This window comes from Mesocricetus auratus, unplaced genomic scaffold (genome assembly GCF_017639785.1).
Source record: "Mesocricetus auratus isolate SY011 unplaced genomic scaffold, BCM_Maur_2.0 Super-Scaffold_100027, whole genome shotgun sequence".
NCBI lineage: Eukaryota > Metazoa > Chordata > Mammalia > Rodentia > Cricetidae > Mesocricetus > Mesocricetus auratus.
The window spans coordinates 25,546,320-25,668,084 of NW_024429208.1; the positions used below are offsets into that span (position 1 = coordinate 25,546,320).

Genomic DNA, 121,765 nt, shown 5'->3' on the forward strand with positions numbered 1-121,765 from the left:
GAGTCTAGGAAGGCCTGGTTTTCAGACATTTCTGTATGAAGCCTGATGACACCTGGAGGAAGCACACAGGCCCAGGGTTGGAGGCAGGGGTCAGCTCCACGCCCACCTGCTACCTTAACATCTCATCGCCTCAAGGTTACTAGGGTCTTACTTGGAGCCTCCACCCCATTGTTACTGCTCTGTGTTTGGGGGGGGGAAATTATCAATATAAGGAATCATAGTCCGGTTCTCACCCCTGAGGAATTGTAGTTGCAGGTACGCTGTAGGCTCTGGGGGGTCTTGAGTATTGCAGCTGTGCAGACCTGGACCTGGTACACAGTACCTGACCTTACTACCCAGCTACCCTAAGGAAACATGTGTTGTGTTCTCAGAAGCTTCTCAGTCTACCCGAAGTCTGTCCACACTGCTCCCAGCTCTGACCCTTAGAGACTGCACAGATCTGCTTCAGAACCAAATTACACTTAACTGCTGCTAAGTCCTCCCCAACCCCCCCACCTCAACCCCACCCCACCCCCGTGAATGCACGCTCCCAAACTCAGAGACAGCGACCAGATTAGCAGTTTTGCTTACAACCTCCCCTAGTCGGGAAACCAGTCCCCAAATGGCTGCCAGGCTACTAACTGATGTTCAGTCCCTGCACTTGGCACCTTTTGTGTGAAGGAATTTAGTAAACAGGGTGCTTTACTGAAGAGTTTCTACTTAGCCTTTTAAGTACGTATTGGATTCCAAGTAAGTGTACAACATTGTAGGTGTGCTTATATTCATTTAATACAGTTTCATTCTGCTTTCTCCATGTATGCAGACAATTGTCATTGTATTATGCTAATGTTCACATAATTTGTTAAGTGGATTATTAAGCTTCAGATATACAGTAGGTTCTTGGGAACTTTTATAGCTATAAATTACATTACTATAAACACTACAGACACTTTTAAAATGCATTCCTTGTTTGAAATTATTTACTGAGGCTGAGTCATCCAAACCCAGAGGACTAGCTAATAGTTATATATACTCCATTACATTTCCATGACAAATGGAGTGTATAAGACCTTACTTTAAGGTAAATAAAATTAAAAACAATCATAAGTGTTTATCACTTCTGGGTAATATGGCAGATGCTATCTATTTCTGTAACACCATATGAAGGACAGAAGTAACAATATAAAAAGCAGTAGACCCTAAAGAGCTGAAGACAAAAGAAATAAACACAGGCGAGATTTACCTCCACAATGAAACAAGAAGACCAGGCTGTACCATGATGCTCCAATCTCTGGCAGGCTGAGGACAGCTTGTCACCTTGACAGCCAGAGAGACAGTCTGTGCCATAGAGACTCTAACTGGGGGTGGATATGGAGGAGAGACCTCTGGAGCAGAGAAGATGTGGTGTAGGGGCAGAGCTCAGATTCTCAGTGCAGGCCCTAAGGATAACACCCAGACAAGGCCATACATACTCCAGCCATTGCCCAGACAATTTCAGGGATCCTGAAGCATGCCATGCCGGGTTTGGTGCAGTCTCCTGAAGGCTGACTAGGAAGAGGTCTCCCAGAGAGACAGAGGCAAACACAGATGGGTGGGCCTGGCCCCCTCAGAGACTCATTCATGGAAAGCTTCAGATATGAGCCCCAAAATAACAGACAAGTCTATAATTGGGAGCAACAGACTGAGTTTGGACATGCTGGCAGGAAGTGGACTTAACTGTCTTGGGTTACTAGGACTCATAGCCATCACTGCCGCCTGGAGATGATAAAAAGACAACTGAATGTGAGGGGAAACACACCATCCCAACAAGGAAGTGGTATTGTAATCTAGAAAGAGGGGCTTGAGATAGAAAGACGCCATGAGACAGAGTTCAAACAGAAGGTTTTTATTAGGAAAAGGCATCATAAAAAAGAGAAAGGGGAAGGAAGAGACTGGCCTCCAGGGGCAGGAACAGCAGGAGAGAAGAAAAGGGGGCAGAGAGAGGGAGAGGGGGAGAGGGAGAAGAGAGAAAAACAGATGGAGGGAGGGAGAGAGGGACAAAGGGGGGATGGGAGGTGGGCAGGGCCCTTTTAAAAGGGAACACGGTGACTAGGCACAGGTGATGTAGCTCTTAGTGGCTGCGGCTGAGATGTATCTTGTCAGAACCCCAAGGGAAGGTCAATACAAATGCCTAAATACTAACAAGTGGTACAGACTGTCAACATGCCTTCAATGTCACCTTACTGAACATTTTAATTTTCTGTATAATACTTGCAAGCTTTTATACTTTAATAGTCTAATTGCTCAGCTGCTGACAGAGCCAGAGGCCGGGTGTAACTTTAAGGACAGTCCATCTCCCTCAGTGACCGATTTGCCGTCTCAAATGTGAATCTCCGAGGTGTTCTTAGGTTGAGGAGCGATTTCCTCACCTTTGCAGTGATTGTGGGTTAACTAGGAGCAGTGGGAGCAGAGTCAGGGTTACAGGGCTGACTTGCATTATCCCTCCACTTATTTCAAGGCCACAGCAGGGAGCAGGGATTTAAGAAACCCATCACATTGCTCCTCCCTCCACTCTTTGCTAGGGCTCTCACTAAAAGAACCCAGCTCCCTCTCCCACCCCTCCTCCCTTGTCCCTCCACCCAATCCCCACATCATTCCCCAGCACTCTGGAGGCAGAGGCAAGCAGATCTCTGAGTTTGAGGCCAGCCTGGTTTACAGAGCGAGTTCCAGGGCTACACAGGAGTCCCAGGCCGTGTGAGGTGTGAAGATGGGGGGTGAGGCTGGGACACAGAGAGGGGTGGACCAATACTCCACAGGGAGTAGCTTGCCCTAGAGAGAATGACTAATGGAACTTCAGACAGCTTCTTACATGGTAATACCCCTGATGCCACTGCACTGCTGAGCTATCTCTGAACAGGCTCTAGGGAAATCATCCCCCGTGGGGCATCAGTTGCTGAACTCTGAAGCTGGAAGATTAATGGAAACTCCCCCTTCTCTTAAAGCCAAGGCCCTCAATGGGGCTCCAAGTTCCAGGAAGTCAGCTACTTGTACAATTCCCAGAGGTTGCAAAAGAAAAGCAGCTGACCACCCACCCCAGACAACCAGTGTTTACAGAAATATACAGCAGACCTCCCCTAACCCCTGCAGTTTCTAATAACAGCTTGCTTCCCTCATTCTGTGTTCTCTCTCACTGTAGGCTCCTAGCTCCAAATCTTTAGATGTGAGCACATACCCTATAATAACTACAGAAACCAGGAAAGTAAAATGGAACCATTGCCAGGATAGGGGGATTAGGGAGCAGGGTTCCAGTGATCTGATGAGGGGGAAGGTTCTTAGGGAAGGGAAGGAAGGTAAATACAGTAGAGGGTGAGAGGAAGGTAAAGGGGGACTAGCAGGATACAGGTGATCTGATAAGGGAAATGGGGGAAGGGAACTCTTTAGAGAAGGTTAAGAGAGGTAAATACAGGAGGAGGAGGGAGGGGTAGAATCACATTAAGAATGTCTGAAAAAGTCACAACAAATCATACTATTAACTATTTACCAAAAACCCAAACAACCAAAACCCCAAACCCCAAATTCCAACCTATAACATACATAACTCTGTGTATAAATACATATATTGTTTTAATGAACTTTTCTCATCTGGGCTGATGATGCCTCCTCCAAGAGTCAAAGACAACCTTAAAATACCAGGCACAAGAAGCTCTCTTTTGAGTTGTTGGCCAGGGCTGTCCAAGAGACTACCAAAACATAGTGCCTCTTGCTGTTGCTGTTGGTTACCCCCAAAGGTAGAAGGTAAGTCCTGACTGCTGAAGACACTGTGTACTTCAGAAACAGGGCCCAGAGCCCCCCCCACCTGAAAGTCCCATCCCTGAGGACTACTTCCAAAGAGAGAGGCAACCCACAGTCCTACTCAGCTGTGATGCCTATGAACTACATCAACAACAAGCATGTCACAATAACCCTGAGGATGCAGTAGTGCCATGTATACCTTGGTAGCAACCAACAACTTTACTTGGACTCAACAAGAGAAACACTGGGCATGGTACTCGAAATCTAGTCAACTACTCAGTGCTAGCTGAAATCATGGTTATTGGAGGAGAATCTATAACCACTAATTTACTAAACCAGTACAGTTCCTAACAACAATCTATAAACATTTGTCCTTACATCCATAGGTAAGTGAAGTCTTCACCCTTCACCAACAAAGCTTTTCTTTCCAACAGTCAGAGACCATTACAGAAAACTGTAGTTGCCCAAGTCCTCATCCCAGACATAATACCAAGATATGGTCTCCCTTCTCTACAATCAGACCCTGCCCTAAAGTTACCTTTTAAATCTCACAATTTCTTTTTTTTTTTGTTTGTTTTTTTGTTTTTTGTTTTGGTTTTTCGAGACAGGGTTTCTCTGTGGCTTTGGAGGCTGTCCCTGAACTCACTCTGTAGACCAGGCTGGCCTCGAACTCACAGAGATCCGCCTGCCTCTGCCTCTCGAGTGCTGGGATTAAAGGCGTGCGCCACCAACGCCCGGCTTTAAATCTCACAATTTCTAACCACATTTTTTTCCTCAATATGTTTTTATTTAAATTACAAACATGAATGTGTCACATGTCAATCCCAGCCCCCCACCCAATCCCCACATCATTCCCCAGGGAGGGTGAGGCCCTCCTTGGGGGATCTCCAAAGTCTGTCATTTCATCCAGGACCTAGGCCCTTCCCCATGTGTCCAGGCTGAGAGAGCATGCGTCTATTTGGAATGGGCTCCCAAAGATCATTCATACACCATGGTAAACACTGATCTACTACCCAAGGCCCCAGTGATTTCTGTGGCCTCCTCACTGGCACTACATTCATGGAGTCTGGATCAGTCCCCTGTTGGCCTCTCAGCCATCAGTCTGGGATTCAAGAGCTCCCCCTTATCCTGTCAGCTGTCTTTGTGGGTTTCATCATCATGGTCTTGACCCCTTTGCTCATCACTCCTCCATCTCTGTCACTGGGTTCCAGAAGTTCAGTTCAGTGTTTAGCTGTGGGTATCTGTCTCTACTTCCATCAGTCCCTGGATGAAGGTTCTAGGATGGCATATAGGGTAGTCATCAACCTTATCACCAAGGAGGGGCTATTAATGTAGTCTCTGCACTATTGCTTAGTTTGCCAGTTGGTGTTATCCTTGTAGATCTCTGGAGATCTCATAGTGTCAGCTCTCTCCTCAAGCCTATAATGACTCGGTCTATTATGGTATCTCTCATTCTGCTCTCCTCTATTCTAACCTCGACTCAACCTTCCTGCTCCCCCATGCCTTCTTCTCCCCTCCTCTTATCCCCCTCTGTTTTTCTTAGTTCCCCCTCCATGTTCCCAATCTACTCAGGAGATCTTGCCTCATTCCACTTCTCTGGGGTATCATGTATCTCTCTTGGGAACCTCCTTGTTTCCCAGACTCACTGGCACTGGGATTGTAGGCCTACACTCCCCTGATCCCTATCTAAAATCCATATATGAGTGAGTACATACTATGTTTGTCTTTTTGTGTCTGGGTTACCTCACTCAGGATGGTTTCCTCTAGTGCCATCCATTTGCCTGCAAATTTCAAGATCCCATTGTTTTTCTCCACTGAGTAGTACTCCATTGTGTATATGTATCACATTTTCTCTATACACTCTGACTGGAAATATCGCCCTAGCTGCCCTCCATTTAGGAGGCTGGTATGTGCTGTTAGGAACCTATTGTTTTTGCTATTAACCCTTTGCTTTGTTCACAAGTGCTGGGTCTGAAAGATCCCCAGAGTGGGGAGACTCTCACTCAAGTCTTGGGATAAGCCGATGACCAATAATTCAAGAGAAACTGTTCTTGATGCAAACACATGAGGTTTATTCGGGGAACCAGTGCACTGGGGCCGAGCTCATAACCCTCGAAGGGGCAGAGGAGATCGACCCCTAGTAGCTGCAGTCGGGGGTTTTTAAAAGGGAAAATCGAATGGGGGAGTTAGGCAAACATCATAAACATAAAGGATGAGGAAGTTAAATGATAGCTTATGTCTTAACAGGAAGGTTATCTCAAGCAAGCATTCTTTAGGCATTGTACAGCTAAACATTGAACAGGAATGTGGTGAGCTAGTTCCTGGATCAGGGAGTGTTATCTTTTAAGTTTATCTTGAGGTCTCCGGTTTCTCAGGAGAGGGCAGAAGGGCAAGTCACTCTGTGATGGGCTAGTCACTAGGGATCTAAAAATGTTGAGTTGGGATCTCTCAGGTCACCTGGGACACCCCACTTCCCTCCCAGACCACCTCTATTCTCAGACTTGTACTTTCCCAAACTATCTCTCTGACAACACAACTTTGTTTTTTTGTTTTTGTTTGGTTTTTATAAAACAGGGTTTCTCTGTATTGTTTTGGAGGCTGTCGGTCCAGCCTGGCCTCGAACTCACAGAGATCCACCTGCCTCTGTCTCCTGAGTGTTGGGATTAAAGGTGTGTGCCACCACCGCCTGGCGACAACACAACTTTTAAAGGAACATTTTTCCTCTGTCTCCAGCTTGCTGGTTCCTTCAACCTTCATCTCTCCCAAAGAGCCAACCAGGTATTTCCTATACCTCTTCCTGCTTGGCTTGCTTCACCTCTGGGTTTTTATTTCACTTGTAACGACACCTCTGAATTTGAACATATATCTGTCAGATCTAAAGGGTACCCCCCCCCCCCAAAGGCCCACTGACTTTGTCCAAAGTTGAATCTAGGCCCAACTCAAGCTAAGCTATAGAAGGATTTCTGGCAGCATTCCTCAGGAACTTGTGAAATGGTTCCCTTCTGCCAAAAGGGGTCATTTCCCCTTGTCTCTGGCAGAAGGGACTCATGGATCTCCATTGACATATACCTGTGGTTGCAATCAAGCCCATGCTGGCCTCTAGGCTCTTACAGTCCCTAATCACAAGTACTCATACATTTCAAACCCCATGCTAGCCTCCTCCTGGTCCTTCTCCCCCTCCCCATTATTCCTGCACTATGCTAGCCCCAATGCTGTTATAGGTCTCTGTTCTCTTTGTAACAGCAAGGCTTTCCCTCTTACTCCTACTATCCTCGTATTCTCCCTTCTCTTGCAGATCACGTCCTGCCTTCTTCTTTTTCTCTGCTCCAGACTTTTCGACATGGCTCTGGATGCTCTCTCTCTTTTCTACAATACAAACCTCCCCCATGGCTATTTCTTTACTACTCCTCGAATACAATACTAAACAAACCAAAGGGTGTCCTGTGGATTGGTTCTGAATTCAGAAACACATGGGGAGATTTCTGGGCTGGTCTAGAGGACTCAAGAAAATGAATCATGATCAATCAACCTTCTCCAGCATAAAAAACTGCCCTCTTCCCACAGTCTCTGTTTTAAGGACCTTTCTAAGCTCAGGTAACCCTAGCTTCTCAGGCCCCGTATGTGGCCATAGGCCTCACTTCCCTTCATCCCTCCTTGTTGTGATCTCCCACCATGTCAAGACAACCTCACCCTTACCAGATTTCCCCAAAAGGAGCACTTCAGACTCTTCTATGACACAAGGCTCTTCAGAAATGTCTGTCTTACTGGTCTTCCAACCTTCAATCTGTCTGCCTCTGTCAAAGGTTCCCGATGTCATTGAGGGCAAGGAAAGAGACCTGCTTTCCTAGGACTAGTTAAGTCTTTTCCAAAAGCCCAAACCCTCCCCATTCATATCTGATTCCACTGGCTTCTAAACACTCCCACTCCTTACCGGTTTTTTCTTGACACCAGTACCTTCCACCTAATTCAGGAAAATCCCGCAATTAGCCAATCTTGCCTAGTCAGGTCACAACCTTTCACCACCTTATCCCCAGGGCACTCATTTTCCTTATGGCACAACTGAAAAGGTAAACTGCACCCAACGGCCTGCATCAACCTTATTCCACATCCCTCCTACAGCACAGGACTGTCCTGGACCTGCTGGCCAAGCATCTACATCCGCCTGCCTAGCAACTGGACAGGACCATTTCTCTCATCCCTCCAGACAGCCCACTCCCCATGCTGGCCTCTGTTCTAACAAAGGCAAAAACAGCTATGGGGTCACCCCTTACAACTCTAGGCATCCTCACCTCAGGCTTGGCACTGGGGGGCAGGCCTAACTAAGTATCTTTATATTAATTAACCTCTGGATCTCCAGCTCCGAGAAAGCCTTAAGATTTCAGCTTGACACCCTTCAGGTTCTACCTAGTTCTTTGGCCACTGAGGGGCTCCAAAACTGCAGGGGGCTAGATCCTCTGCCTGCAGTCCAGGGATATGCACACTTCTATATGCTGCTCCTATACCAACAAATCAAAACTAGTTCAGGACTGGAAATTTTAACAGCACATTTCCCCTCCTGATGGACTCTCTGTTCCCTCCCATCCTGGCCTCCCTTACTAATCCCTTTCTTACACTTTTACCTTGTCTTTTAAACTTTGTAGAGGAATTCCTCCTGAACTGCTTACTGTTATCACCCTGTCTACCACACTAGACAAGAAAAAGTCAATGTTTCTCTCAAAGTCACTCCAGACCCAAAAATCCTGAAATGACAATTCTCCCTGTCAGGAGGAAATAGTTACATCCAAAGAAATGGTGTCCCTATGCCATTTGTGTGTGTATGTGTATACACATACATACATATACACACACATATGAATGATCTGAGAAAAGGGAAATTCTACTTCTTCTTAAAACCAAGTCTCTAAACTGGCTCAAAGCTCCAGGAAGTTGACTGCTTGTACAATTTCCAGAGGTTGCAAAAGAAAAGCAGATGACCCCAACCACAGCTGTTGCAGAAGCAGACAGCAAGACCTATCCCATCTCCTGTAGTTTCAAATTTAAAAGAAAGCTTATAAAGGGGGAAAAAAAAGCAAACAGCTTATTTCCTCCATTCCGCCCCTAATGAAACCCTGCCCTTCCCTAACTTACCCTTAGCTATAAAAACCCCACTCAAACCATGTGCCTTGTGCTCTCTTCCATTCTAGTCACGGTGCTGCTGGGTCTTGGGATGCCCCTCACAGGCTAAATAAGGTCTGCTCTTACTGGTGAGGTCAGTGTAAATTTTCATTCTTTTGTTTCCTTCTTCAAACTCAGTTCTTACAGGGGTAACGTGATAGATAGGGCTGGGACCCGTGGAAACACTGGGAAAGTTAAAGAAGGTCTGAATGTCCTTTGATGTTTGCCAGGTTCAGTAGGGAGTTCAGGTCAGCCTCCCACCAGAGAAGAGTGCAGAGTGGGTCTACAGGGTCCTACATAAGATTCTAGCATAGCCAAGCTGACCAGCACTAGACAGTCTGCATCCTCTTTCTTCACCACGACCAATGACTCTGCAGAGGTTCTGCAACTGCAGCAAGGGAGCCTGCCAGAAGGGCTACAGCAACTCAATCTGCAGCCCCCGCTCCTTGCCACCAAGGTCCCCACTGGCTCAGTCTCCTGCCTCCAGCTGCTTATATTTATGTCTGGAAAAGTGCAAGGGATGTAGCTGTGGTGTTGTGCTGATGTCTGAAAGAGATGAGAGTTCAGATGCCAGACAATGCTCAAAACACAATGGACCATCTTGTATGTGATGTTATATTTATTTCATAGAAGGAACAGTAACAACAGCCACAAACATTTTTTTTTCTGGTTTGGCCTCATCTCAACCAGTTACTATAGATTTATCAAGAAGTGCTTTTAGACTTGTGTAAACAGCTGTGGACCTTGGGACATAAAGTACTGCTTTTTAAGTCTGAAATGGGTTAACTCCTTTGATGTTTACATTTCTACTGGAACTGACCAGACTGACTAGAATTATGTATGAAAACAAATCTCTACGTAGGCTTTGAATTCAGTAACATCAGGTTTCGGTTAATATTTTAGTTTTTAAGGCAGGAAAAGTTGCAGCCACAGGCTTCAGTTTACTTGGGAATTATTCTGATTTTTAAAATGATGTATATGAGTGTTTTGCCCGTGTGGATGTCTGTGCCACATTCATGCCTGGTGCCCACAGAGGGCAGAAGATGGCAGCACTCGCCCTGGAACTGGAGTGACAGACTGCTATGAGCCACATGTGGGTGCTGGGAAGTGAGTTGGGGTCCTCTGGGAGAGCAGCCAGTGCTCTTAACTGTGGAGCCATCTTTCCAACCCCACTGGCTGAGATATTTTTATAAATAGCCATTACTTAATTTTAAGGTTTAAAGTTATCAAAAAGATTTTTTAAACTAGTTTTTAAAGAGACATGGTTTATGAAACATAATTGTTCTTAATTCCCAGTCTGCCATTTAAAATTAACACTACATGCAACCTTTGCCAGACACTGCAACAGGAGATAGAAATTAATGCAGAAATACACAACTGGCCAAAGTGTTAAGGATAGGGGATGGAGTACCCTGCCCTACAGGGACATCTCCACCCCTGGGAAAAACTCAGGGAACAGTACAGAAGAGGGTGAGGGAAGATGCTAAGAGCCAGAGGATGAGGGGGTGTACAGCAAAATATGTTCTCTGGATATGACATAGCTGTATGAACTCACTGATGCTGTGGTTATCTGCATAACATCTCTCTGTGACTAAACCTATCATTTCATCATGGATGGCACAGGGACCCCTGAGGCTCCACCTCTCCCTGGGGTGACACTGGCAGCTGATGGTTGCTGGAGGTAGGGGATATCATTTTCTTCAGAAGTGTAGCCACCGATATGTTGCCTATGGTCCAGAATAACCTCCTATCAACACTCACATAAGAACTTCCAATGGGACACACAGAAAGGAGATGTGGAAGTGGGAGAGGGGCTTGCTGGGAAGAAGGGTTTTGACAGGAAGGAGAGGATAAAAGGGTCTTGGGGAATAAAAATAAAAAATTAATTATAAACTGTTAAGTTTCAAACCCAGTACAAACTGGCTGACCTGCCTAGCATATCGAATCAGACCTGGCAGCCAGGTTCTCCCAGCATTCCTTAGACCCTTCCTGTTACAGGGTATGGATCACAGCATACCCTGACCTCTACCCTGATCTCTCCAGCCCAAGGGCTGGGCTGCCCTTCCCTCAAGAGGTTTCTCTATATAATCCAGACATTTGGGTTACCCACCCTCTTGTACCTTTGGCCTCCTGGCGGCTGCACCTGGTTCCCTTCTCTCCCTTCCCTCTACCCCACATGGCCCAGATCAGTCTGGTCCACTCTGAATTTTCCCAGATATCCCTGCCTCTGACCGTGCTCTCCCTCTTACCTAAAAGAAACCTTCTCTTCCACCATACATAGGACCAGTCATGTCCTTTCCTTTTTACTTCTTTATTCATTCACACTCATGTAAAAAAGAGTGTCAAAAAATAAAAACACATGATTGTTGTAAATGGGGCACTTACCATGTTTAAGTCATTCACAGTCACCAGCTTTATTTTAAAAAATTATGTTTGATGATAGCTGATTCATAATTATATGGTTATTCTATATTGGTCATCTGTATTTCTTCTGAGAATTTCCTACTCAATTCTTTGACCCTTTTGAGTTTTTATTTTTTAATTCTTTGTATACTCTAAATAGTCTCTGTCATATGAATGGATAAAAAGATTTTCCTCCATTCTGTAGGCTTCTTCACTCAAGTACTTTTTTTTCCTATACAGAATGTTCTTAATCTCATGAGGTCCCATTTGTTGATTGCTGACTATATTTTCTGAGCATGAGAGTCCTTGTCAAAAGTCCCTGGGTATGTCTTTATCTTCAAATGTTTTTCCTGCCTCTTTCTCTAGCAATTTCATAGCAACAGGTGTTACATTATTGACTTCAATACATTGGGAGTTAATTTTTGTGCTGTGTGAGAGACTGGGATCTAGTTTCAGTCAAGTGCGTGTAGATGCCCACTTGTCCCAACATCCTTTGCTAAAGAGGCAGTCTGTTCTCTAACAACTATGTTGGTATCACAGTAAAAGGAACCAGACAGCTGTAGTTGGGTGGGTTTATGTATACACTACTGATCTACATGTCTATTTTTGTGCCAGTACCATACTGTACTTGTAATTATGGCTCTGTAATATAACATGAAGTTACATCCTATACAGTGATACTTCCAGTTTTTCCTGATTGCCCCCTGCCCCAGATTGATTTATCTGATGATTTTTAACTTTCAAATGAATTTTAAGATTATTTTTCTTCTTTTTTTTATAATGGATGGCACTGGAATTTTGATGAGGATTATATTGAATCTGTAGACTGGCTTCTGGTAAAATGACTATCTGGTCATTTTTCACAATAGTGAATCTTCTAGTCCATGAAGAGGTCTTTACTTCTTCTAGTGCCTTCCTCCACTTCTTTCTTCAGTGCAAAGGTGTTTCATTTCCTTGGTTAGAAGGTGTGGTAGTTTGAATGTAATTAGCTCCCATTAGCTTAGAGGGAGTGGCAGTATTAGGAGACTTTGTTGGAGTAGGTATGGCTTTATTGGAGGAAGTGTGTCACAGAGGGTGGGCTTTGAAGTCTCCTATGTTCAGGCTATGCCCAGTGACATATTCTTCCTGTTGCCTGCAGGTCAAGAAGTAGGACTCTCAATTCCTTTTCCAACATGTCTGCTTTCATGCCACCATGCTGCTCCATGATGGTATTAGACTAAATCTCTGAAAAAGTAAGGTACCCCAATTAAATGGTTTTCTTTAGAAGAGTTTCAGTGGTCATGGTGTCTCTTTCACAGCAATAGAAACCCTAACTAAGACAGAAGGTATGTTTTTAATGGCACTTGTGAGATTTTATTCCTGATTTCTTCCTTGGCATGTTTGCTATTGGTATACAGTGTATCCGTTGTTTCTGTGTGCTGATTTTTTAATCCTGCCATTTTGCTGAGTGTTTATCAGTCCAAGATTTTTCTGGTGGAATCTTTAGAATCTCTTTCATATAAAGGCATAACCTATAAATAAGGATACATTAATGTCTTTTCTTATTTGTCTTCTTTCATTTCCTAACCATGTCTTACTGATGTGACTAAGCCTTCTAGTACTATATTGAACATGAATGGAAAAATATGACACATAGCTTGTTCTTAGTTTGATTGAAAATATTTTGATTTTTCAATTCATTTTATAATGTTAGCTACAAGTCTGCCACATGTAACCTTTATTATGTTGGGATATATTCCATCTATTCCCACTTTTTTCAGGTGTTAGTCTACTGGGTTTTGTCAAAAGCCCTTTTTACACCTACTGAGACAACCTTGAGATTTTTGTTCTTGAGTCCATTTATGTGACATATTTCATTTACTGCATGTTTACTTATGTATGTTGAACCATTCCTGTATTGTTGGAATGGAGCCAACCTGATCATGGTGAATGATCTTTTTGATGTGTTCTTGAATTTGGGTTGCAAGTTTGTGGTTTGTTGTGGGATATTTTGATTGCACTCCGACACTCTCAAGACTGCCATTAAAGTTTATCTTGAACCAGAGGGCAATGTTAGCTGCTAACTGACCAGAATTAGTCATAGCAGTTTTGGTAGACCTAGTACAGAGAAACACACAGGGAGTAGAAGGGAGGGGCTTAGAAAGATTCGTGGCCCTTTTGAATAGAAGAGGGTGAGTGAGAGAGGAGGTCACTGGTTGCTTCTCTGCCGCTTCTCTGATTGATGAGGTTTTTACCTTGACTCCCGAGTTTTATTTAATAATATAACAATATGAGTAATTGCTTCAGTGATCTTTTGTTGTTGAGAAAATAATCTCCTGATTGAGAACATAACAAACAGCTTAATGAAATAAGGATGCTGGGGCTGGAGAGATGGCTCAGAGGTTAAGAGCACTGACTGTTCTTCCAGAGGTCCTGAGTTCAATTCCCAGAAACCATATGGTGGCTCACAACCACCTTGAATGAGATATGGTGCCTTATGCTGGCACACAGGCAGAAGACTGTATACATAATAAATAAATAAAATATTTAAAAAAAGAAAAAAGAAATAAGGATACTGATGCTAGACATGAAAAAGGAATTTTAAAAATTCAGAAATACTGAAAAAATAATATGAAATGTTGGAAATGAAAAATACAATAATTTACATAAAAAAGCTCTGTGGAAAGTCTGTCTCACCATCAGAATGGGTCAAGTAGAAGATCAAGATCAAGGCCAGGCAGTGGGGGTACATGCCTTTATTCCCAGCACTCGGAAGGCAAAGGCAGGAGGATCTCTGAGAGTTCGAGACCAGCCTGGTCTACAAGAGTTAGTTCCAAGACAGCCTCCAAAGCCACAAAGAAACCCTGTCTCAAAACAACTGCCCCCCCCAAAAAAAAGAAAAAAGAAGATCGAGATCTGAGCTTCAAGAATAAGGCCTAGGAACTGGAATAATCAAACAACTACAAACATAAAAGTAGAAGATGATATCAGTGTATCAGTGACTTATGTGACACTCTGAAAAGACCAAACCTATGGGTAATAAGTATAGAAGAGGCATATAGTTCTAAAGGCTAAAGAAAAACATAACAATTTTCTGAAGTTAGGAAGAGATGGTTATACAGACTGTACCAGTTAGTAGACAAGTCTGTGGGACATTTTATTGATTAATGAAAGGTGTTGAAGGGCCCAGCCCACTATGGGTGAAGCAACAGGGAGTCTTGGGTTGTATAAAAAAGCAAGATGAGTGAGCTACAGAGAGCAAGGCCATAAGCAGCATCCCTCCTGGTCCCTGCCTCAGCTCCTGCCTCCAGGATCCTGCTTCAGTCCCAATTCTGATTATCCTCCCTTTCCTCCCAAGTTGCTTTTGGTCAGAGTTTTATCACAGCAGTAGAAAGCAAAGTAGGACAGACAAAATACGTTCCAAATAAATGAACCTGGGATGCAAACGCCATTGTTCTAGCAGCTGACGAAACAGGCTTGAAACCAAAGCTAGCGACAAGACAATCACTTCATGTTGTTTAAGAAAACAACATCAAGAGAACATTATGAACCTTAACAATATGCACTGATCTCATAAAACGAATACTATATATACCATGTGCACTCTCGGGCTGGGGCTGGGGCTTGGGCTGGGGCTGTACAGCACCCACCTAACAACCACAAGAGTAAAAGAGAAACAGAATAAAACAATGAAAGATCATTGAAAGATAAGCACTTGGCTACATGTGGTGGTGTATGCCTTTAATTCCAGCACTTGAAAGGCAGAGGCAGGAGGTGGTCTGTGAGTCTGAGATCAGCTTGATCAAAAAATTTTTTTTCTCCCAAAAGAAATGATTTTACTATATTAAGGGGAAAAATGATAACATAGTTTATTTCCACATAAGAACAAATTATATTCCAAATAATCACATAATTTCAAGAAAGGGTTTTTCCTAAAATACTTTCATAAAAAGTAACCCCAAAGCTAAGAATTCTGGAAATGCCACCTTGTACATTAGTATAATCTTTCTTGATATTGTTCATGATAAATGAAGCTATCAGTAACTTTACTCTGTAGAATCATACTTTGGTGATTTTTATACTTTCACAGATAAGGAACATATATACACACACAGACCACACACACACACACACACACACACACACACACACACACACACACACACACACACACACACACACACTTTTCTAATGGTTTGTACTGGAGGCCAGGGGATTACATTTTGTCAAACCCAGATTGAACAGAGTTGAATTTAGGTTAATACAGAGAAAGGCGTGCTCTGGATGTGTTGTTCTTTGTATTTCCTGAAGCATCAGGTGAATGGTAAAAACTTCAAAGAGCTTCTTATTACTCCTGTAAAAAAATAGTTTTATTAGTTATTTATAAACTTGAGAGAACTTATGCAAATGTGAGAGAATGGCCTTGTTTTTAAAAACAATGGAGAAAATGGCTGATTACAGGATTTAGATGATGAGAAAAGTAGGTTTTATGATCTAAGTCTGAAGTAGAAAAACATTACAGGCAAAGAGAAATAGTTTATATCCTGAAAATTGAACCCTATTCACTAATAGAAAACAACCGTGAGGAATTAGGAACCTCCCTTTCCCACAGTTAGACAGACCAGTTTTCTTAAGAATCTAAAGTGGCAACATACTACTTTTCAACCACTCTCTCTCTAATAGACATCCCCGCTTGGTGTGGTGGCGCACACCTTTAATCCCTGCACTTCAAGGCAGACGCAGGCAGATATGAGATCCAGGACAGCTTGGTCTACACATCAAGTTCCGGGATAGCCAGAGCTATATAGAGATAGGCTATCTCACAAAATAAAAACAAGAGAAGAAGAAGAGGAGAAAGCATTCAGTAATTTCATTTCAACCATAACCCTATCTTAAATGAAAAGTGGGAGTTCACCTATTTTATTTTCTTCTCTGGGTATATTTGCCTCAAGAGAAATTATCAGATAACCCAGCATTAAAGGAGATAGAAGACAAGGTGATTTCCTGAAGCTCATTGGTCATGTAGCCTAGCCAATCAGTGAGCTCCAGGTTCAGTGAGAGACCCTGTCTCAAGAAAAAGAAGAGGAAGATACCTAACATTAACCTCAGGCCTCCATATGTAGACACACACACGCATGCACACACGTACACAGGCGTGCACTATTTTGCCTGTTTTGTGAAGTATGTACTTCAGTGAATAAATAAGGAATTACAAAAATATACTTTTATTATCACTGTTTTTTTCCACCTGTCATATATAAAATGTCAGTGTGCAGTGATTTGTTCTTATATTATCATGTGACCCCTCTCCCCACAGTGCAAGTAAAACCTTGCTCTTGGATTTCCATGCTATCTCTGGATTTAAAGTCTTCTTAGATGAACTGAAACAATGGAGAAACAACTATCGTTTCAAAGACAGTCTATTATTAAATCTATGTGTATGTTTTTAAAGTGTGTGTGTGTGTGTGTGTGTGGTATGGTATGGACATGTGGGCATGTTCAGGTGGGTGGAGACATCTGGCATCATATCTTTCATTCTCTCATTTATTCCTTTGAAACAGGGTCTCTTACTGAACCTGGAGTTATGCTGGTGGCCACCAAGCCACATTGATCCTCCTGCCTCCACCCCTTGCAGCCACATTTAGCATCTTATATGAGTACTGGGGATTTGAACTCAAGTCCTCATGCTTATGCAGTAATTACTCTTACCTGCTGAGCACCTGCCCAATATATTGTCTCTACATCTGTAGACTGGAAATAATGAATTAGAACAAAGCAATAATCAAGCTGAACTAGTTTGAGATCGAGATTGAAAAAGCAGCCCTATTAGTGATCACAATATAATCATCAGTTAAAAATGTTACAAAAGATATTCTTACTTGATTTTTGAAAGCTTCTGTAGGATAATACTGAGCTTTTCTAGGATGTGAAGATCAAGCTTAGGGGTTCGGAGCAGCACAGAACAAGTACGAAAAAAAAAAGAGTTGCTACAGGCTTCCAGGAAAGGTTGCAAGGACTCTGCAAAACAAGTCACCAGGTTTTACTGTTAAGAAGTATAAAAGAAAATTAAAAAAGCAAAACCAGAACTATGTGAGTTGTGAGTCAATACCAGCTTGGACTCTCATTCTTTCATCCTTAAACTGGAGGGTAAAATCATCATTTGCAAAGTGAAAACATACATTGGCTCTTGTTGGGTGTCACAAGGAGCAGGTTATTACCTAACACAAAGCATGTCTGAAAGGAGGGGAAAAGTGTTTTTTCAATGAGCTTCTAACTGGAAGCCCAGTCTAGTTGACTGCAAATAAGAAGTTCCATTGAAGTAGTAAATTATTTTTCCCTAAAACCCCAATAACAATTCTGAGTATTAGATGGGAAAGAACACTTTCAGCATAAAAGCTAAAGAAGGACAGACTTACAATAGATTGAAAATCTACAGATAAAAAGTTTAAGGGATCATCATGAAGAAGCAGGCGGAAAGGCTATAAGACCCAAAGGATCAAGGAGTCTGCTGTGAGACTGTGTCTCCTAGGATGTCAGAAGCTCAAGTCTCACCCACATGGCTGCCTCAACATGAGCTAAACAGGGACAACAGATGTACTAATGTGGGAGGGGGAAAAGCCATGAGGATTCAACCATACACAAACAACTACAGGCATTAAGAATGCTGAGAGTGGGAGAATTAGTCTTCTCCAGTATTCCAGCACCAAACAGCCAGTCCTGAAAACATACGTATACATGTAACATTATTCGGACTGAGCAGTTGTATTCGTATTCATAAATTTAGGGGTGTGTGTTTATTTATGTACATACGAATATAGCAACAATTAATGAAAAACAGACATTGAGTTTGAAAGAGAACAAAGAAGGGTGTATGGGAGGGTTTGGAAGGGGAAAAGGGAAGGGGACATGATGTAATTATAATCTCAAAAAATAAAGTAAATATTTTCTAATTTAAGTGTTTGTATAACATGATTTTACTTAAAAATTAAAAGTGAAATTAAAATAAAAGAGAAATTACAAACAGAAGAGAAGACAGGAGAGATGAATTTATATATATTTGCCTTAAGATTGACACAATTACTATGAGTTCTTATATATCAATTAGAAAAGGTTTACCTAGTATTTTTACTAATGAACACAACTAACCTCAGTTATATGAGAACATAATGTATTCAATCTCATTAAGAATGAAATAATAGAAACTTCCCACATTTCATACCAAAGCCTTAAATGTACACATCCTTTTACTTAGTAATTTGTGCCTCTTAGAATCACCCAATAGAGATGCATACAGAGGTAAGAAGCCATATTTCATTTATTGTGTTTCTTACAGGATAATATATGAAAATACTTTTAGAGCATAAGTTAACTGGTACTGGCTAGTTAAGGAAGTGTGGGGAAAAATTTTGTAAAAATCACACACTGTCAAAGTGTGACCTTTAAAACAATTCACTCTTTAGTAAAAAGCTTCTGCAAATGGCTTTTTTCCCCTAAATGCAAGTTATTTCCCATAAAAGATATAAAACCATGATAGTTTTGCATTCATCTTGCTTTTTAAATCTATAAACACAACTTGGAAGGCTTGTATGTTACTGTCTTGAGACTGTATTGATTAAAACAAACTATAGAAGCGACAAAATCTAAAACAGTAAGTAAAGCCAAGGAAGCAGAAACAGGCTGGTGGAAAAGGAAAGGCGTCTATGCGAGGGACGGAGAACCACTTTCTCTAAATAGAAACACTCCCTTTGCAGGGAGGCCAAAGGCTAGCGAGTCACCTCCCTAACATTGCTCCTCATGGAGTGGCTTGCAAGTTGTGTAGTCAGCTCCACAGATGCAACTTTTTGAGTCATCATCACCTGTGCTAGGACAGGCTTTCCGGTTATTGTGCCATCTTTATTTCTGTATGTAACCCCAGAGCCATTCTTTACTAACCATTTTCAAATTGGATTTCAGTTCCATTCCCCAAAATGGAACCCATACCTGTCATCATTATCAGGCTAAGAACCTATGGCTAAACAAGACACAGGTCCTAGGGAAGACCCCCTACTATTATTTTGCTAAACAGACATAGTGTTCAGTTGATTCCTAATGATTTATCATAAGCTTTCATTTGTACTAGATTATGATTAACACAGAGACCCACAACTGGTCAAGGAATAGAAAATAAGAGACTGTAGAATGCTCAGCCCTAAACAGAACACATACACTGCACGCCTCCTCTCAAGGCTCAGGGATCACTGAGGCAGAAGCGGAAGGAAAGGATCTAAGTGCCAGAGGCAGTGGATGACAATAAGGGAGCAGTATCCTCTGGACACAGTGGGACAGCGGCACACATCATCTCACTACATTTGTGACAGCATACACGAGACCTATGCAAGACCAGACCAGACAGATCCCAATCCCAGCATGGAGAGGGGAGCTGGGTATAGAATCCTACCCCTAGTCATGGAGCTATGAGCAAATGTTAGGGGCTGAGAGGGAGAGTCAGTTTTCCTCTAAGAATGTGACCTCTGGTCAGTCAGGCATGCTCCAGTGGAAGACCACACATTCGGGAATAGCTGGGCAGCACCAATTGGTCTTGAGGGAAAAGAGGAAACTGAAGCTGAGGTAGATAGGAAAGGAGGGATGATCTGGGATGAGTTCAGGGAGAGGGTGAATATGATCAAAGCACAAAACACTATACAAAATTATCAAAAACTTAGTCAAAATAAGAAAACAAAAATAAAAGATACAATTTCTAGATTAAAAACAGAGGAATACTCTTCAAGATGCCAAAGTGGGCAAGAACTTTCCAGACATAACTTCAATGCACAAAAGTTAGCACCAAAAACCATGAAAGTAAGGTTTCTGTGCAGTGGAAGAAACTGTCAGCACACAGGCAGCCCACAGAATGGGAAAATATCCTTACCCTCTACACTTCAGACAAGGGGCAGATAATAAACAGAATTTACAGACAACTGTAGAAAGCAGATACCTAGGAAATAAAGCTGCAAACCAATGGGGGTAATGCTGTAATGAGTTACAGCAAGTTAAGGGAGGGGGATTCAAATGGTCAATAACCATTAAAAATGTTCAACACACCCAGTCATCAGGTAAATGCTCCGAGATAACATCTCACCCCAGTCAGAGTAGCTGTCATCATGAAACCTGACAACAAATACCAGAGAGGATGAGGAGAGAGAAGAACCCTCATCCACCTCTGGCAGGAGTGAAATTAATGCAACCATGACAGAAATCAGCTTGGCGATTCCTCAGAAAACTGGAAACAGCACTACCATGTGATACAGCTACTGTACTCCTGGTCATATACACAGAGAACTCTTTATCATGTGGTAGAGATATTTTCATCTCATGTTCATTGCTGCTCTATTCAATACTCCAGCAAGGAAATGGAGGCAACTTAGGTGCCCTTCAAGAAGTGAATGGATAATAAAACTCTGGCACACATACATATATAATGGAATATTACTCAGCTCTAAAGAAAAACAAAATTACCAAATTTGCAGGAAAATGGATGGATTTATAATGCATGATATTAACCAAGCTCACCCAATCTCAGGAAGAACAAACAAACACATGTTCTCCCTGTATATGGATTGTAGTCCATAATGTGTACAATGTATACATAAAAACAAATATACATGTGAGTATAACGTTTAGAAAGGGAACAAGACTAATAAAGAAAATGCTTACTAATGAATTCGCACATGTATTATATGCAAGTAAGTCCTCTGAATGCTCTCTGGAGGCATAACACATTCTCAGTGTAAAACACAACCTTCAGTGGGCAGCGGCCACTTTGTGATTCCATGACAGGCTGTTAACCTGACTGCGAGACATGAGTTTTAAATTATGTTTTTTATTGTTTAAATATTCCTGTAGGATGAAGTTCTTTGTAAATACTACTAAACTTAGGGTATTTTATTCTTTATGTATGAATTTTAGCTATCCAATTAACACAGAGTGAAGTAAGAGGTGTAAAGTCATCGTAATTATGAAATATTTGAGGATTCCTGAGATTTATTGCCCCTGAATCTCAAAGAGCAACATGCCAGGAATTTGAAAACCCTGAGAAACTTGTGCAGCCACTATGGAAATCAGTATGGAAATCCCCCCAAAAACTGAAAATAAAACCACCCTATCACCCATCCACAGTACTAAGTCAACACACCAGAGATATTTGTGCTTCTATGTTTAGAGCTGTACTATTCACAATAACCAGGAAATGGAAGCAGCCCTTGATGCCCATCAACAAATGAGTTAATAAAGAAAATGTGGTACACAGGCTGGAAGACACAGAGACCTAGGATAGAACCAAACACGGCTGGAGGGGGGAAATGTCAGTGTAATGATGTCTGATATTCATTCTGCTACACACACAGATTGGTGCCTAGCCCAGTAGTCACCAGAGAGGCTTCACCCAGCAACTGATGGAAACAAACACAGACCCACTGCCAAACATTAGACAGCGCTTAGGGAGTCCTGTAGAAGTGGGGGACAAAGGACTGTAGGAGCCAGAAGGGTCAAGAACACCACAGAAAACTAGCAGAATCAACTAACCTAGGCACATAGGGACTCATAGAGACTGAACTGACAATCAGGGAGCCTGCATGGGACTGACCTATGCACTCGGCATATATGTTACAACAGTTGTGTAACTTGGTCCTCCTGTAGGACTCCTAACAGTGGGAACCGGGGCTGTTTCTGACTCTTTTGCTGACTTTTGGGACCCTTCTCATACTGGGTCTCCTTGCCCAGCCTTAATACATGGGGAAGTGCTTACTAAGTCTTACTGCATCTTGGTATGCCATGTTTTGTTGATATTCATCGGAGACCTACCTTTTCCTAAACAGAAATGGAGGAATGGGTTAGGGGGTGGAAACAGAGGAGGGTCGGGGGAGGGACTGGGAGGAGAGGAAGGAGGGGAAACTATGATGCAAAACAGTTTGTAAAACAAATAAATAAAAAGAAAATACCAGCCTAAAAGCCTATTTGGTTATTAAACAAAGAAAAGAAAATGTGGTACATATATATACACGAGGGAATTTTACATAAAGAAAAACAAAATCATGACATTTTCAGAAAACAGATGCAAATGGATTATGTTATGTGAGATAACAGACTCAGAGACAAATACCACATTATTTATCATACAAGGAACTTAAATTTTAGATTATATACATATGTATATAGCTACATCTATATGTCTGTGTTTTCAGGACACTTAACTAGAGAAGGAGTCATAAGAGGGGAAGAAGAGATCTTAAGGGCTGTGGGAAATAGGAATGACAACAGAAGACACATGATAAGAGGGTACAGACGAGAACTAACCAGAGGAAGATCAGGAGCCAACTAGAGAAGGGGGCAGAGAGGAGGGTGGTGGGGGAGGAACATACAACAACAAATATGACATATACATATCAAGATGCCGTAACAAAACCTCTTGTTCTGAGTGCTGACCTAAATAAGGACTCTTAAAAATAGGCACCATTTAAAAGCTGAAATGGTGCCTGGTATGTAGAGTTAACATGCTGTGATTAGGAGGGGACGGAAGCATCATTTCTTTACATACATAAACATAAACACTTACTTGATTCTACTGTCATCTGAAGCAGACTATCGATGACGTTGGATAAGAGCCCTTTACTGGATATCCTCAGGTGTTTTAGTATTACTGGAACAGCTTGGTACTCTAAAAATAAGGTTTTTCCTTCATCTGTCTTCAAGTCCAAACAAAGGGAATCAAATGCTTGAGCTAGGTAGTCAGCTGAAAACAACACAAACAACCATCTATGCATCCGTCATTAAATCAGAAACTTAAGGTTAAACAAAAAGAGCCACATCTTTAATAAAGCAAAAGAAATGTAAAAATAATCAAATGACAAGAGATCACAAACTAAATTTAGATTCATCCCCCTCAAAGACTGCTCACTGGGGAAGGAGAGAGAAAAAGCTGTCCAATTGCAATGGGGCAAATTCATTTAGTGTATTTACATTTCAGTACGAAGATAATCAGACCTATGCTGCTTTTTATACTAAGAAAGAAAATTAATGATTGATATTAAATAGCACGGTAGTATATATTTCCATATTTTGTTGTAATTATTACATTTCTACAGACAGCATCATATGTATCTTTAAAATAGCTGCTAAGATCATATGTCTTATTGCTGACTTCTAAATGCCTCCCCATTTAAAATTGTAACTATACACAAACCTGCTCAGTGAGTTTTTTAATATTTTTTTAAAAATGCTTTACAGATTTTCATTAACAGCTTTTTAAAAGATTTATTTGTTTATTTATTTATTTATTATGTATACAGTGTTCTGCCTACATGTATGCCTGCTGGCCAGAAGAAGGCACCAGGTCTCATTACAGATGGTTGTGAGCCACCATGTGGTTGCTGGGAATTGAACTCAGGACCTTTGGAAGAGCAAAAAATCTGGAACGCTTCATGAATTTGCGTGTCATCCTTGCGCAGGGGCCATGCTAATCTTCTCTGTATCGTTCCAATTTTAGTATATGTGCTGCCAAAGCGAGCACGCTCAGTGAGTTTCAAACAAGGGTTTCTGTCTCCTACTAAAGAGCAAATATCACACCATTCAAAGACAACTTCAAAAATATCGGGCTATGCTCAGGTCCACTACATTCTATAATTCACCCATTATTATGAACATCAGCAAGATTTTACCAAGACCCACACTGGAATGGCACTTTGAGACAAGAGTCCTTAAACTCCCCTTTTTAAAATGTTCCACATGTGACTGGTGAGCCACCAAATTGAGAGAAGAACTAGTTTAAAGGAGAAGACTTAACAGAGCGTCTTGGGCCCCATGTGGCGGCATAAGCTTTTCATAAAGCACACAGAGGGAGGTAGATCATTGTGCCCCAGGCCAGCCATAGCTACATAGAAAGACCCTGTCTTTGAAAAAAAAAAAAGGGAGGGGTCTTGGCCTTAAAGTGATGTTACTAAATGGAATTCCCAATGGTACCAGGTGTGAGATACCTCCCTGTGAGTTGTTGATTAGAGGAGGGAAGGGGCCACCCTCAGAACCAGATGATACCACCCCGTGGCTGAAGACACCACACACTTTTGTTTTTCTTTGCTTTTCTGATATTCAGCTTGAAGCCTGAACTCCAATATCAGTCTCTGGGTCATTTATTTATTTGTGTTACACACCTCCTCCTAGGTACGACCTTGCTCTCAAATTCATAACCTCTGGTCTGTTTTTCTTAACTTGATTTGAGCCAGGGGCTCTCACTGAACTTGAATCTCAACATATCGGTAGAGGCTGGTCAGTGAGCCCAAGCCCTCAGTGCTGGGGTTAGAGATGTACACCACTGTACTCGGCTTTCATGAGAATGCTAGGGACCTAAACTTGGGTTCTTATGCTTGTCCAGCAATACTTTAGCCACCAAGTCATCTCTCTGGCCCAAACTTTTTTAAAAAAAGCAGCAATACATACAGAATAGACAAATCCTTACCTCTTTACAGGAACAAGTTTTACAACAGTGCCCCCTACTGTATTTGAAATCACTTGCAGCAGCTAACATGATTACGTGCACTGACTGATACAGGGCTGTCTGCTAAGAAAGGGTCTTACTATATACAGGTCTGCCTGGTCTGGAACATCATGTGTAGGTCAAGCCAGCCTTAAGTTTGCCTTTGTTCTCTTCCCTTGGCTTCCCTAGTGATAATTGCATGTGTTTGTCACTGCATCCTGCGTCATGGTACCTTTTAAAACAATTTTAATTTACAAGCTTAAAAGGTCATGTTCCCCTTCCCCTCCCCCCTGTCTCTCTCTAATCTTTCTGGTCTTTTGCTTGTATATTATGGTTTCCTATTTTGTATTTTTATGGATTTGTGTGTGTTGATGTTTCTTGTGCTTTTTTTTTTCTTTTTCCTTTTTTTTTCTAATTCTGGTTGGTTTTGTCTGTTTTCTACAAAGAGAAACAAGATATGAAATTGGATGAGTAGGGAGAGGGAAGGATCCTGGAGGAGGAAAAACCATAATCAGAATATAGTATATGAGAAATTGTTTTCAATTTTTAAAAATGAGGCAAAGAGTTGCCCCTTAACAGTTTTCACAAGTAGAAAAATAGCACTTGGTTATTTTTTCTAAAGTGGTCTTATCTTTTTAAGAAACATTTATTTTATTTGTAATTATACATATATATATATATATATATGGGGAGTGGAGGGACTATGCAATCAAGAGGCTCACACACACACACACAAAGACAAACACTTGTACATACAGGTGTACACATAACCACCCCCACATACATTCATACATTCATACATATATACCTCACACAATACAAACACAGAGACACACATACATACACATGTACATGCATGTATACACACAGAGAGAGAGAGAGAGAGAGAGAGAGAGAGAGAGAGAGAGAGAGAGAGAGAGAGAACCGAAAGGATATAATAGCCTCACTCTTTTGAGAAAGACACCAATGTCTGCTAAAATTAGAATGACGTATCCTGGGCTAGAGAGATGGCTCAAAGGATAAAAGTACTGACTGTCCTTCCAGAGGACCTCAGTTCGATTCCCAGCACCCACATGGCAGCTAACAACTGTCTGTAACTCCAAGATCTGACACCCTCACGCAGACATACATGCAGGCGAAATGCCAATGTACATAAAATAAGAATAAATAATTAAAAAAGAATGACATGTCCTTTCATATATCCGTGTCAGGTTGGTGAGTTTATTGTACATTTTTAAAGTGCTAAGGCATGTATATGTTAATATTTGCAGTGACAAACACAGGAAATGAGTCAAACATCCCGTTGGTAGCATGATTAAGTGATGACTGGCTAAAAAGTTTAAAATAACGGATTTGGGCTATATGTGTGGATCTGGAAGTTAAATAGAATAAATTTGTGACTAAAAGATAAACAAATCCCAGCATGGATAAGAGAGAGGTGGATTATGTAATCCCACATCTGGGTGAGGAATTATTGGCAACTGAAGGAGAGGATGTGGCCCAGAGGCTAGTCACGTTCCAGTAGATGGTGCTACACCCATTTACACACAGGCAGCAGTTCGTGGGCTGGGTGAGTATAAGAAAAGCGTTCATGACTTTGGGAGAATGGGAGACATATAGGGGAAAATTTGGAAATGAGGGGATAGATCTAATGAAAATACATTGTAGGGGTAGGGGAGGGGCTAAGGAGCTTCTGACAGCTGACAGCTGCTGGAGACGGAGAATCACTTTTCTCTGAGAAGGGGCCACTAGTAGGTTGGCCATGCCCCGGGTGGAGACATGTGTGTATGTATGCATATAAGCTTTAGAACTCTACTTTCCTCCGCCTGCTTTCTCTCTGTTCACATGTCTGCAGAACAGCTCATAACCATTCAGTGGCCTGTACAGTGGGAGCTGCAGACCTGTCCTCAGTGGACAGCTGGGCACTCTGGTCTTCAGTGGAGATCTGTTGGATAGGCACAGAAGATACCCACACACCTTCAGACCAGTCTGATATCGCTGAGCAGCAGTGAACTCAGGAGCTGGTACAGTCCATTCATCCCCAAATTCCTCCATGGCACAGACTTTTTCAGCAGTGGCTTGTTCTTCCCAGTCTCCTCGGGTCTCTGTAGATGTAGAGACTGGGCATGACCTCCCATGGGTGCTCACAGAAGATGGTGCATGCACAGAACTTCCTGGGACAGGATCCACAACATCAGACCCAATGAGTGAGCTCCCTTCTGTCATTGCCTTGGGTAGCTATGTCTACATAGAGCAGAGCAGAGTCTGCATCATGCAGAGCATGGTAGCCAGGTTGGCAGAAGATGCCTCTACAAGGGGTTGGCGGTCAGCCCTAGGATCAGTCACCGCCAAAAGATGAGGCTCCCTAAAGTCTGCTTGGACCTGGCCAGTGAAAGCAGCCAGCACCTGGAGTGAGTCTGGTGGCAGCAGCAAATATCAGCATGCCTTGCTGGCCAGTGCTCCTGAGAAGATAATGAAGACATCAGCAGGCAGTAACAGCTTGAGCTGCAAGCAACAACTTCTCCCAAGTCCTCTTCAGATTTATGACGCAGACATCATCACACTTCCTTTTGTGGATGCACCATCTGGAAATCAAGGTTGGTGCCACTTAAACTGGGTTCCCGTGGCAAGGAACCTCTTCCTTCATCTGCAGGATACTAACGACTCTGGACATTGTATACATTTCCCTTTATTTACAATAGGAAATCAAAAACAATGCTGTATGGACCTGTCCTTGGCAGTATGAATGGGAGATTACAAATATTTTTAAAAGAGAACATGAGGTTGAAAGGGAGGGAGATGTGTGAGAAGAGGTGAGGGCAAGGGCAATGGAGGAAGAGAGCGAGGAAGGATATAATCAAGATACATTTTATACATGTATGAAAGTTTTCAACAATTTTATAATTTCAAGATAAACATAGATGTGTTTAAAAACAGAGGCAGTTGTAAAAGACATAAATTAGGTAGCTAATTATACATCTCCTGGAGTATAAGTGTAGCACACTCCTTTTACTCATAACTACTAGCATTAAAACTCAATAGATGACTCAAATATAAGGTCATGTAGCTACAGCTACTCCAATGTTGGCAAAGATGCCAAAATGTATACTAGAGAAAAGGCAACCTCTTCAAAACTGTGCCACAAAACTGGCACATTCCTTCTACATTCGCATATAGAAGAATGAAATTAGATATTTTTCTTTCTCCCTGTAACAAAAATCAACTCCAAATGGATGAAAGACCTTAATGCAAGACCTGAAACTCAAACTGTGAGGGGAAAAAGCAGAGCAAACACTTCAAGATGTAGGCATAGGCAACGACTTTCTGAAAAGGACCCCAACTGCTCAGGAAATAATGCCAACAATTGAGAAATGGGATTTCACTACTTCAAAGGCATCTGTATAGTAAAACCGAAAAGATACCAATGAAAGAGAAAAAAAATCTTCAACTACACACTTTTCAGAGGATGTATACAAAGAACTCAAAACCTCAAAAATGAAATAACAGGAAATCAAAAAACCCAATCAATAAATGGGCTAATGAAACGGAACAGTCAGTTCTCAAAAAAGATGAAACATAAGTAGCTAAACACAAGTGGCTAAAAACAGGAAAAAATGTTCAATTTTACAAGCCATCAAAGAAATGCAAATTAGAGCTACAAGGAGATTCCCTCTCACCCTAATCAGAGTGGTTGTCTTTAAGAAAGCACATAGCACTCGGCAGTGGTGGCACACACCTTTACTCTCAACTCAGGAAACAGAGGTAGGCAGATCTCTGAGGTCGAGGCTACCTGGTCTACAGAGTTCCAGGACAGGCAGGGCTACACAGAGAACTCTGTCTCAAAAAGGGGGGGGAGGAGGGTGGGAGGGGAGAGGAAAGGAGAGAGAAAGTGAGGGAGAGGACACAAAGCAGTAAATGGCAAGAATAGGGGATGGGGGAGGGAACCCCTATATACACTGCTTTTGGGAATGTAACCAGGCCAGTCTCTGCAAAAATCAGTTTGGAGGTGTCTCAAAAAATTCAAAGCAGATCTGGCCCAGCTACCCTACTCCTATGAACTTCCCCAGAGGATCCCAGTGAACACATCATAGCAGTGGTCACTGAAGCACCGTTCACAAAAGCTGAATTATAGAGCTAGGCTGGGCATGTCTAGGAGTAAGAGAGAGAACATGTGGTGGATATGCACAATGGAATTTTATTCTGTTGTAAAGAACAAAAATTATCATTTGTAGGAAAATGGATGCAACTTGAAATTATCATGTTAAGTCAGTTAGGCCTCATGAAAGAAAAATACAGCATGTTTTCTATTTGTGGGTCCTGGGTTTTATATAGATATATAAAATCATACACACACACACACACACACACAGCATGAAAGCAAAAGCAGATCTTTCTAGAATGTAGGGGACTAAAGGGAAGGGGTAGGAGGAGAAGAAGGGAGAGTATAGAGTATGGGGGAGACATACCCAAAGTATGTTACGTATTCGTTTACAATGTCTTTATGAAACAGTACTAAGTACAATGAAAACACGGCAATAAACATAAAGGAGTCTCTGGTGGAGCTACCTGTAATTTGAGCAGGGAACTTCAGAAATTAAGCAAGACTAACCCTAACCCACTAGGGTAGGCTAACCCGCACCCACACTCCTGTAAGAATCCCAATTCACCAATCTAAAAAGAAATAATCATTAACATATGTACAATTCTTTTAGTTTTGCTAAAGGAAGAAACTTATATATTTTCCTATCTCTAAACTTATCCAAAACATGACTATTACTACATCCTGTCACTCCAAAAAGCTTCTTAAACCTTTTGTAATGTCTCCTTCTATCAACAAATCAAATCCTAAGCAACCATTAAAGGATTATATGAGGAGGTCACATGTATTTATTTTGTAGGTGTAGGTGTATAGGTGAGTGCCCATTTGTCTATGGGTGTACCACGTGCCTGTGGAGGCCAGAAGGAAGTTACAGCTCTCCTTGGAACTGGGGTTATAAACAGTTGTGAGCCACCCGATGTGCATACTGGGAATCAAATCCTGGTCCTCTGCAAGAGCAGCCAAGTGCTCTTTGATGACTGAGCCGTCTCTCCAGACCACAAAATTTTTAATTTTGACAAAGTCAAATTATCTTCCCTAAATTAAGACAATTTTGGTCTGTTAAAATATTTTTCCTTGGTGTGTTGACACACACCTATAATCCCAGTACTTGGGAGGCAGAGTCGGAAAGCTTTCCACAATCTTGAGATTGCCATGAATTACATAGCAAGTTTAAGGACACCCTCAATTACATAGAAAATCTGAAGCTAGACTAGGTTAGATAATACCTGTATCAAAAAGAAGGGAAAAAACCAAAACTTTATGTAAAACCCAAGTTTAGTAACATAATCTCATATGTTTTCTTCTTGAACTTTTATAGCTCTAGCTTTTCAATTTCTATTTTGAGTTTTTTGTTGTTGTATGCCCTCCCCCCAACCACGTGTGATACACTATCACTCTAGCCTCATTTTCAGAAAGGACTAGCCCTGTCCATATTGAATTGTCTGGACAACTTGCTGAAAATATACTGGCCATAATGTGTAGATCTGTTTTAGATTAGCCACTGATATCTGGCTTTACAACAATACCATGCTCTTTTAAAGTCCGGTAGAATAAAACAAATTTGTGTTAAGGACTTTAAACCTTCTGGGTTTCTGTTTGAACTTTGAAATCTGCTTATCAATTTCTAACTAAGAGCTTAATATCATTTTGATCACTAGGAAGCCACAGCAACCAATTTGGAAAGAACTGACACCTTAAAACTAATCTTCATGGGTGGCAGTGGCACAGGCCTTTAATCCCAGAGGCAGAGGCAGAGGCAGCTGGATCTCTGTGAGTTCAAGTCCAGCCTGGTCTAGAGAGAGAGTTCCAGACAGCCAGGGCTACACAGAGAAACACTGGCTCAAAAACACCAACAAACAAAATCCACTAAACTTCCTGATCTGTGAATAAGGTATGTCTGCCTAGAATGTCTACATATTTGACCTTTGGTTTCTCTCCACAGTTTTAGTAAACAATCTACATCATTTTATATCTTTTGTCTCTCACATGTTTATAAATATTTGGGGGGGTTAGAGACAGGGTTTCTCTGTGGCTTTGGAGGTTGTCCTGGAACTAGCTCTTGTAGACCAGGCTGGTCTCGAACTCACAGAGATCCGCCTGCCTCTGCCTCTGCCTCCTGAGTGCCGGGATTAAAGGCGTGTGCCACCACCTCCTGGCTCACTTCATTTTTTTTTAATCTAGAAAGTTTCCACTGAATACTTGGTATAACTCCCAAGTAAAACCGTCTGTGGCTATAATTTTCCTGAAGGGAAACTGTAACTACAGATTCAACTTCTATGTAGACATGGGGTCTTTCAGGTTAAAGGATTTAGCACTTATATCTTTGAAATAATATGCCATTTCCTCAGAAGTGTTGTGTGCTGGCTTTAATTTATTTAGTACACTCTTTACTCTCTTCTGAGTCCTGTTAAGTCACCCTTGTTTCTGCTGCCACTGATTTTCTTCCTTCTCTTCCTTTCTCTTCAGCCTCACTAGACATACCAGTTTAGTAGTCTTCTCCATGAAAGAGTTTTGGTCTTCACTGATTTTTCTCTGTTACTTTTCATATTTTCACAGACTTCGGCTGATTATAGCCTTAAAATTTATGTTTTTTATTTGCTTCACTGTCCTCCCCTTTGTTTTAAAGGCATTGAGTACCTTTGAATGTTACTTTCGCCCCATCCCACAAAGTTTGGAATGTTCTGGTTTCATTTTTTTTTCATCTACTGTGACTTGTGGGTTACATAGATCACTTTAGTTCCAAATACTTGAAGGCTTTATGAGTATCAACTAGGGGGAAACACATACAACTGTTTTTCTACAACTTGAAATCTTTTTAAATTTATTAAAGTTTGTTTTATGACCCATGCAATGTCCTAACCATGAACACTACAGTGTTTTCTTCTGTTGTTAGGTAGATTTCTATAAACAGATCAAGTTGGCTGATAGTGTTGCTCAAACCCACTTTACTTTTTAAAAAGACTTATTTTTCTTTTTAAATTACTTTATTATTTTGTGTGAGTGGGTATTTTGCCTGCATGTATGTCTGTACCACAATATATGGCCCAAGGAAGCCAGAAAAAGGAACTGAATCCCCTGGGACTAGAGCAAAAGTGAGCCACCATGCAGGTGGTGGGCATCAAACCTCGGTCCTCTAAGAGTTCTTAACTGTTGAGTCAACACTCTAGCCCAGTCGTATGTAGGATATCTGATATGCCCATTATTTTTAGGTGCAAGTGGGAATGTGTGTGGATATGTGCATGTAAGTACAGTGCCTACAGAAGCCAGAAGAGGGTGTTACAAGCTGGTGAGAGGCATTGGGTGTGGTGCTAGGAAGTAAACTTCAGTCCTAGAGAGAGCAGTGTGCACTTCAAACACTGAGCAATCTCCCCAGCCCCTAAATCCTTACTTTCTGCCAATGTTCAACTGCTTAGAAATGTTGTCATTTCTGGCCATATTCACAGACTTACTGTTTCTTCCTTTAATTCTACCAGTTTTGGCTATGTTTCCAGATACAGAAAGGATCATAGTGATCCCCTGATGAACTGACCACTTAACTATTATGGGACAATCCTTTCCAGGAACAATCTGTCCTTAGAAATTTGTTGTATCTAACATTAATTCTGTGCCTCATCTTCCGTTTTGTTTTAAGACAGGATCTCATTGTACAGCCTTGGAGAACCTGCAACTTGTTATGTAGATCATGCTGTCCTCAAAACTCAAAGATCCAGGGGCTGGAGAGATGGCTCAGAGGTTAAAAGCACTGACTGTTCTTCCAGAGGAAGGGTCCAGTTCCCATCATGCAAATGGCAGCCCCAACTGTCTGTGACTTCAGTTCCAGGGGATCCAACACCCTCACACAGAAGGTAAAACACTAATTCATGTAACATAAAAATAAATTATTTAAAAAAACCCTCAAAGATCCACTTGCCTCTGCTTCCCAAATGTTGGTGTTAAAGATGTGTACAACCATGTCCAGTTACTGTGTTGTTTTTCCTTTAATTGGTGTTTAATTTATTTATAGTCAATTTGTATATAAAATGGGCTTCTTACAGGAAGAATATAGTTGTATTATTCAAGAGACAAGTTTTGCTTTTTAATTAAGGTATTTGCCATTTTTTGGCATATTTTCTATGCTTTTTCTCTTTTACTGATAGTTTTTTAGTTTTACATATAAAAACCCTATAGCTTATTCTTTTCCAATACTCACACACCAACAAGTCCAATACTGTACTGTCCAGCATACTACACAAGAAGTATAACAGACACCATCTTATTCCATCTTATTTCCTCATATAAAATAAACAGACTTTGCATTCTTGTTTTTTTCAGAGTTTAACAAGAATGAACATTATGGGCTAGCATGATGGCTCAGTAAGTAAAGGTACTTGCACCCAATCTGATGGCCCAAGTTTGACCTGCAGAATCTAATTCCCGCAAACTGTCTTCTGACCTCCACATGTGTACTCCCAATTAACTAATTAATTAAAATAAATGCTTAGAAAAATAAACATTACCTTTCATTAGACTAATGGTTCTTAAACTGTGGGTCGCAACCCTTTTCAGGGGCTCACATATCAGATATCCTGCATATCAGATATTTATGACTTCAAACAGCAGCAAAACTACAGTAATAAAGTAACTTTAGCCAGAGTTGGTGGCGCACGCCTTTAATCCCAGCACTTAGGAAGTAGAGGCAGGCGGATCTCTGTGAGTTGGAGACCAGCCTGGTCTACAAGAGCTAGTTCCAGGACAGCCTCCAAAGCCACAGAGAAACCCTGTCTCAAAAAACCAAAATAAATAAATAAATGGATTAATAAATAAATAAATAGATAAAATAACTTTATGGCTGGAGGTGACCACACACAAACTGTATTAACGGGGTTGCAGCACTACTGCATTAGATGGTGTTATCATATGTTGATACAGGACTTTGAATATTATCCTTGATTGACATAGTGGCTTTGAGTTCCTAATTTTGACTTTACCTACCTCTGGTGAATATACATGTTTTTTATGTAAGGTTATGGACTGCCTGTGAAAATTTTGTCTGTGTGTGTGTGTGTGTGTGTGTGTGTGTGTGTACAGAAAAGTTTCTAAGATAGGTCTGAGATGAATTTATTTTGGGATAATAATGCCTTTCCAAGAGTGATCTTCCTGTCTGGCCAATCAGCCAATCAGTGTTTTATTCATTAACCAATAAGAGAAACATATAGACAGAAGAACTTCCCCCTTCACTCCTGTTCTCCTCTCTAGTGAAAACAATACAATTTTAATTTATGTGACAAATACTAAGGCAACAAAGGTCACATAAAAATGTGATCTAAGAAAATCAACAAAAGCAGGGCATGATGGCACATGCCTTTAATCCCAGCACTCAGGAAGCAGAGGCAGGAGTACCTCTGTGAGTTTGAGGCTAGCCTGGTCTACATAGTGAGTTCCAGGTCAGCCAGAGCTAACTAGAGAGACCCTGTCTCAAAACAACAGCGATATATGCCTCAAGAGTTTATTTTTCTTAAATCCAGCAATTACAAGTGATTGTTTTCAAAATGTGCCACTGTTAAAAAAAATAACTCAAAACTTCATTCTGGAAAGGTTGAACATTTGTGACTATAAAAGAAATGCTTCATTATACAATAGTCTCCCATAAAAGTTTAACTAACATCACCAGTAAACACTCTGGAAGCTTACCTTGAGTGACTGTTTTAAGGACAATCAGGGTTGATAAAAATCTCAGTGACAAGTTGGAGCTCTTGAAGAATGCTGCTGTCTTTGGTCTGTTCTCCACAGAATGCTCTAAAGAATTATCCTGAGTTCCTTTAATTGCCACTCCTTTAAATATGTCTTCACCCAGCCTCCTCAATGTTGAGGTCATAGTTGAATGCTGTTTAAAAAAATATATATATATATATATATACACATACACCACATACACAATCATCCATTTTAAATACTTTGGTCAAATTTATGCATTAAAGCAAATATTTATGACAACAGAATTGAAAACATGTAGATTAGAGTTAAAACCGTATAATTAACTTTAAAAAACCAAGTATGGACTTCTTTTCTTGAAATGTTTTCCTAATAAATTAAGATCAGGTTAAATCTAGCATAGAGAAATATATCAAAAGAAAAGAGTTGGACTCTGAGTTCACTACTTTTCTCTGTTGGGAGCCAGGCCAACCCAAGGTTTTCTCAGAGGCCCTGACTAAGAATGAAGTCAGCAGGAAGCTAACCAAGCAATGTTGCACAAAAGGAACACAGGGTATTGAAAGGGCATCACAGACTGAGCACATGGCAGCCTGGGGACAGATAATTCCAGGATCATCAAGGAGGAAAAGCCAGGTTCCCAGGAACCAAGGCCCTGCCTAGCCCCAGCCCAAATGTTGCCAAGACTGCCCCTGGGCAAGATTCAGAAGTGTTTGCTTATCAAATGACCAACTTCTTCATGTTTTCAGCTCAGTCTCACTATAAATACCCCCAGTGACTCTGAAAATTTAACAAGTTCAAAAGAAGAAAATACTGGGTCAGAATCATGGGAAATTCTCAAGGAATAAATTTCAACAAGAAAATGGACAAAATAGAAATAATGGTGCAGAATAAGGTATCTCTGGAATAACTTGGGATCTGGTGGTCTACCACAGATTTATTATGACTCAAACAAAAGAAAACCATTTCAAACTACTGAAAAACAAGAATGCGTATGCTAGACTTAGATAACTTAAAAGTTTCTCTGTGTGACTTAATTCTTCCAGCCGTTCTCACTGATGTTCACAATGATTTTCCACATATTCACGAGGATTTGTAAACTGATTCTAAACTCAGCAATGATACTGAAATGTGAACAACCCATTTGTACACTCAAAACTAGAAACAGATATTCTGAGATTTTGGATATCAAATGATTGGGAACTGAATGGCATGGACAGTGCACTCTGATTTAAATGTACTGTAAATAATATTTTAGTATTCATGAGGAAACTATGTAGAATAGTTTTATTTTTAAGTCTAAAATAATTAAAATTTGCATCATTCAAAAAAATTTTAAAGCTGAGCAGTGGTGGCTGACACCTTTAATCTTAGCATTCAGGAGGCAGAGGCAGGTAAGTGGATCTCTATGAGTTCAAGGCCAGCCTGGTCCACAAAGTAAGCTATAGGACAGCTAGAGCTGTTATACAGAGAAACCCTGCCTCAATAAATAAATAGGTAGATAGATAAGTAAGATTTTAAAAGCCCAATAACAAAAAATTTTAAAGAAAAAAAATTACATAATAAAAACATAGTCACTATACCAAGAAGGCACAATAATCCTAAATGTATACCCACCAATCAACCAAGTTATAAAATGTGAAACAGGCTGGAGAGGTGACTTGGCTGTTAAGAACACCACCTGCTCTTGTACAGGACCCATGTTTGGTTTCCAGCACTACACGGCAGCTCACAACTATCTCTAACTCTAACTCCAGGGAGTCAGATACCCTCTTCTGAACTCCATGGGCAGTGCACATAAAAATTCTTAAGTTGATTATTTAATGTGATACAAGTGAGACACAAATGTGCATGAAATAACATAATTTTAACATACTATCCTCAGCTGTTAGTAGTAGAACTAGACAAAGTATCAGAGAGGATATAGAACTTATAAATACCACCAATTAACATTTATAAAAACACTCCACTCAACAACAGAACAAACAATACAGCTGTTAGCAAAACAAAAGCAGAAAGAACTAAAATTTCCAAGTAACACGTACACCAAAGAGGACATTCCAAGGGGATTAAAAAACCAGTATGGAAATGTAGAGGGAGGGACTGGAGAGATGGCACATAGTTGCCAGTGTTTGCTGCTCTTGCAGGACTGCAGTTCAGATCCCAGCACCTCAGCCAGGCAGCTCGCAACTGCTTCTGATCCCAGGTCCAGGAGATCTGACACCCTCATATGGTAGAAAACCACACATAGACACACATATACATGCACACAAATAAAAATAAAATAAATATTTTTAAGAATATGAATGAAAATGTGACATACAAAGACATGTGGGATAAGAGAGATGCCTCGGGTGGCTAAGTGCCTGCGGTACAAGCATGAAAACCTCAGGTGGATCCCCAGCACTCCCATCTGTAACCCCAGTATTGGGGGGCTAGTGTTTATGGGGGAACATAAGCAGATCTTTGAGCATCACTAGTCAGCTCACTGATTTTAACCAATCAGTGAGCTCTGGGTTCAGTGAGAGACCCTGTCTCAAAAAGGTGGGGGACTTACAAGATCGCTCAGAGGAGCATTTATTCCTGACCTGACCCTGGAATCTACAGAAAGCTAGGAAAGAACCAACTCCTCAAAGCTGTCCTTTGTGCTCTGACCTCCACACACATATTTCATGCAGAAATCGCACTCGGGAGGCAGAGGCAGTCGGATCTCTGTGAGTTCGAGGCCAGCCTGGTCTACAGAGCGAGTGCCAGGACAGCCTCCAAAACTACACAGAGAAACCCTGTCTCGAAAAACCAAAAATAAATAAATAAATAAATAAATAAATAAATAAATAAATAAGGTAAAGTGACTGTGGAAGATACCCTATGCCTATTACGTCTATTTGTTCCCTATAGCCATACACACACACACACACACACACACACACACACACACACACACACACACACACACACACACACGGGGAGGGGGGGTTTGGAGGTCTTACATGCTCAAGCTACACCCAGTGTGGCAGTCTCCTTCTGCTGCCTGCAGATCAAGACGTAAAACTCTCAGTTACCTCTCCAGCACCATGCTATCTTGCTTCTCGAAATGATGATAATGGATTAAACCTCTGAACTGTAAGCCAGCCCCAATTAAATGTTTTCCTTTACTGTGTGTTGCCAGGCAGTGGTGGCGCATGCCTTTAATTGCAGCACTCAGGAGACAGAGGCAGGCGGATCTCTGTGAGTTCAAGACCAGCCTGGTTTACAAGAGCTAGTTCCAGGTCAGCCTCCAAAGCCACAGAGAAACCCTGTCTCAAAAAAACAAAATTAATTAATTAATTAATTAAAAAACAAAAAACAAAAAAGAGTTATTGTGATCATGGTGTCTCTTCACAGCAACAGAACCCCTAACTAAGATACTGCCTAATAATATTTAAGAAATATAAAGGATGAGGTGATTTCAATTTTTATAAATTAAATAGATACAAAACCAGAAAAGGCTCAAAACACAAAAACCAAAGATCAACATTCCTTATTAATCAAGTATATATCTATATGCTATGGTAGTTTGAATATAATTGACCAACATAATCTCATAGGGAGTGGCACTACTAGGAGGTATGGTTTTGTTGAAGTGGATATGGCCTTGTTAGAAGTGTGTCACCGTGAGGGCAGGCTTTGAGGTTTCCCATGCTCAGGACACTGCCTAGTGTGTCAGATCATTTCATGTCGCCAGCTACTTCTCCAGCACCATGTCTGCCTACATGCTGCCTTGGTTCCCACCATGATAATGGGCTGAACCTTTCAACTATAAGCCACCACCACACTTAAATGTTCTCCTTTACAAGAGTTGCTGTGGTTACCTGGGTGTTAGTGGTGCACGCCTTTAATCCCAGCACTCAGGAGGCAGAGGCAGGCAGGATCTCTGTGAGTTCGAGACCAGCCTGGTCTACAAGAGCTAGTTACAGGACAGCCTCCAAAGCCACAGAGAAACCCTGTCTCGATTAAAAAAAAAAATCACTCAAAAACTCAAATAGTTAAAAATTGAAGAGTCCACACATGAATTTTATGCGAAAATTATACAGCCATGGTGCAAAAACACAGAGTTGTGAGTGAAAAGATGATTACATTCCTACGTCAGTGCTCAGCACATGAAATTGGTATACAAGCTGAATACAATTCTTATCAAAACCTTAGGACGGCATTTTATGGAGAAGACTGTTCTCAAACAAGAAACAGATTGCACACACATGGTGTACTATTTATTTTTCTGTGAAACATAACCAAGAGAACTGATACCAAATAGAGTCTACTCAAAGATAGATTCTGATGAGTCAGTACCTGTGTCCCAGCATGCAGCTGCCTTAGAGACCAATATATAAACTTTACAAAAGGCTCATGCAGTTTGACATTCACCAATGGCATCCACTGGAGCTGCTCTGTCATCATAGGCAAAAGCTGAAGGTGGTGGGAAACAAAAGCAACACATATTTAGATATCTGAAATTAACTGCCATGACTTTCTAAAAATGAACTAAACGACTTCTAGGATTGGTCTATCCACTTCTACAAAGAAGCCAGGTGAAATCTGAATAATGCACTGAATATGCAGACTAATTGGGGGTAGGGAACTGACATCTCTAAAAATATTAGGTCTTTGGACTAAGGATGTTCATTATTTAGATATTTTAAATTTCTTTCAACAATTTTACAGTTTTCATATTACACACTTTATATCAAAGTCACTGCAATTTACCACATTTATTCTTTCATGTGGTTTATGTGAGCTTTCATTCCATCTTGACGATTCCCTTTAGTATCTCCAGCAGGACGGAGGTTGATAAAGCCCTCGGCTTTGTATATCTGAGAGTCTTCGTTTCTCCATTTGTGAAAGGCTGTTCTACTGGACACAGTGCATCTGACGGTTTTAAATTTCAGTACTCTGTGCCACCACAACTGGCTCACCAAGATCTGCTACAAGAGATGCTAACATGTTCACAGAGGCGCCTTTGTATGTGGCTATGTGTTTTTCTCTTGTTGTCTTAAGTCTATTAAAAGTATTCATAAAGATAAATGAATCTGAGCCAGATATGAGATAAATATATTATTAAACTAATGTAAATTTCTTTCTTTTTTTTTTGAGATAGGGTCTTACCATGTATTTCTGGTTTGTGTGAAACGTGGTCTGTAGTCCAGGCTCAGAGTTCCACCTACCTCTGCCTCCTGGGTACTAGGATTTAAAGGCATTTGATACCAGACCCAGTTCAGATTTCATTTTTAAAAGTATTTTTGAGAGACTGGGTGGTGGCGCACACCTTTAATCCCAGCACTTGGGAGGCAGAGACAGGCGGATCTCTGTAAGTTCAAGACCAGTTTGGTCTACAAGAACTAGTTCCAGGATAGCCTCCAAAGCTACAGAGAAACCCTCCCCCCAAAAAGTTATTCTTGAGACAGTTTCATGAATTCACTTCTGGCTTTGAGCTTGCTATAGAGAAATACTTTATATAGGTGTTAAAAATTCTAACTAAAAAATAAAAAACTGAAAAAAACCTAAATAAAATGTGTCCCAAATAGCTATAATAAAGTACCACAAAGTATATTTAAACAACACTTGGGTCAGATGTAGGTCTCAGCTGGCCAAGATTAAGATGTCTACCACCCTGTACCTGTTTCTGGCGGCTAAGGGGAGGATTCACTCCTTACTTATTCAAGTTGCCAGCAGAGCTCAGTTCTCTGCAGTTCTGGCACTGAGATCTATGCTGACTGAGCTGAGGGCAGTATCCGGCCTCCAGAACTGTCTCCTTCCCATTGCTCATTCCCCTCCTTGGTCCATGTTCAATGCCAACAAGGATGCACTGAGTATTCAACCTATTCTTCTAACTCTTCCTTTCCAGTTTAAATACTCGGTGTGCTGGACCTCCCTGGAAACCTGGGAAAGCTCCCTGTTTTCAAGGACAGCGACTGACACTTTTCATTCCTTCTTGTCATGTACCAAAACATACTACCAAAGGTCAGAATGGGAACATTTTTCTACCTAGCACAAAAGACTTTTTGAAGGACCTTTGTAGCTAAAAATTTAAAAAAAGATGAATATAATTTGCTCAAAATCCTGAACTACTTAATAGTCATGAATTATTCCTGAAAATAACAAACAAAACCTGTCCTTTCCTCAAAGTTTTTGTGCTAAATGTCAGTCTCTAAACACCTGTCATACTAGTTATAAATCTTGAGCACTGATATAATATTAGGAAATATTTCCCTTTGATGATGAGAACCCCTGAAAGCAGAGATTTTACCCTTAATCCCAAATAGAATTAAAATAAATTAAAATAGAATTATCCCAATAGGTTTCAAATCTACAACTGTATGTAGGAAAAACTACTCACATTACTCAACAGATGATAGTTTGGGCACTTTTAAGCATTTTATTAAGATCATGTCTCTACTTTTCAAAAAAACCAATTCCCATCATATTAAGAAAACTACAAATACAAGGGTTTAGTTCCCAGAACTCCATGGTGGCCTACAACAGTCTGTAACTCCAGTCCCAGAGGGCCCATCACTCTCTTCTAGCTCCTTGAGCACTGCATGAATTTAGCACACGTACAGACACACACACACACACACAACAAGCATACACATAAAACCTTTCAAATTTAGTATGAATTAATATTGAGGTCTGAAATGAATCATGTTAAAAACGGTTGGACAGACAATTTTCTAGCAAAAATGCTTCTAAGTCAGATACAGAAGCACATATTTATAATCCCAGAAACGGAGGCAGTGACAAGAGAATCCTAAATTTAACACCACCCTGAACTACAGAGTGAATTTAAGGACAGCCAAAGTTATATACCGAGATCCTGCCTCACAAAACAAAAATACTTTCAACATTTTTCACTTAGGAACATGTCAGAAAGTTGGGGCTGGAGAGATGGCTCAGTGGTTAAGAGCACGTTTTGCTCTTGCAGAGGACTAGGGTTCAATTCCTGGCATCATATGATTGTTCACAGCCATTCGTAACTCTAGTTCTAGAGCAGTGGTTCTCAACCTTCCTAATGCTGTGCCGCTTTAATACGATTCTTCATGCTGTGGTGACCCCCAATCATGAAATTATTTTCATTGCTACTTCATAACTGTAATTTTGTTGCTGTTATGAATCATAATGTATACGTCTGTGTGTTCCAATGGCCTTAGGTAACCCCTGTGAAAGGGTCATTTGACCCCCAATACATACACAGGGGTCTCAAGCCACAGGTTGAGAACTACTGTTCTAGAGAATCCAAAACACTCTTCTAACCTCTGCAGGCACCATATTTAAATGTGGTACACATACATGCACGTAGGCAAAATACTCTCACATAAAATAAAATGTAGGGAACTAATTTTTAAGAAAATGTCAGAGCCAGTAAGAAGGCGTAGTGGGTAAAGGTGCTTGCCACTGAACCTGAGAACCACATTGTTGTAATTTTTAAAAAGCAGCTGGAAAGAGAAAGACACCATGCAATATTGAGTTCAAGCAAAAGGGTATTATTATTATTATTATTATTATTATTATTATTATTATTATTGGAAAGGGTCCATAAGAAGAGGAAAGGGAGGGAGGGAGAATGGTCTCTGGGGACAGGAGCATCAGGAGAGGGAGCGAGGGAGGGGGGGGGAGAGAGAGAGAGAGAAAGAGAGAGAGAGAGAGAGAGAGAGAGAGAGAGAGAGAGAGAGAGAGAGAGAGAGAGAGAGAGAGAGAGAGAGAGAGAGAGAGAGAGAGAGAGAAGGATAGGAGATAAGTAGGGCCCTTTTAAAAGGGAACATAGTGACTATTCACAGGTGTTGTTCTTAGTGGCTGCAGCTGAGGGGGTATCCTGTCAGAACCCCAAGGACAGGCCAGTACAGATGCCTTAATACTAACACACATAGTGGGAAGAGAGAACTGACTCCAGAAAGTTGTCCTCTGATCTCCATACATGTGTAGTGGTGTGTATACCCCTCCCAATAAATAGATGTAATTTAATAAATAAATGAATGAAACTGCCAAAGGCTTTTCCTTACTTACTCTTCATGTATTTCAAATTAACGATAAAATAAAACCTTGGGGGCTGGAGAAATGACTCAGTGGTTAAATGCACCTACTGCCTTCACAAAGGACCCAGCTTAGGTTTGAAGCACTCACACAGGCTCACAACCTTCTACACAACACCCTCTTCTGGCCTCCACAGACACCAGGCACACATGTGGCACTTATACAGATAAAATAAAAATAAGTGAGTCGTAAAAACCAACCTTTACACACTTCTCTTGAATATCACTTCTCTGGGACGGTTTGAAGGATGGTTTTTCACCATCTACACCAGGTTCTTCAGGATCCACTTTGCTAAGATGGTGGACTGATATCCAGTCCATGAAAACAATTAACAGTTCATACACTTGTCCGTTGAGTGCCGTCTGTTGATCAAACATTAAATCAAACATGACTGCAGTTGAAAACCCCATAAAAACTAAAAAGAAAGCCTTAAATTTGGTGGTTATACAATAATTTACCTAGACAAGTGTTTAGGTGTTTACCTAATATCAATTCCAAATCACATATTTACAATTATATTAAAAACATTAAATGCCTGCTTGGATAAGACAAGTAAATTCATCATAATAAGGGAAATACAAGTATACTTTATTGCTATAATAAAATTTTTCAGTGGCTATATTATAGTGGCCTTACTCTACATAGCTCCATTCCAGCACTAAAGAACATGAAGCGAGAAGATATAGAGTTTCAGGGCAAACTGGGTTACATACACAGTAAGACTGTCTGGAAACCAAGAAAAAAAATATTTTTTGAGCTAGGGTTTCCCTATATAACAGCCCTGGCTGTCCTAGAACTCACTTCATAGGCCAGGCTGGTCTTGAACTCACAGAGATTCGCCTGCCTCTGCCTCCTGAGTGCTGGGATTAAAGGTGTGTGCCACAACACCCACCTGAAATGTTTTTAAAATAATTATCATTAAAATTATTGAAGTCTGATAACACAAAAATGTAAAAAAAAATGGCTTTAATTCAACAACATGGACTAGCCTGTCTCAAAAAAAAAAAAAAAAAAAGGAAATCATTACAGACTCTATGATTCCCTAAACTAAAGAATTTCTACTGCAGGATTTCATATTTTCTTCCCACAAAACTTTCTTTCTTTGTAATAATAACCTGATAAGCAATTTTTCTTCCAGAAACCCTATTCTCTGGGAGCCTACTTAAACAGAAGAAAAAAGCAGTAAGACAAAAGTCTGGGATATAACTCAAGTGTAGAACACTTGCATAGCATGTGCGTGACCTGTGCTTCATCCCCTAAAAAATAAAAATACATTAAACCTAAGCAGCTGGGCACACCTGGAGTGGATAATTTGAGATTGGAAGACCCACCCTAAGTCTGTGCCACACCCGGTGGACATGGGACAAGGAAGAGAAGCTTTGCTCTTTGCCTGCTTGCTCCCACTCTCTTGGCAAGTTTATGTATCCAGCGGCTGAGGCTTTCCTTTGCCTCCTTCTTGTAGACGCCAATGTAAACTGAAGATGAGCAGCTCTCTAGGACTCTAGCATAAGACCAGTACTGCTGCCTCTTAGAACAACTATTAGCTTCTCAGCCTTCCCATCAGGAGACAGCCTGTGTTGGACTACTTGGATCACAGCCTGTAAGTCAGTCTAATACATCCCTTCATATAATATATAAATGTGAATACACTCTATCACCCACCTACCCACCATCCATCCATCCATCCATCCATCCATCCATCCATCCATCCATCCATCCATCCATCCATCCATCCATCTGCTCTGTTGCTTTAGAAAACCCTCTAGGAGTCACCCTTAGTTTACAGAGCAAGTTCAAGGTCTGTCTAGGCTACATGAGGGAGATCCTACCTCAAAAATTAAAACAAACCAGGCAGTGGTGGCAAATGCCTTTGACCCAGCACTCTGGAGGCAGAGGCAAGTGGATCTCTGAGTTCGAGGCCAGCCTGGTCTACAGAGCGAGTCTGAGGATGGCCAGGGCTACACAGAGAAACCCTGTCTGAAAAATAAAAACAAACAAAAATAATAAATAAAATTAAAAAAAAAACAGCAAAAAACAGAATCCTTCCCATCACACCACAGGAACACAAACATCCTACTCCAAAAACTATTTCTGAGTCAATCTAACAAAATGGTCTGCCCTATCTTTGACTATTTTTACTTAATAACTGTCAACTATGAGCCTTAGTTTTATAACCAGAGCTTGCAGTACTCCCAAGTTCCAAAGAACTTTGTTTCAGAATAATTGTTAGATGTCTTCGTCCTAATAAAATTCCTAAAGTTTTCTTTAATCTCCAGTTATACCAAAAGCCGGCCTGTGCATCAGGAGAGTACAATCTTACTATTTTCAACTAAAAGTTCCTGTCTCTATATTTTTGTCTTCTCAGTTTTTGTCTGTGTGGCATGAATGTGTGTGTATTCTTGTTTTCACATGCTGGAGGAGTATATATGCACATGGAGGTCTGAGGTTGGAATCTTACACGATATTCATTGTATTACAGCCTCTCATCAAACTCGGAGCTCACAGATATACTGGTCGCCTTACACAGCTTGATCTGGGGAACCCTGCTGCTCCTTCGTGGGGAGTCAGAGGCAATCAGGTAAACTGATGCAGACTTTTATGTCTTTATAAGGGCTTCTTCGGGGGATCAGAACTCTGGTTTTCATGCTTGCAGAATACACTGCAGACACTTTCCCCTTAGAGCCATCTCTCTAGCCCGTCTCTGTGTTTTGCTTGACAATGATACATTCAAAGCACAATTTTGGCCAATTTAATTCACTATTCTTCACAATAATTCATTATTAAATTGGGAAGCATGCTAGATTTAATTACTCTTTTGTAAAAGTGCAAAGCCAGGCTAGGGATGTAGCTCAGCTGGGAATCTGTCTTTGATGTAAATCACAGGAAGTTCGGTCTCCAGCACTATCGAAGGCAGATGTGATAGGCCATGTCTATCATCCCAGCATTCAGGAGGTGGGGTCCAGAGGATCAGAAGTTTAGGGTCATTCTCAGCTACAGAGTGAGTTCAAAGTCAGCCTAGGAGACCTGTGACCCTATTGCAAAATAAACAAAATATAATATACAAAAATAAGCCAGGTGCAGTGACTCATCCCTGCTATACCAACATTCATGAGGTCGAGGCAGGAGGACTCATTTAAGTTTCAGCCAAAACTAGGCGACAAAACAGAGATACAAGTGTGACTTAAAAGATATACAACAATAAGCAGAGTCATAAGGACAAAAATCAAGCAATTGAGAAAAATGGTGAATAGCTGCCACATTTTTTGAAACAAGAATAATTTTAACATATATACATATATTTACTTTTTTACTGTACATGATGTATGTATACATGTATGAGGGTGTGTTGTGTAGAGGTCAGAGAACAACTTTGGGAAGTTGGTTCTCTCCTATAGTGGGTTCTGGGAACCACTCAGAATGTCAATGATGAATTAACGATGACTTAATCATTGATGAACTCTTTAATCTGGTGGAAGTGGGGCTTAGTTGGAGGAATGTCACTGGAAGGATGCCCTTGCTCCATCCCTCCCTCCACTGACTCCTGGCTTACCTGGAGGTGAGCAGACCTGCTTCACTACATGTCCTTCTGTCATGAAGCACTGCCTCACCATGGGCCCTGCCCCAGTTTCCTTTCTATTGCTGTCATGAACACTAAGACCAACGCAGCTTGTGGAGGACAGAATTTATTTGGCTTCCACAACCTGATCCCAGTTCATCATAAAATGAAGTCAAGAAAGGGACTCAAGACAGGAACCTCCATGGGGAAGTGAAGCAGAAACCACAGGGAAGTGCTGTGTGCTGCCTTGCTTCCCGTGGCTGGTTCAGCTTGCTTTCCCACACCATCCAGGACCACCTGCCCCCGGTGGCACCCCGCAGTAGAGCAGACCCTCCCACATCAATCAGCGACTAAGAAAATGCCTCACACTTGCCTACAGGTAATAGGGAAACCCCCTATTAAGAGTCTCTTTTTCCAGATGACTCTAACCTGTGTCAAGCAGACAAAAAGACAAAACCAAAACAAACAGGCCACAAAACAGGGAGCCACACTACCATGGCTGAGATCCCTGAGGCTGTGAACCAAAATAAATCTGCTAAACAAATCAAGTAAGTTGATAAAAAGCTCACAGAGAGGGTGTAGTTTTGATAGGAAAATAACTTTATTAACAACAGGTAGCCTTAAAGGACTCTGGGGCTTGTTAGTATCACTGTACTGAAAACAGTGCTAAAATATAAATGTTTTTTGTAACCCCGGGAGTTACTTTGATCAAATAAACCTGCTCTTTCTCTTTTTCAATTCTGCTTGATCTGGCTTACTGTGTCAGTGGAGAAACCTATTATCGAAATACAGAAAACCTATTAAGACTATTCTCTGTAAAATAGTTAAGATGAATTCTTTCAAAACAAAATATATGCTTTGCTTAAAATAGAAAAAAATGATTAAAGAGTAAGAGCAAATTTGAGTCATAACATACCTTGAAAGGTTTTGAAGCCGGTACTTTTTCTTGTTTTAAACTTTTCATTTCCTGAGCAGCAAGGGAATCTCCTTTCAGTCTCTGTATTGTTGTAAACTCGTACTTCCTCTGCAAACAGCATGGTCACAAATTAAGGAGCAATCTTATAAAAAGCAAGCAAATCATCTACAAATTCAAGACAGAGCTAAAGAGATGGCTCAGCAGTTAAGACCACTGGCTGCTCTTCCAGAGGACTAGGGTTCGAGTCCCAGCAACCACATGGTGGCTCACAGCCATCTCTAACTCCAGTTCCAGGGGATACAATGTCCTCTTCTGACTTCCATGGGCACTGGGCAATGCACACAGTGCACATATATACATGCAGACAAAACACTCAGACACATTAAGAGACCAAAAATTAAAATTAATAAAAAATAAGACTTGGGCCAATGAACCTATGCAGAGAAAAAGGGAATTTCTAATAACAAAGAGAATCTAACCCCCTGACTGGAAGTATGTGAGCCCAGCTCTTGGAGAAAGGGGGTTAGCTCACCACCATCTGTGTCAATTAATTGCCAGTTGTAAAAGTTCCCTGACCCATGGGATAATTGGCAAACTCATGACCCCATACACCATGCCTCTGCCCTATCTTGCTTAAATGTAACTTTCTTAGCTATATAGTTATTGCTTTACTTTATACTTTGTGTAATGACCTTGAGCAACCATGGAAACTTTGTAATTTTGTGGCTCTAAGACTTGTGGTCTTTGCCTATAAAAACCCCCCTCAGTTACTGCTAGGCACCTCTGACTCTTCCAAGCATAGAGGTCCCTGCCAGCTTGAACAATAAAGAAACCTTTGCTTTTGCAAAGGTGGTCTTTTAGGGGTTTTGTGAACCTGTCATAACACACATAAAATGATTTAAAAATTATTGTGGGGATCAGAGAGGTATCTCAGCAGTTAGGAGAAGGTACTGCTCTTGGAAGACCAGACATCAGTTTGGGTAGCTCAGGGTTGCCTGCAATTCTAACTCCAGGAGCTCCAATGCCCTCTTCTGGTCTCTGTGGGCAACTGCACATACCACACATGGCACACAGCCATTCATACACACACATATACACTAAAAAAAATTATAAAACAAAAGCTCAGGAGAAAAGCAGGCAACTTACCTGTAGGTTATCTAAACGAGCTTGAACTTTTTTTGCCTGAATCTCCATCTTCTTGTTTTCTTCACTTACTTCATTTAGCTAAGGAAGGGGAAAATTACATATTTCTTCAACAGACGTTTTAAAATATTTTGATATGAAGGATTTCTCAATGTACTATCTAATATTACCAGATATTTAACTGAGCAGTGTAACAAAACAGCCAATAATTCCCATTTCACTCTAAAACATTAACAGCATCCACTTCTTTGAAAAATTTGCAAAACTCCTGTAAGTTAGTGTTGCCTATCAGCAATCTGTAATTATGCACAAGGCAGGGACCTTGTGCCTTGTGGCACACCTCTGAGGGATTATCTTGATTAGGTTAAGTGGGGGGGGAAGACCTATAAAACAGGGTGATACTATGTGAGAGCTTGGGTCCTAGATGACATAAAAAGCAGAAGCTAGCTGAGCACAGGCATTCATTGCTCCCTGCTTCTTGATTACAGATGCAAGGTCATCAGCTGCCTTCCCAAGCTCCTGCCACATGACTTTCCCACCCCGATGGACCTTACCCTTGGACTCTGAGACAAATCCCATCTTCCTCCCTTCAGCTGCCTTTGTTGGGTATTTTATCACAGCAACAGGAAAAGTAACAAAGACAATGCCTAATGGGAAATGTAGTGGAAGTAGAATTTTAATGGACCTTGCACCGACCAGTTTTATGTCAATGTGACACAAGCTAAAGTCATCTGAGAGGAGGAGGCCTCAACTGAGAAAATGTCTCCATAACATCAGGCTGCAGGCAAGCCTGTAGGGCATTTTCTTAATTGTGATTGATAGGGGAGGACCCAGCCCATTGTGGGTGGTACTACTTTGGGCTGGAGGTCCTGGGTTCTGTAAGAAAGCAGGCTGAGTGAGCCATGAGGAGCAAGTCAGTAGGCAGCTCCAGGAACCCTCCATGTCCTCTGCATCAGCTCCTGCCTCCAGGATCCTGCCCTGCTTGAGTTCCTGTCCTGACTTCTTCAATGATGAACAGCATTGCTTTGACTTATTTGCTGTAGGATGGGGGAGCACATATGGCTGAGATGTGTGGAGGACCCCGTTTGCTGGGGGCAGTGCCACCCTTGGGAGGTGGTCCTGGATGGTCTAAGAAAACAGGCTGGGCAGGTCATGGATACCAAGCCGGTAAGCAGCACTTACCGCTTCAGTTTCTGCCTCAAGCTCCTACCCTAACTTCCCTTTATGCGAGATCACAGCATAAGACTACAAATGTAGGCTGAAATAAGCCCTTTCATTTCCAAGTTGCTTTGGGTCTTGGTATAATCATAGCAATAGGAACCCTAACCAAGTCAATACACATAATCAGCCCTTTCTCTATCTTCACCCATATTCCCTCATTTTAATAGAAAGAAGAATAAACTAAGTTACAACACACAAAAACATTTCTGCTAAGCAATTTTAGGGTTATGTATTGACGATAATTACAACTCATATATAAGTGGTTATTGTACAATATAGTACCATTTTATATACACTAGCTATAAGCAAAAAGGCTTAAGTCTTGCACAGTGCCTAACACTTAGTAAATACTTTTTTTAAATTGTTGTAGTATACAGTTACAAAAAGTATTTAAGCATAGATCAACGCCTAAAAGTCAATTCATTCTCAAATTGACAAGTTTTTCTTGTACTTGCTTTAAAAAAGGAAAAAAAAATGTACATGGGTATGTGGTTTGAAAGACAACGGCTCCCACAGGCCAATAGGGAGTGGCAGTATTAGGATGTGTGACCTTGCTGAAATAGGTGTGGCTTTGTTGGAGCAAGTATGTCACTAGGGGGTAGCCTTTGCTGTCCCAGATGCTCAAGCCCCACGGACTGGCTCATTCTCTTCCTGCTGCCTGCTGATAAAGAGCTCTTGGCATTGGTGGTGGCTCACGCCTTTAATCCCAGCACTTGGGAGGCAGAGGCAGGTGGATCTCTGTGAGTTCGAGGCCAGCCTGTTCTACAGACCAAGTTCCAGGACAGCCTCCAAAGCAATACAGAGAAACCCTGTCTCAAAAAACCAAAAAAATGAAAAAGTTAAATATATAAAAACAGAGCTCTTAGCCACCTCTTCAGCACCATGTCTACCTGCTTGCCACATACTTCTGCCATGATGACAATGGACTAAACCTCTGAACTGTGAGCCAGACACGATTAACTGTTTTCCTTTAGAAGAGTTGTCATGGTCGTGGTGTCTCTTCACAGCAACAGAAACCTAAGACAATGGGTGTTTTGCCTACATGCATGTCTGTGCACCACAAGCGGCCAAAGAGGGCATCAGATCTCCGAAAGCTAGAGTTACTGACAGTTGTGAACCTCCATGTGGGTGCTAGGAGCTAAGCCCAGTCCTCTGGAAGAGCAGTCAGGGCTCATAACCACTGAGCACTCTCTCCAGGCCCTGTGCTTGCTGTTGATCTAGTAAAGCTCTTGTATTTTTAATTCTTTAAATTGCCAAATAGATCAGCTATTTGTCAAAATAGATGAAAAAAGCAAGAATTCAAATATTTTATCTACATTTACAAGAATCTTACAATAAAGTCAACAAATTTAATGAAATTCCAGCTGAAATGTTTTAAGACTGACATTCCTCAAATACAAGTCTTAAGTCTTAGCATCTAATACATACGAAGTAGGCCTTACCTGTTTCCTTAAGTTATCATTCAGCTCTCTCAGCGCATCAAACGAGGACCTCATTCTCTTGCTCTCTTTATTCTTTTCCTTAAGAGCTTCTGTTAAGTGTTCAACTTCTGTGCTGTGTTGCTAAAAGAGAGGGAAGTTTGATCTGAATAGCAGCTTAGGGCCCAACATGCCCAAGGCCCTGAGTTAAGTCCCCCCCCCCAAAAAAAAGCATTAAAAAATAAACCAAGCCAGGCGGTGGTGACACACATCTTAATCCCAGAACTTGGGGGGCAGAGGCAGAGGCAGAGGCAGGCGGATCTCTGAGAGTTCCAGACCAGCCTGGTCTACTGAGAAATAAAGAAAATAAGGTAAGCAGGAGTGGGGGCAAAGAGGAGGAAGGAGGTGAAATGAGCAAATATGGCAAGAATGCCGTAATTAATGAAGTGGAATTGCTCTGCAGTCAAACGCTTCGCAATTACCTCCTTCAAAATCTGAAATCTCGTCTGAACCTCTTCTTCAACACCTTTAATTTTGCTCAAGGCAGTTTCATGTCTGAAGAGCAGCTGTTCCCGTTCTGCTAAAAACCGTTCTCGTTGTTGAAGTTCTTCGGCAAATTTCTGCTGTGATACCGTTTCACACTGTCAAAATACACAGTTTAAATGGTTTTCCTTAATTAGTTCACAAAATCTGCAATTGTGCTTTAACCCACTAACACTGTCTTGATCAAATGGTTTTTGCCAGTGTAAAATAGTGTGTGGCCACTCTGGAAACACAGTCTGTTAGTTCCTCAAAAATTGTTAAACATAGTAACCATCTGACTCCAGCATTCCAACAGAATTAAAAGTGTATGTTCATACAAAACTTAAAACACAAATGCTCCCAGCAACATTGTCACAATAGCCTGAAATGTAAACAACCTATAACTAGATGGTTTTAGCTGTTGGCTTGACACAACCTTGAATTACTTTGGAAGAGCGTCTTAATATGGAATTACCACCATCAGGTTGGCCTGTGAGCATACCTCGAAGGACTGTCTTGCCCAGTCCACTGTGAGCAGTACCATTCCCTTGGAAGGGGCCCTGAGCTATATAAGACAGAACAAAAAGCTACACAAGTAACATGGTTTATCTGCTCTTGACTGTGGATATGATACAACTAGTTGCTTTTTAGTTCCTGCTGCCTTGACTTCCCTGCTGTCATGGACTGCAACCTGGGATTGCAAGCCAATAAACCATTCCCTCCCCTGTGCTGATTTTTGCCAGAGTATTTTATCACAGCTACAAAAGTGAAAGTAGGACACAACCCAAATGCCCAACAATTAATGAATAAAGAAGGTATATAACAGAGTAGTATTTAGCAATAAAGAGCACGTGCTAATACATGATTTGACAGGAATGAGCCTGAAAAATACACTAAGTGAAAGAATCCAGGCACAAATTACTACATAGTATAGGATGGCAAATGTAAAATATCCAGAACGGACAAATCTAAAGAGACAGGAAGTAGATTAGTGGAGGCCTCTGGGGGATGATGAAATATTCTCAAATATTCTAAAATATACTCATGGTATGCAACTCTATGAGTATATTAAACATAGTAACACATTTAAAACTTAATGAGTTACGAATTTAAAATGCCGTTTTCTAGCTCAGATCCAACAGTCACTATGCTGGTTTGTTTGTTTGTCAGTTTGATATAAACTTAAGAGTCCTCTGGGAAGAGAGAAACTCAATTCAGAAAAAATTCTCCATCAGACTGACCTTTGGCAAGTCTGTGGGGCATTTTCCTGATTAATTGATGTAGGAGGACCCAGCTCACTAAGGGTAATGCCGTACCGGACAGTGGATCCTGGGTTGTTTTGGAAGCAGCCTGATAAACACAGTGTTGTGGAATATTATTTCAAGATGTGTTACATTTGTTTATGCTGTGGAACATCTGTCTAATGATGTAAAGATGTGCGGCTTTTGTTTATGCTGCATTTGTTCAACTCTGGGAAGCTGTGATTCGTTGCCTGTCTAAAACACCTGATGGTCTAATTGATGGACGGCCAATAGCAAGGCAGGAGAAAAGACAGATGAGGCTGACAGGCAGAGAGAATAGGAGAAATCTGGGAGGAAAAAAAAAAGGAAAAGCAAGAGAACAAGAGGAGGAAGATGTCAGGGACCAGCCACCTAGCCACATAGCCAATCACAGAGTAAAGCCCAGAGGCAAAAGGTAGATGGGATAATTTAAATTAAGAAGAAAAGCTGACAAGAAATAAGCCAAGCTAAGGCCGGGCATTTATTAATAAGAATAGGTCACTCTGTGTGTGCATTTATTTGGGAGCTAGGTGGTGGGCCCCCAAAAGAGTAAAAAAAAAAAAAAAAGCAGCCAACAACACACTATGGGGTTTAAATATAAACCCCATAGATAACATAAATGCTTATGTTTAGAGCTGAATTTTGACAAGAGACTTCTTACACATAAGTCATTATAATGAATTTATAATGTCTTCAAATAACACAGTTTATATCAGCACTTTTTGTTTTCTATCTTAAGGATGGGCCAGGCTGAAAGCAAACATAAGACAACCTAAAATCTAAAGACATATTTCTTAGTAAACCACCACTACTTTGAATTTTCTCTGTCACTATATTTCCCATTCAATAATCCTATAAATTAAACATGCCCCTTCTGACTTGCCTGGATCTGTGTAATATACTTTCAATCACATTCCTTATATATATCGAAGTTTTGCAAATAGTCTTACAACATTTCTGAATTTCCAATTCAGCATCTGGTTTTTACCTGCAGTTTCAGATGGATGTGAAATAATTCATCATATATTTGATTTATTTGATGTGGAAGTAAACTCTGCTTATTTGACACTTTGGATTTTGGATAAATGACTTGTTTCAGAGGTGAGTCAACAGAATCACTGCAGTGTTCAGTATGGAGTCTTGATGAAGCTATGTTAGTCGGCAGGGCGTCTGCAAAAGTTTTAAGTTTTCTCAGACAGAGCAATCTTCTGACACAACTGCTTTAAATAAAACTTACAGTATTGTTTAGAAGTCTTGAAAGAATGATATGGTAAAAATGATAAAATATAACATAAGATTTGAATAAAGTGTATAAATGAATTATTTGTACTTTATGCAAAGTTCCTGGTAAATCTGAAATTGTTTCAAACTTAACTGTAATGTGGATAAAAACACTTATGCATTAAGTATCCCAGGCCAAGATATGGAACATTACCTCACAAACTCTAATCATGTTTCCCTCTGTGCCCTAAAACCAAATTAACCACCAACTCAATTAATAGTGCCAATCACTGTCTTTACTTTTCAATTTCCTCTACCTATATCCTAAAAGTCCCTGTTTTGTCTATATTAGATTTTTCATGTCCTGTAGTTACACAATTTCTATAACTTCTTCCTTTAAATACTAACATGTTCTCTGAAATCTATCCATGCTGACTGCAGAATGATGGGCTTACATGTCTTTACTACCGTATCCTATTTTATAATTATATGGCAACATTCTCCCAGACAGGCATTTGAGGTGCTTTGGTTCTACAGACTTTACACATTCATGCACATGGTTCTGCCACACATCTTCAGTCATTTCTCTGTGATTATATATATTAAATATATATATCCTAAAAGCAAAATTTCTGGCTTTTAGGATCTATGTGTAGGTTCAACTTTACATTATTTTCTAAAGTGATTAAACAGTCTGAACAGTATGGGTAAGTTTTACTTGCTTCCTATCCCTGCCAGCATTGTATATACCAGAATGTTCTTTCTGTTATTAGAATATAAAATGCTCTCTTACAAAAGATAAACCCTTAGGCTGGAGCGATGGCTCAACTAAAAGCACTTGTTGCTTTTGCAGTGGACCCAGGTTCAGATGATTATAAACCACACTATCCATAATTCCAGGTCCAGGGGATCCAATACCCTCTTCTGACCTCCACAGGCACCAGACATACACATGGTGCACCTAATGCATACATGTAAAACATTCACACACAAAATTTTAGAAAGAAAAAAAGTAAACCCTTATATGTACTGCTTGTGAAATATGCAAACTAGTCCAGCCTCTAAGAATATCAGCTTATGCCTCTCAAAAGACTAAAACTGTATCTGCCATATGGCAGTCCTATCAGGTCTGGTGACAAAACTCTAAGTCAACGTACTTAGATACATGTGCATATATGTTCACTGCAGCACTATTGCCAAGATCCAAGTGGCAGAACCAACCTAATTATCCTTCAACAAAAGAGTAACTAAAGAAATGTGACACATCAAATACATGTGTGCCCGCTCACACAAACCTACACACATGGGATTATGTCATTTTTAGAAAAATGGATTCAACTGGATATTATCATAGTAAATTAATTGAGTCAGTCTCAAAGACAAATATGGCAAGTTTTCTCCTGTTTATATGTAATAGGTTTTATATAGATGCATCAACTCAGATCTAGAAGGATGGCTCAACAGTTTCGAGTTCTTGGTGCTTTTTCAAAGGACCAGAGTTTGGTTCCCTGCACCCATGTGGTATTCTGCTCACAACCACCTGTAACTTCATCTCTGACACACTCCTTTGGCCTCCGAAGGCACCTGTACACACATTTACATGTGCACACACATTTGCTCTTTAAAAAAAAAGACATAAGCCGGGCGGTGGTGGCGCACGCCTTTAATCCCAGCACTCAGGAGGCAGAGGCAGGCGGATCTTTGTGCGTTCGAGGCCAGGCTGGACCGATAGCCTCCGAAACAATACAGAGAAACCCTGTCTCGTAAAAAAAAAAAAAAAAAAAAAGACATAGAAGCCAGGCATAGTAGCAGGCATCTTAATCCCACACTTGAGAGGTAGAGGTAGGCAAATCTCTGTGGGTTCAAGGCCAACCTGGTGTACAGAAGTTTTAGGACAGCCTGGGCTACTTAAAGAGTCCCTGTCTCAAAACAAACAAACAAAATGACACATAAAGTCATGTATGTATTTGTACGACATGAAGGTAGAAGCAAAACCTTCTAGAGGCAAAAGGGACTAACAGGAAGTGAGAGGGGTGAAGAATATTACACAGTTCCTATGTAATAAAAGTATATTACATATTTCCTATGAAACCCAGAATCATAAAGAATATATGCCAATAAAAACTCACATATAATAAATGGAACTCGGTGGCCTTGGGACAAGCTTTAAAAGTCTTTCATTATAGTCCCCCATCTTGGACAGAGCATGAAACAGCTAAAATAAAAATCTAATTTACATTTGGGAGCTAAAGGCAGGAACTCTGTTAAGTTTGAGGTTAGCCTGGTCGACACAGCCAGGACTACTACACAGAGATAACCTATCTCAAAAACAAAAAAAAGCAACCAAACAAACAAAAACCCTAATTGTTTTCCAGGCAGGTGGCATAATACCCATAATCCCAGCAACTAACCGAGGCATCACAAATTCAAGGTCAACCTGAGCTACAGGATGAGAACATACCTGAAAAACAAAACAATGAAATGAATCAAAAAAACAAAACAAAAGTTTCATCACTGAGATAAGCAGAAAAATGAAAAACCCATCTAGGTATTATATGTTTTTTGTCAACCTTCAAGTACATTCAACTTTTAAGGACAAATTTCTCTCACATTTGCAGTAGAAAAACTGGTCACCTAATGGAAAACACAAGCCCAGGCTGACTCAAGCTACACTATCTTCAAATGCTGAGACCAGTGTAACAAAGGAGATGAGGAGGGCAAGGCAGGCAGAAACAATGCAGACAGCACATGTGCGATGCTTCAGAGGAGCAGCAGTAATGCTCCACACCCTGCAGCCAAAGGGGAACAGACACCACCTTTAGTGTCCATTGTCTTCTAAATCTATGGGATACATTCGGTTAGACAGAGAAAGACCGCTACTGAGCAGCAGGGAAGCCAGCAGGAGCGATCTACAGCACTTTTTCAAAGCACAGAGCTGGTCACACCCTCAGAAGCCATGAGGAAACATGAAAAGGAACTAAAGACATTGTAAAAGTTCAGTTAATCATGAACTTTTTTTGGATAGGCTTTGAGAATGGAAGAACACAACCAGAAAATGGTCTGTTTACTTCTCTTCTCCTTTAACTTGATAGCAAGCCCACCAAGCATCTTACGGTTTATAAAACTTCACAGCTCAGAAATATACAGATTCCTGAGGAGTTGTTACAACTATAAGGTAAGCATGATTTACTCTACATGGCAAATTCCTATTTATGAGTGTTTCTCTTACCTTTTTCTATTTCTCTGAAGGACTGCTTTGTTATTTTGGAGGCACCATCTCTATGATCATCTTCAGTTAGTTCTTTTTCTGTTTCCCATTTCTTTAAATTATTAAAGGAATCCAGTTCATCATCTAGGCTTTAATAATACATACATATCAGAAATCAGGAAATTCACTACAACAGCTGACAAAAAAAGAACTGCTTTTCAGGGAGTGATATCACAACAAATGAGGAAAATGTAAAAATTACATTTAAAAAGCTTTTATCATGTCTACAGTGTTCCGCCTGCATGTATGCTTGCAGGCCAGAAGAGGTTACCTGATCTCACTGTACATGGTTGTGAGCCACCATGTCATTGCTGAGAATTGAACTCAGGATCTCTGGAAGAGCAGCAAGTGCTCTTAACCTCTGAGCCATCTCTCTAGTTCATAAAAATCATTTTTAAATAAAAAGTGCATGTAAAACATACAAACTAAGTTAAAAATCCTGAAAATCCACAGCAAGTGTCTGTCAACCTTTTCTGCACATTGAACAGACCTAATTTAAAAGCTGTAGAATGCTCAGTGCCACCAAACTCTTCTAAACCCAGTAATTCAGACATGCCAGGCACTGCTACCTACAGTGTGGTGAAGATGATTAGCAGTTCATGTATAAACCAGAACCTCTGAGGTCACCTCTGTACAGCACTGCTCAAAAGGGACGTAATGTAAGTGACAGGAACTTTTGCTCATTCTTCTGGTAGATACTACAAACATTGAAAAGAGGCAAGACTTTCACACTGTTTTTCAGTTATCACGGTCCATATGAAATGTCACTTCACAGCAGAACGTAAGACACGGAGGTTGTTGTGGTTGTGTATAAAGTACTCCTAAGGGTGCCAGCGTCGATATCCCAAAATCCCTGAACGACTAGTTTCCAAGAGTGCTAGTTTCATGAACAGGTTAACCCACTAAAGGAGAAGTTGGGAAATGGGGCCTACATGGAAGAAACAGGACACTAAGAACAAAGATGTATTGTCCTGGTCCCTTTTCATCACTGTCCGCATCCCAGCTGCCATCAAGTGTGCAGCTCTGCTCTAGCACGCCTTCCACCGTGACACTCTGCATCACCACAGGCCTGGAAATATGGCAGTCAGCGATCATGGATTACAAGTCTGAAACCAGGAGCCAAAATAGGCCCTCTTCTTTTGTTTATGAACACTGACTAACAGAAGAGGGTTTTTTACATTATCTTGACCAACCTATGTCTTTGAAATTTCTGGGTGTATTTTGTATTTATAGCACAGCTCTTTTCAGACAAGCCCTTTTCAAGTGCTAAACAGCTGTTTGTGACCTGTATCTACTGGTAAGACAGCGTACTTATAGACTAGACTATGATTAAGGATTGGGAAAAAAGGCCAATGGTATAAAAATCTTCACAGTCTAAAACCTTCAGGTTATAATTTGGAATGATACCCAGATCTACATAAACGGTGGCACTGGAAGAAAGTACAGAAGTTTAAGGGGGGACTAGGAGCAGAGGCACAGGGATAGTAGGAGCTAGGAAGGAGGGTCAACCAGACTAATAAGGATGAAAAAAGCATAAGGAAAGCTAATACGTGGTAAAGTAATTAAAAAATAAAATAGTTTCAGAATACAGAGATGGCTCAGCTGTTAAGAAAACTTAATACTCTTGCAGAGGACCAAGGTTCAGTTCCCAGCACCCACAGGTTATGGCTTACAAGTCATCCACAACTCCACTCCCAGGAGATCTAACACCCTCTTCTGACCTCCATGGGCACCAGTCACACATGAGGTACGCACAGATAAGATGCAAGGAAAACACTCATACACACAAAATGAGTAAATCTAAAAAGGTGGGCATGGTGGTACACACTTCGAATCCTAGCACTCAAGAAGCAGAGGCAGGAGGATCTCTGTGAATTTGATGTCAGTCTAGTACACATATCCAGTTCCTGCATAGCCAGGGCTACACAGTAAAACCCTGTCACACTATAAAAGAAGAACAAATAAATAGGGGTTGGAGAAATGGTCAGTGGTTAGGACTGCTCTTCCAGAGAATTCAGGTTTGATTCCCAGAACTGGCACGGCACCTAACAACGATTTGTAATTTCAGTATCAGGGATATGGTATCCTCTTCTGGTCATCTCAGACAATGCACACATGTTTTGCACAGACATAGTTCAGTGGTTCTCAACCTTACTGATTTTGCAACACTTTAATACAATTCTTCATGTTGTTGTGACCCCCAACCATAAAATTATTTTCATTACTACTTCATAACTATAATTTTGCTACTGTTATGAATCGTAATGTAAATACCTATGCTTTCTGACGATAATAGGTGACCCCTGTGACTCCCTTACAACGGTCTCAACCCACAGGTTGAGAACCACTGGCTTAGCAGTTAAGAGCACCCACATGGTTCCATAACCCCAGTTATGGGACCCAACAAGCATGCACATGATACACAAACACTCATGCATGTAAAACATTCATATGCATAAAGTAAAATACCTATTTTAAAGAAATTTTAAGGGGGGACTGGAGAGATGACACAACAGTTAAGAGAGTTAAGGGCACTTGTTGCTCTTGCAGAGGACCTGGGTTCAGTTCCCAGATCCATATTGTGGCTCACAACATCTGTAATTCCAATTCCAGGAAACCTGATGACCTATTCTGATCTCCGGCGGGACCAGACATACACACAGTACATACACTTTCATGCAGGCAAAACAGTCATACACATAAAATAGAATGAGTAAATCTTTTTAACATTAATTTTTAACTACTTAATAAGTTACAGCAGGAAGGATGGATCAGTGGGCAGAGGCACTTGCTGCCAAGTTTGACAACCTGAGTTTGATACCTGAGACCCAAACAGTAGAAGGACAGAACTAACTCCTACAAATTGGGCTCTGGCCTCAGCATGTGCCTTGGCACATGCCCACACCATCTCCCACCCAGACACTAGATAAATAAATAAAATAAATGTAATAAAGACTAAATAGGGGTGGAGTGATGGGCTTAGTGGCTAAGAGAACTGGCTGCTCTTGCAGAGGATCTGGACTCAGTTCCTGGTACTACACTGATTCACAGCTGTCTGTAGCTCCAATTTCCAGGTGAGACATCCTCTCCTGGAATCCTCAGGGAGTCAGGCACACAAGTGGGCAAAGTCCACACACACATAAAATAGTAAATTAGGATCTTCAGCTACTCATCAGGGTCAAGATTGCTTTTACTTACACACACACACACACACACACACACACACACACACACACACACACACTCTACCTCTTTTCTACTGCAGTTTCTTGAGTTGCTAACAGAACAGTAACAGTATCTGTTCTGAATGCCTTACCAGTTCACATTTAAGTGTTTGAAGGAACTGCAGAAAGGTGTTATGGGATGCTTCCTTTCATCAGAGTAACGTCTTAATGAAGAACCGCCTTTATCTCCAGCGCAGTAGGTATCCAAATCTTCTGTCAATAGAGAAAGTTACACAATGACATCAGATACTAATGATCTCATTCTGGCCTCCTAACAGTAAGATACCAAAATCATTTATCTGTCTCTCTAATGAGTTTAGAGAATACACACTGAATTTCATATTGACATTGTGCCTTCCTGATTACACAATGCTTTTCCATTTTTATTTGACCCGGTGATGACTCTTTAAAGTAAGAATAGGTGTCTCTGAGTCTATTACACATGTTAGAACCCTAAAGACCAGAGGGTTGATGTGATCAGAATACAGCCCTCATCCCTCCTAATATGGTCCTCAAGCATTTGTCTTTAACATCTGTAAGCCTATATGTAAACCCAGTGAAAATGAAAATACTCATTTCAGATAAAAACAAAATAGATGACTGTCTTAAGTTAGTTATAGTTTCTATTGCTGCAAAGAGACACCACGACCATATCAACTCCAATAAAGGAAAACATTTAATTGGGGTAGCTTACAGTTTCAGAGGTTTAGTCTATTATCATCATGAGGGGACATGATGTCATGCAGGTAGTCATGGGTGCTGGAGAGGTAGCTGAGAGTTCTACACCTGGATCCACAGGAAGAGACAATAAGCCACTAGGCCTGCCTCGAGCTTCTGAGATCTCAAAGCCCACCCCCTAGCAACCAACACACTTCCTCCAGTAAGGCCACACCACCTAATAGTGCCACTCCCTATGGGGACCATTTTAGTCAAACCACCTCAATTACTGACTCGGTTAGTTAGTATAATCCACCACAGCAAGTGTCCATACATTATTTACATTTCAAAACAGCTGGTCCTTGTGGTACACACCATAATTACAGCACCGGGGCAGGAAGATTAACAGGAAGTTAGAGGATAGCCGGGGTCTCCCTGTTTGCTTCAGCAGTCAATTTGACACAGCATAGTTATCTGAGAGACACACTTGGAGGACGGTCTTCATCACATTAGACTGTGGGCATTTTCTTCATTGTTAATTGATGTACCTGCCAGCCCTAGGCAGGGAATCCTGGGCTACAACAGAAGCTAGCTGAACAGAAACTAGGAAGCTAGGGAGCAGGACTCTTCCAAAGTCTCTACCTCAGTTCTGGCCTCCAGGGTCCTGCTTGAGTTCCTGGCCTGGCTTCCTTAGAAGCTGATGGACTGTAAGCTGAGGTAAATCAAGTCCTCCCCAAGTTGCTTTTGTTATCACAGCAACACCAAGTAAACTAGGACTCTAGGCGACATAACAAACCCATTTCAATGTTTTAGGCTGACTAAATTTCAAGATGTAAGAAGCTTAGAAAAATGTTTCATTTGAGGCATTTATTCTTATCCTCTTTAAGGTTCTTGAACATCCTAAAAACTGCTATCTTTAAGTCTTCTTCTCATGCTGCAGCGAAATTGTATCTCAAGGCCTACTACAATAGAGACACTGGCTTCTGAAGCAGGCAGAGTGTCTTGGCTGTTGATGTGTTTTTGTGCTGGGATCTAGGTAGGCATCTAGAGTTTTGATGTTTGGGGTATTTCTTTGTGTAGATACATGGTCTTGTCTTTGCTGGGTGGGTATTTCAGTATTTCAACAGTCTTTGCTGTTGTCCACTCTGGATCCTAGGCAAGTATAGTACAGAGTGATTCTGGAGTTTGGGGGAGACACAAACGAATGAGGATGAGCTAGAAGGGAAGACTGAGAGGGTCAGGGGCAAAGATCTGAGGGACCCTGGATCCACACCACGAGATGGAGTCCCCAGGGAATGGAGGGTAAGGCTGAGGGTTAGAAGGGAGATCTACTAATAACCTGGACCAGTACTGTGGGATAATCTTTCTGCACACTGTGAAGATGGTGCCTTTGCCAAGGTGCCTTCTGTTTGGTTTAATAAGGAGCTGAATGCCCAACAGCCAGGTACAGGGAGACCTTCCAGGCACAGAAAGGACTCCGGGAAGAAGAGAGGCAGAGAAGCCAGCCAGACACAGAAAGGGACGGAGGTAAAAGTCACATGGTAGAATGTAAACTAATAAAAATGTGGGCTAACTTAAGTTATAAGAGCTAGTTAGGAAGAAGTCTAACCTATAAGCTGAGCTTTACTAACTAGTAAGTAGTCTCTGTATCGTTATCTGGTGGCTGGCTGGCAGGGCAGATAGAGGCTTGTTATTAATAGCACCAAGAGGCAGAGTCCCCAAGGAATAAAGGTAGGCTGCAAGATGGGGCTCCTGCAACAGTGGCTGTAGTATGACCCCACTGTTCATTCTATAAAGGGCACATGTTTTAATCAACTCTCCCCTAAATTTTTAATCTAGAAGTTTTAAAGAAAGAAATGTATCAGGGAGCAAAAACAATTTCTCTACAACCCTTATAATTTGATAGTTAGGAGAGACACTGGTAATCACAAACAAGCTAGCAAGAGAAAAATCAAGCAAGTGTTTTAAAGCACTCAGTACACAACACACAGGAGAAGTCTCAATAAAGGCTACTCAAATCATAGCTTAGACTTTGGGTGTGAATGGAATCTTCAACAAAGATTAGCTTTTATTATTATTTTTGTTTGTTTATTTTATTGGTTTGATTTTCTAAGACAGGGTCTCTCAGTATAGCCCTGGCTGTCCTGGAACTCACTATGTGGACCAGGCTGGCCTCAAACTCAGAGATTCTCCTGCCTCTGCTTCCTGATTGTTGGGAATAAAGGTGTACGCTACCAGCATCTAGCCAAGATTAGGTTTTTAAAGAACTGAGAAGGCACTGGCCAGCATGTCTCAGGGATCTGCCTGTCTACGCCTTCCTAGCAACCAGGTTACAGGAACACATTGCCAAATCTGGCTTCCACGTGTGCTGGAGATCTGAACTTAGGCCCTTCTCTTCTGAAGCAAGTGCTTTACCAACTGAGCCATCTCCTCCACCCTCATGGAGCTGTCCTGACTCTGCTTCTTCTTAATTATAGTTTATATCAAAGGGGCATGTTTGAGGGTGTGGCATTCTAGCTTTCTTCATATAACGAAGAAACAAGTGCAGAAGATTTACAGGTAAATGACAGGTGACAATTCTGTTACAAAAAGAAGATTCTCAATGAAGAAAAAATATTTCCAAAAGATATTTATAAAGTATAGACCACAAAGTAAAAGCTATATAGACACTGGCAAGAAAAGCTGAAAATCGCTGGTGCTGCTTACATTCTCTGAAAGCCTGCCGTGAACTCGAGATGAGAAGCACTCTCCGTCACTGCATGCTGAGTTGTTTAGACTCAGGGGAAACACAAATGCCCTCAAAGGATGCACAGGGTCACCATGAGTGACTACAAACTGCACTTTTTTTTTTCGAAGACAGGGTTTCTCTGTATTGCTTTGGAGCCTGTCCTGGAACTTGCTCTGTAGACCCAGCCAGCTTTGAACTCACAGCGATTCACCTGCCTGTGCCTCCCAAATGCTGGGACTAAAATCATGCACCACTACTGCCCAGTACAAACTACATTTTTGTTTATTTGTTTGTTTGTTTTGAGACAGGGTTTCTCTGTGGCTTTGGAGGTTGTCCTGGAACTAGCTCTTGTAGACCAGGCTGATCTGCAACTCACAGAGATCCACCTACCTCTGCCTCCCCACTACTGGGATTAAAGGCATCCACCAACGCCATGCTAAACAAACTGCACTTTTATTACCAGATAACCTTCTAATTTCTAGCCTAAATCAATTTTTTTAAAGCCTGCTGATTTCTAAGGCTTTTAACCTTTCCTCATTGGTTTTGTTAGTAGTGGAAATAATCCCTTTTCTTCTATCACTTTCTTAAGATCCCGGATATCTGTCGTTAGTTCTTTTTGACTATTATTTCAGCAAACAACTCTAACTGGTTATCTTTTTTGTTTTGAATGATCTCATTCTGTCTGTAGACCTAATTTTGACATTTCAGAAACATTAACCATTCTTCCTTTATATTTATTTATTTATTTGCTTGCTTTGGAGCCTGTCCTGGAACTTGCTCTGTACACCAGGCTGGCCTTGAGCTCACAGAGATCCGCCTGCCTCTGCCTCCCGAGTGCTGGGATTAAAGGCATGTGCCACCAACAGCCGGCTTCATTCTTTAATTTCACCTATAACTTTTCTGAAAGTGCTGTATTGGAATCCTTGTAGACAGGGTGTTTCACTGAGAGTATTTTTTTTAGTCCTTAGACCCAGCTCCTACATATATATATATATATATTTTTTTTTTTTGGTTTTTACGAGACAGGGTTTCTCTGTATTGTTTCGGAGGCTATCGGTCCAGCCTGGCCTCGAACGCACAAAGATCCGCCTGCCTCTGCCTCCTGAGTGCTGGGATTAAAGGCGTGCGCCACCACCGCCCGGCTCCAGCTCCTACATATTGATGAAATTAAAGACACTACTGATGCTATACTTACCAAAGTTTAATGATTATTACATTTAACTAATAAGTATAGCACTGAAGTATTAACAAATTAATAGATTAGTGGTTAATACTTATTTCCATAAAAAAGTTTCAGTTTAGCTGGGTGGTGGTGGCACACAATTTTAGTCCCAGTACTCAGGAGGCAGAGGCAGGCAGATCTCTGTGAGTTTGAGGCCAGCCCGGTCTACAAAGCTACACAAAGAAACTTCATCTCGGAAAAACAAACAAACAAAAAACAAAACAAAACAAAACAAAAAAAGCCAAAAAGTTTCAGCTTATCAAAAAACATTACAACCCCCAGGATAATTATGTTTTCCACATATATTTATGTATTCCACTTGATAAATTTTTCCTTTAGTTTCTACCCTAGTAACTCTACCTACCTAAAACTACCAACTAGTCTTCTTCACCCAATACAGTCTGCTCAATTTTTAACATTTTCAAAAGCAAACATATTAGCATGGAACATAGCTGGCTTAGTGATCAAACACTTGCTCAACCTTGATCAAGGGTCTGGTTTTAACTCCCAGTAGCACAGGATTAAAAAGGAAGGAGCACATACTATAAATTACACACACACACACCCCAAAAACTCTCATTAAATTTAACATTTTGTTTGTTTTTTTCTTTATTTTAGAAACATCATATTTTACATATCAATCCCAGTTCCTGCTCCCTCCCATGCCCCCCATAAATTTATTTAAAGGGATCTCACACATTCATCCCTAAATTCAATTATTATGCATTTATCAAAAAATTAAATAAAAAATAAGCAATACTAATCGTACAGCTAAATCATTACAAAAATCTCTTTCAAATTAAATTTGTTAAAATACTCAAATATACAAAATATTCTATTGACTTACCTGGGGAGGTTAGAATTCTTCTTTTATATTTATTCTGATCAAAATTTGAAAGCTCATGCTAGGAGGATAAAAAAGACATACTTAAACACTAAGAAATATTCCCTTACAATATTTTCCATAGATTATACTGTTAATTACAATGGTTAGCATGGAAAAACCTAGGGGCCGCACCCTAACCAACATTAGCATCACTGATTAGGCAAGCAAACATCATGTACCTGTTGGTTCACCAGAGCAGCCCATGCACCACTCAGGTCATATTCCTGCCAAAAATACAAAACCAGAATCAAATCAAACCAGAATCCATCAAACTCAAACTGAGAGAGATTCTATACACAACAGTCTTCTACCTGGTGAAAGCATTAATGTTGTAGGAAACTAAGTTGTAAAGGCAACAGAGACAACCAGATGCAATGTTCAGACCTAGGTGGCATCTGCATCAGGAAAAACTTTCTACAAAAGGTCTTAATTGTGGTAATTAGTGGAACCTGAGTATGAACTAGACATTGTCCTGTATTATTGTGGCCATACTGGATATCCTGAAAAACATCAATGAAGCCTTAAAATTCTGAGAACGTGCTTCAGAGGAAAACCAACCCAGAGGAGTACGTGTTGCAATCTGAATTAAGGTTATGTGAGGACAGAATGGATTTGTGACACGGGCATGGGAACACTGAGATACACTGACGGGGTTTTGAGAAGATAGCCAATGTGGGAGGGAACTAAGGAATGCCTGAGACCTTTCTCAACTCTGGAGAATAGAATACATAATGTTCCCGTACCTCAGATGTTGTGCTTCATAAAACCTTGAGTTTGCTAGGCTGTGTGTGAAGCAGGCTTCTCAGCTGAACTGTAAACTCCCAACTGTTACCAAAAGAGATGTGATGATTTAAAAAAGAAAAAAATAATAATAAACCTTGTGGAAACTGCAGGGCTGCAATTGGTTTCCCCGCTTCGGTTCTTCCAAGCATTCACAGGAGATGCGATCTGGCCAACCTCCCACAGATTGTTATTAGCAAATTGCTTCGGTGGGGGTCCCGCAGCAAATAAGCCAAGACACGCCTGGCGAACGGCGCGTTCAAGGGTGGGCTACAAGAATGCATACTGCCACAGCTTCTAAGTTTGCAATTACTTCGGAGTAAGAAGCTTGCCCGAAAGAACTACACTGTCTTCTAAACCTGGGGCACTCTGGTCACCGCCAGAGGACCAAAGCCATGCCCCGTGCATCTCGGCGGTTTCCCTGAGGCAAGGCGCTCCGGGCGAGCCTCCCCGAGGAAGGCGGGCCGGAGCCCTCCCGCAGCCGCCCGGCCGGCGGAGCACGCCGCGGGCTCCACTCTCCTCACCTCCACGCAGCAGCTTCCCGCCAGGCCGTAGCGGCTTTTGAGACGCTCCACTACCAAGTCCTGCCCCGGTGGCTTGACCACCCTGCGCTCCATGGTGGGCGGCTGACCGCGGTCGCCTGGGAAACCGCGCTCACAGCCGCGTCAGGGCCGGCAGTACGTCACGACGCCCGGCCCCGCCCCTGGGAACGCTGGAAGCCGGTTGGAAGAGGGGTGCGAGGAGGGCGCCCTGCAACCCAGTTCCTATTTGTCCTTCGATTCCCACACCTCCACCCCCACGCCGCAGTGAATGAAGTGAGCAGTGAAAAACGGCATTCCATCTTCCCTGCGAGCGGAGCGCAGCCAGGCAGCAGGAGGGAGAGTATCTTCTGCACACCTGAGGGCCAACGTGCTACCCGGGGCCTGGGGCCACGTGGGATACCAGGTACATTTACCGTGCAAAGAACTTGTCTAAACACACTTCTCTTCATCAAAAGTGGTTACTATCACAGAAAAATCAGGACATGTCTGAATGCCAGGCACACAAATTGCAGCAAACTACCTTTTCAATTCCTTTGCCTATTTCCACAAATTTGGGTTAGGCATGGAAGATGATGGGTTATGGTCTTAAACTGGACAGCTACATAAGGAGACCTGCCTCATGAAGTCAGAAAGACGCTCTGTAAACATGTAGTTTGGTTTAAAACAGAAACCTTTCTTTCCCTAGCCCTACAACAGCACCCAGTACACAGGTCAACCATATCCTACAAGCTCCTACTTGGGCAATTTCAGTTTCTAAGAATTTCCAGCTCATGTGGATCAGCAACCCCTAAATTCTTTTAACGTTGCAAAAGGAGACAACTATTAAAAATTGCTTAAAGAATACCTTTTGCTATAAAATACCATCTAAACTGTTTATTCTGGAGTTGAGGTTTTTTTGGGCTGATTTTAATGAGCATAGAAAATCTAGCCAGTTGGAAAAGAAAATGTAGGGGAAAGGGACTAGTCAAAGAAACACACCCTGAGCAGAACCAAAGAAACACACTTTGGCCCTGCAACCAGAACCAAAGAAATGTACCCTGGCCCTGAAGATAGTGCCAAAGAAACACACTTTGTCCCTGGAATCAGAGTCAGTGAAAGAAATGTACCCTGGACCTAAAATTGGAGCCAAAAGGCTAAAAAGGACCAGAGAAAGAAACACACTTTGGCCCTGAAACCAGACCAAATCTGACCCTAACCTGTGCAGAAAACTAACCAATCCCTGAACAGAGCTCTAGCCAATCTGAGCTCAGCACTAAACTCTGACCAATCCCCACCCTGGAAGCCCCATATAAACCCTGTGTCTGTTCAGCTTGTGGCTGAGTGGCAGAGGGCAGCCACTCTCCTGGATTCTTCCCTCCCAATAAACCCCTTCGATGAGCTTTGGGTGAAGATCTTTTTTTCAGTGGCCGCAAAGAGCGAGCAGGGCTGTAACACTTTTGCCAGGGAAACCTTCCCTTGGCAGAGCGGAGTTGTTACACTCTTCCAGGAGTAGAGCTGAACTGTAGCAACTTCGTCCTCGCCTGGGGAAACCCTCTCCTGCCTGAGCAAAACTGCTACACTGGGCAAACATCCCCAGCTGGAAGACCCTGTTCTGCCAGAGTGGAGCTGATACACTGGGGAAGCCTTTCTCTGAGGCAAGGCTGTAAAGCTGCAGCTTACTGTGGCCTGTGGTAGTCCTTGGCTCCTGAGCTCCAGGATACCTGTCCCATCCCAAGCCAGCCTGAAATGCCTACAGAAAAATCTTATCAATTTAAGTTTATATCATTAAATAATACATTCTAAAATGTATCAAATATATTATAAAAGCTTCTTTTAAACTTCTTTTGTTGGAGCTCAATAGCTTAGCCATTAAGAGCACTGACAGCTCTTCCGGATACTTGAGTTCCATTCCAAGAACCCAAATGGTGGCTCTCAACCTTTGGTAACTCAACAGGTTGAAAACATGTTATTAATGCCAATCCTGGAAAAGTTAGTTTAACACACCATTTTGTCAAGATCTTTAATAACCCTAACAGCTTGAAAAGTAAATTAAATGTAAAATATCTCTTAAAAAGCATTTGCAACCATGCATAGTGGGCACAAGCCTGCAATCCTGGTGGAGATAGTGAGATCAAGAAGAGTTCAAGTCCAGCCTCAGCTACAAAGCAAGTTCAAGGTAATCCTGGGCTACAGGAGATGATTTTTTAAGAAGACATTTCCATTTGCTTATATTAAATTGATGGCATCAACTTCTCAGCTGAGAAATTTCAATACTTTTACATGAGTTAATATTACACAGGTTTCCAAAGAAGCTACTAAATGTGCATGATTCTCTTTATAAGGCCAACTTAAGGTAGGTTTATTTCATGTGCCTGGCTGTGGAATAAGTATTCTTTAAAGAAATGTTATCTCATAATTCATTACATAAGCCCTTCCTTGCCCTACTCTAATAGTTGAATGCAAGGAAATAGAAAGGACTCAATACTCAAGATTGGAAAATAGAGAATTTTATAATCTAACTAGATTCATTTTGGTTCTACACTGAGTAGGCCCCTAAGAGCAAGCTGTTCCTTTAATAGTTTGCCTATTTGACACAAACCACATCAAAGTACATTTTCAGTGTTTATCAAACTTTTGATGTCAAAGTGTGAGCTCAGAGTGCTGGCCTTTAACAGATATCATTTTACATCAAGTCACAGAAGGAACAGACAACTTAGATGCACAAGTAATGAATGTTTTAAATGTCATGGCTGTTATCAATTATCACTTTATTTCTGCTACAAAATTCACCAGAAAAAGGTACTGCAACAATCTAATATAAAGCAAATCTTTAACCAAAGAACATGGTATAGATCTTTTAAAAATATTCATACTTTATCACAAGAACTAGAGAAAAATTCAATTCTATCATCAGGACCAAGCTGAAGTTTCTGAGGTAGTAGAGACAGGTAACAGAAAAGTGAATGGAAAGAAGAAAAAAGGAAGAAGGGAAAAGGATGGGGGAGGCTAGCTAAGGGAATGATCAACTTATTTAAAATGTAAAAATTAATATCTTCAAAAGGGAACTACATATCTTAAGAAAAGACAATATTCTACTTAAAAGTTAATTTTTAACTATACAGGTGCATAAAAATTACAGAAGAGCACTTTGGTTAACTCATATCTTCTGTGGCTCTATCCATTCATAAATGAGTCTATACATAAATGAGCACACGAATAGTTAAGATTACCATATATATATTTCAAATCTAAAATAAAATTATTTGAGTTGTGGTCCCCTTATTCAATGGTAAGTACCATGCAGGAAATCCAAATATCTTAACAGGAATGAAAATAAGATTGCATATATCATATTCCTTCAATAGTCTGGGAAGCTCTATTGCTTTCAACAAAATTAGTATTAGCCATTCTAATACAGCTATGTCAGGAGTACATAAACACAAGTACACCTGAAATACACCAGTGTTTAAACTTTTATTTCACACCATGCAAGATCAATTATCACACATTAAAAAGTGACAACAGCTATAAGCTACAATTTTACATTTATACATTGGAAACATCTGTTTTCAAAGGTGTACATAATTACCATATTGTCTGTAACAATTGAGTATCAATTCAACTGTTTATATAGATAACACTTGCTGTGAAATTATTTTATAGCTGTCCACATTCTGTGATACTAATTCTTCGACTAACAGAACCTTTAGGAGAACCAAATGATTCGATCTTTCTCACAGTATCCATGCCATCCTTAACAAACCCAAATACTACATGTTTAAAGTCCAAATGTTCTGCTTTCTTCAGTGTTATAAAAAACTGTGAATTGTTGGTATCCCGGCCCCGATTGGCCATAGAGAGCAAGCCGGGGCCAGTATGCTTCACATTAAAGTTTTCATCTTCAAATTTATCTCCATAAATGGACTGTCCTCCTGTTCCATCATGTTTGGTGATATCTCCTCCCTGAACACACAAAAAAAATCTTTCTGTTAATACTGACTCAAACATTAAAATACATAGAAATCATCATGACAGATACATTTTAAAACTAAGAAATACATGTTTTGAGAAGGACAAAGGTTTTTCCCTTATTCTGTTTCTAGCAGGTAGCAAACATTAGAAAATTGGAGCCTTTCTATCTGAATGTTTAAAAAGGAGTGTCAAGTTCAATGTCAGCCAGCTATGGTGTGGGAAAGCTTAAAATTCCCAAGATGAGAATGAGGGCAAGTTGGTGTGGTCTAGTCTTAGCAGATTTAACCATGATGTATGGATAGTGACACTTACTTGGCAAACAAAATCTGGAACTACTCGGTGAAAAATAGAGTTCTTGAAACCAAAGCCCTTCTCTCCAGTGCACAATGCTCTGAAGTTCTCAGCAGTTTGAGGAACAACATGTGAAAACAATTCCATAATTATCCGTCCTAGAGGTTCACCATCCGCACAAATGTCAAAGAATACCACAGGATTGGTCTCCTTTGATAACTCTGCTGTGAGGGATACTTGTCCATTTTGGAGTTTCAATATATTCTGTTGACATTCTTCAAATTTTTTCTTAAAACACTCAGTCATTTCTTTTGTTTTAAATCTCACTGCAAGCTGTTCTACTTTTGCTTCTCCATCTATTAAGAAGGGGGGGGTTAATATTAATATTAAAGTAACTTACAAAGCATGTATATTTTATAGATTTCAGAAAAGGCAATAAAATTAAAAGGCAACTGAAGGTAGTAACTCACCAGCATAATCTGAGGCAGTCCACACTAAAGCATTATTTGAAACATTTAAAGGTTTTAATTCCATGGCTTTGGTAATAACATGGTTTGCACACACTTTAAAAACCTGGTCTCTTCTCATTAGGATCCGATAATAATTCTTCATTGTATGCCAAAGAATCTTAATATCTCCAATACCTCTCTCCTTCCACTGATTGACATCTCTATCCCACCTATAAAGTTTGGCTCTCTCTTTGAATAAAATTTCTTCATCTTCTTCTCCAGATTTCACTTCTACCTATGAAAACAAATAAGAATACCTATTATATAATAGCTGTTTATAACAAGTTCCATTAACCAATGCCAACAGGTTTTACAATATCATGGTAACTAACAATGTCCTAGACTAATAATATATCTGATTTGGTAAAGCAATAAAGATCATTACATATCTTTCTATTATATAGTATTTTACTTCTCTTTGTGAAAATAAAATGCCTTTAAAGGTCAGAAGAGGTTTCAAAAGTGCTGGTTCTTGTCAAGCATGGCAGTACACACCAATAATCCCAATACTTGGGGTGTGAAGCTTGAGGATCAAGAGTCCAAGGCAAGCCTAGGCTACATGAGACCAGAGGGGTGTGGTTCTTTGCATGGATGAGCAGTAATCCTAGCACTCCAGAGACAGGGTAGCAAGAAGATCACAACAGGTTATAGGCCAGGTAGTGTTATATAACAACATACTGTTTCAAAAAAAAAACAACTTTATGCCACTTATTTTTATTTTGTGTATGGCTGTTTTCCCTTCATGTGTATCTATGCATGGCACACATCCATTGTCTCTGAGGCCTGAAGAGACTACCAGATCGCCTGGAAGCAGAGTTATAGGCAGTTATTAGCTACCATGTAGGTACTAGGGATTAACCACTGAGCCATCTGTCCAACCCTTTTATTGTTTCTTTAACAAACTCTCCCCTCTCCGTGTGTGTGTGTGTGTGTGTACGTGCGCATGAGCAAATGAATGCAGGTGCCTACAGAGACCAAAAGCAATGGATCCCCCAGGTGCTATGAAATGCGTGGCATGGATGCTGGGAACCAAAAAAGAAAAGTACACACACTCCAGCCACAGCAGTGCTGATTCTTAAAATGTAATAATAATTACTGAGATTGGAAACGGACATGATAACTTTCCTAAAACAACATTCTTCTCTACTTTGTTCCTATGATTATTTTAGGAAGACAAACATGATCTAATAGCATAATAAAAATGCTTATGGCCCTGCCAGATGGCCAGTTAGTAAATGTGCTTGACATATTTACTGACAACCTGAGTTCAAGCCCTCGAAAGCTAACCTGACTACTACATAGTACCATGGCATGTACATACCTGCTTGTATTCTCTCATACTCACTGTAGTATGTGCATACCTATTATCTTCCCCACTCCCTCCACCCCACTCTGAACATACACCCACACAGAGATACACACAAAATAAAAACCTAAAAAGAAAACCAAAAATATTTCTTTTTTAAAAATATTTACTCATTTATTTCTTATATGTGTTGGTGTTTTGACTTCGTGTGTATGCCTGTGAAAGGATGTCAGGAACTAGAGTTATAGACAGTTATCAGTTATGAACTGCCATGTGGTTGCTGGGAATTGAACTCAGGACCTCTGGAAGAGCAGTCAGTGCTTTTAACTTCTAAATCATCTCTCCAGCCCCCTCCCCAAAATATTTCTAACAGCTGCATAAACAATTTACCGAGCATCATTTCCATGAAAGCTTCAGCGCAAAGCTGACTGTACACTTGAGTGGTAACATGCTTGCTAACATGAGGAAGGTCCTGAATTATATCCCTAGCATTACACGTGAAAAGAATTGAAGAAGAATTTTTTCTACTTAAAAAATCTAGGCTGGAGCCGGGCGGTGATAGTACACGCCTTTAATCCCAGCACTCAGGAGGCAGAGGCAGGCGGATCTCTGTGAGTTCGAGGCTGGGCTGGAACCGACAGCCTCCAAAACAATACAGAGAAAACCCTGTCTCGTAAAAACCAAAAAAAAAAAAAAAAAAAATCTAGGCTGGAGATATATGTCAGGAGTTAATAATAGCACTGGCTTCCCTTGCAGAGGACCTGGGTTTAATTCCCAGCATCCATATGGCACCTCACAACCATCTGTAACTCTACATGTATGTAACTCCAGTCCAAGGGAATATGACACACTCAAAGGATGTGATCTCTGCAGACAAAAGGCACACATGCACATGGCACAAAGGGCTCATAAACAAAATAAGCAATGATCATTTTTAAAAAGTCTGAAAATCTAATGTTTAACTGTTCTGAGGAAAAAATGTAGGTAGCAGTATTAAAAAGAAAAATCAACTCAGGACAAGCTTTTACACTTAGGTTTACTCCTTGGCACTTACCTCTGGTAGTGAGACTATGGGTTCAAAATGGATATCCTCATTATGGACTACTTCTTCATCACTGCCCTCATCATCTTCACCACCTTTACTTGTTGACTGTGTTCCAAACACAGCTGCTCCAGTATTGGCCCACTGGAAATTTTTATCTGATAAATAAATTGGGCTATTTAAACTGTGAACTTTAATTTTTTAATATTTTGTAGATTACTTTCCAATTATTTCATCAGTGCATCTAGTTTTCAGCAATGTCATAAACACACATATTTGAGATGTTTAAAGTAATAATAATTTGACAATTTCAACAATTATGGAACACAACTGATGGTAGCAGATTTATAGGATAAAATACTATTTTAAGAAAGTGCAGCCAGACATAGTGGCTCACACCTCTAGTCCCAGCACTCAGGAGGCAAAGGCAGGCAGATCTCTATGAGTTAGTTCAAGGTCAGCCTAAGAGTTCTAGCCTCAAAAAACAAAGTTCTAACCTTGAAAAACAACTCAGCATAAATAAAACTATGAATTCTAATGCAAATTCCTATCAATCATTTCTAGAGATTTAATATGTTTCTGTAAGTAGCATGCGTTGTAATTTAAGAAAACAGTGCACACAAGAGAAAGATGCAGCATGCGAGAGGAAGACGCCATGCGACAGAGTTCAAGCAGAGGGGTTTTTTATTAGGGAAAGGATTCATAAAAAGGGGAAAGGGGAGGGGGAAGACCAGCCTCCCCATCCCAGGAGCATCAGGAAAGAGGATAGAGGAGGGGGGCAGGGCTCTTTTAAAAGGGAATATGCACAGGTGGTACTCTTAATGGCTGCAGCTGAGGGCGTATCCTGTCAGAACCCCAAAGACAGTACAGATGCCTGAATACTAACAGCATGACCTGCAAAATGTATAAATACATGAACTATTTTAGCATTCTTTAATTTTCTTCTCCAAACATCTTATACAATAATTTAAAAGGTACTATATTCAAAATATGAAATCTTATGAGTAAATATAATGAAGTCTAAAGCTGACAAAACTTGAAACAAATAGCACCCACATGGCAGCTCACAACTATCTGTATGCAACTCTACTTCTACACAGGATTTGCCCTCCATGAGCACTACATGCATGTGGTGAAAAGACATACATGCAAGCCAAACAAACACACACACACACACACACACACACACGCCAGCGCATACACAAAAATCAAATTTTTTTTAAAGGCAGGGTTTCTCTATGTAACAGCCCTGACTGTCCTGGAACTCACAGAAATCCACCTGCCTCTGCCTCCTGAGTGCTAGGATTAAAGATGTGTACCATCACATCCAGCAAATAAATAAATCCTAAAAAATAAAGACCACTGATAACTGAGGGGAAAAATACTAATTTATAACTTATTCTAGCACAATAAATTAGCACAAACCTAATGCAGAGATCCAACTTGTCTTAAAAAATATAGTCACAAATCCTGAAATACTAACAAATCAAATTTAAGAACACAAACATTTAAAGAAACCATATTGTCTAAATCGGGGTTATTCCAAAACTGAAAAACATACCATGAGGAAAGGAAGGGCTAACAGCACTGATTTAAATTAAAAGAAAATCCTTATCAGTAATAGAATATCTAAGTCCTAATTACTGAAACACTAAGTAAAACAGACAGGGCTACTCCACTTACAGTTACAACATGGAAAGTACTGCCTTTTTTCAGTTACATCTGGCTGACATAATCATTAATATCTTTCCTCTTGATCTTACCTTTAGAACCAAAAGCAAAATCCCCAGAATTACTTGAAGCCAAGTCTGCAAATGACAGCCCCGTACTACTTCCAAATCCAAACAAAACAGTCTTGTTTTCCCCTGGCAAAAACGAAAGAACAATTTCCAATTTAAGTTAAGACAGATTCCACATCAAAACCTTAAACAGGACCCAGAAAGAAGAGGACTCTGAACTCCAGGAGAGGATGTTATAAACTACACTTTAAAAAATTAGCATTTATTATTCTAAAACTCCTTCAAGTTCAATAAAAATCTGGGATGTTTTTTACAAACTACATTTTAAGTTACAAAATACATTAAATTTCAAGCTTGTTTGGTAACATTAAGTTTACAAATTCTGTTCCCAATTAACACGAAATCTAAACCAAATTCACTTCAAAAAAATCAGAGCCGTAGAGCTGCCATCCATACTAAGCTATGTTATGGGACTAAATAGTTTCTGCTTTGTCAAGTTTCTTCTATCCTCAAACAAGCAAAGGCAAGATCTTCAAAGAAATTTATACTAAACATTTTTTAAAGATTATTTTTCATTATGTGTTTGTGTGTGTCTGTGTAGGGGTAGATGTTCATCAGTGTAGGTTCCCAAAAAGGCCAGAATGAGATAATTGGATTCCTTGGGCTGGAGTTATAGACAAGCTGATTACCATGGGTGCTGGAAACTGAACTCAAGTCCTCTGCAAGAGCAGCAGGCACTTAACTAATATTTTGTGTTTTCTTTACCATAAATACACTCATACATTTGCTCATCCAATGTTTAGAGGCCTTATGTGAATTCCACCAATGCATAGTTTCATAATCCTTGAAAGTGTTTTGGCTTACTTAATTTTATCTGAAAATGTAGAGGTTTTGGTTGTGAAGTTACTTTTTTATATATTAAGATTCTAAGTGCCTATAAATGTACAATTGGTGACCTAAGTTGGGACAGGTAATATGGATAATGTCCATATGTAAAGAAATACACTGCACAAAGATACTTCTTCCAACTTAGAAAAACTGAGACACATAGTAATACAAATAGTAATTACTGTAATTGACAAATAAGTTTTGAGGCTTGTAGTAATTATTTTAGTATCATAAAGATTTAAAGCTCCTACTGTAATAATTCATAACAGCATTGTGAATGTTTGAGTAATGCTAATATAACAATAGTCAAGTAAAAACTTTACATAATACAAAGAATATGACCATGCAAATTATTCTTTTATGCAGACTGGTCAGTCATAATGCTTTGTATTCCCTAATAGCTTAAAATCAAATGATAGGCCAGGTGTGGTACTGCACACCTTTAATCCCAGCACTTGGGAGGTAAAGGCAGGTGTCTCTGTGAGTGGAAGGCCAGCCTGGTCTGCATAGTAAGTTCCAGGTCATCCAGAGCTACACAAGAGACCCTGTCTTTAAAAGCAAATAATAATTAAATACACAAAGTGATAAAAATGTTATTATTTATTATTTTATTTATTTATTAAGGCAGTATGACTTGCATGATTACTGTGACAAATACATTATACATCTATATTCACCTTAAACAGCTATGTTTTTAGGCTCTAATCTATCTTTAAAAGTCTATTTTCTCAAACATATAGGCAATATTTCATACTATACAAGATAAACACATGACCAACTTTTACCTTGGCTTGGGACTTCCGTGTCAGTTTCTTTTCTAGTACACAAATCTACAGGCTTGCCCACACTTTCACAAACAGTGGATGAGCTACCAAATCTGGTGTTAGAGTCAGGTTCTTCAGATTTACAGACAAAAGGGTTTGTCACTTCAGTGTCACCTGTATGCTCTTTACCAACTGCATCAGTTATTTTCTCACTCTGTGATTTCTGAAGAGAAAAGAACAAGACACTATAACATTAAACCATCCCCTGTCCCATCCAAAAGAAAAAAACCACAAAAATAGTAAGTAGCTTCTATAAAGTTTGGTGTGTATTTTTTAATCTTTACAATAACCACTGAAAAGGCAGAAAATTAAGAGTAATGAAAACTATTAAAAATAAACAATAAACATAGACCCAACCCACCTCCCTGATTAAGTGAATGTCAAATGGTCTAAGCACTAGTAGAGAGATTATTCAATCGGGGTTGTTTGTTTGTTTGTTTGTTTGTTTGTTTGTTTTTTGGTTTTTCGAGACAGGGTTTCTCTGTGGCTTTGGAGGCTGTCCTGGAACTTGCTCGGTAGACCAGGCTGGTCTCGAACTCACAGTGATCCGCCTGCCTCTGCCTCCCGAGTGCTGGGATTAAAGGCGTGCGCCACCAACGCCCGGCCAGGGGTTGTTTGTTTTTAACACAAAAAACCACTAGGGTAGGGGATTTGTCTTGGTGGCGGAGTGTCTGCAAAACAACTGCAGGGCCCTGGGTTTGGATCCATGGAAAAGGAACACACACAGGACACTTAGAGAATGATGCTCAGGGTTTAGGAAGAGGTTGGGAAGTTGAGGGGACTGGGGTCATAACAATAAAGACAAATGAAAGGTTTAAAAAGTATTTAAATCACACATGTACACAAAAAGGCTGTATCTTTACCAAACAAAGCAGATTTCAGAAAAATGAGAAGTGATAAAGACGTGTGATTAAGAAGAAAGATCAATTTGCCCTCCTTGAATGGCAGAATAAGAACCATCTTAAATATTCTTCTCCATAAAACAATGAAAACACAAAGAAAGATGACCAAAATTAACTCTTTCATTTACTCTGGAAATTAACCAAAGAACCACAACAATCTGAACTAAAGTGAAAGGGGTTGGCCTAGCTTTGTAGCACTGACGAACTCTCATTCCCTGTTCTGTCTGCCCAGCCCCCCAATCTTAGTTCTGCAGTCGTTTATGAACCAAATTGCAGACAAGCATGGAAAAGATGAATGTTTGACAAGTATTTGGGCATGACAGAGGAAAGGGGGTAATTGTCAGAGCATTTTCTTAAGCCATGGCACACTCAGTCCTAAACAGGATGTCACTATAAAGTTCCTTCTCTCGGGGCTCAGGGCACCCTACAGAAGAGGAAACAGAAAAAGTGTAAGAATCAGAGGGGTGTGAACACCAAAAAAACAAGGCCCTTTCAAGGAACATGATCAACTCACATATGAACTCAGAGACTGAGGCAGCACAAACAGGGCCTGCACAGGTCTACACTAGGTCCTCTTGCATATATACTATGGCTTCCAGTGTAGTGCTTTTATGGGATTCCTGAGTGTATGAACAAGCGGGTCTCTGTTGCCTATCTTGAGCTCTTTTCTTTCTTTTTGTTTGTTTTGTCCAATTCTGATGTGTTAGTTTTTGTTTTATCTTATTACATTTTATTTTATTACTATCCCTATGAAGCCTGTGTGTTTGCTTTCTAATGAGAGACAGAAAGCAAGTGAATCCAGATAGGAAGTGAGTGGGAAAGAACTGGGGGGAGGGAAAAAAATCAGGATATATTAGATGAGAAAAAAAATTATTCTCAATAAAAGAGGAAAGGGGGAAGGGGATGGACTTCTTAACAGCTATAATTTAACTCTTAAAAAACCAGCTTGTTTTTTATCTACAAAGAATCTTGGTGATGTTTTAACTGATACAATATTAAGCCTATAGTTTAATCTGGGGTTTAATAACCTAATGATTTTGAGTGTTCTCATTCATGAATAGTAACATAACTCTCTTTTATGTAATCTAACAGGTGTGCTTGCTAAGGCCAGTTATTACCATTTGATAATAAGATTTTAAAATGGACTCCATCAACAGAGCCAAGAGACCTGAAGGAGAACAGAGAAGACAGTCTGACCTGAGCTTCACGAACTTTTTGAAGCTCTGACTGAAAATCCTCTCCGTTCCCATTGTCCTCATCTGTGTCACTGCAGACTCCGCAGAAAAACGTAGGTGGGAGCTTCAAAGTGTCTGCTTTTGCTCTCTCTTCAACTGTTGGCTTTTTTTCCCAAACAATAACACATTCTTTGTCATTATCTGAAAAAGCCACACAACACAAAGATAAATCAGAAATCCAGCCCAATTGCCAGTCTGCCGGTTTTCAATGCAACTGAGAGATTTCCATAACAAGGATGATAAATGCTCATGAAGCCAGCCCACTGCCACCAAAATTAATCAGAATTTGTCAACTAGTATTATTTTTTAAATATTTTAATGAGCACTAATTTAGCACATAAATAAAACTGGCACTTATAGATACTGTCAGACTAAGAAGTAGCTTTAAAAGATAGGACATCAAAATTTTATAAACATACCTGCTAGATTTTCTTCCAATGGTCTATATTTTTCTAAGTCATCCAGATAGAGTTTTCCATTAAGTTTCTTGACAGCCATTTCAAAATCTTCATCTTCAAATGCAATTCATTATATTAAATAAGAGAATTTAAGGTACAAGGATTTCTTAGCCACAAACCCAGACATGATCTTCACACTTTCACTCTATATCCATGAAGCATTCAGTTTTGCCAAACACAGACCTTCACCTCCTACCTGTCGGAGTTCCCAGTGTGCTCCCCTCATCTCTGAATGTCCTGTCATTGTGGCACAGCTCCCAGGACTTGGTCACCCCACAACATAGCATTCTATGCCACGGCCCAAATGATCTCACTGGCACTTTGAGGGTGTTAGCTCGTTTTCTCCCTCTTTTACTTTGAATACTTGTAGAATTATGATTATTTTCAATTTCCTCAAAACATCTGCCTGGCATCTGATAAGCATCTTTTTAAAGGGCTTCTTTAATGAATGGCATTCTTCTGAGTATTCCACCCACTGAGTATTTTATACATACATACTTCTAAGGGTAGTAGTCTAACTTCTGAAAGTCTGCATAGTTTTTCTTTGCACATAGTTTCTACAACCCAAAGTAGCCTGAAACTCCCAATGAATACAACCATCCTACCTGAGCCTATCAAGTGCGAAGATTACAGGTATCGCTGTGTCTGGCAAAAATTCAGGTTTTCAATAATTAAACTATACCCCCAATTACTAAGATCACCAGGGGTAATTTTCAGTAAACAAAAGACTTACCATCCTCCTCTTCTTCACTAACATAATCTGGCCTATTCTTGTAACAAAAGAAAGTTGGAGGAAGCAGAAGTTTGTCTGCAAGGGCTTTTTGCTCAGGAGTGGGAGTGAGCTCATAGATGATGAGAACATCAGTATCTGAGGGAGGATCTCCAGGTTTACTCTTCTCTTGGGCTGTAACCAAGTCAAAACAACTGCTAAGATATGGTAACCAGACTAACTAAAAAACAAACAACATGAAACTTATCCATAGGTTAAAAGAGCACACAGATAAAATGAGAACACATTCTCTGGAACAAAGTAAGTGTTATAATGATCATGAATTAGAATTAGGAGCCTGGTTTAGTGTTCTACTAAAAACTCTTAGAGAATACAAAATTTTTTTAAATCCTTTTACTAATCATTGGAAAGTACTAATTTCTGTAATCTAAAAGGTATTCCTATAATCACACTCCATACACTAAACAGAAATTCAGCAACTATTCATGCATTTACAACTGAAAAAAAAGTATCTCCAAGATTATCCAACAAAGAATTAGTATACCCAGAGCCAACCTTCATTAGTTTCTATAAAGAAAGCGAACAACTTTTAACTACAAAGGATGGCAGGTGATAGCATTACATCCATTTTTCACGTATTTCCAAGTGTGAAACTACATAAAAATTAAACTGTCATTCTATAGTCATACTTAAGTATCAAGACAATTTTTGTGGCTAAAAACACCACTATCTACTCCCACCTGATAAAATGACAAAAATTTAGAGAAAAAAAAAAAAGGAACCCGATACATCAAGTCTGTTCTGATATATTAAGAATCTCTTGCTTGTAGGAACTGATAAACCAGTGCCTTAAACCAGTCAGGAAGTATGTGTGTACCAGCTACTATGAGGGAAACATCTCTAAAGCCACCATGTCCAACATGGTAGCCTCCCCAAAGATGACTGACTTCCTAATACTTGAAAGGTGGCTAAACTAAACTAACATGTCCTAGAAGCATGAACATGTACACAGGAGTCTATTGGCTTTTTTTTTAAATCCTCATTAAAAGCTGAAATATTTTGTATGTGTGTATACGTGTGTGTGCGTATTAAATTGAATAGATCATTAAAATTGGTTTTCTTTTATGCCATCGATTTCTTTTAGTGTTTCATTTTCTATGTTGCTCACAGAAAAATTCAGACACACAGATCATACTTTATTGCTAATGGATGGTATTACCATAGAGAACTGCTACCTACCCTCCTGCAAGGTCAAGATGCATTACTGGACACATTTCCCTCATTTGTTCTTAATGGGCTTCTATAAATTCTAAATACTTAACGTTCTAGTCAAGAAGCAACACATATCTATAAATGATATTCACTTCATAAGGAACACAAGTTTGTTTGTAAAAATGAGGTCTACTTTCAAATATAGTTTCTAAACCCTAAAGAGACATGTTTTATATACATCCTACTGCCATCATAAATACTGGCAGATAGTAGTGGCCAAAGTCAAAGATTAGAAAAATAGGTCTTCATTAAACAGAATTGAAAAGAATAAAGTTCAATGAAGCAGAGAGACAGACGGAGACATTAAGCAAAATTGAAAATAAAGTAAAGAGGGCACAAAGATAACACCTAGATACACTTTTAAAAAATATTAAAAGCTGTTTGTTACTCAGAAAGTATGCTTTGTAAAATGGCATTCTTAAGCATGCACACTGCAGTGTTAAGTACTTCAATTCATACAGCCAAAACTACTTGGCTAAGGACTACCAGCTGCTAGTCACCTCACACTGAGAATGCTGGCTGTATACCTTTGCTCTCAGGTTGTGAGGTAGAGATGCTGGTCCAAAAGGCCATTGGATTAGATTTAAAAAGGCTAAAATTAAATCCTAGGAAAATAAAGAATATTTTACTTTTTAACATTTTATGAAACAAAATGAATGACTTAAAATATAAGAAGTGAGGCTGGAGAGATGGCTCAGCCGTTAAAGGCTAGGCTTATAACCAAAAATATAAGAAGTCAGAGTCATCAATTTATACCACCAATCTGGTTGTCTTACATATTCATTCATCCCCAAGGTCTTTCTTTGCTAGTTTAATGAGAGGTAGCAATACTAACTCACTTAACACACATGTAACATCTCAGTAACATGCTTCAAGTGATTTAAAACAAAACACTAAGGAATCAACATTTAAAAGACTCAAATTAATACTCAGGATTCAGGTACGCAAGTCTTGTACTATATATTAGGTTCTTTGGCTCTGCTTTATGATGCATGTCTCTCCAGTCTGTTTGAATACTCAAACTTAGTTAGGGATTAACTGTACAAATACTTTTGAATGTTCACTAACTAGTGTTTATGATAAAACTTTGACTAAAATATTACTTTCCTATAAAGAGCTAAAAACACACAGTTAAAAAAAAATCTGCTTAACTCTAAAGACTGCGTACTTACCCTTTTCTGGTGCTTTAAATGTGTAACTAGGTGAAGACTCCTCCTTTAGACAGGTAATGACATTTCTGACTTTGCCATCCGAAGACTGTCTGATGTCAGTCTGTAGTTCACACTTGTCAGGTTCTACTTTTCCTTCAGATCCACTCTGAACTGCTGAAGTAACTTCACTATTGCTATTTTTCAAAGGTGCATTAAAACTAAATCCAAACAAAGATCCAGTAGCTGAACTATTGCCAAATGCAAATGGCTTTGATTTTTCGCTACTAAAAATGCTTTTAACAGACTCCGAGCCAAATACAAACTTTGGAGGAGAAACCACTGCTTTTGGTGTTGTTTCAGAAGTGTTAGATGTTTCTCCAGCTTCTGAAGTTGTATCTATTACCTCATCTCCCTGAGTTAAATCTGTCCTTTCTCTTGTGGTTTCTTCTAATACAGCTACAGCAATTTTGCCGCATGGTGACTCTCTAGGAGTGCTCAGATGAGAAACATGAGGTGTTATCAAAGAATCTTTTTCTTGGGCTGTTTTTGCTTCATCAAAAATTTTCTTAAATGAATCTGCAACATCCTGTAGTTTAAAACGAACAGCTAAATGTTCTATTTTTCTTTCTCCATCTGCAAAATCACATGCAGTCCATACCCACACTCTTTCTGTCCCTTTCATATTTTGCAAAGTCATATCTGGAGTTATTCTGTGATTGGCACAAAGTTTTAATACTTGGTCCCTTCTCATCACTATGCGAACTTGTTTATTATCATAATTCTGTAAAATCTTTATATCACCAATGCCTCTTTCTTTCCACTGACCAACATCTTTATCATATCTATAGAGTTTTGCTCTGTGACTAAAAACAACTTGTTCATTTTCCTCACCACTGGATACTTCAACTAGATCAGGTAAGGGTACAACAGGCTCAAAGTACTGTCCATCTCTCTCTTCTTCTTGAGTAACATCAGATTCTTCATCAGTGCCAACAGAAGTTCCACTCTGGTTCAATTTGGCAGGAGACTTAGATGGGCTCAAAGCAGATTTAAAACTGAAGTTAAATCCTGTAGTTGACTCACCAAAGCGGAAGAGGTTTTTCCGAACCGGGCTGCTTGCCAATGGAGAAGCATGAACTGAGCTGCTGCTGACGCTGTCATCCAAGGCATCTTCCCGTAAGTCATAGTTATCCCATTCTAAGGTAGGCCCAGTGTTTTCAGGATTTTGCTTCACTGTAGTGTCTGAAGCACTGGAAGCATCTGCACCCGAACTTGTGTTCTCTTCATCAGTGACCTTTACTTGATCATTTGTCAAAAATGTTTTGAAATCTTTCAGTCCACTCTTCATCTCCTCAGCTCTCTGTATTAACTTAGCAGCCCTGCCAGTATCTACAAGTTTATGGGGTGTCTGAAGTGGAATATCTAAGAGAAGTCGTTGACACTCCTCAAATTTCTGCTTGAATTCTTCAGCTAGCTCTGGTGTTTTAAACTTTGCAGCCAGCTGTTCCAGTTTGGCATCACCATCTGAAAAGTCACTAGCTAGCCACATCCATGCTCTGTCTGATCCTGAGAGAGGCTTCAGGTTCATTGTAGTGGTTATCCAATGATTGGCACAAACTTTTAGCACCTGTTCTCTTCGCATCAGCATTCTTAGTTTACCGTTGACTTCATTTTTGAGAATTTTTAAGTTCCCCAAGCCCCTTTCTTTCCACTGACTTATCTCTGCATCAAATCTAAATAATTTCACCCTCTGTGAATACAAAACTTTTTCATCTTCTTCTCCTGTCACAAGCTCTACTTTTTCAGGCATCTGCACCACTGGCTCAAAATGGATGTCATCACTGTCCTCAGTTTTATAGGCATCATCATCTTTCTCGAGATCAGAAGATGTATTTGCTTTCTCAGCCACTTTGCCACTTTGTGATGAGAATAATTTTTCTCCTGCACCTGAAAATCCCTTGAAATTGGGATCTTTCTTGCCAAACTGAAATTCTTCTTTTGAAGTTGACTTTGCAAGATCTGCAAAGGTGAAAGTGCTGCTTGTCTGACCAAAGATCACACCACTACCATTCTTCTGACCACTACCATCATGAGCTTGGAAACCAGTATCACTTTCAAGATGTTTTTCACTCTTCTTCTCTTGATTTCCCTTTTCCTGAATGCCAAATTTAAACCCATCAGCAGATACAGGAATGGAAAAACTAAATCCATCCTTGATTGACTTAAATTCTGTATTAGAACCTTGAAAGGCAAAGGAAGATGCTTTTTCTTGATCCCCATGCCCAAATTTAAATTTTTGATCTGTAATGCCAAATTTAAAATTTTTTTCTGGAAAGTTACTTTTAAATTCTGTTCCCGCTTGACTTCCTCCAGACTCATTTAACTGTGATTTTGAGCCCGCTGTGAAAGCTGAAGGAGCTTCTACAATAGCCTTAGAAGTTGGCTTGGAGGCACCACAAGCCACACATTTCAGTGAAGAACTCTCATTTTCTACAGAGCAAACAGTACATTCCCACTGTCCTTCCTTTTTGGTAAACAATCCTTCAAATCCACTCTTTGGAGATTTGCTTGTCTCTGAAGAGGCAGATGCTGGGGCAGCAGATGTAGGCTGATTCTGTTTATTTGGATTCTGACAAGCAATACACTGAGTAGCACTTGCTTCATTTCGTACTAAACACTGGCTGCAATCCCACTGTCCTTCCTTCTTGGCAAACATACCCTCAAATCCACTCCTGGGAGCCTTATTCATCTCTGAAGTACCAAACTTGAAAGAGGCGGCAGATGGACTTGGTTTAACAGGATTCTGACAAGCAACACATTTTATAGCATTTGCTTCATTTCTCAATGAGCACAAACTACAATCCCATTGTCCTTCTTTCTTAGCAAACAAGTCCTCGAATCCACTCTTTGGAGTTTTACTTATATCTGAAGTACTGGCCTTAAAAGAGGCAGGTGATGAAACAGAAGACACAGCCTGCTTTCCTGGGTTCTGACAAGCAACACATTTTGTAGAGCTTCCTTCATTTCGAACCAGGCATATATCACAATCCCATTGTCCTTCCTTTTTAGAAAAAACGGATCTGAAATCACTGTCAACAGACTTAGGAAGATCTCCCTGCCCAAATTTGAAAGACGGTTGAACAAAAGATCCATTTTTGTTAGCAGACTTTGTGTTCTGACATGCAATGCACCTAGATACAGTGGGTTCATTTCTTACTAAACAAACACTGCAATCCCAATGACCTTCCTTACTTGGAGTCATCAATGCAAATCGATCTTGAGCATTTTCTGGGCCAGTCTTAGAAGCAAAGCCATTTTCACCTAATGGTGGGCCTAAGAGCTCTTTATTACTTGCTGTGTTTACATTTTGGCATGATATACATTTCTTAGCAGATGCAGCATTCTTAAATGAGCAGCTGCTACAATTCCACCAAGACCCTTCCTTCTTTACAATTTGGAATTCAAAATTCAAGCTTCCACCATCAGATTTGCAAATATCCTTGTTGTCATGAGTTGCAGGTTCTTTTACAATTCTGACAGTATGATTTGGTGCTGTAGACACATTTGTTATTGAGGCTTTTAAAATGTTCTGGGCCTCTTCAAATTTACACTTAAATAGTGCTGCTTCCTCGGGAGTTTTGAATCTAATTGCAAGCTGTTCTGGTTTAGGCAATTCATCTGCATAATCAAGGGCATGCCATACAAAAGATCTGTCTGAGCCAGCATTTGGTGTCAGTTTCATATCTGGACTAATGTAGTGATTTGCACAGATCTTTAATACTTGCTCTCGTCTCATCAGAAGGCGAATTTTACCAGATGTTTTATGCCTTAGTATTTTTACATTGCCTATCCCACGTTCCTTCCATTCTTTGGATTCACCATCAAAACGGAACAACTTTGCACGATTGCAGAAGAATTCTTCCTCATCTTCCTCACCAGTTTTTACTTCTATCTTGTCAGGAAGAGGTACCACAGGCTCAAAATGAGGGCCATCATCATCCTCATCCCCATGAGCACTTCCTCCATCTGTTTCATGACTCTTGTTTGCCAGGTCTGAAGCAGGTGTTGCAAATATAGATTTCCCTGGACTGTGAAAAGTAAACATATCATCACTTCTACGAAAACCAGAATTCTTCTGCTGGTTTGGGCCCATGTTTTCTGTAAGTGTCATTCCAGACACATTTTTGCTTCCAAAACTGAATGTATTTCGAGATCCAATAGTTTGACCAGAAATTGGTTTTGGTCCACTATAGCCATCTCCTTGCAAAGGTTTATCTGAAGTCAGAAGACCCAAAAGACTTTCACTATTACTATAAGCTGTTGAAGGAGGCTGTGTCACAACCTGTGGTGATGAAAATGTGAAGTCACCATCATTGGATTTGAAATTTGAGTTAAATTTAAAAGGAGTTGGCTGTGTTGTATGTGCTGGTGTTGTCAAAGGTGGCCTTATTACTTCACCCGACATGGGCTGAACAAAATTGGTTTTTCCATATTCCATAACCTTTGATTCTGCTGATCTTGAAGCATGAGCTACAAGTGGAGGCTTTGTGAAATACCCCGGTTCTGGCAAAGGTGGATTTGTGCTTGTCTGCTGAACATTGTAATTAAAGTAATCATCGCCCCTGGGTGATAAAATTCCTGTTGCAGGAGACTCAAAACGCAAGGGAGGACCATACATCTCCTGAGAGAACATACAAGCAGATGAACTTTGCACTGGTGGTGTGTGCATCTGTTGTGAGTAGGCATAAATATGCTGTTGGGGCGGAAGCCTATTCATGCCATAAACTGGCCCCTAAAAGAAAAAATTAAAATATTTTACAGATTAACCATAAAACTAAAGAGCTACATTTAAATCAGCTCTCATAAACATCAAATTTAGAGTATTACTCAGCAGCTAATACTAATGTACACAGAACATTAAGAGATACCAATGGTGCTACAAAGACACCTGCATATTTACTTGGCATGTATTGATAAGACAGCAGCTTAAAAATCTATACTTATAATGACTAGGAAAAGTACCTTCTTCAGTCACTAAACAGTTACTCAATAATGTTAATTAACAGTGATGATTTGTGAGTAAAATTCACTGAACATTTATTAATATACCAACTGGGCACTGTTCTAAACATTTTATTTCATTTTAGGATCCTTAAAAACTGTATCATTCTCATTTTAAAATAGATGGCCTAAGAGGTACAGAGGTTAAAATAACTTGCCCAAGGTCACAATAAGTAGAAAAAGAGGGGGTCTAAAAGCATCCCCCAGCTCTCTGTCCTTCAAGTCCTCATTTTCAATTAATGTTATAATATCTGGTTTGAGTCAATAGGATGGCAATACACCAGCCTAGCAAAACAGGCATATACTAGCCCTATTCCAACCAAAATAGAATAACACAAGAGCTTCTATATTTAAAATATTCCTAATGTTTAAATTTACTGTTAAAACACAACAATAAGATGACTAACAAATGCCTGTATTATGAAGGTCACATAATTTCCGATATGAACTACTTACTCCTTTCAGTTTCTTTAAAAGAAGTCTAAACATTTAAAATGTAGATAGTTATAAATATACAAGTTTTTCTTTGTTACCTTTGTGGGAGTAACATTAGCTGCTGGTCTGAGAAGATACTGGGAGTTATATGCTGGTGACTGACTATAATACACTGAAGGGCCAGTAGTTGCAACTAAAAAAAGAAAAGAAAAAAAAAAAGAAAAGAAAGAAAACAATGTTAAACGTCTATTCTACAATTCAAAATGCTATCTAGACAAGAATTATAATACAAAATAGGAATCAAAGAAAGTTTTAATAAGCCTGATTTTTACATTTCTATATACTAAAGTAACCTATAAAGCAATCAATAAGTGAAAAACTAAAAAAACCCAAAAACTCTATTAAATAACATAAAAAAATAACAAGCATCCTGGAACAAGGCATAAGTGGCATATGCTTCTTGATCTCCGCACTCAAAGGAAGGCATGTTTCTATGAGTTTCAGTCAAAGCTACATAGTGAGAGATTCTCTCGCAAAAGAAAACCAAGAAGAAAGCAAATGGTTCATCTAAGATCAGCAGGATATAAAAGCACAGAATTCAACAGTAGAAATACTGTAGTCACAAAAGATTTAGTAACCAAAATGCATCTGATGGCCTAAAGTTTAAAAGAAGCCTTGAAAATCCACACAATGGCAGGGTTACAGAGTATGAACTGATTGAGATTTTCAAGCATAAAATCATCTGATATAACCAAGAAAAGGATCTTACTTAAGCATATAGCCAACAACATGGCTCAGCAGGTGAAGGTAGCTACCACACAAACCTAGCAATATGATTTTATGACTTTCATTTCCAGAACACATGTAAAAACAGAAGGTTGTCCTCTGACCTCCACACATGTGGTATGGCGCGCGCACACACACACAAACAACACACACACACACACTAATTAAAATCAACAAATTAACATAAAATCTGTTGTTAAAAAAGTACACATGTGCCGGGCGGTGGTGGTGCACACCTTTAATCCCAGCACTCGGGAGGCAGAGGCAGGCGGATCTCCCTGAGTTCGAGGCCAGCCTGGTCTACAGAGCGAGTTCCAGGACAGCCTCCAAAACAATATAGAGAAAACCCTGTCTCGAACCCCCCCAAAATATAAATAAATAAAGTACACATGTGCATGCACATACATACATAAAAATACAATACTGATATACAAACTATATGTACAAACAGCTATCTGGAACTGAAACTACTAAAAGGCAAAATTATAGTGGTATGCTTAATCTGTTTTATGACAATTTTACCAGAACCAAAAAGCAAAAGAACTTTCATAGTGCTCATGAAGTGAAAAACTAGAAGCATAACCACATAATTCTGAAAAAGCAATAAAATCTGTAGAAGCAAAGTAAGTACTCCAAGTTTGAATTTGGAAACCTAATAGAATGGCCTGATAGAGACGGTTATTTTGGAACTACTCTGAGGAGAAGGAAACAGGCATAGAAGTTACAAGACATAAGACAAGAATTTGAAAAATTTCAGATAAGAGGCTGGAGACGTGGATTAACAGTTGAACACACTTGCTGCTCTTGCAGAAGAGTCTACATGACAGCTCAAAACTGTCTACAACAAGCATTGCATGCCTATAGTGCAAGTATGCACATGCAGGCAAAACACTCATATATACAAAATAAAAATGAAACAAGTAATTTAAAAAAACCCTACAGTTAAACTAGCAACCTTATCAGTGACTATTGAGCAACTCAGTGGAAGAATAAACAAACAAACAAGCAAGCATGGTAGTAGTAGTAGTAGTAGTAATAGTAGTGGTAGTAGTAATAATAATAAAAAGGCCCAGTATGTAAATAGACAATTCGGGGAATATCCCAAAATGTGCTGAGGGGCTGGAGAGATGGCTCAGCAGTTAAGAGCACTAGCTGCTCATCCAGAAGAGTCAGGTTGCATTTCCAGCACCCACATGGCACCTGATAACTATTAACTCCAGTTCTAAAGGACCAAGTGTCTTCTCTCAGCTTCACACACTAGGCACACATGAGGTGCACCGACACAGATGCAGATAAAACACTCACATACATAAAGCAAATATAAAAGTTTTAAAGACTGTGTATGTTTTTAAAGGTTGGTTCATCTTTAGTTTTCTTTACACTTGTTCAATACTTCCAAGTAGGTTTATTTATCTTTACCTTCTAGGCATCTCATTTTTAAAAGACAAGAACAGAACCCCTCTGTATTATTTACCATGAACACAGGGGAAAATTAGCTGCCAATAAGCTTATGACTCTGTCAACAAGTAAGTGAAATTTTTCTGAACTATAAAACAAGGAAGTACTGATGGGGAAGTCCTTCTGTATACATGCTGTCTTATTGGTTGATAAAGAAAGCACTGTTGGCCAAGATAGGTGGGACTAGGAGTTGAGGAGGATTCTAGGAAATGTATTCAGGAGTAGAGGATCGCTGGAAGAGAGGATGCATGAGGCTGGTGTCCTTGGTAAAATGAGACCTTATAGAAATATATATACTAGTAGTTATGGGTTAATAATTAAGAGCTTGCTATTAGGAAACCATAGCAGCTTTATAATTAATATAGCATCTTGTGTGTTCATTTGAGACTGATGAGGCACCAGGACGAGGCTGGTGGGGAGAATGCTTGTTACAATGTACTAGTCATTGCAATTCTTTGTCATTACAAGAATGAGATAATGTGAATATTATGTTTATAGGCTTCTATGACACCAAAAAGAAATGAAAATAGTAACCAAAGAGATGCCTAAGTAACTGCTGCACACAAGCACTAATAAACTCTAGAGGTCAGACTATTTAATCCCCTATTGGCCCCTACAGAAGAGTTTTAAGCAGGCAAGGTCTGAGCTCTAAACACACATTTTTCTATGTAAGATATGATACTAAGTTTAACTTCACAAGACTTTGCTAACACTAAGAAATCACTATGGGAAGAGTACAATGAATTCTTAAGTGTGGCTCAATGAACCAGAACATAATGTGCTTATTTACACTAGATCTCATTCTAACCTTTCTGACTTAAAAGTAATTAGAAAACATGCCCTCAAGGGAATAGTAGCTCACACCTACAATCCCATCCCTCAGGCAGAGAGAGAACCATTCAGTCAGTTTTAAGCTACATCATATGGATTCTAGTCCAGCCTGGACTACAAAGATGCTGTCAAAAAAAACAAAACAATCAATATACATAACAGTTCTAGTTAAGTTAGTTATTGTCCAAAATTTTTGGTGCCAAAGGTATTTCAGGTTTCAGGATATTTGCATATACATAAAAAGATGTCTTAAGGATAGAATGCAAGCAACACCAAATTCATTTATGTTCCATAAATTCATTCAATACATATCCTGAAGGTGTGTGGGTTTGTTTCTGCGACATGGCCTCACTATTCAGGCAAGGCTTGCCTTAGACTTGTGATCTTCCTGGTTCAGCATCTTGAGTACTGGATTACAAGTCTATTTGCCACCATACCCTGCCTGTGTTTTCAATGAATCCATAATCTGACAACATTGTCATGAGTGTATGGTGTACAATTTTTCCACTTATGACACTGTGTCAACACCCAAAAGTTACCAAAAAATACTAATTGAGCCAGGAATGGTAGTGGCACACACCTATAAGCCCAGCACTGGGGAGGAAGAGGCAGGCAGATCTCTATAAATTCAAGGCCAGGCTGATCTACAAAGTGATTCCAGGACACTCAGTGCTGTTACACAGAGAAACCCTGTCTTGAAGAAAGAAAAAATAAATAAATAAAAACCCATACTCAGCTGGGATTGACCTATGAAACAAGATTGTTTCTAGTTTAAATTAAAAACAAAAAGCAAAAACAAACAAACAAAAAACCCATACTCAAAAGTTTCAGAATAGGAATAGCATTTGAGGCATATGTCAGGTAAAAGAAAACTATTTTTATTATTATTGTTAACCACCCGGGGGCACTGTACCATCCTGGCAAGTTGCTTCTGAGTTATGGATGAAAACAGCAGCTTTATCAGTAACTAGCTGTATAGCAATAATGGATAAGCTAACTAAACCTTCTAAAGCCATCTCTTTGTCTAGAAAACTGAGATTACTAATGGGATTTACACCCTGTTACTGTGATAAAATTATATACAAAATGTACTTTTACACATAGCCAACCCATAATAAACACTATTAGTGGCCTTGGCTCAATGGTGTTTATTTATATAGTAAAAAGTAACATTTCCATTACTATCTGCACATATACACATGCTCACAATAATTATGTGAAACAAGTATCATCTCCATAGCTTAGAAGTTAAATTATATAGCTAAAATGTACAAAAGAAAAACTTTAAAAAAACTTATTATAGACCCAGCTGTGGGAAGTACATGTCTATTATCTTAGCACCTGAGTGGAAGAGGCAGGTGAATGAATTTTAGATAGATTGACTGATAGGTAGATAAATAGACAGAAAGGAGAGAAAGATAAGTAGCAAGAGAACTTATTGTGGGCTTTCCTGTGAATAAACATGTTTTAAAATAAGGGCTGGAGAGATGACTCAGTCATAAAAGGCTAGCTCACAATCAAAATAAATTAACTTCTGGTCTCTCAAAACACCATCAAAACAACTCAAGAGGGTTAAGTTCTTATTTATTAGGCACCTCTTAGTACCTAACTATATTGGTCAACATGTTTCAATTTATGGAACATTTCACAGTTTAGCCATGATATATATAAAAAGATTTTAAAGCATTCTTTGAACTTTAATATATATGGAGTTAGGTACGATTTCTTTTGTTTCTGATCGGCTTTATAAAATTTCAGTATACTAAATATAGTTTTGGCAAACATGTAAATAGACATATATTGGAATATACAAAACCTCAGACAAGTTAAATTTACAAGTTACCTATTTAAATGTTGGGGGAGATTGAGTTGAGGTACAGCTCAGAGATAGAACACCTAGCTAACAAGCACAAGGCTCCAAGTTTAAGTCTCAGTACTACAGAAAAGGGAAAACATTAAAAAGAGGGGTACTATTTTATTGGGATCTGGGGTTGTCCAGTTATCAGTTTACCTGTTAGCGGAGCCCCGTGAAAAGTTTGTGACCCCTGATACCCATCAGGAGCTGGGTCTTGTCCATAATGTTCTGCAGGCCAGCGATGAGGGGATGCAGAGTTATTGCTATTTAGCTTCAATTCCTGCATTTCCTTCTATTTAAAGGAAAACAAAAAAAGAAATGTTAAATATTTAATTATATAATGCAAGAAACAGTCTTGGTGAACACTTGGCAAATACTTTAAATGTAAATACTTGGTAGTATCTTTTAGAACATGCTTTCCACTGGAGTCTGGGTACTTGAGAGCATGAGTCCTTAACTCTAACCATTCACTTCAACTCTAGCCCAAAGAACTGATTCCCTAAATCTCACTCCATTTCTATTTCATACTTGACTAACATTAATCTTCATAACATTTATTCCAGACAAAACCCTTACCTACTCAAAAATTTAAGACCTACAAATAAGCTTACTATTCTGATAATAACTGTCCTCAAGCACTTCCAGCTACCTACTCAACTTCTCAGGTCTTCTCCCTAAACTGCTCTGTTCTTCTCATCATCTGGACTAGTAAACAATGATGGTAGCTTCTCAATACTTAACTATGTGGGAGATTGACAACAAATTTCCAAGGTAATGACAAATTATTCACAGCAATTGAAAACAGTATCAGCTCAAAATTTATCATGTATACATTCTTAGTCATACCACGTCATTCATAAACTATAACTCATACCTCAAATAGACATAGATTAGATAGAGCTAGGAAAAACAGAACTGGGAACTGATCCAGATCCAACTTCAAAATGTTTTCATACCAACTCTCTCCTGCCAGACAAGTTGGCAGACACATCACTGCATTTTACATAGCCACCTTATCTCTGCTATTTTTACTAAATGACCAACAACCAACCCAAACTTGGAATTTATAAAGCTTCCTCTTACAATAGGGGACTTACCAATGAATTTATTTTTTTGTTGTTGTTTTGTTGTAGTTCTGCCTGTCCTGAAACTCACTCTATCCACCTGTCTCTTCTCCCAAGTGCTCAGATTAAAAAAGGTGTTTAAAACCACTGCCTGTTCCACTCCCCCCCCACACACACAAATAGGAAATAACATCCTATTGTATCTTGGTATCTGATGACAGGTCAATTTTGAAAACAGCTTCAAAATTCTCTGCCTAGGCATCTTTTTGTGATATTTTATTTATGATCTAATAAATAAAGCTTGCCTGAAGATCAGACTGCCTGCAAAGCTAGCCACACTGGTTAGCAATAGAAGCAAGGCAGTGGTGGTACACACCTTTAATCCCAGTATTTGGGAGACAGAGGCAGACAGATTGCTGTTAGTTCAAGGCCACCTGGGCTACACAAAATTGATCCAGTCTAAAAGAGAAGCAGAGTTCACACAAAGGTGATCCCAACACTTGGAGTGGCATGCCTTTAATCCCACTAGGCAGGTGGAGACAGGAAAAGATATGGCTGGGCAGAGAGAGGAATATAATGTGGGATGAGACAGGATCTCATTGCAATCTGAGGATGCAGTCTGAGGACAGGATCACCCATTCAGTATGAGGTAGAAGTAAGAGCTAGTGGCTGGTTGTTTTGCTTCTCTGGCCATTCAGCTTTCCCCCCAATATAGGACTCCTGGTTTTTATTATTAATACCAATTAGAATTCATGCTACATATCTAGCCAATTTATAACAAATGAGATCAGAAAAAAAAACACCTAGTATATCTATCTGCTTTCTTATCCTAGAAATGCTTAATCTGGAGTAGTAGTTTACATATATAATCCCAGCATGAGGGAAAGTGAGCAGGAAAACTACAAGTTTGAGACCTTCCTATACTATAACCAATGTCTCAAACACATAAACAATCAAATAAAAGTGTTTTCAATATTTCCTTACTTCTGTTTTCAATTTAAAAATAGTTCCCACTCATCTACCTACTCAACTTTGTCTAGATGCTGCACATCCACAAATAAAAGACTGCAGGAAACGACTGGTATCTGGTCCACAGTTCTTAACTAGATCCACAGTATAATCCTAACTGTTAATATTGAAAGAATTTGGGAGCCTGGGGCAATGACTCAGTCTGTAAGTGCCTGTTGCACAAACATAAAGATCTGAGTTCAGACTCCAGTTTCCACATAAAAGCTGGGCCTGCTTGTGTGAACAAAAACCCTAGCACTGGAAGGTGAAGACAGGTGAGCTCAGGTTCAGCCAACCTAGCCAAGTGGTGAACTCCACGTTCAATGAGAATAAAAAAGGCAGACACAACAGAGGTCAGCCTCTGTGGCTTCCACTTGATCCTACCTACATGGACATACACCATACACACATTCACACAGACACGTACATACGTGTATATATACATGCATACACAAAAACACAGTAAATATATACACATGATGTATGTATATATATGCACAAACACACAATATATATACATATATGTATATATGCACATACATATATGCACACACGTGCACACAAACACACAGTAATTTTTAAAGAGCCTGAAGTATGATGGTAACTGGTTTCAACAATTCTCAAACTTTACAAAAAATTAACCAGACAAAATAAGAAATCAGGGGCTGGAGGGATGGCTTAGCAGTTGAGAGCATAGCTGCTCTTCCAGAGGACCCAGGTTGAATCCCAGCACCCACATGGCAGCTCATAACTGCCTGTAAGTCCAGTTCTGGAGGAATCTGGCACTACCATACAGACATACATGCAGGCAAACCGCCAATGAACATAAGAAATCAAATTGTTCATTAAGAGTAACTCAAGAGTTTTGTGTAGTACCCACTGTTCCAGGCTCAACAACTAGTGCTGTACTACATTTCCACAGAATATAATACTCAATGACTGAAGCCTGAATATTGTTATCATGATTCATGTAACACAAAAATAATTGTACAAATTCAAGATTTTGTTATTTAACCAGTTTTCAAAGCCAAACACTATTGATTATACATACCATAACAATCACCACATAGCAAAATGTCCTTAGTACAACATTAAGTATAGAAATAATTTAGTTCTTACCCAGAAAGTATGGGGGGGGGCCCTATACTTAAATTCTAAAATGAAGTCTGCTTAAATGCTATTCTATAATTATTTAAACAGAAAAACAAGTTCAGACAATTTTTCAATTCCTAGTGATAAACTTCACATACTTTAACAACAGTCACACTGAGAAATCAATCAAGAGAAAAGGCTATGATAATGCACAGTAGTACAGATCATTAATATATAGCGGTAACAGGAATCATACTATGTTTTAAAGGTTTTATCTTAAAAGCTGAGCTCACATCTCATATGTAGATGTGTAAGTAATTTAGAAAATATGGTTGAGTCGAGAGATATAATGCAAAACAAGATATATAATTGATTTCCATAACATACAGTAAAGGCATAATTTTTGTCAAGTGTGAGGAAATAAAAAAGAAAAGAAAACAAGATGTTATAAAAAATTGGGCATAGAGATGGACGATGATGGAGTAGGTCTTTAATCCCAGTACTCTGAAGGCAGAGGCAAGGGGATCTGAATTTGAGGAAAGCCTGGACTACACACTGAGTTCCAGGACAATGGCTACACGCAGAAACACTGTGTGTGTGTGTGTGTGTGTGTGTGTGTGTGTGTGTGTGTGTGTGTGTGTGTGTGTGTGTGTGTGTGTGTTTGTGTTTTGGGGGGAGGCAAGAAAATGATAAAATTTATATTTAGTCAAATTAAGCGGTTACCTTAATGGCCTCTACTTGCTGGCAGATCATTTTCAGTAAAGAATTTTGATCTTCTGCCCATCGAGGCGGAGTTTTTGGAGAATACTAAACATACAAATAAACATACAAATAATGTTAACTGTTTACAACACTTAGAAAAGATTAGAACACCATAATATAATGATTAGCTTTTTTCTACTTGCCTTGTAACTTTTACTTGGCGATAGAGAATATTTGGTAGGAGATGGTGTAGAATGTTTGATGTCTGAATCTGCACTTCGAAAGCAACCATTTTTATAAAGAGTACCTCCTTCACTGTAGTCTTCAAGTTCCTGCATAACTGAGTTCAGCATCTCTTTTACAGACTCAAGGGGAACAGGCAACTAAAAACAAAAGGCTTTAGTTTGCAAAAATATGCCAAAACAAGAACTTAAGAAAGGAGACTGGAGAGATGGCTCAGCAGTTAAGAGCACTGGCTGTTCTTCCAGGGGGACCTGGGTTCAATTCCCAGAACCCATATGACAGCTCACAACTGTCTGTAACTTCCATCCCAGGGCACCCTCACACAGACATACATGTCAACAAAATAAAAATAAATAATAGAAAATAAGAACTTTAGAAATAAAGAATTCTATTTTATTAAACTGTTCATATTTTTCTCACTTTTTGTTTATTTGAGAATTTCACCTTGTAGTCCAGGGTACCCTTGAATTCTCAATCCTGCCTCAGCCTTTTGTGAAGACTATATGTGTGTACAATAAGACATTTTCACAACCTTTTTGGGGGGCAGAATGGGGGAGGAGTTGAGACAGGGTTTCTCTATGTAGCTTTGGAGCCTGTCATGGAACTCACTCTGTGTAACCAGGCTGGCCTGAAACTCACAGAGATCCACCTGCTTCTGTCACCCAAGTGTTGGGATTAAAGGCATGCGCCAATACCAATCGACTTTAACAAGTATTTTTATACATGTTAAGTTATACATACAAAGGCATTACAGAATCTAAAATCTAAGTTGGTTCTAGCTAGGCATTGGTGGCTCACACAAAATACTCAGAAGGAATGCTAAACATAAAATCAGCACGAGTGTGAACAGCTAGTTCACAGGAAACAAGAAAAACTGATTTACTACACCAAAATTCATTAAGAACTAGTCCTCAAATTATCATATTCATTTTGATTACATGCCAAAATGACAAAACTGCTGTCTATCTTAGAAACCGCTATATACCAATGTGTGTGTGTGTGTGTGTGTCTTATTCACATGTGCATGTGCAGGAACATGTGCACATATGTGCACGAAAAAGCCAAAGATTGATATCAAATGTTTTCCTTGATCACTCTCCACCTTGTATAACATAGGATGTTCTCTTGCTGAACCTGGAGCTTCAGCTAGTCTAACCAATAAGCTTACTCAAGGTCTATCATGTGGGTGGTCATGACCACCTGGAATTTACTTGAGTACTGGGTAGCCAATCATGGACACTCATACTTCTACAACAATCTTCCCAGCTCCAACTAACAAGTTTCTGTTGCTGTTACTTTTTAAAGAGATTAACAAACTTAAGGTAAAGAAAGTATGTGAAGCAGTCACACTACACACAAGCCCCTGATACATCTAATGTAAGGGATACTAAAAGATTTAAGAATTATCAAAATATAAAGCCCAGGCAGTTATAAATAACAGACAACAACCAATAACTTACTTTCTGAACCACAGAGACATTTGAATCACTGTCATCTAAAATCTTTATCAGGTAGTCCCGAGTCTTCCTCAGATAATTTTTGCATTCTTCTTGTTCTTCAGGAGACAGGGCATCATTTTCAATGTCTTCGGCTTTCCTGTGAAAAATCTACACAAAATACAATTAGATTTTCAAAGCAAACAAAGGAACAAACAAACAAAACTCAATTCAATTCCCACATCACTTACCAGTGCAAGATTCCAATAAGAAACTACATTTTTAATAGATTCAAAAGCAGTCATGGCACCTTCTAAATTTCCATTAACAGCATCCAATATAGCAAATGTTATGTGTGCGTCTTCTTCATAGTCTCCAATTTCAGATGCCTAAATACATTTAGTAACTGTTAGTTAAACTGCTTGCAACCCAAATGATTTCCAGATTATATCTTATCTAAACAAAATTAGCATTTCATTACGGTCTTAATTTTGTCAGCCACATGATTTAGAAAGTAACACTATCATTAAATAGCAAAGCAATTGGCTTAGTTATTATCTATATGTACGTAAATTACACATGAAATTAATTCATTAGAGTTCATTATTACCTGAATATCCACACTATGGAAATGTTTAAACAGAGGATCAATAGGTTCAGGAATACTAGTCTTCTTTCTGATCATCTTCAACAATGGCAAAACTTTTCTCCAATAATGAACACTTCTGCCTATGTATTCCCGTTGATCATAAAAAGAATTAAGACTACTGCCCTAAAAGAGAAAGTCAAAAGTCCCACAACAGCTTAGAGAAATGACAAAATTTTCAAAATTAAATTAAATATCAAAAAAAGTCACTGACTCTGCTTGTTGTGGAATATATTATTTTAACTGGGCAAAGATGTGTTACATACGTTTATGCAATGGAATATTACTTTGACTGTGTGAAGGTGTGTTCTATTTGTTTCTGCTGCCTTTGTTAATGAAGATGTGTAATCTTTGTGCTGCATTTGTTTAATTATGTAAAGATATGTTGCATTTGTTTCGCCTTGAACATCTAATGCACTTGATTGGTCTAATAAAGACCTGAATGGCGAATAGCTAGGCAGAAAAGGATAGAATGAGGCTGGCAGGCAGAGAGAATAAATAGGAGGAGAAATCTAGGCTCAGAGAATGAAGATAGGATACACCTGGAGCCAGAAGCCAGGCAGTTGTCTGCCAATCAGATACAAGCAGCAGTGAAAGTAAGATGTATAGAAAAGGTAAAAAGCCCCCAGGTCAACAGTACATAAAAAGAAACAGGTTAATTTAAGTTAAAAGAGCTAGAGTCAGGCAGTGGTGGCATACAACTTTAATCCCAGTACTAGGGAGGCAGAGACAGGTGGATCTCTGTAAATTTCAGGCCAGACTGGTCAACAGGCTAGTTCCAGGACAGCCAGAGCTACACAGAGTAACCCTGACTCAAAAAACCAAAGAGATAGCTAGAAAGGAGGCTAAGTTAGGCCAAGCATCCAAAGTCATGATTTTGGGAGCTGGCTGGTGACCCAAAAGAAAAAGTCTAGTATATCTACTAATGAGTAGGCCCAGTCTATTTTTGATAATTGCCATTTTTAAGGTGGGCATGATGGCACACAACTGTAATCTTGGTACTTGGGATGCAGAGGTAATCTAGTAGTTCAAGCTCATCCTTGGCCACATACCAAGATCAAGGCCAGCCTAGGCTATGGGAGACCCTGTATCACATTCCATCTATAGCTCACTCCCCACCCTGCCACCCCGAAACAAAACCTGCCATTTTTAGATAATCTAATCTGCCCCTGAAGTTAACACTTCAGTCAAAAAGCTAAACATCTACAGCTAATCTAATACATAGCACTAACAGCACATACTAAGTACTAGGCAGTATTTCACTAATCACTTATGTATAAATGCATTAACTTTATTATGGAAATGCATTAACTTTGTTATGTTTAAGGCAATGTTCTTTTTTGATTGTTTTTGTTTTATCTAGACAGGGTTCCTCTATATAATAGCCCTGGCTGTCCTAGAACTCAATTTGTAGACCAGGCTGACCTTGAACTCAGACATCGATCTGCCTCTGCCTCCTGGGCTTAAGTCAATGTTCTTAAAACAAAAGGCGCACACTTAAACGAACTCACTGTTTTCTGAAGACACTGTGCCCAATGCACAAGCAGGGCAGGCTGAAGGCCATGCTTTTCTTGGCCTCTCAGAGTGTTTATTTCACGCTGAACTAGAAGCCGCAATTTTGCTGATGTTCCAGGTCTAAAAAAGTTTAACAGAATGAAATACTTTAAAGAAATGCAGTTCAACACTTAACATATATGCTGTCAAATAATAAATGAAACCTTCACTTGAGAATGTAATTAAATCCCTAGTAAAAGCCAGGCCATAAGTTAAAGGATTATTATTGTTATGACTTACACTGCCTTTCTGTGAATCAGGGCACAAACTGCATCCCACCAGGATTTCTGTCTTTCTGTACAAAGCTGTCTGCAGACAGGAAGTGGCAAACACAGCGGCTGATAGGAAGTGTGATGAGAATTACACTTCTCCTTTAACTGTAAGTGGCTGGTATATATAACTCCAAGTAAGAATACCTGTTTCATTTTTAAAACACAGTGAGTTAGAAAAACACATTACAAAGACTCAAAATATTTAACTAATTATAATCATTGCTTACTTCCAGATCTAAAATACATATTGATTCAGGTGCATTTGTTTCAAGCCTTGAGGTTTCCTGAGGCAAATGATGAAAGAGCTGTTTTAGCCATTTTCGAATTGCTGGTAAGGTAGGAAGTGAATTCCATTGTAGGCCAAGCCAGGTAAGGTGCTGAAGACTACCATTATGTGCTCGAATGGCACCTGAAACAAAGGGGAAAAACTGACTATGTACAGTACACTTTCTTTGGATCTTTAGTCTACCAAAATAAACAACTAAGCTAACATTAAATTTAATTACAAACTGGACAAGGATGACAAAAAAAAAAAACAAACCCTAAAACATAAAGCCAAATCTCACCAAGTAGAAAAAGACAAGGACAGAATACAAGGAAGAAAATAACTAGGAAAATGCATAAAACTTATATTAAAACCAGATTAAATAAGGCCAGGATCTCAGCACTTGAGAAGTAGAGGCAGGTGGATAGATCTCTATGAGTGTGAGGCCATCATTGTCTACATAGCTAATTCTAGGCCAGGAAAAGCAAGGCTACATAGTAAGACTGTGTCTCAGAACAAAACAAAAAGACCCTATTTCAATAAAAAGTTCTCAGTATTATTATATTATTTTAATAGTACAAAGAAACTGTAAACAAAGTTGGATACTGAATAATTCAAAGTACAAAGCAAAAATACATAAGTATACATACATACTATAGGATAGAAAAATTCACAAAAGAGACATATATGGTATAAATAACCATTTCAAAGAAAAGGTATGTTATGTTTCATCTACACTCATACTCTTTAACTTCCATCTCCTGCCAAAGTAAACCTGGGAAGAATTCAATAAAATATTAAGATCGTGAGCCTTCCTGGTATAAATGGATTATGATGAAGAGCATTTCCTTTGAAAATACAACTTACCAGTATCATATCTAGCCAAGTCGTCAGGGTCTGGTACTTGTCCATCAAGGTTTCCAATATCATCATTACCAAGGAAAGATCTATCCTTGGATGATGGACTGGAAAACAGAGCATCACAGAGAGCAGACTGGCCACTTTTATTAGCAAAAGATTCCACAACCTCCTTTAGAAAGTCTTGCTTGCCACGACTTAAATTTAACAACATGTGCCCTGAAAAAAAACAAATGATTTATACCATTTCATGATGAAACTCCAGTTTTATTTAATCACATCTCAATCATTTCACTGAAACACCCAAGAGGGAAACAACACAATTATCCAATTCCCAAATCACAGCTGGTCAACAAAAATAGTACTTTATAGAAAATATAGGTTTCACAGTATCTGTGTCTACGGTAAAACAAAAGGGGGTGAGACAAAATACATAAAAGACTTTAAAATGCTAAAGGAATTTGTGTTTTAGAAAAACAGGATTTGGCCGGGCTTTGGTGGCTCACACCTTGGGAGGCAGAGGCAGGCCGATCTTTGTGAGTTTGAGACCAGGCTGGTCTACAAGAGCTAGTTCCAAGACAGCCTCCAAAGCCACAGAGAAACACTGTCTCAAAAAACCAAAAGAGAGAGAGGAGAGACAGGATTTAAGTGCCCCTCAGACAATAGCAAGACTAAGCTCTAATGCTCTGACTTGATACAATTATGGCTAAAACTGGCTTCTCAGATTCTTGCTGTTTTTAAATACTTTTAAGGAAGTTCCTAGTCACAGGCTCTAGAAATTTTTTACGCCATAAATTTTGAGTAACAACTTGTTTCAAGGGCTGAAGAGATGACTCAGAGGTTAAGAGCACTGGCTGCTCTTTCCAGAGGTCCTGAGTTCAATTCCCATCAACCACAGGGTGGTTCACAACCATCTACAATGAGATCTGGTGCCCTCTTCTGGCACACAGGCATACATGCAGATAGAGCACTCATACACATAAAATAAATACTTTTTTAAAAAAAGGATTTGTTTCAAGCCACTACTTAGATTAAGAACTATTACTACTATACCATGGATGAACCTTGGAAAACATACAATGAGAAATATATAGCCACCAAACCCCCCACATTTTATATAATTCCATTTAGGCAATAAAAGACTCCATTCCTAAAGAACAGCGTTTGCAAGCAATGGTGTTAAATGGTCAGCAAATATTTGGCTAAAGAAGTGTTTCTATACACTCAAAATGGATGCTTTGGCACCTAGATAGAGAAGTTATTGCCACTGGGAAGCAAAGTTAAGTAGGTTCTAATTTTAAAGAATGCACTGAGGATTTGGGATTTAGCTCCATGGTAGAAGGGTAGACCTATCATGTACCAGGTTCCAGCTTCAGTTCTGATCCCCCAGGTTTTATTGTGGGTTTGTTTTCCCCTAATCCCTGCCATGCCTACTACCTTTATCTAACACTGCAAAAATAACAAGTAATCATGAAAAGTTATCTATGGATACTAGACTTTAACCTAAGGAGTCTAATAAAAGTTCAAGTCTTTGGGTGGCAAGATGGCTAGGCTGTTAAGGGCACTAGCCACCAAGTCTGAGGACCTGAGTTCAATTCCTAGAGCCCACATAGTAAAGAGAGAATCAACTCCTAAGCAATGTACAGTATGAGTGAGTACACACACAACTCATACATAAACAAATAAATGTAACACATTTTTTTAAAGTTTTTACCATTTTAGGATTTAATCAGTTAAAATATTATTGTTACCTGATTGGCTAAGTCGATCATGGGCCATCATTTCCAGGAGATTTTGTCCAGCTTCTCCTTTTATTAATTTAACCTTTGGTCTTGGAATCTGACAATTTAAAATAAAAATAATCTAATTCAATGATATCCATATTTCCAACAGTCAGATGTTCCTTATTATTTTTAAATAACAGCCAGTTAATGATGTAATTGGAAAACAGCCAACAAGCAAGAAATTTACTTAATCTATTTTTAAAAAAAGCAGTATGAAGATTATTTTTATTAGGACGTAGCAGATACAGCAGAAGAACCTGCTGTGAGTTCAAGGCCTGCCTGGCTACACATGGACTTCCAAGTAAATCAGGGCTATGAAAGATCTTGTCAAACTCCTACAACCCATTGAACATGGAGAAATGAAGCTGGTGCCTAACTAGAGCTTCATCCTATGACCTAGTATTCATGGTACTGGGAAAACACTCTTCACACTACCAACAGAGAAAGGTAAACACCAACCCAACCACAAACCCTTCAATCTATGATAGTGACCTGCCAACGGGACACACTGGTGCAATAGTGGCACAAAGCTTGGGGAGTAGCCAACCACTAACTGGTTTGACTTAAGGCCCGCCCACTCCATGAGATGGAGCCCATGCCCAATGCTGCTTAGGTAGCCAAAAACCTGTGATTAAATAGGCCAGTGACCCAGGGAAAAACCAAACACTACTACTGTTCTGTTAAAGGAATATCGAAATAAAATGACTCCTAATAACATTTTGCTATACTCATAGACCCTTGCTTGCATGGCTCAACTGACATCAGAGCTTTCTCCTGCAGCATATAGGAACAAACACGGAGACCCACAGCCAGACAATATGTAGAGTGAAAGACCGTGAAACACAAGACATGTCTCCATCAACACCCGCTCCCCCTACTCCCCCCCCAAGGACTCAGGGAGCTCTGCAGAAGAGGAAGGAGAAAGAGTGTGAGAGTCAGAGGGAATGGAGGACACCAAGAAATCAAGGCCTTCTAGACACAACAGGGCTGGTGCACATATGAATTCAAAGAGACTGTAACAAATACTCAGGGCCTGCATCATATGGAATCCTAGACCTGAGAGTGGACAAACATCCCATTCTTGACCCAGAGAATATCTCAACAATTGACTAACACTTGTAAATGAAAATATAGTTTCTTTCAAGGAACTCTTATAGAGAAACATACAACTTTCTCCCTCATTCTGAGAAAAGGGTTTCTCTTTGTAGCTCTGGGTGTCCTGGAACTCACTCTCTAGACAAGGCTGGCTCAAACTCAGAAATCTGCCTGCCTCTGCCTCTGGAGTGGTAGGATTAAGGGTGTGTACCACACACCACTACCACCACCACCCCCTGAGAAACAAACTACTGTTAAGGGTAGATCCCATGCCCAGTAGAGGGAGAAAACGAAGACTGAAAGGAGGGGGGCAAAAAGAAGATATGGAAGGGGAAAGAGGTAGAAAAGCAGACAGGAGGGAAAGGAGAAAAAAAGAGAAAGTGGGAGGGAGGAGGGGAGAATATCTGGCCCACATATAACTTTCTGAATCAAGCTTGACCCACATTTACAATTTCATCTGTAGGGGCTGGAGAGATGATTTAGCAGTCTGGAGCACTGACTGCTCTTGTAGAGGACATGGATTCAATTCCCAGCACCCACATGTCAGCTCTCAACTGTCTGTAACTCTAGTTCCAAGGAATCCAATACCATCATACAGACATACATGTAAGCAAAACACCAATGCACACGAAATAAAAATAAATCAATAATAATGTAAATAAAATTTCATCCTTAACATTATGTTCTCAGATATGACCAACCTTATAAATCAAACTCTTCAAAATAGTCTCCAAATCAATAAACCCAATACTGACTGCCCACAAGAATGCATCAAAAACATGCTTCACCTGCCTAAATAGTATGTTCATCTTATAGTTATTTATCAAACTTTTATCTTTTACACAATGTTTATTCACATATGTGTATTATACACTGTGACAAACCTCTATAAGAAACAAGATAAAGTCATCCTGAAATGACAACTGCACCTAAAGCTGGAAAGGCTTACCTGAAATGCTATGAGATAGCACAATGCAGCCAGCTCAGAGAGAGCTCGCCACTGGATGTCACTGTGCTGACCCATTTTCAAAAGCAGAGAGCCAACATGCATGTAGAAATGTCCTTTCATTTCTAGGAAAGTAGCTGACAGCTCATCATTTCCACCCACAGAAGATTTCACAGACAGAAGAGCACTATCAAAACTGTTAAGAATAAAAGAGTAAACAGGTACACTGTGACTAATCGGCGTCATAGTTTATTTCAATACACAATTACTAAGGCTTATATTAAACTTCACCTTCCACATTCACACACCTATTACCCTTCAAAGATGAAGCACCCTAGAGATTAATCACAGATCAAACACTAGTTGGAATTTAACCCAGCAGTTACAATACTTCAATCTTAAACATTCTACAATGATATCCTACTCCAAAATAGCTATTATCACAAAATTCACATAAATCAAATGAAGATTACTGATAAAATGTGAATATTTAGTAGCAAATGATGACAGGAACAGTTCAGAAATTATTTTTATTTTAGTCTACTTAACATTTTCAAATCTAATGATCAATTTCTACAAGCCTACCACTGGGTGAAGGATCGCTCTAAAGCAGCTAGAGCAACAGATTGTCAAGCAAATAAGGTCTAAGGATTTCTATGGGTTCTCAAAGACCTCTTAGGGGGAAACCTGAGCTTAATCTATTTTTGTAGTAATATTTAGAAACAAGAAATGCTTTGCCCTTTATCCTCATTTTCTTACATAGGTATAAGTTTATTTAGAGACTTCATACAAAATACAAAATAACATAGTTGAGAATCTACTTGTGCTCAATTAAGACAAGTATTTCAAAAATGTAAGACAATCCTCATTCTCAAGTTCTGTTATTTAAGAAATTCTTGTTTTTCTGGGTAGTGGTGGTACAAGTCTTTAATTCCAGCACTCGGGAGGCAGAGGCAGGCAGATCTCTAATTTCGAGGCCAGCCTGGTCTACAGAGCAAGTTCCAGGACAGCCTCCAAAACAATACATAGAAACCCTGTCTTGAAAAACCAAATAAATAAATAAATGAATGAATGAATAAATAAATAAAAATCAGTAAGATCAGTCTGGTCTACAGAGTGAGTTCCAGGACAGCCAGGACTGTTAGATAAACCCCTTCTTGAAAAAATCAAAAAAAGAAAAAAGAAAAGAAAGTTTACTCATTATATTTGAGTTACTTTGTTTCTAAGCCAAAACAATGTTTTCTGAAATAGTAGTGATGGTAGGTGCTTATACAAGCAAATTTGAACCTGGCCTCTGAACAACAAAGAACTTTGTTATATGTTTTTACTCAAAATTACCACATTAAAAATAAAATGTGATATGTCAGAACATTCATTTTAATGTTGAACTATTAAGCATGCCAAAATGGAATATTAAGCTAGAAGGCTAATTTTAAGAGAGGCACTGTAAGAAATTTTTAGGGAGGACAATACAAGTCAGAGGGTAAAGGCATTTATATACTTATAGCTAAGCCTGATAAATTCATTCCTCGGGACCCACAAAAATGAAGGGCAGAACTAACTCCTATAAGTTATCCTCTGACCTCCGCACCTGTACTATGGCATGTGACACCACACACATGAAAGAATGTAATCTCTAAAAATAATATAGCATTCCCATAAAAGTAATATTCCTCCAAGTGCTTTACGGCATGAACATGGGTAAATTAGAGGAATGCTAATCATGTAAAGAAACCTACACCAATTTCTGAAAAAAAGAAAACCTGTCATTTGGCTGTGGCAATGAGCATGTTCACACTCTCTACATCAACATACCTTTCCAGTAGCTCTCTACTTTCCTGCACGTCTTTGGTGGCAAGTGTAAGAAGCATAAGGTTAGCATAAGCTAGAAGTAAGTCTTTATTGGTTGCTCTCCAAGTACTTTTATCAGAATCCAAACACTGCAGAGACTCCAAATATTCCTATTTATTTTTAGAAAAACACAGTGAGTTATCAAACTGTAACAGATTTTGAAAAAGTGATCGTTGTATGCCTACAAACTTCTTGGCCCATTCTTATCATAACTGTGTGAAAATGACAATTATTACAGTAGCCTTACAAAAAAAAAGCAAAACACCAAATACACACACACACACACACACACACACTCACGACTTATTCTCCCAATCTATTTAAATTGAGCTTGGCAAAATTTTCATTTTATAGTTGTTCTATATCGATGAGAGAAATTTAAATGTTGGAAAATACAAGTAAGAAATATATGGTAACTATCCATCTAGAAATGGAGAGAAATAGCTTTCACATACCTTAAGAGTCTGTACAACACATGAATTCCATTCTAAACTTGAACGTAAAGCTATGTTCCTCTCTGCCTCATGGCAGTGGGCCACAGCATCCTTTAATCTTTTATTTGAACGATAAAGCTCTACTAGTCGAATATTCACATGAACATCATCAGGTCTTGCATAAAGTTCTGACTGAATCAAGTCAAAAAGTTTATTCCATCCATCTTCACCTTTACAATCTAAAAGTTGTTCCTATTTGGGAGGAAAAGTCATCAAATGTTGAGTAATATCCATACAACTTTAAAGAAGCCATTGTCCATGTACAACCTTCGATTATGACTAGCTCTAGAAAGGTGCACTGTGTACTCTTTCACAGTTATTTCCAGATGTTAACAACTGCATGTGCAAAGCAGCTCTCAGCAACTATAGGAGCTGTAATTGTCCATATTCACCTCAGAGACCTATTATTAAGACTATTACTGCTTCACTGTACCCTATCACAACCAAAAGCTCCGGCCTATCCAATCAATCCATTCCACCAGAATCCTCACCTGCATGTTCTATATCTCACAGAAAGTCACTCAATCACTTAAGCCCAATGTCTCTCACTGTTCTGCTATGCTCATCTTCTCAACACAGCTTCCCCTCTTGATAATAAATGAACAGTGAGTGCTATTGTGTCTTAAGAGCTCTCACCAGCTCTGCATAACAGCTTCCTCTGGTAGCCTATACACAGGTGGAATTTATTGTTTCTTCACATCCCACTATTACCTCCAAATCACAAGTTCTCCCACACTTTTTGTAATTCTGCGAGTAACCTTTTCATCCTTAACAATTATAATTTAATTAGCAAATAAAATATAACACCAAAAGGGTAGTAGCTCAATCATCTGATACATGTTCAAACCAGACATTGATACAGGTGTTCACAATTGTTATGTGATAGTATCACTCTGACCATGTGTTCTTCCAGTTCACTGGAGGCTCAACTACCCTCAGAGCCACATCTATCTCTCTCCACTATGAAAGATTTTTCAGGCCGGGCGTTGGTGACTCATGCCTTTAACCCCAGCACTCGGGAGGCAGAGGCAGGCCAATCTCAATGAGTTCGAGGCCAGCCTGGTCTATAAGAGCTAGTTCCAGGACAGCCTCCAAAGCCATAGAGAAATCCTGTGTCGAAAAACCAAAAAAAAAAAAAAAAAAAATCTTTCAGCACACTTACATTGCCAAGATTTAGTTATCCACAACCCACGGATTTATTTCCTTCTCCATTAAGCTAAAATGCAGTAATTCTTAATATTCTTGATTCCTGCTTGTTTGCAAGAATCATTTCACCTAATTCCCCCTACCCTTCCTATGAGAATCCCTATCCATTTTCTCTGTGCTGACACATAAACAGTTTAACAACTAGAGATAGGCCATATTGGAATTTAAGAAATTTCAAATTCAGGCTGCCTTGACTTTCATGATCTCATACCTCAAACTATTATTACCTGGAATGAAGTACTATTTTTTTTACTTCTAATAAATGCATATCCCTCTACTCCCTTCAACCAATTTTCAACCTATGACCTTATCTTACTCTTCACTGATGAAACTGAAGGTATCCTGATGTATAATATCCTATTTTACTTTACCCACATACTCATCTTCTACCTTTGCCTTGCAAACACCAAACCCTCCAGTAGCAATTTCTATATGTCCTAATCTCTTCCATCAATCTCTAACCTTCTGAATCATTTCCAAAAACTTAGTTTCTTCTTTTTACCTGCAAAAAGCAGCCCCAACTTTGATTATATGTGAAATACTAAATTTTGAAAAAAAGTTTTTTAAAAAAGAAACATGGTATCTCTTTCAAAATAAGTTAAGTGTTAAAACTTCTAAAGAAAAATGCCCCCCCCAAAAAAGAGCCAGGCGTTGGTGGCACACGCCTTTAATCCCAGCACTCGGGAGACAGAGGCAGGCGGATCTCTGTGAGTTCGAGGCCAGCCTGGTCTACAGAGCTAGTTCCAGGACAGCCTCCAAAACAATACAGAGAAACCCTGTCTCGAAAAACCAAAAAAAAAAAAAAAAAAAAAAGTTAACCCAGGCATAGTGGTGCACACTTGAATTCCAGCACAAGGGAGGCATAGGCAGGTGAATCTGAGTCTGAGGCAAGCCTGGTCTATAACGTGAGTGACAGGGCAGCCAGAGCTGCAGAGAGAAATCCTGTCGCAAAACCAAAAAGATGTAATAGCATTAAAAGGAACCAGCTTAAAAAGAAAGAACTATGTGTGTGTGTGTATATATATATATTTATAGTTCATTTAATATTTTACAGTGTATGCATATATCTGTATCCATATATGAAACATTTTCTACAAAAGGATTATTCAGTGAGTTGTATTTTCTCAGTAAAGAGTAATAAGTGGTGTACCTTTAATCATAGTACTCTGGAGGCTAAGGCAGGATTATGAGTTTGGGGCCTGTCTAAGATACATAAAAAAATAAACAAATGTAAAACTGCGTATGGTAATGCTCCCTTATAGTCCCAGAACTAGAGACTTCCCTCAAACCACACAAAGTAACATTACGAATTTTCTAATATTTTTAGTAATTATTCTGAATAATCTGCCTTATTTTCTGTTTGAAAGCCTCACACTTCCAGTTTTTAAGAACACATTTCTTTCTGTTGTTTTGAGAAAGGGTCTCATTACATAACCTTGGCTGCCTTGAAACTTGTTATGTTATAACAGACTAGGCTTGGAATCACAGAGATCTATGTTCCTCTGCTTCCCAAGTGCTGGAACTAAAGGCTAGAACAAACACACTCCTTTCTAGTCATTTTAAGTTTTCAAGCTGTAGATAATTAACACAGCAAAATTTTATGCCAGAGCTTTATTTACACCTTACCTACGCAAGCACACACACAAAACCTTACCTCCACTGATCACAAAATGATACAATCTACCATACCAACAACACTGTACAAAGCTATGAAACTGCAAAATCACTAGAAGTGTAACTGAGATATCATCTGAAAACTATTTCGCTGCTGAGTCAGACAACACTCAGAAACATTCTAAAGGAATTATTTTTATTTAAAGATTTTTAAAGAAAGCATGAACATGCTCCTCTGCTAAGTTTGCTATTTACACTTCAAAACACTGAAAATGATTGTATCCTAGTTTTCTCCTCTCTTATGTTGCTTAGGTTGTGACTTTACCTTGAGTTTATAAATGGCAGGACTTCCTGGGAAAAGTTTGGCTGCTCTTTCAACCCAGTATTTTGCTCTTCCATCGGTTACGTCATTTTTACAAAGCAATTCTGCAATCTTTAACACAAGATCTTTTTGTGTTGGGTTTAATTCCACTGAACGCTGATGTCAGAAAAAAATAGCAAAACCAGAATTACAAATTGTACAGAGGTATAAGTACATGCAATCATTTAAAACATTACTATACATAATATTCTCATTTTTCAGAGTTTTTAAAAATGTTAATTATATATGTGTGTCTGTGTGTGCATATATGCACACAGATGAATGCACATACTCATGGAGACCACAAAAGAGGATGTCAGATCCTCTAGAATGTGAATTACAGGCAGTTGTGAGCTGTTCCATGTGGGTGCTGAGAACCAAACTCAGTACAAGAATAGTTAGCAGGCTGGAGAGATGGCTCAGAGGTTAAGAGAACTGACTGTTCTTCCGGAGGTCCTGGGTTCAACTCCCGGCAACCACATGGTGGCTCACCACCACCTTGAATGAGATCTGGTAACCTCTGCTGGCCTGCAGGCAGAAGGCTATATACACAATAAATACATAAAATATTTTTTAAAAAAGTAGTTAGCACACTTAACCTGAGCCACCTGTACAGCTTTTTAAAATTCCTAAATGATGCTCTTTTAAAGCTGTTAAAGCATCAATACTTTTTGTGGAGCAGGTGTGGTATCAGATATCTGTAATCCCAGCACTCAGGAGGCAGAGGCTGGAGGATCTCTGGGAGTCTGAGGTCAGCCTAGTCTAGAGTTGAGTTCTAGGACAGCCAGAACTATATAAAATGCCCACAAAAACCAAAAAAAAATTTTTGCATTGCTTTGGTAAACTTTTAAAAAACTGCATGAGATCATTCTGTCTGACCATTTCCAGGTTTTTCTTGTTACATTTTTAATTGTTTCCAGGGTGTAAATGCTCCTATGCCATAGTACACCAGTTGAAGTCATAGGACAGTTCCCTCTTTGCACCTTGTAAGTTGCAGGGATTAAACTCAGGTGGTCAGGCTCAAGCACCTTTACCAGCTGGGCCATCTACCGAACCCACACTTCAATTTTACGTGTTCTAAATATTCAAAATTCTAAATAGGTTCCAAGCTAAGCCACTTAAATTTTAATGCTTATTTTCACTACATTGATAAAATTAATATGAATTATTTATTATATACTATGGGCATCACCTGTAAGGCTGTGCAAAGGTTACACTTTTTAAAAAACATGTACCAGTTTTTATCCTACATGTATGTCCGTGTACTATGTGTGTGCCTGGTGCCCAGGGAAGCCAGATGAGGACATCAAATCCCTTGAAAACAGAATTACAAGTGGCTGTGAGTCACCACATGGGTGGTGGCAGTGTAACCCCGCCCCTCTGGAAGAGCAGCCCATGCTCTTCACTGCTGAGCCCCACTCCAGCCTCACATAGGCTGTACCTGTTTTGCTTGCTTGTTTTGTTCTGTTTTTCAAGACAGGGTTTCTCTGTGTACCCTTGGCTGTCCTGGAACTCACTCTACAGATGAGGCTGGCCTCAAACTCAAGAGAGATGCGCCTGCCTCTCTACATCTGAGTGCTGGGATTAAAGGCATTCGCCGCCGCCACCACCTGGCACATAGACAGTACTTTAATCCTATAATTACCTTGTAACATTCAACAGCTTTGTCAGTATTTTCTTCGACTTCATAAAGAAGACCCAAAAATCTGTGGGCTTTAGGGTCCCTCTCTTGCACATTGATATATGTAGAAATGTATCTGTTTTAAAATATAAGAATAATAGATTAAACAAGTTTTAAAATAATCTTCAGTCATTAAATTTACAACTCTACTGAAATAATGACAAGAAGAGTGCATCCTAAACCAAGCACCCATCCAATTATTCTATTGTAATTCAATTACTGGCTACTATATTTATTTAACATCGAGTTCAAAAATATTCATTGCAAAGTAGCTAACAATCATACAGAACTAACAGCATATTACTCATTTTGCTATTTCATTCAAGATATATTTACTTGTCTTCTGCAAGATTAAACATATATGTCACCACCCGGCGAAACAGTGTTTTGTTTTGTTTGGTTGGGTTTTATTTTTGTTTTTGGAGGAAGGGTTTCTCTGTATTATTTTGGAGGCTGTCCTGGAACTCACTCTGTAGACCAGGCTGGCCTCGAACTCACAGAGATCGGCCAGCCTCTGCCTCCTGAGTGCTGGGATTAAAGGTTTATGTGCCACCAATGCCCGGCAAAACAGTGTTATAAGACAATTTCTGCACTAGATATAAACAGAAGCCGGTAAGAAATACTCATTAGAGGCTCAATCTAACAAATGTCTGAAAATATAAATAACTTATTCCAGAATACACAAGAATGAAAAAGTAAAACCCATTTATAGGTTGGTACTTACTTTTTAGCAAGATCATATTCTTTAGCTTCATAGTACAGCTTTGCAAAATAGAATCCTTTCATCGACTTCTAAAAAAGAATTGAGTGGTTTTACTGTCCATTTTTTTTGAAATATTGCGCAACATTTTCAAAGGACAAAAATGCCCTAACAAATTTAATATTAACTTTATATAAAAAGTAAAAATGTTGCCTGAACATGCATATGCATATATATACGTAGATATATCCTAAGAGTTAATGAATGGTTCCAAATTTTATAAGTTTCATAAAAAATAAATCCAAGAATACTTAAAACAGACATCAGAAGTAAAGGCAGGTGAAATAGTTCACACCTGTAGTCCCAAGCACTCAGGAAGTAGAAGCAAGAGGAACCTGAGTTCAAGGCCGTCCTAAGCTCAAAAAAAAAAAAAAAATCAGCCCGAGCTACAAGACAGCCACACAGAGACACGCATACAATGAAAAAGTTTACTCAGAGAAGCTAGGCATACCTTAGCCATATGTTACCCAGGATGCTTTGTACTGCTTTCTTGGCATTATTTTATAGGTAAGTACATAGAAGCCAGCTTTTCTGGGGAATGGGACATATATTAGAAATCTCTTCTTTCCTACCCTGTGTAAGATGCCTCTATGGAAAAGCATTTCAGACCCACTAAAGTTCTGGACACTCCCTGGCCTGGCCCATGTTTACTTTCCTTTTTTTTTTTTTTTTTTGGTTTTTCAAGACAGGGTTTCTCTGTATTGTTTTGGAGGCTGTCCTGGAACTCGCTTTGTAGACAAGGCTGGCCTTGAACTAAGATCCACCTGCCTCTGCCTCCTGAGTGCTGGGATTAAAGGTGTGTGCCACCTTGTCTACTTTCTTTACAGACCACTATTTTACACACAGATTTTAAAAGGATGAAATAAAATTTGATATTTTGTTTTGTTTTTTGAAACAGGATTAGTCTTAGCTGGCCTGGTACAGGATATGTAGAACCAGGACAGCCTCAAAGATCCACCTGCTCTGGTCTCTCCCAAGCGCTGGGATTACAGCGTGTACCACAGCTGACTTTGAAATAATGTCTGAATTCTTCAAATAAACCGATTTCATATCCTGGATCTTTACTACCATAAACTGCCAAGTCCAGAGTACAGCTTCACACAAGACACGGTCTAGGGGCAGAGAAATGGCTGAGTGGCAAAGAGCAGCATCCCCATGGCAGCTCTCCACCTGTTCTGACCTCATGAGCACTAAGCACACAGCGGCATACACACATGCAGACAAAACTCACACACATAAAATTAAAGTTGCCAATGGCTTTGGATACTCAAGGATTACAGAGACTTCTTTTGGAAGCAGGAGGCAATCCTTCTTTGTGTTCTTCCTCTTTCTGTGATGGATAATTTAGCTATCTTGGGATGCTACTAACAGAACTGGTTCAGACATTCGTGAGACGTATCAGCTTTACTCCACTACTGACAAGCTGTCTCAGTAATTATCCTTCAAAAAGGGGATTTGGGAACTAAAATGAGATATCTGGTGCCTGAACTAATGAACTTAAACCAGTATAAATTCTGATACTTAGAATGCCAGTATCAGAACATTCTAGCTGAAGGCTCCAAAAGACCTCTAGAACACTGCACTGTTTCAGAGAGCTAGTCTCCTGGTGTCATTACAACATTCTGCTTATGTCCTTAACAGCAGTGATCAAAGTCCTAACTGTTCTTATTGTTTTGTGTGTGTTTATTTATCCCTTCAACTATAGGGTACACTCAGGTTTGACCCCCAGTTGCTAGATTCCAACCACTGAACCACATGTGGTGGTATTTAATATACATTGAAGTACAAATCTGCAGTCATGATTCCTTGGGATTAATTTCAAAGACAGTTTAAAAATTGTAAAAATTTATTCTTTTCCTTATATTACCTACTTTCCTTTGTAAAGTTTATAACTAGTTCTACTTAGTATTAGAATGTCTAAAAACTCGGTTTTTTTTTCCTTTTTTAATCTCTGCTAATAGTATGCAGAGAGGGATCACCTCTTGTGTTAAGACCACTTTTATAAGTATAATCAAATACTTAGTAAACATTCTCAATAAACTTTGATCATCAACAATGTTATAGCAGGAAAATGATATTAACTAACCCTTAAGGATTTTTCTGGGGTGGAGGGATAACCCTTGAACTTTTGATCCTTTTGCTTCTACCTCCTGGATGCTGACATCACAAGTGTGGACTGCTATGCCCAATCTTATTTGGTTTTGGCAACCAAAGCCAGGGCTCCATGATGCTGGACAAACTCTCTTAGAACTGAAGTTACACAAAGATGCTCCTTAAGGGCTCTTTAATGCCATTAATATTTAAGGCTATTTCAAAATGTTTCCAGTTGTCATTTGTTTCAGTGTTCAATGTATTTAAAAGTAAGATTGATTTGTTTAGCAAAAATGTTTTCTTTGCTGTTTACTCTTTAGTGGCTATATGCTAAGAAAGGTCATTCTCATTTGAGATTGATAAAATTTTCATTCCTATATTCTTTTTCTCTAAAATTACTTTGAAATCTAATACTTATTTTTGTAAGTAAGAAGCATACACTGGACCCTTTGTTTTTAAAAGTCATTAACCAACTATTAATTTTCAAGCAATACCTATAAAATAACCCATCCATTAAACAACCAATCCTTTTCTACATACATTTGTAAAGTAACCCAATTTCTATGTGTGTTTTTGTTTTTAAGCCAAGTTCTCACTCTAGCACAAAATAACCAGAATGCCTCTGTAGCCCATCACAGTGTTTCTCCTAGTTCAGTCTCCAAAGTGCTGGGAGGAAAAGTATGAGCCTTTATTTATTATTTTATTTTATGTGTTTGGGTGCTTTGCCTGCTTGCACGTCTGTGCAGCATGTACGTTCAGTGCCTGCAGAATCCAGAAGGCATCAGATCCACAAGTTACAGTTGTGAACTGCCATGTGAGTGTTGGGAATCAAACCAGGGTCCTATGAAAGAGCAACCAGCGGTCTTAACCTCTGGGCAATCTCTCCAGTCCTTAAAAATGTACAAAGCTATATAACCAATGTATATGTGTGACTGGTAGTGCTTTTGCAAGTTCATTAGAAGGACAAGTAGAGGAGATATGTTGCTAACATAAATTTGTAAACTATATGAGCATAATATGTAAGATAATTGGGGCTGGAGAGATGGCTCAGTGACTAAGAGCTCTCTGGCTGGTCTTCCAGAGGACCCGGGTTCAATTCCCAGAACCCACATGGCAGCTCACAACTATCAGTAACTCCAGTGCCAGAAGATCTGATGATGCTTTCTTCTGGCCCGTTTGGGCACAGGAACACACATGATACATAGGGATAAACATAGACAAAACATCCATACACATAAAAATAAATTTTAAAGAGGGTTGGAGAGATGGCTTTGCAGTTAAGAGCACTGGCTGGTCTTCCAGAGGACCCAGGTTCAATTCCCAGCATGCACATGGCAGCTCACAACTGTAACTCCAGTTTCAAGAGATCTGATACCTTCACACCAATGCACATAATATTAAATAAACTAATAAAAATAAATTTTAAATCTGTTTAAAAGATTTAAGATAATTAGAGCTGGCAACATGGCTTCAGTAGGTAAAGGTACCTTGCCCTCAAGCCCAAAAACCTAAATTCTGTCCCTAGACCCCACATGGTAGAAGAGAACCACCAATTCTAGCAAACTTTCCTTTGACTCTCACAAATGCACTTATATACACATACACACACACACACACACACACACACACACACACACACACTTACAAAGTAAAATGCAATAAGATAATAAATTTGAAACATTGGTTAAAAAAAAAAACAAAGAAAGTGAAACCCCATAAATTGACAGCGGGGATATAACAGTCACTACAGACAGGAGTTTGAGGGCTCCTCAGAAAACACCGGTTAACATATAACCCAACAATTATTTCTTGGCGTAAACTCAAGGGAATTAAAAGAGCAGGCACTAAAATATTTTCACATCATTGTTCACTGCTATATGTATTTCGCAAAAGAAACAACCTAACAACCTAACTGTCAATCAACAGTACATGAATAAGCAAAATGTAGCATGCCTAAGATACATACATACTATTTGGCCATTAAAAATGGATGGCTGTTAACACCTGCCACAACATGGATGATCTTGAAAATACACTAAGTGAAATGAACTAGACACAAAAGGACAAATATAATATCCTACAAACATGAAATAACAATAACCAAATTCATAAAATACAAGACGTAAATACAGGTGACCAGGAGCACAGGAAAGAAGGGCCTGGGACATTATTTCTTAGTGGTTATGGAACTTGTTTGGCATGATTTTTTTTAAATACAAAGAATTTTGGTTGAACACACGTTGTATTAATGCCACAAAAGTGAACAATGAATGAAAATAGTTAAAATGACAAGCTCTCTTATAGTTGTCACTCTCCAAGTCGGTCACTCTCCAACCCAATCAATCTTACATCAAAAAGTATTTTTAAAAAATATGTTGGTAGCTGGGCAGGGTGCACCCCAGCACTTGGGAGGCAGAAGCTCTGTGACTTCGAGGCCAGCCAGAGCTACATAACAAATCCTGTTTCAAAAAACCAAACAATCAATCAAAATTGAATACATACAGACAGGTTGCTTGTCACTGTTCTTAACATAACAACTATTTATATAGTATTAGGTACTATTAGTTGAGTATGCCTTATCTGAAATGCTTGGCATTTCTAGATTTCAGTATCTTTGGGTTTGGTTTTTTTTTTTCCTCCTTCAGATTTTTAAATATTTTCAAGCATATGAGATGGTGACAAGACCCAAGTCAATATAAATACATTTGTTTAATGTAGACCTTATACACAGAAACCTGACGATATTTTCATTTGATAATTTTTTGCCCTGGAACTTTGATTTTGACCCATCAGGGGAAACTGGTTGTAAAATTTCCCACTTGTGGCATATCAGCATTAAATGAAGTTGAATTTTGTTTTGTTTTTCAAGACAGGGTTTTCTGTGTGTAACAGCCCTGATATCCTAGAACTCACTCTGTAAACCAGGCTAGTCTCTAGCTCCCAAGTGCTGGGACTAAAAGCGTGTGCCACCACAGCCTAGCACTCAACATGAAATTTCCTAAGATCACTTTGGATTCTATTTTTTGGGGGGTTATTTTTATTGGACTGGATTATCTAACCCTTTCAAACTATCTAAGGAGAGACTACAGGCAACAAAACACTATAGCATTTACATAAGGAACTTGTACATCCGTGCATTATTGTATAAATGGACTATCATAAAAACCCTTTGAGACAACTCTATTTTTCAGTGTTAAAAAAAAATAACTGAACTATGTGTCTGCAATAGACAAATTGGAGCTCGTTGTAGTTCAAACTTTGCCCTAAATGTTTTTTTTTACTAAAATTCATTAATTTTTATTTTATATGCATTGGTGCTTTGCCATGGGTGTCAGGTCCTCTGGAACTGGAATTACAGACAGTTGTGAGCTGCCATGTCCTCTGAAAGAGCAGTCAGTGCTCTTAACCACTGAGCCATCTCTCCAGGACCCGACCTAAATGTTTAACATAAATCAATACTACGTTTCCATTGATGGGAAGTCTATATACTGTACCAGATTACAGTTTACAAACAGCAGAACCTGATTGTGCGACCCCAGAAAAACTGACTCTAGAGCCTCTGAACATCTATCTCCACCGGCAAACACTCTTGATGAATATAAATTATAACACATGAATGATTTCAAAATTAGACTAACAGCCACGGAACATATTGTGGAAAAACGTTAGCAACGTTAAGGCATAGCAACTACTGTCTGAAAAGAATTTAAAATTCCTGCTCTTCTGCCTTTAAAAATAAAGAGCTTTTTAAAAAGCCAAGAATAGCTTCCAAAGGAGGTTTGGGGAAGGGGACGGCAGGAGTGGGGCACAGCAACGGAAGACTCCAATTAAGGGCCTCCCGTGCGATTTGTGCTGACGCGCCCTTGCGAATGTGGCTGTTCGTCCGCTCCCTGGCCACGGAGCCACCCGCACAACGGTAAAAAGCCCACGGCCGGGCGGCGTCAACCTCCCGGGCAGACACGGCCTGCGTCGCCGAACCTAGCTATCCCGGGGACCGAAGGCGCCGGCCGCTGCCAGACGAGACCCGAACAGCGCCCCAAGCCGGCCTACCATGCCGACACCGAGGCAACGAGGCCCGAGGGAGCCCGCGGCCCGCCATGAGGAGGAAACGCAGGCGGCCGCAGTGCCCGCGCCTCCGGTGCTCAGCAGCGCCACGCCACGCCGCCCGCGGCCGCCGCCACTCCAGCCGGAGCCGAGGCCGCCGGGAGCCATGACGCCGGCCAGCTGGCCGGCCGGACCTGCTCACCTCTCGAGGCGACGGGGCGGAGCCCTGCACCGAGGCGATGTACCGCTCCACCTCGGCCTTGCTGCGCCTCATCGCGCCGCCGACCAGGCTCCCCGAGAGCGGGAGGCCAGCTCTGGGGCCTACAGCCGCCGCGGTCTCCAGGAGGTGAGAACCGAACACCGGTGACGCAGCTCCGTCGCGAGCGGATGGGGGCGGCGCGTGCGACTCGCGTCATCACCGTGCGCCACGCTGCGGCCTGACGCGCCTGACCGCTGCCTCCCGCCTTCAGAGCACGCTACCGTTTTTTTTTTTTTTTTCTTTTTCAAACGAATGTGAATAACTCCCCCCCCCCGGGGGATCTTTATATACCGGGGGAGGGGGAAGGAAATCTTTATATATTTCATTAGTGGTACGTCACAAAGCGGACCCAAAATGACAGTGCTTGCTGACAGTGTCCTGAGAATCCGACCTTTTAGATGCTCCATCTAGTCAAACTTTAAAAGTTGATTTCCTTTTCAAGAGACAAACTTCATCATTGCCTCTGGTTACTACTGGACCTTGACTTTAC

At 39.7% G+C, this 121,765-nt stretch overlaps 2 protein-coding genes and 1 non-coding gene across 7 annotated transcripts; all 3 read right to left on the bottom strand.

Annotated features, from left to right (window-relative positions):
• Positions 1–15,130: 15,130 nt before the first annotated feature.
• Ccdc138 (coiled-coil domain containing 138) lies at positions 15,131–67,346 on the bottom strand. 4 transcript variants are annotated; one of them, XM_040732387.1, is made up of 16 exons: positions 67,208–67,346; positions 66,083–66,127; positions 65,865–65,922; positions 60,503–60,620; positions 57,148–57,275; positions 53,686–53,867; positions 51,378–51,536; positions 50,920–51,039; positions 48,260–48,337; positions 47,114–47,221; positions 42,842–43,003; positions 38,907–39,023; positions 34,560–34,752; positions 22,877–23,053; positions 17,166–17,304; positions 15,131–15,640 (listed from the first exon to the last, which is right to left on the bottom strand). In XM_040732387.1, exons 1-16 carry the CDS (start codon positions 67,298–67,300, stop codon positions 15,475–15,477), a joined length of 2,043 nt encoding a protein of 680 aa, XP_040588321.1. In that variant the 5' UTR covers positions 67,301–67,346; the 3' UTR covers positions 15,131–15,474. The 4 variants fall into 4 exon arrangements, with proteins under 4 accessions (XP_040588321.1, XP_040588320.1, XP_040588322.1 ...); XM_040732386.1 differs by having other exon boundaries at positions 60,503–60,623; XM_040732388.1 differs by lacking the exon at positions 38,907–39,023 and having other exon boundaries at positions 60,503–60,623.
• LOC121134425 lies at positions 23,724–23,830 on the bottom strand. Its single transcript, XR_005871498.1, has one exon. It is a non-coding gene; the product is annotated as a U6 spliceosomal RNA (small nuclear RNA).
• A 2,609-nt stretch (positions 67,347–69,955) lies between the features above and the next one.
• Positions 69,956–121,405, bottom strand: Ranbp2 (RAN binding protein 2). Of its 2 annotated transcripts, none has more exons than XM_040732016.1 (29): positions 121,219–121,405; positions 114,846–114,910; positions 114,086–114,197; positions 112,405–112,557; positions 109,221–109,451; positions 108,730–108,875; positions 106,918–107,110; positions 104,841–104,928; positions 103,099–103,308; positions 102,194–102,375; positions 101,935–102,110; positions 101,652–101,775; positions 100,105–100,266; positions 99,746–99,883; positions 99,519–99,665; positions 98,019–98,198; positions 97,837–97,920; positions 94,106–94,241; positions 89,118–89,212; positions 83,545–88,315; positions 81,104–81,274; positions 80,332–80,424; positions 79,875–80,053; positions 77,737–77,938; positions 76,088–76,189; positions 74,337–74,482; positions 71,938–72,211; positions 71,489–71,823; positions 69,956–71,167 (listed from the first exon to the last, which is right to left on the bottom strand). In XM_040732016.1, the coding sequence occupies exons 1-29, from the start codon at positions 121,288–121,290 to the stop codon at positions 70,862–70,864; spliced, it is 9,273 nt and encodes a 3,090-aa protein (XP_040587950.1). In that variant the 5' UTR covers positions 121,291–121,405; the 3' UTR covers positions 69,956–70,861. The 2 variants fall into 2 exon arrangements, with proteins under 2 accessions (XP_040587950.1, XP_005070917.1); XM_005070860.4 differs by having other exon boundaries at positions 114,846–114,913.
• Positions 121,406–121,765: the final 360 nt, after the last annotated feature.

What these genes read in the sequence shown, in the direction of transcription:
- Ccdc138 (XM_040732386.1), bottom strand. Translation starts at nt 67,300, where the DNA reads ATGGAGCGCAGGGTGGTCAAGCCACCGGGGCAGGACTTGGTAGTGGAG. An exon ending in CTCGTTTAGATAACCTACAG is followed by an intron (nt 47,222 to 48,259) that starts GTAAGTTGCCTG and finishes TGCTGTTTGCAG; the next exon opens with AGGAAGTACGAGTTTACAAC. An exon ending in CGGCTTCAAAACCTTTCAAG is followed by an intron (nt 43,004 to 47,113) that starts GTATGTTATGAC and finishes TTTGATCAACAG; the next exon opens with ACGGCACTCAACGGACAAGT.
- Ranbp2 (XM_005070860.4), bottom strand. Translation starts at nt 121,290, where the DNA reads ATGAGGCGCAGCAAGGCCGAGGTGGAGCGGTACATCGCCTCGGTGCAG. An exon ending in TCCATAGTGTGGATATTCAG is followed by an intron (nt 99,884 to 100,104) that starts GTAATAATGAAC and finishes AAATGTATTTAG; the next exon opens with GCATCTGAAATTGGAGACTA. An exon ending in TCACGGGGCTCCGCTAACAG is followed by an intron (nt 89,213 to 94,105) that starts GTAAACTGATAA and finishes TTCTTTTTTTAG; the next exon opens with TTGCAACTACTGGCCCTTCA.